Source organism: Nelumbo lutea, chromosome 1 (genome assembly GCF_056320005.1).
Source record: "Nelumbo lutea isolate HS-2025 chromosome 1, American lotus-T2T, whole genome shotgun sequence".
Taxonomy (NCBI): Eukaryota; Viridiplantae; Streptophyta; class Magnoliopsida; order Proteales; family Nelumbonaceae; genus Nelumbo; species Nelumbo lutea.
Window position 1 is genome coordinate 183,037,885 of NC_142684.1, and position 135,878 is coordinate 183,173,762.

General features: G+C 39.5%; 2 protein-coding genes, 1 long non-coding RNA gene and 1 pseudogene across 4 annotated transcripts; 2 read left to right on the forward strand and 2 right to left on the reverse strand.

Annotated features, from left to right (window-relative positions):
- Positions 1–19,872: 19,872 nt before the first annotated feature.
- On the reverse strand, positions 19,873–20,928 carry LOC148879684 (uncharacterized). Its single transcript, XR_016094760.1, has 3 exons — positions 20,568–20,928; positions 20,414–20,462; positions 19,873–20,297 (listed from the first exon to the last, which is right to left on the reverse strand). It is a non-coding gene; the product is annotated as an uncharacterized LOC148879684 (long non-coding RNA).
- A 791-nt stretch (positions 20,929–21,719) lies between these two features.
- On the reverse strand, positions 21,720–27,824 carry LOC148879685 (uncharacterized). Its single transcript, XM_088961304.1, has 4 exons — positions 27,209–27,824; positions 25,112–27,074; positions 24,019–24,152; positions 21,720–21,986 (listed from the first exon to the last, which is right to left on the reverse strand). The coding sequence occupies exons 2-3, from the start codon at positions 27,039–27,041 to the stop codon at positions 24,019–24,021; spliced, it is 2,064 nt and encodes a 687-aa protein (XP_088817430.1). The 5' UTR covers positions 27,042–27,074; positions 27,209–27,824; the 3' UTR covers positions 21,720–21,986.
- Positions 27,825–46,735: 18,911 nt separating this feature from the next.
- On the forward strand, positions 46,736–84,194 carry LOC148879686 (CMP-sialic acid transporter 1-like). Of its 2 annotated transcripts, none has more exons than XM_088961306.1 (10): positions 46,736–46,857; positions 47,882–47,965; positions 48,192–48,406; positions 48,574–48,652; positions 50,870–51,039; positions 55,668–55,854; positions 82,786–82,863; positions 83,143–83,287; positions 83,624–83,768; positions 83,854–84,194. In XM_088961306.1, exons 1-8 carry the CDS (start codon positions 46,807–46,809, stop codon positions 83,284–83,286), a joined length of 1,008 nt encoding a protein of 335 aa, XP_088817432.1. In that variant the 5' UTR covers positions 46,736–46,806; the 3' UTR covers position 83,287; positions 83,624–83,768; positions 83,854–84,194. The 2 variants fall into 2 exon arrangements, with proteins under 2 accessions (XP_088817432.1, XP_088817431.1); XM_088961305.1 differs by having other exon boundaries at positions 83,911–84,194.
- Positions 84,195–88,355: 4,161 nt separating this feature from the next.
- LOC148879687 (auxin response factor 3-like) lies at positions 88,356–116,914 on the forward strand (annotated as a pseudogene).
- Positions 116,915–135,878: the final 18,964 nt, after the last annotated feature.

The following is a 135,878-nucleotide window of genomic DNA, read 5'->3' on the forward strand; positions in this document are numbered from 1 at the left end:
GGTGTCCCAGGCTACAACTTCTATCAAATCAATTTCTTGCCATAGAGACTTCAATATTGAGAAATAAATAGCTAAATGTTTCTCCCCATGTCTCAAATTCTTCACATCACTCCCCAACTTGTAAGCCCTGGCCACATTTAATTTTTGGGAATAGGTTTCAGCAACAGTATCCCAAATTTCCTTTGTTGAATTCATCCACAAATAGTATTGACTAATCTGCTATCACCGAGATTAACTGGAGCAACACCGAGTTCTAACTCATCGTCACTGTCATCGTCAAGAACAAGGTGCAGGGTACAGGATTGACGAGTGGTCTACCGTGGTCGTCTCCTTCGATTGGATACGGATTCTCCCGGTTCTGTGGAACATCCTCCCGTAACAAGGTCCGCAGTTGTCCAGCGATCTCTGCCAACTGCTGTTTGATGTTACGTGTTGTTGTGCACTACTCTTTGATTGCTCTCCAAACAGCTTGTAACCCCTGATCTCTGTCGCGGGGTTGGTTGCAACTGCTACCGTCTTGGTTGGCCATTTGACTGGGTGAACTCCCGCTCTAATACCACCTGACGCAACGTGATGTGCTCGACCGGGCTGACTATGCAAGCACTCGGACGATCAAATCGGCCTCGAACTGGAAGCTTCATGTAAAGAGCTAGGCGTAGAGCCTTAGTAGAGAGAATTGCTAAAGAAAATTCTTGTATGTCTATTGAGCTTAAAAACTGAAGTATTTATAATACATGTTGATAGTCTTGTAGAATAATTAGGAAAATAGAACAACTAAAATTAGGACTTGGACTTGATGTTCACTGTCCGATAGCCACTATCATGTTGGATACGTGATCTTATCTGCCATTACCATTATCCGATGTGTGTTCCTCCCTAGATGTTGCCGGCTGGTTCGGCTGGTTCGACTGGTTCGGTGGATCGTGGGCTGGCCCTCCATCATTCAGGAACCACATCAGTAGCACCAATTATTGAAAACTAGCCAGGGTGGAACAACGTTAGATCTATGGTGCTCGAACATGTTGGGGGAGGGAATTACCGACTAAATTCCCTCATTGTTTCCAAGGCAAAGCATCCGCGGGGATAGAAGCTGACAGATGGAATCAAGTGGAAGGACTCCAATCAAAGGCTGATTGGGCAAATTGATTCCCATCATGGATCCATCGAAACCGCATAAAAATCCGGTGAAATTAAAGGGTGCATTTCCCGGTGTCCAGGAATAGAAAGCATGTGTAGCGGCTTTGAGTTTGAGTATAAGCTATTAAGCTCTAGTTGTTTCGGGAATTCAGCTCTCACAGGGTATGTTGTTTGCCTTCATTATAGTAACTATAAATCTGTATAGTGGACTGGGTCAGATTGCTTCAACCGAGGAAACAGATATTTTACATACAGATTTGAATGAAAGATTTATAGATGCCAAAGGTTTTTTGTTTCATTTTTCTATGTATGCCAGGATTTACAGTTAACTAATAGGTTTATTTTTACATAATGTGGACACTCTTAGTTATGACAGCACTACCTTGATTTTTGCTCTGGTCTTAGTAGAATGCTTTTTCTCGGTGTTGCTTTCTTTTGTTTTTTCAACCCCACCTCTGCAAGATACAACTATCGCATTGAGGTCAAACGGAGGACCACAGATGTATTGGAATTGGACATCACATCACACGCTTTGGAATCCAAAACTGACCCTTCTTATTTCCTCACACGCCCAATTATCTACACCAATTGGTTTTGTAATTAGTTGCTACAAATCTACAACTGTTGTGTATATTAGTCTGTTAAAACTACAATTATATGCTACGTCCAATGTATAAAATTATGCATGGATTAAAGCACTTTCCTGCCGATTGCAGAGTTTACATGTCAAGAATCCCCAACTCTTTAGTGTCTTTTGTTCAACAACTTTCCAAGGGGAACTCTTCTGGGAATAGACCCTGGTTCTTGGTATCCGGAGAAGAGAGACCCTGCACTTATTGTGGGTTCTTCGTGTGTCCCATTGGAGTAGGATCTTCGAAAGACTGAAATGAACTCCAGAATCCGTTCACCCTTGTATTGGGGTCAAGGATTTGGAGCAAGATCCCCTTGAAGTTCACAAAGAGGTCTTATGTGAATTTTAGAGGTATTCACAAGAGTTTACAGAAAGTTCACCAGAGGTGACCGGCCGGTCCCTTGTTTTTTCTCGTTCAAACTAAATCACCGCCGCTGTTGCAACTTCCAGCGGTGGTGGTCCTCCTCCTTTCTCTTTTTCCCATTCTCGAGAGTTGGGTCTGATCCCTCTCGCATGTAAGAACTCTTATTTATGGGCTTTCCCTAACAAATAAATGAGGAAAAGGGGAAAGATACAAGTAGAGTTAGTCAATTAGCTAAATCATAAGGTAGTTTAAGAAATTTATCCAATATAGAATATATTAATATATACACACATACATATATATAAGATTTTTTTTTCAATTTTTTTTTGAATATACCTCTCATGGCTTGGCTTGGCCTAGCCCATGGCATGGCATTGACCTGCACAGGTTTGGGCCGTAGGCTGTGCTAGGCCAAGTCCCGAAGTATCCTAGAGAAGGGAGGCATGACCCAGCTCAGCTTGCCAAAAGCACAGGTTACCCGCCCTAGCACAACCCAATTGACATCTCTATGGAAAAGTTTGTAGGCAAAATTTCATTAGCTCAATGAAACATCCATTGCAACAGCATTTTCTTCTGGAAGAACTAACCAAGTAAAAGGTCTAGGTAACAATAAACCCCGTTTGGCAACTAAATGAGTAATGATATGGAGCAACCACCACGGTGGATAGGGAGCATCCACTGACATGAGTTGGAAAATGCTATAAACATCACCTAAGAGACCTTTATATAGAACCATTACTATGGATATGTGTGTAACTTTAATCTTAGTGTGTGTTTTGTTTCATAGGCATTTTGTGACAGGCGCTTATCAAAACACCATCATGTCATCACCAAATCAACATTTTTCCCATTATACTCATTTGTATACATTGATATTCACAAAAGTGAGATTTGATTTATGTGCGCACCAACCATTGGGGGAAGTTTCATTTTAACATTTCTACCAATGGTTGTAATACTGCTCGATCCGAGGTGGTGCACGAACCAAGGAGGGTAGTCAGATAGTCCTTGCTAGTAGGGTGGAACCGAGGTGATAGGACGGAGCCGCACTTCAAGGCATGTGATCGAGAAAGGATGTTAGAGGCCCAAAGAGTGATCCCCGGGTAAATAGTCCGATGCTTAAGTCAATAAAAGGTGGTAGATGGTCGGGCCGAGCAATATGAGTTCTGGTCCGAGCAGAGTAACAGTATGGGTGATAGAAGTTGGAAATCCTTTACCTTGAGCGGGAGATACCTTTTTATAGCCAGAGGTCCGTGTCCTAGTCGGGTTGGGCTTATGGGGTTGTAGGGATAAGGTTAATTGCCGAGGTCTTTGGGATAGAGTCCTATTCCCCAACGGAGTTGTCTTATTCCCTCCTCCTATCCTTGGTCGTGCATATCAGCGTGACATGTAGCTGATGTGGCTGAGAGGATAAGATAAGGGGCTACGGTAATAGCATATCGCGACCATGGCCGTGGAGCTGGCTGGGCCACGCTGATGTGGCTGGGGATGACTGGGCGGTCATGTATCGTCTAAGGCCAACTCAACCATGACCCAAACAGGTTGAGTATTTACTCACTATTCTACTAATGTGGCGTCTAATGGCGCTTAGTGGTGCCTAGTTGTCCATAAACGGTTTATCAAGTATTTTTCTCAATTTTGAAGACAAATCAAGTACAAACATTTATTTAATAAATGAAAGCTATACCAAACACATAGTTAAAATTTATTTATTGGTTTTTTGTTGTTTTTTTAGTAGGAGCCATAGTCAAAGTCGAAGGAGAAGCCCTCTTGTAAAGCATAGAAACTAAGGTTGTGTTTGGTTTGAAAGAAAAAGCTAGGGAAAGGAAGGAAAATGTAAGGAAGCATACAACAATGTGGAATTGAGAAAAAAAAAATCTTAGTAGACATATGGAAAAGGTTCGCTAATCATTGTAATTACCAATTTTTTAATACTAGGTTTTCCTAAAGTAGAGTTTTATTAGATCATGTGACAAAGATTTTGGGCTCAAATCTGAATCTATCAGTATATTGTGGCAATGGCCAGAAAAAGATGGTCACAATGTTAGAAAATAAAAACCTATTCAAGGACCTCACTTAACAACTTAAGCTTTTAGTCTTTTAGGTTGAATAATTCCTTGAGATGATATTTGACCAAGCGGTCTAGTATTTGATCTTTGTTGCCCTCATAATTAATTATATTTCAAAACAAGTTATGAGTAGGCTTGCACTTATCCACGCTTCAAGCCTAATAGGCTTCCGCATGAGGGAGTATATTAGAAAATAAAAAACTATTCTAGGATAGGGAAGGAAACTTTCCCTGTAAAATTAGGGCCTGCCCTATCCATCTCAAATTGAGCGGGTTTTCCCCGATCTTAAGCGGAGATGGGAAAAATATTTTTGCCCCAAACTGGAGATGAGGCAGTGACAAGATTTGCATATAGTCCCCCAAAGTTGATGGTAAATTATTAAAATATTCATAGTTTAATATTAATTTCTAAAATATCTTTAAATTTCTTCCCAATTACTCAAAACCTTTAGGGATCCCATAATCCAATGTTTAAAATACCCCTAAATTCCCATAATCCAATTTCTAAAATAACCTCAAATTTGATGTATTTTTAGGTGATTGATTCAATGTGGGGAAAATTTGGGATTCCCTGTCTCTATAAGGAGGGGGTGCCCCACCCCAAACTTGTCCAATTGTCGTTCATGTTGAAAGACCTCACCTAACAACTTAAGATTTTAAGTTGAATATTTCCTTGAAAAAGAAATAAGAATATACGAGGATATTTTGAACCCAAACCGGTTTTCCATATGGAAGATTCCTGACTTTTAAGGGGCTATTTTCAAAATGCTCTTTAGCTTATTCAACCCCCTTCATTTATAACAAATATTGATAGGTTTCAAAGGGATCTAGGTGAATAAATTGAAAATCTTGTGCACATTTTTTTGAATAAAATAAAAAGGAATTTCTCATGATGTCATTCCTTCACATGTTTTAAAAGATTAGTTACTATCTATTACCATATAAAGTAGACACCCCGCTTCCTTGTATGTATATAAAGAACTAGATAATGCAGGACTCTTTATCTTTTCTTTTCTAGTTAAGTACCTTATCCCAACTCCCAACCACATGGGCTTAGCTACATGAATCGTGTGTAGTCATTTTATTTTTAGGGAGTGCTTGATATACAGTGATGTTCTCTTGTGGTTGCATTTTGGGTTGATCCATATAAATTTGTATTTGAGAGATCTTTTTATTTGCAATATTTTGAAAGCATTTTAAGTTGATCAATACAAATATAAATTGTTCTTTTTACCTAAACAATCAAATTTGGTGTTTCTTACATATGCATTTTTCTAATTGAAACAATATTTGTATATAATGTGGTAACACATATTTTGTATAAATTGTGTCGATGAACCCAAAATGCTGGAAACACAATCCTCTGTACCAAACATCCCCTTATTCAATATCATATATCCATTGTTAAATTATAACACAGCAGTGTTAACTTATGCACAAAAAAGACAATCCATTAAGCAAAAATTTCAAGGTCAGTTGTCATTATTCATTTGACACAACCGTTGTTTTTTACCAGCTTAGGAATAGTAGTGTAAGACAACCATGCATCGGCAGTGTAAGGCATGCCTTCCCATTTATCTTTACTGATGCTAATATCTGTCTTTTGGCTTCATGTCCAAACAACCATACTAATTTACCAACTGTTTGGTTGGACAGAATCAGAAATCCATTCTCTTTTCTGCTTGAATGACAAACCATACTAATTTTGATTCCGATTCTGACAATAAACCAAACAGACTCTTAATATATTCATTTTATTCTCTTCTCCTCTCCCTCATTTTCTTTCTTCATTCATTTTCCCCTCCTCATTATAGGCAAAGATATCACTAATCTTGAACACATTTTGTGGGCCAATGACCTAGTGGTTTAAATGGTCACTTGATATCCCTGGAAAATAAATAAGAAGTGCCCACCGATCAATACAGGGAACTGGGAGTTCAGATTGCCTACGAACAAACCTCCCAACACTGCCCCTAGCAACTATAGTCGCACATTAGGAACATCTCCCCATTCATGACAGGGGAGATATTCCCTGCCTGTGCATGAGAGTCTTGTTGCCCATACCATGAAGGGCCTACAACTCTTAGATAGGGATCTGCCACCAACATAATACTCCCAATAATGTCCCAGCATACCACTACAACCACATTCCTGCATATAGAGAGCATCTCTTTTGTCATATATGGGGAGATGTTCCTAATGTGTGACTGTAATGGCTAGTTGGGATAGTGTTGGGAGCATTTGTTGATAGAAGATCTAAACTCACTCATCCTATGATATATCCACCCTGAGTTCTGATGACTGCTCTAACAAGATGTCCCAGCATATCACTCATGTATTGGGCTTTCATCTACTCTAACAATGTAGGAAGATTTTATTGAGCTGGAGGTGTAATCTAAAGCCTTTTCTTTGTTTTTTATAATTGTTTTGAGACAAGTTAGGGCAGCCCAATGCACCAGACTCCCACCAATGCAAGGTTTGGGGAGGGACAAAAGTGGATGAAATGCATTCATACATATCAACATTGAGAAGGCTTAAGGGATGTTTGCTAATGTGAAGGGTTTAATGTCCATTTCATCCTCTTTGAAGTTTCAATAACTCATCAAATGCTTCAAAGTAATTGAACTAGCTTAGTTGAATCTTCTCAACCCTCCCAAAATGGGGTATGGAATTGTAAAGTTAGCGAACCAAGGCTGAGGGCATGAGTGGGACCATTGTTTTAAAAGGATTAAGCCTTAAGGTGAGACTTCTAGATTTTGCTTCAAGGTTTAAGCCTTTTAACTTTGGTGTGAGGCTTGAGCCTTTCTCAAAAAAATGTATAAATGTCAAACCTAAGGCATGATTAGAGGTGCAACTTTGGTGGGCTCAGCCCAAGCTCGAATCAACCCAGCCTGAAATTTTACACAGGTTGGGCTTGGGCCCAAGAAGTCAAATTTTCTTATTTTTTGGACTGGGCTCGGGCCTAGCTCTTAGGTAGCCTGAGCCTGGCCCAACTATATACATTTATACATACATATGTGTATATATGTAAATATTGCATACAAATTTACATATTCGTACATATTTACATATATACGCAAATATATGCATAAATACATTTATACATGTATAATTTTAGTGGGTTCATTGACTAATTCAAGCCTAGCCCAGGCTTGAGCCCAACCAGAGTGCCTCAAATTACAAATTGAGTTGGGCTCAAGTTGGAAAAATTGGGCTTGACCACGGGCTCAATTCAGGCTTGAGCTTTCAGCCCAAGTTTTAGGGCCAGGCTTGGGTTGACCATAAATCTAACCCAACCCACTTGACTTGCACCCCTAGGCATGATGCATAGAAAGGCATAAGCCTAAAATATCTATGACAGCTATATTTGATAAATAAAAAAGATTGTTTTACGCATTTTTGTAAGTTAAAAACATAGTAGTGGAGGGCCCTTGTCAAAAACTATCCACATCCACATGGGCGTTCTATAGGTGTGTTGTAGACCACTTGTTGATTCCATACATCTTACATACAGATTGTGAGATACAAAATTGATCATGGATAAAAAAACATAATTTAAGCAAAAAATAATTTAGATTAATAATAATATAAAATAATAGTAGATAAAATAAAACACCAATATATAAGTACTAATAAATATATTTGTCATTTATGTCAATTATTAGAAGAGCAAATTTCTTAAACTACCCCTACTATTTAGCTAATTGACTAATTCTACCCTTACTATTTAACTATTATCTTAAATCACCCCTACTGTTTTTGACAATTGCTATTATTGTTAAATCGCAATGGAAAATATGATATGTCCTTTTTGCCCTTAAGTAAGAGAAAAACTCCTTCCCACTCTCTCATTCTCTCTCCCCCTCTCCCATTGTCTCTCTCTCCATCAACACAATAATCTACCATTCACTGTATTTCCATTTGGACCCAATGGTGGTGAAGACCGAACATCACGGGCCACCGTTCTTCCTCTCCAACACCGAAAACCGAACCAATAGTGATGATTTTTCACCGCCACTGGCCTCATTCCAACCATCACCGCTACAACTCAAACTAGCGGCAATTTCTTTCTCTTCCACTCCTTTCCATTCATTTTTCTCTCATTTTCCTTTTCTCCTTTTGTATCATTGGTTCCTCTTCATCCAATCACACCCTCTGTTTTGTGCCTTTCTCTCTTACCGTCATCCTTTGTTTTGAATATTCAATATTGAACTGGAGTTGTAACCTCTCTCTCTCTTCCCGTATTGTTCTTCTCCACTCTCCTACCTATTGCCTATTTCAACAAACTATGAGACAGAGCTCCACTGCCACAGAATAGAGCACACACATCCGTCATATGATACTCCGATGATCATCCGACCATATCCTCAATGATACCCCTGCTAAACCAAGCTCTATGAGCATTAGGAGCCCGATGCACATGCCCAATTCGTGACTAAGTGAAGATTCTGTCAAGCATCTCTTAACCCCCATGAGATCGAGGAGAAACCTTCAACATTATCTCCACCCACCAAAGTTGTTAACCATAGAAATTCTTAGTTGGCACCAACTGAGAATCCTATCTGTTCAGAGCTTTTCTAAAGACTCTGCTTTCCAACTGAGAATCCTACCCATTCAAAGCGTGAAGACAAGGTTAGGGAACATCTTATGCACAATTGATTATCTCAATCAAAGTTCCTTTCAACTTCTTGACCTCCATCTACAATGCCTGAATTTCAAAGAAATTGTATTATGGTATCTTCCTAATTGTCACAGAAATTAAAATGCTAAGGTTGTGTTTGATTTCAGTGCAAAATGATGCAAAACTATGGTAGTGCAAATGTTTTTGGTGTAAATTTTAATTTATTTTTGTTTCAAATTTTATGTAACTCTGTTTGGTTGTAGTGCAAATGAAATAAAATAAGACCTAAAGCAGAATAAAGTAAAATCCAAAACAAAATTAAACCAAATTTTGCATTTTTTCATTTGCACTCTTATACATTTACACATATTTTTTCATTTGCCCAGCAACCAAACATAGTCAAGTTGTTTTCTACTGGAAAATAAGGCGCCATGTTCTTCTTCTTTACATCATCATGGGTTCAAGCAATACTATTGGTAGAGGAACACAACTTTAGAGGCGAGTAGATCTTTCTATTTTTTTTTTTCTGGGTTGCAATGGATATTGGATATCAATTGGAAAAATTCAAGAAAAGGAAAGGCCATCACAGATGATGTGCAGTTCCGACCAACTAAGTTCTTGGAAATCTGTGCGAGTGATTCTAAGTTCCAAAGTTTTTTATCATTCTCCACAAGCGATTTCATGGATGGAAATGCTCCGTAGAGAAGAAACTTGAATTCATGTTATATCTGTTTGTTAGAAAATCAATGATATTGAACTCGATGGGGAATGGAAAGGAGCTGAATCATCTCTTCAGAGAACCCGTATTTGATGGAACATTAACAGACACTAATGGCAGTGGTGGAGTTTGTCAATTGTTAGAAAACTCAGGGGGTACTCTAAGAAACTATGTAAACAGTAAGGGCACACTTGATTAATTTGCTAAACAATAGGGGTAGTTTCAAAAATTTTCCCTTATTATAAGTGATGAGGGCAGATTTGGCCCTCTAGTGAAATTGCGACACGAGGCACCTCGTGACAATTAGGCGACACCCAGGCAACAACTTACCAAGTCGGTGTCCCGCCGGGGCACTGATCTGGCCAACCTGGCCAGTCTGGCGTGCCCTGGTGCACAGCCTGCACGTGGCCCGCGTGCTGCATGGCGCGCGACTTGCACGCAGCCTGCGCGACCTGGCCGACCTGGATCAGCCCGGCACATGATCCGACCTGGCTGACCTGGCAACCCATAAGACGCCCACCGATGAACCATAACGACATACCCCGCGAGCTCGGTAGCTCACCAAACAGCTCGCCAAGGAGCTAGGCAGCTTGCCACCAAGGAGCCAGGCAGCTCGGCAAAGCTCGCCACAAGCAACTCGGCAAAGCCATGGAGCGCGGCATTGCTCCCCTGGGCAGCTCAGCACTTGTAGGGTAGCTCAGTACAGAAGAGTAGTTTGGCGTATCACATGAAGATCTCTTGCTTGACAGTTTGGCCTATACATCGACCCGCCGACTGACATAGGCGTCGACCTGACAACCTGGCCCAGACACCGACCCGCCAACTGACACAGGCACCGACTTGACAACTTGGCCCAGACAACAACCTGCCGACTGACACAGGTGCCGATCTGGCCGCCTGACACAAGCGCCAGCCTGACAACCTCGATGAGTTTACCACCGTACCCTGGTTCTGACAGGATATGACGAGTTTTACCGTTTGAAGGGTTTTCACCCACCCTACCCGCGAGGACACCACTATATAAGGACCCCGACCCCCAAAGCCAAAAAAAGGAAAAAAAGGATGGTAACCCCTGCTCTCTAGCTCTCTCATTTCTCTTCAAGCTCTTTGTAATCAGAATGCTAACTTAGACATCGAAGAGTCCCCGCCAGGAAAATACCCCCGGGTCCTTTGATTCAGTTCTCGCAGGTCCCTCAGCTCTCGCCGCCTACAAAGAAGAGGAAATTACCTCATGCAGAGGATAGTCAAGTTGTGCTGCACCATGCAGTTCGCCACCAGGCAGTTCTCCACCAAGGAGCTCGCCACCAAGCAATTCTCCACCAGGGAGTTCGCCACCAAGTAGCTCATCACCAAGGCACGTCACCACCGGGTCAAATAACAAGGTACTTAGCCAAAAAAAATTTTACATCACAAAAAATGGTACATGACCAGAAATGGTTACATCAATAAGTGTGTGTATGGTGATAAAAATAATTAAAAATGATAAAATGTTTAGAAAAATCATTATAATATTATCTTGAACAATAAACAATTTAAAAATGAATTTTATTATAAAAATATGATACAAAATTAACAAAAATGATGGTGATTGGGCCGATGTAACACAAGTGCATCACACTAAATCCTTTCCGCAAACTATTCACACCATGTGTGGCCTATCTACAATAAAATAGTGTTGTTGATAAATTGTATGGGGGGTGGTCCACATGAAACTTAATATCCCATTCTATCGTGGATAGGACCGAAACGGTCCCATCCATGATATATTCATATTGTATCAAACAGCCCTTGATTGGTCACAAATTTTTGAATATCATGTGTTTCCATTATCATAGTCAAACCTTTAATTAAAAGCTACAAATGCCTACTATGGTTAGGATGCAAATCAGATGAAGCTCAACCTAGACCCAACCTTGCAAATTGGGCATAGGACCCAAGCCTGGACCGAACCTGAACTCATATGTTTATGTATGAATGTAATGCATGTTGTCCCATTAGTTTGCACATAATGATGACCCGCCTTTGGGTGTAATCACCATTTTGATGCAACATAATGCAACTTATCAATGAGTTATCCAATTTTAATGGTTTCGAATTGATTTGTCAAATTCAAAGGTATAGTGAAGCAAAATATCACATATCAGCAATAAGCATAATTTGGATTTGCAGGGAATAATAATAATGATAAATTAAACGATAAATTAGGGTCAATACATACTAAATGCATTGAACTAGTGCCAAAATGAATTCCAAAATTCATCAAATTTTACCAGAATGCAGTTTAGACCAATATAAGATTGTGAGAAAAAATTTAGATAAAAAAGATTTAATACAACCCCTAAACCGGCCAGTCAAAGTTTCAGGTGTGACCAAACCGAGGATGAAATGTACGGTTCTAATCATAATTAGAGTGTGGAACCCACGTTTATGGATTCAGGAGATCAAAAAATTTAGGGGCAACAAATTTCGAAAAAACCGAAATGTATTAATACATGAACCGACCGGTCTGGTCAAACCATATAGTCAAAGTTAACAGGAACTCGCCGAATTGACATAGCGAGTTTACTCGGAGAACTCGCTGCGTAAAACTAATGAACTCGCCGGGACATGGCAGCACAAAATGGGCGAGGCTTTCAGGTCTGGTCGACCCTCGAACCCGTCATCTTCTTCGCCCGTTTTGGGTCTAAACGGCCTGAATAACAGCAACATAAACCACTATTCGGTCGGAAATTGGTCGGGAATGGACGTCGACCAAAAGTCGACCATTCCATTCCGCTTATCTCACCGGAATTCGGCTAAATCGCCAAAAAACGAGAACCTAAAATTATGTTTGTAAGTCTGTAATCTTACAATTTCTCATGCATAGGTTGAGCAACCTTGGCTTATGATACCAATTGTTAAACTAACATCAACCTTTTCTCTTGAGAAAAACGAAAAATAATCTTACCTGAAACTGGCGATCTTGAAGAAGCCATAGCTGATCCAACTATCTGGGAGATCACTTCAACCCCGTTTCAACTATCTGCTCGATGGGAGAGCCTCTCTGCAGATTGGGGTTAGATTGCACGGGGTTGGGGACCCTCCCTTTTATAGCCATCTCAAGGAACGGTTACCTTCCCATCAAGGTGACACGTTCATGACTTTGAATGCCCTGTGAACATTGCAAGACCATTAAAATACTTACAAAAATAAATAAAGAGAACTCGAAGATCTGAGCTGAAACGGCAAATTCACTTTTAAGATGAAGCAATGGAGAAGACTACAACACCTTTTTCATGGAGGGAAAGAATAGTCTCTTACTCTCTCCCCCCAAAAAGAAAGAGATAAAATCATTAAAAAAGGATTTTTGCAGCGTCACAGTCTGTTTAACGGAGGAAAGAGACAGAGAGGTCCATTTTTGGCCAGTTCTCCAACATGGAGAGAGAGATGCCTCCTCGTGCTCAGTTGAACAGCAGTTGTATCAATGGAGATGGTCGGTGATACAACAACAGTTGTATTAAAGAGACGAGTGGATGAACATGACCCTCGCAGTCTCAGTCTGAGGTTAAAGACTCGCCATTGATACAATAGTTGAACAGACTACATGGCAATGGCTGGTGACTCACAGGAGGGGGTGGAAGTGAGGAAGAGGAAGACAGCAGTCTCAGTCTGAGGTTAAAGACTCGCCATTGATACAGCAGTATATTTTCGTAAAGGTTAGTTTTGGTATTTCAAAAATATTTAACCTGCACCTTGATGTCACATGATCCTTCTAACTCTTCTAACTGACGGTGAGTTAACGGTAAGTACTAAATTGTCGCAAAATAAAAGTTTGGGTACTAGATTGTCGCATTCTAAAGTTCGGGTATTAAATTGGCACTCAACCTAAAGTATAGGGTACCTATTGGGAATTTTTCCTATAATGAAGGGCAAAATGGTAAATTAATGCTGCCCCATTAGTCAAGTTACTGTTATCTCATTGACATGGTGAGTTTTGGATGTTTCGAAAAGTTATGGTGGGTTTAAGAGAATTCAGAAAAAGTGATGGTGGGTTTTGGACAATTTCCCTAAAAATAATTTTTACATAACCCGTAAGAGAATACGTTGGTACTTGCATCAGTCTCGATGTCCAATAAAAAACTAATAACTTGATTTTTTTATTTATTTTGGGGCCCATTTAGTGTGTCTTTTCAAGAAGATCTTTTGGTAGCTCTGACATGCAAAAGACGCATTTCACGTCTTTTCAACGCTCCATTTTTTGGCGGTTAGATCTTCCGTGAGCCAAACAGGAATAAACCAAAAATTGATCTTCCCGACTTGTAAACAATCGAAAGACCATGCAGAAAGATGCGCTAAACGGGCCCTTGGTAAGATGAAAAATAAGAGGAACTGTATACAAGCGTAGGGCGGTGTTAGTGTGTAGCCCCACATATCCAATTGTTAGACAGCTTTGTATGCCCTTAGCTTCAATCCGATTTGATGTACTTTTGATATTTAGTGTAAATAAATAAAATGCATGTTTGATTCATATTGTTTGGTTTAATTCTGTGTAAGACCCTAAAATTTGACACTTATAGAGACTCATGTTAGTTTTAAATGTTCACAGTCATTGGATAAGTCTGGGGAGATTTATCCTGCCAAGGCTGATACTGGTGTGCCACCAAGTGCTGGGATGGCCTGTCTCGGCCACTAGGGTAATACAGAAGGCACATGCAGTATGGGATTACTCGAATCCTTGAACCGGACCAGATTTCCAGTATTGCCCTGAACCTTGGAGACAGATGGGAAAAACTGGAAAGTTACATCTGACCCCTAGACTCGATTATGATGCTTCACTAGGTGTCGAATCGGGCTGTCTTTGATATGCCAATCAGTGAGATCCTTAATGGGGATCAAAACCTAGGTATGTTGGAACAGTCTGAGAATTCATCTGAGTGGGTGATCATAGTGACAGGATTAGCCCCTTTGTCGGACAAAGGTAATGATCAGGAATGCACTCTCTCTGATGGAAACCAAACTGCCGGCAGTTGATTTCAATCGTTAGAATTTTGTTTTGCAAAATTTATATATGATATATTTATATACGGTTTCAAAGTGTTTGCAAATGGTTTTAATTCCCGGGATCCATGTGAGTGGAGAATGCGGCACTGTTCCTTGCAACCGAGAGAGAGTCCTCTCTTGTCAGACAGTGCTTAATCATTAAGGGCTGAGAGGTTAAGTGTAAGACTATTTAAGATAGTACCTGATGGGCTAATCTTGCACCTGCCCACAGTCCCCGGGTTTTTATAAGATGGCTTGGCCCAGGGACCACTTAATGTAAGTGTTGGGCCCATAGGGTCCATGTGATGGGCTTAGGGGTTCATTGAGCTTTTCAGTGAATTCGGATGGGCCTTGTAATAAAGGCTGGGCCGAACCCATGTGCATGGTGTGTAGATCAATGCTTCGGTCCCACGCCATACAAAGAAGCTCAACTAGGCAGCAGATTGGAAACAAGTTAAGCACTGAACACTTAATGGGCCAAAAGCCCATTTCGAGCTGGGCTGATATGACCACCCATCTATGGGGCGGATCTAAGATTAATGTTAGCAAAATGATTGGGTCTTTAACTTTATCCACTCTTGGAGACCAAATTCAAATCAGATTTGAATCTAGTAACCTCCTAATAAGATCAGGAGTAAGCTAACTTAATCTATAGATAGGATTAAGATAATCCCCTATCCAAATACTGATTTGGATTAGAATAACTCCTAATTTAGGAGGTTTCTTAATCAAGAAGAAAAGATGAGAAAACCCTAAGAGATAAAAAGGATATTCGAACCAAGGATTCAAGCAAGAAAGCATCCTGCGAATTGAGATAGGATCTCATACACACTCTAGAGAGAAGAGAAGCAATTTAGCCATCTTCATCCCAGGAGTTCTCCTCCAGTCGCCACCATTCCTTTTTGCAAGATTTGATCTTTGTAGAAGAAAGAAATCAAGAAATTAGTTCTTGACATCAGTCTTACAAAAAAGACTGAAAAATATTTGGTGCTCAGAGTTTCCAGAGGATTCTTGCGAAGGATCTAGTGTGTAGGATGCACTCTGCTGGTTCCGTTCCACATACAGCTGTGTCATATTTAACAGGAGCGGATCTTGGTGTCTTCTTTGGGTGTGAACACCAACTTTTGGAGATACTGCTTCTCTGGATCAGGTATAATACCTCCCTTTCCTTTTGGTTCAGATCTGCTTCAATTATGGTTCAAGTAGGATCCTTGAATATTGTATTCTAATTTAGGGAATACCATTCCCAGTTGGAAGAATGTAGGAAAATTTTTGAAATTCACACACCCATTCCGTAATCTTTTTGGCGTCCATTAGATGGATCCTATCATTCTTTCACCAATAGGAAGGATACAAGATCATTCAAAAAATAAATTGCATGATTTATAGTTCTTAAATCAAGAATAGTAAATTATCTATATATTAGAAGAATAAAGAGTGCAGGTGAGGGTCCTCTATCCATAGAGTTCACACGCTTTTTACTCCTCTCATTTTTCAGACATGTTATTATCTATCCTTAATAAACTATAAAAAATATAGTTTTAAATCTTTTCTACTAAAAATCACCATTACTCTCTAAATCTCTAATAAAATCATTCTTAACACTTTCCTTCCAATAGTTAATAAAATCATTTCTCTCTTCTTTCCTCTTAAATCTCCATTATACCCCTTTTGGCTCTGTTAATAAAGCAGGGACATATGGATTTGGGACAGGTTAAGAGTCAATCCAACCATAAATGTGAAATCTAACTTGGATCCAAACTAATATCGAAACCCAAATTTGTCAATCAAAACCTAACCAAAGTTTTATTCAGGGCTTACTTGCTAGTTAAATATTAAAGAAAAAAGAAATCTATGTTTTAAAACCCTCCCTGGAGGCTAAACCATTTTTCCTTCGGGTCAACCTCTGATATAACAACAACAACAACAACATCTAGAAGAGACTTGTGCCAACTAGTGGAAAGATGCCTGAACTGGTTGTGGGTTGGGCGTTTGTCAAAATTTGAATGGGTCCAATCTGAAGGCCCAAACCCAAAGCAGTGTAAAATGATTTTACACCCCTAGTTGTATATAAAATAGATTTTAAAAAACAAAAACTTGATAGCAGATGACAAGAGCATTCTTTTGAAACCGAACCAGTCCTACCAGTTTTTACATTTCCCCAAACCAAAACCGAATCGGTTAATCAATTTTGGTTTTTTATCGGTTTAGTTATCTTAATACCAAACAGATCGGTTCGGTTATTTGCATTGTCTAGTTTGGTTTTCTTAGTTAGGTTTGGTTTTTTATGAGCACCCCTAATGACCAGGTCACTTGTTCAACTCTTTAGCCGTCCAGATTGATTAGAAACACTAAAAAAATGATAAAATATAAAAACCTCCCCTGAATTTTTTTTCTATCATAAAAACCTCATTGAGGTTTCATTTTAATAAAAACCTCCCCTGTAGTTTTGGAAAAAATTGCAATTACCTCCCTTCCATCATTGTCATAGATGGAAAACATTGCATAATGCATTATTTTTTAAATACCCATCTTACCCTTATACCTATCAATTCATATGAAAATTTACTAAAATACCCCCAAAAGAAAGTTAAAATTTTAGCTAAAAAAAGTTTCTTGGGTGGGTCAAATCAAAGAGTAAAGTAATTTTACTTTATAAATTCATTAGCTAGAGTGAAGTCTAGAAGGGCAAATCTAATATTTTGAATTGAGCATAAAGATGTCTTAAAGTAGTAAGGGCAATTTAGTAAATTCCAAGTCTTAATTACTGAAATAATGACCAAAGGAAGGTAACTGCAAGTTTTTTCAAAACTACAAGGGAGTTTTTATTAAAGTGAAACCTTCGCTAAAGGAGGTTTTTATGATTGTCAAAAACCTCATAGGAGTTTTTTATATTTTACCTAAAAAGAAAAAAAAAAGCAGAAGTAGATAGTACAAATTTATGACGGCCATAAATAAAAAATTTATGTTGTTGGAAATGTTAGAAGGATTATGTAGATAAGATGGGTCGAATGGCCCCATAGGCTGTTTATCTTTTTTTATCTTTTATGTTCTTTGTTGTAATGGGCCTTAATCTAGGCTCTTATTCTTTCTTATGTTATGTTTTTATTTTTTTGCCCAACCAAAGATCTCTCCATAAATTACTAAAGTTTAACTTAATGAAATGGAATTAGGGGTGTAAGAGGAGATTAAGTTCGAAAATCTCTCTCTGAACCCTAGTTGTCGCCACCTTATTTTTCCTCTTCTCTCTTCTTGAAACTTGATTTCTGCCCCTTTCTTTTGATTTTCTGCAACGTTTTAAAGTCTTTTCTTTTCAAAATGCTGTTTTTATTCTTGGTATCAAAGCATGCTTGACTTTTTCATTATATTCGGTACATTTTGCAAAAGGAAAGTTTGAATACTAGATTATAGCATTTTAAAGTTCCTTACTTATCAGGAATTTTCCTTTCATTATATTCGGTCCATTTTGCAATATACCAAAGTTACCCCGTTAATCTTCAACCCAAAACCCAAGAATTAGCCACTACTTTCTTTCTCCATCGGCACAGGATGCGTCTGAGAAGAATAGTCCACAACTTCTCACCGGTCGCTGCTTCTCTCATACGTTTGTTTGAGAAGAAGAACGGCCAGATGCTCATGAAGACTGTTCCCATCATCTGAGAAGAAGAGCAGTCGGAGTACAGTCCGCAACTTATCACCGTCCACTACTCTCATCGTTTGAGAAGAAGAACGATGGATTATTGCCTCTTTCATCATCGATATTGATTTTTTTCCTAATTCATCTTCGATAAATGTAACTCAGATTTCACGAGAAGGAATTCAGGTTGCAGGGAAGGACTAATGTCTCCCCAAGTTTCCTATGAGAAAAAAGAGAATGAAAAAGATCATAACTTTAAACTGGTGAGGGCAAGGTCACCATCGGTTTCAAAGGGATCAAAGAATTTCATGGATCCGACCATTTCTATATCTTTTAAGGAGAACCCATCGTCGAGAAAGAAAGTGTTGACTGAGAGAAATGAGACTGTTAGAACTTCCACTTTGTTCTCTGATGGAAAATCCCCTCTTACTTGCATAAATCTATCGGAATCTACGGAAGAGACTGGTATGAAGTCGAACACAATTTTTCATTATCGGGTATGTTTAGATTGCAAAAGAAAATTAGAGACGTTACGTGAACCAGTCATTGCAGATTTTGGTTGCAACCTCATCCTACCTCCTTTGGCTTCTGAACCTCTCAAAAGCATTGCTACACCAAAAGTCAATAGTTCATCGATTCCAGGAAATCTACCCCTACCTCAACAATTAGGTCTCTAGACTTTGCAGCAGGGGAAGAGATTGGTATAGAACCAAATGACCTTCTCGATTCCCAGGAACCCTTAGAAACCCAGACACATACACCATTAAGGTTCCTTCACAGGATTTTTCGTTCATCTGACAAACCCAACTCGGTAACATTGTACTTTAGAGAACTACCAAAGCCATGGTTTTCTACCATCTTCATCAATGAACCAACATCAAAATCTGCCTTGCTGGAACTCCCAAAAGGTTCCTTCACAGTATTTTTCTCAAGTAATTATACAGGAGTTCATGATTACCTTTTGACTGCCTAACTCAACTGGGGCTGATGCAGCTGAACTAAACATCTCCAGGCTTTCCATGACCCTTCTTGTGGGAATAACTGGCTCACCAGTCGTATTATTAGGGGTGCTCTCACTCCTCTTTTCCTACAACCTCTTGCTTTTCTTAGAAAGAGAATTCTGTTTCTGTAATCTCATCCCCTGAACATTGAAATCTTCCACTTCAGTAGGAAAACCTCCAAATTTGGAATCAGAAGACACCAGTTCCTTCTTCCCTACTTCCTTTATTTTTACAAGGAAAGACCTCCATTGAGATTGAGAAGCCAAGGAACTACCATCAAAGATCTTATACTGAGATTCAGATGCTGCAAGGTTTCTTGTTTCAGTGCTGCTTCCAAACTTACCAAAAACCCAAGTTTAAGGGTATTTTGGTCAAAAAATTGTTTAACAGGCTGAGTCACCATTCAGGGGCAGTTTAGTCATGAAATATGCATTTAGGTTGATATGAACAACTTGGGTCATTCAACTTTAATGGTGTTGTAACGGATGGTGAGTTTTAGAAAATAAAATTTTACTAACATGGTGAGTTTTAAATGTTTTGAAAAATTGTTGTGGGTTTAAGAGAATTACCCTTATTTTTAAAGAAAACACCATTTAAACTTTTCTGAGGCATTTTGTCCTCCTTGGCACCTAATGGTGTTTAGTTTCACTTATGTATAATAAACAACGACGAATGGTTATAACTTTTTTTTTTTCATTTTCGGTACTTAAATCAAGTACAAACACAAAACCTCTATATAACACTAAGGGGATGTTTGGAAGCGTGGCCGTTTTTCTAAAAAACAATGCCACATTGGATTCATGTAGGCAATTCAACAAACACCCACATGCATCATTGTTTGGTTCAAGCATTTTTTGAAAAAACGCATATGCCTCATAAATCGGGACCCAGCCATTGCATGAAATGCTTCCGTGAACCGTGCCCCCAATGGTTGACTGATATGGAAAATACCTATATCCTATATGGCATTTACCTGTTAGATGAATTGTCACTAGTGGGAATGTTCTGATGATTCTCTCCTCTCACAGTTGATGTTATGTAGAGGGCGGTCGCCGGAGAGGGTGGTCGCTTGAGCCATGTAACTTGCCACCAGTCTTAAATCTGGACGATCAAAAGCATTTAGGGGATGTTTGGAAGAAAGTAAGCTTATTTGGTAGAAAGATTAAAGTCATATTCAAAAGAAGAAGAAATAAAAGGGAGGAACATATATCAGTTACCAAACAGAGAAATATCTTCGTCTTGAATGGCTGGGACTTGTCCAAAGGGCTATTGCAGAGAAGAAGGTTCAGAATGGAACTAAAATATGCAGGGGATAAAAAAATGTGTGCAGTTAAGAGTCTAAGGATTGGTATGGTCATATCATGTTCATACCTGAATCTTGAGAAAATCGGGTTTCTTGTGTTCACCCTTAGACATGTTAACGCTGATGAGCTGAAACTGAACTTCTTTTTCGAGGAGACATGCTAAGACCCTTGAAATGGAAGTGGACATGGGCGGCCCATATACTTTCACAGGCGTCACCATTATAGGTTTTACAGCGGTTGTCGGTAGCTTCCTCTGATCCTCTCTCGTTCCAGTGTATCAATGTATGTATTTCCAGCCTTTCAGGCTAAAAGAAGAGATGGGACTTTATCCTTAGGTCATTGAGGGTGGTTGCTTGAGCCACATAACTTTCCATCAGTCTTAAATCTAGACGATCAGAAGCATTTAGGGGATCTTTGGTTACAAACTACTGTAGACTTAGCCCACTACGCAACGAAAGATATTTTCTTCTTCATTCTTCCCACTACTAACCATTGTACTTTTCTTCTTTGGATGGGAAGTGATTTACTAAGGGTGTTTACACCTAAAACATATAGCAAGAAGGTGGGTTGAGAACCTTCGTACATCAGGGATGTAATCAGAAGCATTTAGGCGAATTGGATCAATGCCATTATTCATGCTGATGTTGTTGATTTATTCCAACAACATTTCCAATTGTTGGATTTAAAATTTTATATCAAATATTATAAAACAATCATCCAATTAATCTGGACCATTTGATAAGCATCATTATATATTTTGGCATGATATTAGCGTGCCTCATCTTAAGGGGTAATATGTGCACATACATAAAAAACAGTCACCTTATCAAACAGCATAGTATTGCTCATTGTCTATGTGGCAGAAACACTTTCAAACAAAATCAAAACGTTTTTTAAAAAACAAAAAAACGGGTCTTGAAACTATGAGCATTTTTTCTTAAAAATCGATCCCAAAAAATGCACACGTTTCTAAACACCATAGTTACTTATCCTTCATGTTCTCTCGTTTGTGGGGCTGCAGAGCCCTCAAGCTCTGATCTCATGAGGCGTTAGGATTTGGAGTTTTAGTTTGATTTAGAGAACTCATCTCCGGGAGGAGAGGGCATTTTAAATCCACTTGCAACATAGGAAATTTTCTGATTAGAATAAAAGCGAATCGTGATGGAGTTTGAACCCGTGGGTTTGTGGGAAGCGTGAACCCACCAATTAGAAACAGTTATGCCAGCACTCAAAAAATGGGTAACTTTAATGGGAATTTTATCGTTAGTCAAGCAATCCGGTTGAACCAGATACAAAAGGACAAAAGCCCAATTTTTTAAATGCTTTGGGATTTTTGAATTCTCTATTTCTTTCTCCTCTCCTCCTACAAGCCGTAGTCCAGAAGCATCTGTGAACGTAAGATCCACTTGCGGCGACAAGAAGTCAACAATTCTTTCTTCTTCTTCTTCTTTGCAACAGGCTTAAGCAAGTGACGAAAGTACTCGGCCTGCCAAACATTGAAAGAAAATGTAAGATTTAAAGTCTTGACACCCATCATCAACAAAAGAAGATTACAGTCTGATAATGTATCCAAGGATTTACAATCACCAGTAACCGTTAACAAGATATCATATAACTAGTGGGCTACAAAAATATATTAAATGCAGCTCAGCTAGCTCATAAACAATTAGTGGATTTCAAAAGTTCGTATAGAGGAAAATACGATTAGTACTCATCAGTCATGAGAATGAGATGTTTCCAACCGAATAACAGGAAGAAATGAAACAAAACAAAATGAAATGCCCTTAAAATCAGAAATTCTGCTCAAGAGAAGGAAAATTCAAAACAAGGCGAAACGAAAAGAAATGCCCACAAACGACTTAGAAATTTACACTGAGTGCTCTCTCTAATTCTCCATCATCGCACTCTCTCATCTTCTCTCAATCTTTTCTATTATCATTTTTTTTACTTCATTAGTCTAATTGGGATCTATCTTGGAAGGATTAGTAGAGGGCATGGACTTGTTCTGACTTGTTTTCAAAACCGAACTGGACCGGATGGTTGGACTGGTTTCGTTTTACCTTAGAACTGTCTTTTGGTCAGTAAACCATTGACCCGGGTTGTCGAACCATTTAACAGTTTTTAGCCATTTTTTTTAATTTTTTATTTTTTATCAGAATGGGCCATCTGTTTGGTTCAAACGGTCAGACTGTTTGACTCAGAAATCGGACTCTTGAACTCGTTGTTTGGTTCAGTTTTAAAAACCTTGTCTGATTCAGCAAATAACGTGTAATTATTAGGGTAAATTCCACTTTAGTACCCTGACCTTTTAGGGCAATGTCAAGTGAGTATCCAAAGTGTCACTGTAGTACACAAATTTTTAAAAAATGTCAAGTTGGTCCAAAACCATTAACCGACATTAATTATTATGTAAAAGGCAAAATGCCCTTCACCATGGAAAATTTGCAATGATCCGTTTGAGTACTAACTTGACATTTTCTGAAAGTGTTTGGGTATTGCAGTGATGTTTGAAAGTTCGGATACTAAATTGACAGTACCCCCAAAGTTCAGGGTACTAAAGTGGAATTTACCCTAATAATTACATGTTGTTCGCTGAATCAGACCAAGGTTTTTAAAACTGAACTGAACAATGAGTTCAGGAGCACAGGTCCCGAGTCAAACAGTCTGACCGTTTGAATCGAACGGACAACCCATTCTGACAAAAAATAATAAATAAATAAATCACTAAAAGCCGTTAAATGATTCAAACACCCAAGTCAGCAATTTACTGACCAAATCAACGATTTTTGGCCAAAGACGATTCTAGAATAAAACGAAACCAGTCCGACCATCTTGTCCGGTCCGATTCTGAAAACATTGAGTCAGACCAAGTCCATGCCCTCTACTAATTAGGCCATGTGACTTCAGGCTATTAACGTATAATAGCCTGTGACTTCAGGCCTGTGACTTCAGGCCATGTTATACTAATTAGGCCATGTGACTTCAGACCATGTGCATTCAGAATACGTCCTAATTAGGCCATGTGACTTCAGGCTATTAACGTATAATATTGCGCTAAACAAGGTTTTGGATGAAATTAAAATCAATTACTAGGGGAGGCAAATGCAATTGGCGCCTACAAAAGATCAAGAATTCGACAACTCCTAGTGCCAAAAAAAAAAAAAAAAGCTAATTCCTGAGCATTAATCAAAATAGGCCATGAAACAAGCCATGTAACTTACTTGAGTTCTTCCAACTATGGTCGTATAACAGAAGAAACTTCAACATGAACACATCGAGGACAGATAAAAAACTAAGTAGAAATGAAGAAATGACAGGAAAAAAAAGTGAAAATTCGTATCTGTACATGAATCTTTATGGAAAAGGAAAAAAAAGAAAAAGAAAACACAAAATGCTCAGGTACCTTAACGAAGTCAAAACTACAAACAGATGACAGGGAAGAAGTGAAAATCGTCTTTAGAAGCCATGCTGTGTAGGAACATTAATTCCATGGAGTAAGGTTGATGCTGTATACGTACCTAATCTGAGACATGACCGGATCTTTTCCGCATGCCTGGGCTCATCACCATTGATAACTGGCTTTCAGATTTCATTCTCATATTGAGTCCACATGGAGACAATTGTGGAGGTCTTTGTCGCCCTTTGGGCGTTACTGTCAAACCAAACAGGATGGTGTTAAAATCTTTTACAGTTAAAAGTGATGATTGCCAAAGACTGCAGCTATTACCTATTAATTTACAAACTAGAGAACTTCAAAATGGCTCAGACACATTTCAGTTAGCAATAAGAGAGGCGACTGAAACTAATTCTGCCTAGAAGCTTAAGCTGTTAAGCCATTCTCCAACACGCCCCTCGTGAGAAAGTTCATTGGAAATTTTAATTAATTATGGGGGCAAGGAGGATGGGACAATAGACCACTTAGCCAAATACATCCCCATAAGTTTTTAAATCGTTAGGTGAGGTCTCTAAATATGTTTTTAATTCTCTAACAAATTTTTTGTAAAAATCAAAATGCTCTCTAGGTCTCGGTTTTACCGGTTAGGCTTGCCCATCCAATCTGCCAAAACCATCATGTAATTAAGGACGTCAATGGACCGGTTTTGGATTGAACCCTGTCTAGTCCAAAATTAATTTGGACTGATTGGATTGGACCAATCTGGTCCAAAATATTTATTAGATTGGATTGGACCCGGTCTGTCTATAAAAAATTTATATTCGATTGTGTTGGATTAAGCCAATATTTAATCATTTGATATAAGATAAGAATATATGTGTCAGTGGACCGGGTTTGGGTTGAAACCAATCTAAATCAAAATGAACTTGAACAAATTGGACGGTCTAAAAATAGAATTGGACTCCAAATTGGTCTAAAACATTCATTGGATTGAAATGGACATGGTCCATTTATAATGGTTTCACATTGGACTGGATAAGATTGGACCAAATCCAGTCTAATTGACACCCCTACATGTAACCAGGACCTAAAAAGGCCACCTGTTCCCAGTTTTCATGGTCCGACCATCCGGTCCAGGTCGAGTCTTAAAACATTGATTTTATTTTTATGTGAAGTAACATAGAAAATAATAAGGAACATAAAAGTTCAAAGATAACCTGGTTGCTTGGTGTTCTTCCCGTCTGTCATTGCCGTAGTTATTATCTTCTTTAACAAAGTTTTCTTGTTTGTCTCGGAACAAACGGACGGCTTCTTTTCAGTTGACGTTGGGAATGGATCATCGACTATAGATGCATTCTCGTCCCCGCAAACTGAAGTTCCATCGCTCCCTGATTCCGAACTCCTATCTTTAAGGTTCAGGCTCGTCTTCTCTTTCTCTATAACCCTATAAACAAACATCTGAAATGGGATTTGCGACACTGGTGCTGCTGTGTCAGGATTGCCCCACGAGGGAAACTTCTTTAAAAGCCCTGCCTCCACCTCGCAATAATCGATTACAGGAAATGGCGGGTCAGGCTGGTTGTTGTCAGGGTTCATCAATAGAAACCGCTTGATGTAACGGAGGATCCTACAGATGGAAGAGAAGCTCGGGCGCTGACTTGGGTCGCTATGCCAACATCTTTTGGTCAAGTTTGTGAGGTATTTTGGTGAAGTAAATGGAAACAGAGGTCTCTCCCCTGCTCTTACGTTCCGGCTCATCTTGTCTCCTTGCAGATGACTATCTTCAAATGGGACTTTCCCTGTCAAAAGCTCGAAGCATATCATCCCAAAGCTATACACATCGGCCTTCTCTGTGTACTTGCAATTACAATTGTTCCCTGTCTGTTCTTGCTCCGCTAATACCTCTGGGCCATACCAGATTACTGGGAGAGCCCCATTCCCATTCTGCTGGCACGGGTTTCGAGGGTTGTCTTTAATGGAAGATAAGCCAAACCCTGAGACTTTTGCATGCAAATGCCCTTCGGGGTATACATTCCTTGCTCTAACTAGGATGTTGGAAGGATTCAAATCTCCATGGTATATGTTTTGGGAATGAAGATATTCCATCCCTCTTGCAATCTGAAGCATTAGATCAACAGCAACCGGGAGAGAAAATGGGACCACCCTTTTCCTGGGCTGAGTTATTTCTTTCATGTAGTTGGACAGATCCTTGGTCATCAACTCTGTTACCAGAAAGCATTCTTTCTTTTCTTCATCACAGAAGCTACAGAGGAAGTTCAATATGTTAGGATGGCTCATGGATGAGAGACGAGATATCTCGGGAATCAGAAGCTCGATGTTCCCGAAGAAGTGTCTTAGGACAAAGCTTTCTCCCACCCACTGGATCTCCTTGTATTGGCTTCCATTCCCTAACCGTCTCCTTACCTGGTAGTCCTTCCAACTCACTAAGATCGAACTCGGGAAGAGCTTCCCATTCGATGGTTCTGACCCATCTAGATTCTTGACTAGGAGTTCCATCAGACGTTGCTCTTGCTTTGTTAGAGCTAAGGACGACTCTGATCTCTTCTTCCTGATTGTGTCAAGAAGAATCCATCTATCCTCCTTCCAGACCGTCTCCAACCGACTGCAGATATCTTGAGAAGCCAGGTACTGTTTTCCAAATAACCACTGGAAAATCTTCGGATCCTTCCATTCATTCTCATATTTCTTAGAAAAAATGAACCGCTTCTTCTGGATCTCATCTTGGTCACAGCCGGAGATTTCTGAAGCAGCCTCAATGGCCTCCATTACCACAGGAATGCAGCAAAGCAAATTATGGATGTGGAACTCGACGCAGTCGGTGCTCTTAGAGAAGGTGATGACTTTGGACCACCAGTCCTTGTTCTCCAAACACTCTTTAACGTAGAGTTCCCCTTCTTTGAAAATTCTGTATAGGCTTCTTAAGGGGTGTTCAAGAACCTTCCATTTTGTGCTCTTCTCTTCGAATTTCAGGTTCTGCCTCATTTCCTCTGCAATCCTTTCGAACGCAAGATTGAAGATATCGAACAGCAAGCAGCACTGCTTCTTATTGATTTGGATATCGTCTCGGAATACCATCAGGGCTCTAAGACTCCCCAAAGCTTCTCCAGTCCGCCGGAATTGTTCCATCCCCGGGCTCAAAAAGCAAGGGAACACGATTTTCTAATACAAAATCACAGCATTCAACGATTAAATAAATGTTAAAACTGTTTCATCGCAGAACAGAGCAGGAAATGGAAAATGAAAATTCCAAAGAAAAAGGGAATATATAGAAGCAAAAAAGAAATAATTCTCACCAGAAGAGTGCCGTAGGGAGTTAAAGCGTTCTCCTACACACCCCTAAATTCGCTCCGTCCAGGCTTCTACGACCAAGGAAGAACCAACAAAGGGGTGCCGGAGAAAAACGCAAATTTCCTCGTTTAATCCTTCAAACTCAGAAAGAAATTTAACAGGACTCCCTTTGATCGCCGAAAGAAAAGCAGAAAATCAAAACTTGGTGACAATCAGAAACCTGAGGTCTCCAGTCCACCATGAAATTACGCAAAATTTAACAGAACAGACGACATATTGGAATCTAGATCACCTAAGAGGACAAAAAATTGACCTCCTGGTGATCTAGAAACCATGCACCGGTGTACCATGAAATTACGCAAAATTTAGCAGAACAGACAACATATTGGAATCTAAATCATCCAAGAGGACAAAAAATTGACCTCCTGGTGATCTAGAAACCGTGCACCGGTGTACGTCTGGACTAGACCGATGGAAAACGGAGAAATCTGCAAGGAGGATAGATCTTAATTCTTTTCCTATTACTGGAGAATTCTGAAATCCCGAGTGGGTGGATAGATTTGGGTATTTGAACCCAAAGTTGTCGGCCTATTTCGATTGAAGGTGCCACCGTTGAAAGCTGAAACGTCCGTTTTGTTAGGAGATGATTATAAAGAGTTCCCGAGAGTTTCGACTCTAATTTAGTAATTTTAAATTCGATGGGTCGCTGTAACGGCTAACCGTTCCAACGGGATGATGGCAGCGTACACGTTTTTTTACTTTATATACCGGAAACCTAAACGCGTTTCATTTGTGATTTCTGAAACAAGACGATACATTGATGACATTTTCCCATTTAATTTAATTTATTGATAAAAAACAGACGTACGTCGATCACCAAAACCAAGCTCCAAAATTCTTAACAAGCACCAAAACCAACTCCTGTGCTTGTACGCTTTAATCCTTTGATGAAGCTGCATTCCGGGAATATTCCACGGTTGAACAAACAAGAGACGTAATGACGATCATGAACGGAAGTTTTGGCTTTTTCATCGGAACCAGTCCTAGTGTTACTGTTTCAAGTCAAATATGATCGTCCAAGGTAAAAAACAGTCTTATCGATAAGGCTTTGCCAAGTTGCCAGGTGTTCAAATTTATCCTACCTCCGAGACGCTGTCTAAAAAAAGGTTTTGTTATTTTTTTCGCTATCTTCCGCACTCCACTCGCCCAACCCTTCAACAAATACACATATGAAAATAAATATAATACTACAATTTTAGCCAGTCAGAAACCCCCGTGAATTTAAATCATTATCGCTTTGATTGTTGTATCAATCTTCTAGGTGCATAGCGGCAACCGGCAACTATTCTTAACATATTTTTGTTTGGTATCCACCTTCCACATAATGCTCGGATCTCCTACAACAAACTTTTCGCACTTCGGGTAGGAGATCCGCAAAGTGACTTAACCAATCGAGGGTGTATTAGATGGTTCGTTCCAGTGCTGACGTGGAATTAAATCAACTTTAGGAAAAAAGGGGGGTCAGAAGAAGTTATTAATGATGCATATCATCAATTATCCAAAAAAAAAAGGTGAGTTTTGTTTATTTTGGAGAAAAATTTTAGCTGTCAGGGCCAATAATATAGGCTGTTTGAGAGAATTTTTGGAAATGCCACGTGTTACTATGAGAATGAATAAATTAGTAATTATATCTTAATTTATTTTGACTAAAAACAAAGGTTGTGTTTGGTAAGTCTTTCAATGGTGTCTTCTGGTCTGAAAACCCAATTTTTGAGTTTTTTCGGTTTGGCAAAAGAAGACAAGAAGACAGGAAGATGGGCAGCACAAAAAGCTTGTACAAACCCGAAAATCCCCAAAATTGAGAAGCTCCAACCTGTGCTTGTACAAATTCTGGGCCTTCTGAGCTTTATCATACGTGTGTCAAGAAGTGCATGATTGAGAAAATAGTTGGGGTTCTTCGAACAAAACCACCCATTCCTCAATGTGCATGTGCATGTAAAACCCTCCACTGTAGATGGTATTTTCCTCCTCCTCCTTTCTTCTTCATCTTCTTTTTTTACCTTCTTCTTCTTCTTCTAACATGAACCATCAATGGGGACAGAGGGTGAGAGGAATTATTAATTACTATTATTGTGAAAGAGGGATGATGGTTTTCTTTTTTTAGAAACTCAATGCAGTGTAGATTCTTTCACTGATTTGCTAATTCTAGCTGGTCTAGAGCTAAGCAAAAACCTCCTTACCGGTATATCACAAAATTGCCTCAAATCCTATATTACTATTTATTGAAGAGTTATTTCTGCTATAATTGATTATTAAAAATTCTGGGTCTCCCCAAACCTTTTTGTTTTTCAAACTTGCAAATATTTTTCATTTTTTACCTCAACAGGGATTACCTTGTATTGCCTTCTTTTTCTTTACTTTGCTTTTCCACCTGGGTCTGCTTGATTTATTTGTTTAATTTTTTTATTATTTTTTTTTTTTTGGGGGGGGATCCTTTTCTTTATTCATCTGCCATCTGGCTTTCACTTTTTGATTCTTTCGCTATTTATATGATCTGGGTTTTATTTTTTTTTTCCTAATTTAACTGGTTTTAAATTCTTCTTTTTCTATCTTGGTTTCCTTCTAAGTTTCTCTTCGCCTCTCTATGTCATATCCAATTTGCTTACCTTTGCTTCTGCTTCCTCTTCCCTTCATGCTAGGCTCTTTGGCCTTTTCAATCTGGGTGATTTCTTGTGGTTTCCCTTCTAGGTTTTCTTGTCTTTGGATGATCTGCTGATACCAATAGGAATTCAACTACGGGGAGGCTTGTTTCATCAAAATTGCAGTGTGTTTTTTGAGGATGAGTTGAGAGATCAGAGACGACTAGCCCGAGTGCTTAGAATTAAGAGCGCTTAAATTTGAAAATTTTCTATTCAATTTATTAAAACCCTATGCTTATTCCTCTTTGTTGTTGATAAAGATTAGCTATTTATTGGAAAATTATTTCTGTTACACACAACTATTAGTTCTCTAATTTTCTTGTTATCTACTAGAATTTTTATAATAAATTATCTTGGAACATCTGATGGTCCTTCTTTGAATTATTTCATACTAAAGAAGATATTGAACGCTGTAACAGCCATGGTTAAAAGAAATCCATTATAATAGCCACGGGGCCAATAGATAATGTATGTGTTGGCGCAAAATGAGAGTTGGGCCCACATTGTTTTATTTGTATAGGTGAATGCATGGGTTGGTCCTACTTCAATATTTTGTATAGGTAAACGCATGAGTGGGGTCAACCAGGTGATGTATGTGTAAGCCAAAGATGAGAGTGGGGCCTACATTGATTTTTTTTGTTATGGTAAATGCATTAATGGGTCCACTTTAATATTTTGTGTAAGTAATTGTATAAGTGGGACACAAGAGTACTATTTTCATATTTGAATGTGTTATTGGGTTTCACACTTGATATTTCACATGTGTGTTAAGCACATGTTTATTCATCACTCTTATGGACTTTGCCAAACGATCTTTATGTCTTTCTAGCTTCTATAATATCTGTTATAATTACTGCAACCAAATGATCTTTGGACTTCCTAGATCTACCTATGAAAGCTCTTGTGGTCTTTATGGGTCTTTAGCTACTAGAAGATCTGTTGTTGAAAGATTTGCCAAACACCCCCGAAAACATGAGCATGAATAAATGAACTGCTCAGAACGTGCCCAACCCAGAAACTATCTCAACAGCCTAAGCTGTTGAGCCCCAACAGCCAAAGTTAATCCTTATTTTGGTATATCCACAGAGTGAGTTTGGGTAAGGGTTTTAGCTTCATGGGAAAGTCATCAAGGCCCGAGGGGTGTTCACGACCGAACCACTTTTTTCTTTTTATGCTACAACCATGGGAACTTTTTGAAACCGTTTGCAACTCTTCTAACTGATTTGATTCTTCGGTTTTTTGGATTTTTATATTTATAATATATATTATAAATAAATAAATATAATATATATTTATAATATATATTATAAATAAAAGACATGATGCCAGAAAACAAAAACTAATCAATTAGCTAGTATTTGTCCCTTGTGTAGCTTACAAGCTGAGAACTTAATTCATTTATTTTTTGCATGTGAAGTAACTCAAAGGGCCTGGTTTGGTTCAAATATTTCTCTTTGAGTAGAGGCTTTAGAGCAACTTGTTGCTAATTCACTCCAAGATTGGCTTCTCTGTGGTTTCAACTTGATGACCCTGTGGCAGAATCTCACTTATCTATTTTTGCACAGCAGGGTGCTATCATTATGTGGAATATTTAGAAAAATCGATGTAAGGTGGTATTTGAGCATACCTCTTTTGATCCTTTAGCTGTATTAGTGGTGGCTCAATCTCAGATGACTGAACTGATTTCAAATATTCAATTATGGACTTTAATTCAATCATCTGAAATTCATTTTCAAACTCAAATTGGTTGAATCAAACCACATGCCTCTTCTCTGACATTTATAAAAGTGTTTTTACAAAAGTACTTAGGACAAAAGTACTTTTCAAAAGTACTTTCATGGACTTTTATAGAAGTACATTCATAGAAGTGCTTTTATAAAAGTACTTTCGTAAAAGTACTTTTATAAAAGTACTTTTGTAGAAGTGTTTTTATAAAAGTGCTTTCATAAAAGTGCTTTTATAAAAGTGTTTTCATAAAAGTTCTTTTAAAAAAATGATTTTTTAAAAGTGCTTCCATAAAAGTGCTTTTATAAAAGTACTTGCATAAAAGTTTTTTTTGTAAAAGTGATTTAATAAAGGTGGTTTCGTATAAAAGTACTATTATAAAAGTGCTTTCGTAAAAGTACTTTTGTAAAAGTGCTTTCTGTTGGTATGAGAATTTTGGGCCCATGAAGTGAAGTAAATAGAGCCCAATATGAGGTTGAATGAAAAGGAGTTGCTAGGCCCATTAAGAAAAGAATAAAAAAAATTGGGCCCAAGAAAGACGTTGGATGCTAATGTATTCCCCAAAAAATATTGAGTGAGTTTAAAAGAGAGAGAGAGATATACCATTAGATCCAAACCCAATAGTGTGTTAGGTAGGACCCACACCTACCACGTAGAGGATTGAATGTTGAGACAAAGCCCACCATTCATGGCAATTAGAAAGATTTTCTTAAACTCTCGAATCAATTAGAGAGATTTTCCCTAATCAATTTTAGTGGAGCCCAATTGATTGGCAACCATGTCTATTTAACAATTTGGTTAAAAGTAAATTTTGATTAGATGATTCAAGGAGGATTATCTTAATTCAATTAATGGATTTCCTTTCTTATATGGGCCCTAATTTCTTGACAAGTGGCACCTTTGCAAACCTCTTCCAATCAACCTTATTTATACAAAGACCATGGATCTGTTAATTGGAGATCTCAAATCAGCCAATTTTCCCAAATAATACAAAATTATAATTAAGAGAATCCCTTTCAAATCAATTTGTAGGTCCCATGTCAATCAGCATTAAATTCTAATAATGATTGGTGGATTCAAATCAACTTAAATCCTTTGGACCAGCTCATCGGCTAAGGAGGAACCTCTATAAATAGAGGAGAAAACAAGAGAAAGCTCTAGCCCTCCTTCAGCTCTCTCCCTTAGAGCTCCCCTTCGTCTCCCCCTTCAGCTACCAAATTCCTCTCCTTTACTTCTGTTGCTTTTGACAAAGAAGAAGAAAAGACGGACTGCACCAAGATCAAGGAAAGAAGAATCAGAATTTCCGCTCCTTAACCATTGAAACTTCGAAATCGTTACAGATCCGTGCAACGTCGGCTGAGGAATCAAAAACTTCATCAAATTACTACTCGGGCCCGAAAAGTGAGAAGACCAGCTCTTCCTTCTCCATCGCCACTCCTAGAGAAAGACATCAAGCAGTGAAAGATGAACAGTTTCTGCAACAATAATGTGTTTCGGCTTTTGCAGATATAGTAGTGTTGAACTCTTAATATTAATAGTGATATGGTATGATAGCATAATTGATTCAGTGATGCGCTCGACTGGGCTGACTATGCAAGCACTCGGACAATCGAATCAGATTCGGACTGGAAGCCTCACTAAAGAGCTAGGCGTAGAGCCTTAGTCGAGAGAATTGCTAAAGAAAATTTGTGTGTGTCTATTGAGTTTAGAAACTGAATTATTTATAATACATGTTGGTAGTCTTGTAGAATAATTAGGAAAATAGAACAACTAAAACAACTAGGACTCGGACTTGACGTTCACCGTCCGATAGCCACTATCATGTTGGATACGTGATCTTATCTTCCATTACCATTATCCGCTGCATGCATCCTTATCCGATGCGTGTTCCTCCCTAGATGTCGCCGGCTGGTTCGGTGGGTCGTGAGCTGGCCCTCCATCATTCTCCTCCACTTGGAAAGAACTCGACCCTGAGTCATGATCGGGATATGCAAGTGTCGCTTCTGGTAAATAACGATGAATGTCAACAATGTTAAATGTCTTAGAGATACCCATGTGATCTGGTAAGTCCACAACATAAGCATTGTCGTTGATTTTTCTCATGATCTTGTATGGACTGTACTTCCAAGGTTGTAACTTGTTATACTTTCCCACGGGAATCCGTTCCTTCCTCAAGAACACCATGTCTTCATCACCGACGTCAAGCACTCGGTGCCAACGATGCTTGTCTGCCGCCATCTTGTACTTTGCGTTGGTTTGCTCTAGTTTCTGCTATACGGCTTCTTGGATGGACTGGATTTGTTCTGCCAGCTATTCTGCAGAAGTACTGAGGTCGGCTACTCTGGGTAGCTTCACTAAGTCCAACGCATGATTAGGAACCTTCATATAGACAATGGAGAACGAAGATCTACCTGTAGAGCTATGGACTGCATTATTGTAGGCGAATTCGGCCTGTGCTATGGCGAAATCCCACTGCTTTGGTCTCTCCCTACAGATACTGCGGATCAAATTACCAAGGGTCCGATTCACCACCTCTGTCTGTCTGTCCGTCTGTGGATGCGTTGTACTGCTGAAATTCAATGATGAGTCAAATAGCCTCCACAGGGTCATCCAGAAGTGACTTAAGAACCTCGTATCTCGGTCCGATGTGATGGTCTTAGGTACCCCATGTAAATGGACAATCTCTCTGAAAAATAGCTTGGTTGTCGTTGTTGGAGAACCGGTCAACTACTATGAAGACGGAATCCATATTTCTTGGAGTCTTTGACAAGCCTAGCACGAAATCCATGGACAAGTCTTCCCAAATCGCAGTAGGAATAGATAGAACATGTAGAGGCCAGTATTTTGGGCCTATCCCTTAGCTATCTGACAGATATAGCATCTACTCACAATAGTGGTCATATCCCTTCTTAATTTCGGCCAGTAATAACGCCCCTTGACTGCTTCAATTGTTTTGTCTCTTCCAAGGTGTCCTGTTAATTCACCCCCATGCATATCCCTAATCTTTTCATGGAGGGAGGTGCAAGGGATGCACAGTTGTTCCCCTTTCATAAGGAACCCATCATGAATGTAGAAATCACCTGCTGGCTGTCGATTCATGCATTTTTCCCACACCTGTTGGAAGTCCTCATCCTGGTTGTACAGGTCTTCCAAGCACTCAAAGCCCACAATTTCAATACTGAGAGTCCTGATGAGGGCTACACGTCTACTAAGAGCATCAGCCACTGTGTTTTGCTGTCTAGCCTCATACATAATTTTGTATGGGAATTTATCAAGAAAAGCATACCATTTTGCATGCAGGTCACTCCTCATCTGTTGTTGTTTACTGAGATACTTAAAAGTTTGGTGGTCGGTGTAAATAACAAATTCTTTCACAATTAAATAATGTTCCCATGTTTTCAATGCTCTAACTACAGCATAGAATTCTTTATCATAAGTGGACCATTTCCTCTTGACTTCACATAACTTTTACTAAAGAAGGCAATGGGTCTCTTTTCTTGGGACAATACAGCCCCTATGCCAACTCCACTGGCATCACATTCAACTTCAAATAGTTTATCAAAACTTGGTAAGGCAAGGACATGAGTAGTGCATAATTTTTCTTTTATGAGGGCAAAACTATGCTCTTGTTCTTCTCCCCATTGAAACTTTCCCTTTTTCAAACACTTAGTGATGGGGGCTACAATACTACTAAAGTGTTTGATAAATCGCCTATAGAAAGTTGCTAAACCATGGAAACGTCTTACGTCCGTGACGTTTGATGGGGTCGGCCACTCCCTAATGGCTTTCACCTTTCCCTCGTCTACCTTAATTCCATCCTTACTTATAATGAACCCTAAAAACAATAAATTATCACTCATGAAAGTGCACTTCTTTAAATTAGCATATAATTTGTTTTACCTTAATGCATTCAAGACCTCTCTGATATGTCCTAGGTGCTCAGTGATAGATTTGCTGTAAATCAAGATGTCATCAAAATATACCACAACAAACTTACCAATAAAAGGGCATAGTACCTGATTCATTAGCCTCATGAATGTGTTAGGTGCATTGGTTAATCCAAAGGGCATGACTAACCATTCGAACATTCCATATCTAGTTTTGAAGGTTGTCTTCCATTCGTCTCCAGGACAGATTCTGATCTGATGGTACCCACTCTTGTGATCGATTTTTGAAAATACTACAACTCCATCAAGTTGATCTAGCATGTCGTCCAGCCTAGGAATGGGGAATTTGTAGCCAATAGTGATTTTGTTAATAGCCCTATTGTTGACACACATCCTCCAACTCCCATCTTTCTTGGGTGTTAACAATGTTGGTACTGCACAAGGACTCATGTTGACCTGAATATGCCCATTTTTCAATAATTCTTCTACATTTTCCCATAAGATTTCATTTTCCTTAGGACTCATCCTGTAATGTGGTAGATTAGGTAGACTAGCACCAGGAACAAAATCAATATGATGTTGGATATCTCGCATGGGTGAAAGTTCATTAGGTAATTCATCTGTAACTACATCATGGAACTCATCAAGTAGTCCCTGCACTTCCACAGGAATTTCCCTCAGTGACTCATTCATGCTTTCTCCCTTTACCACCAACAAGTGTACCTCGCGGGTATCCTTACATTCTTTTACAAATTTAGCATGGTGATGTGTAATGGTCAGGAAATTTTTCTCCTCTGCCTTTGAAGCCTTTGGGGAATTCCTTTATGCTATAGGTAATAAGGTGTAGCATACACCCTCTTTCTCGAGTTGGTAGGTATTCTTCCTACCCAGGTGTTTTGCATCTATATCAAACTACCAAGGCCTACCTAATAAAATGTGGCAAGCATCCATATCTACAATATCATAGTGTACCTCATAAGAGTACTTACCAATGGAGAATGGGACCTTGCAGCGTTCCTCCACCCATACGCCGCCGATTTCTTTGATCCACCCAATTGTGTATGGATTCAAATGTTTTTCAGAAAGTAGTTGCAATTTTTGTATGGCATCCCTGCAAATAATATTTTCCTGACTGCCACTATCAATAATTAAATCAAATAATTTACCCTGTACAGTGCATCTAGTGTGAAACAGTCGATGTCGTTGAGTGGTATCTTTGCTTCTTTGGGACATCATTAATTTTCTCACAACGCAGATGTATTCTTCATGTTCATATGGACCTTCTTCGTCCTCCCCATCAGGTCCACAATATACTTCCTCTTCAACATTTTCTTCCTCCTCCCTCTTTACCATGTTAACTGCCTTCCTTCTGGGACAATCACTAGACCTATGCCCCACTTTATTGTACTTAAAGCATTTAAAAGGAGCATGTCGCTCCCACTATACCGTCGATAATTATCACCTCAGGTCCTCTCTTGGAACATTAATTCCACATTCAGAGCTAGGTTCCTTGCTTCCTGTACACTAAGAACCATCTGGACACCAATTTTGTCTCTGATAGCCAGTCTCAACCCGCTCAAATAACATGATAGCTGATTTCGTTCAGCCAATCTTAGAAAATTCAGATGTATATTCATTGCACTTCTTGAACCCTATGCACATCGTTGATATGATTCAAACATATATTGCTCATAATCTAGGGGTAAAAATCTACATCTTCTTAATTGCTTCATGCACCTCCAGGTTCGAACAGGACCCCTTCCTTCTCTGATCCGAGTCTCTCTCATCCGTTCCCACCAGACAAATGCGCTTCCCTTCAATTGGAAAGCTATTAATTTCACCCTTCGTTCTTCTGGGATCTCCATGTACTCGAAGAAACGGTCAACCTCTATGATCCATTCTAGAAGGCCCTCTATATCCAGATCCCCACTAAAAGTAGGAATATCTACCTTGAGTTTAAATTCATCATTATTTTGTCTGGGATTAAAATTATCGGGGTTGCGCCAATTCCTGCCATTTCTGCTGTCGCCGAGATTAACTGGAGCAACACCGAGTTCTAACTCATCGTCACTGTCATCGTCAAGAACAGGGTGCAGGGTACAGGATTGACGAGTGGTCTACCATGGTCGTCTCCTTCGATTGGATACGGATTCTCCCAGTTCTGTGGAACATCCTCCCGTAACAAGGTCCGCAGTTGTCCAGCGATCTCTGCCAACTGTTGTTTGATGTTACGTGTTGTTGTGCACTGCTCTTTGATTGCTCTCCAAACAGCTTGTAACCCCTGATCTCCGTCGCGGGGTTGGTTCCAACTGCTACCGTCTTGGTTGGCCATTTGACTGGGTGAACTCCCGCTCTAATACCACCTGACGCAACATGATGTGCTCGACCGGGCTGACTATGCAAGCACTCGGACGATCGAATCGGCCTCGGACTGGAAGCTTCACGTAAAGAGCTAGGCGTAGAGCCTTAGTAGAGAGAATTGCTAAAGAAAATTCTTGTATGTCTATTGAGCTTAAAAACTGAAGTATTTATAATACATGTTGATAGTCTTATAGAATAATTTGGAAAATAGAACAACTAAAATTAGGACTTGGACTTGACGTTCACTGTCCGATAGCCACTATCATGTTGGATACGTGATCTTATCTGCCATTACCATTATCCGATGTGTGTTCCTCCCTAGATGTTGCCGGCTGGTTCGGCTGGTTCGGTGGATCGTGGGCTGGCCCTCCATCATTCAGGAACCACATCAGTAGCACCAATTATTGAAAACTAGCCAGGGCGGAACAACGTTAGATCTATGGTGCTCGAACATGTTGAGGGAGGGAATTACCGACTAAATTCCCTCATTGTTTCCAAGGCAAAGCATCCGCGGGGATAGAAGCTGACAGATGGAATCAAGTGGAAGGACTCCAATCAAAGGCTGATTGGGAAAATTGATTCCCATCATGGATCCATCGAAACCGCATAAAACTCCGGTGAAATTAAAGGGTGCATTTCCCGGTGTCCAGGAATAGAAAGCATGTGTAGCGGCTTTGAGTTTGAGTATAAGCTATTAAGCTCTAGTTGTTTCTGGAATTCAGCTCTCATAGGGTATGTTGTTTGCCTTCATTATAGTAACTATAAATCTGTATAGTGGACTGGGTCAGATTGCTTCAACCGAGGAAACAGATATTTTACATACAGATTTGAATGAAAGATTTATAGATGCCAAAGGTTTTTTGTTTCATTTTTCTATGTATGCCAGGATTTACAGTTAACTAATAGGTTTATTTTTACATAACGTGGGCACTCTTAGTTATGACAGCACTACCTTGATTTTTGCTCTGGTCTTAGTAGAATGCTTTTTCTCGGTGTTGCTTTCTTTTGTTTTTTCAACCCCACTTCTGCAAGATACAACTATCGCATTGAGGTCAAACGGAGGACCACAGATGTATTGGAATTGGACATCACATCACACGCTTTGGAATCCAAAACTGACCCTTCTTATTTCCTCACACGCCCAATTATCTACACCAATTGGTTTTGTAATTAGTTGCTACAAATCTACAACTGTTGTGTATATTAGTCTATTAAAACTACAATTATATGCTACGTCCAATGTATAAAATTATGCCTGGATTAAAGCACTTTCCTGCCGATTGCAGAGTTTACATGTCAAGAATCCCCAACTCTTTAGTGTCTTTTGTTCAACAACTTTCCAAGGGGAACTCTTCTGGGAATAGACCCTGGTTCTTGGTATCCGGAGAAGAGAGACCCTGCACTTATTGTGGGTTCTTCGTGTGTCCCATTGGAGTAGGATCTTCGAAAGACTGAAATGAACTCCAGAATCCGTTCACCCTTGTATTGGGGTCAAGGATTTGGAGCAAGATCCCCTTGAAGTTCACAAAGAGGTCTTATGTGAATTTTAGAGGTATTCACAAGAGTTTACAGAAAGTTCACCAGAGGTGACCGGCCGGTCCCTTGTTTTTTCTCGTTCAAACTAAATCACCGCCGCTGTTGCAACTTCCAGCGGTGGTGGTCCTCCTCCTTTCTCTTTTTCCCATTCTCGAGAGTTGGGTCTGATCCCTCTCGCATGTAAGAACTCTTATTTATGGGCTTTCCCTAACAAATAAATGAGGAAAAGGGGAAAGATACAAGTAGAGTTAGTCAATTAGCTAAATCATAAGGTAGTTTAAGAAATTTATCCAATATAGAATATATTAATATATACACACATACATATATATAAGATTTTTTTTTTAATTTTTTTTTGAATATACCTCTCATGGCTTGGCTTGGCCTAGCCCATGGCATGGCATTGACTTGCACAGGTTTGGGCCGTAGGCTGTGCTAGGCCAAGTCCCGAAGTATCCTAGAGAAGGGAGGCATGACCCAGCTCAGCTTGCCAAAAGCACAGGTTACCCGCCCTAGCACAACCCAATTGACATCTCTATGGAAAAGTTTGTAGGCAAAATTTCATTAGCTCAATGAAACATCCATTGCAACAGCATTTTCTTCTGGAAGAACTAACCAAGTAAAAGGTCTAGGTAACAATAAACCCCGTTTGGCAACTAAATGAGTAATGATATGGAGCAACCACCACGGTGGATAGGGAGCATCCACTGACATGAGTTGGAAAATGCTATAAACATCACCTAAGAGACCTTTATATAGAACCATTACTATGGATATGTGTGTAACTTTAATCTTAGTGTGTGTTTTGTTTCATAGGCATTTTGTGACAGGCGCTTATCAAAACACCATCATGTCATCACCAAATCAACATTTTTCCCATTATACTCATTTGTATACATTGATATTCACAAAAGTGAGATTTGATTTATGTGCGCACCAACCATTGGGGGAAGCTTCATTTTAACATTTCTACCAATGGTTGTAATACTGCTCGATCCGAGGTGGTGCACGAACCAAGGAGGGTAGTCAGATAGTCCTTGCCAGTAGGGTGGAACCGAGGTGATAGGACGGAGCCGCACTTCAAGGCATGTGATCGAGAAAGGATGTTAGAGGCCCAAAGAGTGATCCCCGGGTAAATAGTCCGATGCTTAAGTCAATAAAAGGTGGTAGATGGTTGAGCCGAGCAATATGAGTTCTGGTCCGAGCAGAGTAACAGTATGGGTGATAGAAGTTGGAAATCCTTTACCTTGAGCGGGAGATACCTTTTTATAGCCAGAGGTCCGTGTCCTAGTCGGGTTGGGCTTATGGGGTTGTAGGGATAAGGTTAATTGCCGAGGTCTTTGGGATAGAGTCCTATTCCCCAACGGAGTTGTCTTATTCCCTCCTCCTATCCTTGGTCGTGCATATCAGCGTGACATGTAGCTGATGTGGCTGAGAGGATAAGATAAGGGGCTACGGTAATAGCATATCGCGACCATGGCCGTGGAGCTGGCTGGGCCACGTTGATGTGGCTGGGGATGACTGGGCGGTCATGTATCGTCTAAGGCCAACTCAACCATGACCCAAACAGGTTGAGTATTTACTCACTATTCTACTAATGTGGCGTCTAATGGCGCTTAGTGGTGCCTAGTTGTCCATAAACGGTTTATCAAGTATTTTTCTCAATTTTGAAGACAAATCAAGTACAAACATTTATTTAATAAATGAAAGCTATACCAAACACATAGTTAAAATTTATTTATTGGTTTTTTGTTGTTTTTTTAGTAGGAGCCATAGTCAAAGTCGAAGGAGAAGCCCTCCTGTAAAGCATAGAAACTAAGGTTGTGTTTGGTTTGAAAGAAAAAGCTAGGGAAAGGAAGGAAAATGTAAGGAAGCATACAAACAATGTGGAATTGAGAAAAAAAAAATCTTAGTAGACATATGGAAAAGGTTCGCTAATCATTGTAATTACCAATTTTTTAATACTAGGTTTTCCTAAAGTAGAGTTTTATTAGATCATGTGACAAAGATTTTGGGCTCAAATCTGAATCTATCAGTATATTGTGGCAATGGCCAGAAAAAGATGATCACAATGTTAGAAAATAAAAACCTATTCAAGGACCTCACTTAACAACTTAAGCTTTTAGTCTTTTAGGTTGAATAATTCCTTGAGATGATATTTGACCAAGCGGTCTAGTATTTGATCTTTGTTGCCCTCATAATTAATTATATTTCAAAACAAGTTATGAGTAGGCTTGCACTTATCCACGCTTCAAGCCTAATAGGCTTCCGCATGAGGGAGTATATTAGAAAATAAAAAACTATTCTAGGATAGGGAAGGAAACTTTCCCTGTAAAATTAGGGCCTGCCCTATCCATCTCAAATTGAGCGGGTTTTCCCCGATCTTAAGCGGAGATGGGAAAAATATTTTTGCCCCAAACTGGAGATGAGGCAGTGACAAGATTTGCATATAGTCCCCCAAAGTTGATGGTAAATTATTAAAATATTCATAGTTTAATATTAATTTCTAAAATATCTTTAAATTTCTTCCCAATTACTCAAAACCTTTAGGGATCCCATAATCCAATGTTTAAAATACCCCTAAATTCCCATAATCCAATTTCTAAAATAACCTCAAATTTGATGTATTTTTAGGTGATTGATTCAATGTGGGGAAAATTTGGGATTCCCTGTCTCTATAAGGAGGGGGTGCCCCACCCCAAACTTGTCCAATTGTCGTTCATGTTGAAAGACCTCACCTAACAACTTAAGATTTTAAGTTGAATATTTCTTTGAAAAAGAAATAAGAATATACGAGGATATTTTGAACCCAAACCGGTTTTCCATATGGAAGATTCCTGACTTTTAAGGGGCTATTTTCAAAATGCTCTTTAGCTTATTCAACCCCCTTCATTTATAACAAATATTGATAGGTTTCAAAGGGATCTAGGTGAATAAATTGAAAATCTTGTGCACATTTTTTTGAATAAAATAAAAAGGAATTTCTCATGATGTCATTCCTTCACATGTTTTAAAAGATTAGTTACTATCTATTACCATATAAAGTAGACACCCCGCTTCCTTGTATGTATATAAAGAACTAGATAATGCATGACTCTTTATCTTTTCTTTTCTAGTTAAGTACCTTATCCCAACTCCCAACCACATGGGCTTAGCTACATGAATCGTGTGTAGTCATTTTATTTTTAGGGAGTGCTTGATATACAGTGATGTTCTCTTGTGGTTGCATTTTGGGTTGATCCATATAAATTTGTATTTGAGAGATCTTTTTATTTGCAATATTTTGAAAGCATTTTAAGTTGATCAATACAAATATAAATTGTTCTTTTTACCTAAACAATCAAATTTGGTGTTTCTTACATATGCATTTTTCTAATTGAAACAATATTTGTATATAATGTGGTAACACATATTTTGTATAAATTGTGTCGATGAACCCAAAATGCTGGAAACACAATCCTCTGTACCAAACATCCCCTTATTCAATATCATATATCCATTGTTAAATTATAACACAGCAGTGTTAACTTATGCACAAAAAAGACAATCCATTAAGCAAAAATTTCAAGGTCAGTTGTCATTATTCATTTGACACAACCGTTGTTTTTTACCAGCTTAGGAATAGTAGTGTAAGACAACCTGGCCAGTCTGGTGTGGCCTGGCGCGCAGCCTGCGCGACCTGGCCGACCTGGATCAGCCCGGCACATGATCCGACCTGGCCGACCTGGCAACCCATAAGACGCCCACCGATGAACCATAACGACATACCCCACGAGCTCGGTAGCTCACCAAAGAGCTCGCCAAGGAGCTAGGCAGCTTGCCACCAAGGAGCCAAGCAGCTCGGCAAAGCTCGCCACAAGCAGCTCGGCAAAGCCATGGAGCGCGACATTGCTCCCCTGGGCAACTCAGCACTTGTAGGGTAGCTCAGTACAAAAGAGTAGTTTGGCGTATCACAAGAAGATCTCTTGCTTGACAGTTTGGCCTATACATTGACCCGCCGACTGACATAGGCGTCGACCTGACAACCTGGTGCAGACACCGACCCGCCGACTGACACAGGTGCTGACCTGACAACCTGGCCCAGACATCGACCCGCCAACTGACACAGGCACCGACTTGACAACTTGGCCCAGACACCAACCTGCCGACTGACACAGGTGCCGACCTGGCCGCCTGACACAAGTGCCAGCCTGACAACCTCGAGGAATTTACCACCGTACCCTAATTCTGACGGGATATGACGAGTCTTACCGTTTGAAGGGTTTTCACCCACCCAACCCGCGAGGACACCACTATAGAAGGACCCCGACCCCCAAAGCCAAAAAAAGGAAAAAAAGGATGGTAACCCCTGCTCTCTAGCTCTCTCATTTCTTTCCAAGCTCTTTGTAATCAGAATGCTAACTTAGGCATCGAAGAGTCCCCGCCAGGAAAATACCCCCGGGTCCTTTGATTCAATTCTCGCAGGTCCCTCAGCTCCCGCCGCCTACAAAGGAGAGGAAATTACCTCATGCAGAGGATAGTCAAGTTGTGCTGCACCATGCAGTTCGCCACCAGGCAGTTCTCCACCAGGGAGCTCGCCACCAAGCAATTCTCCACCAGGGAGTTCGCCACCAAGTAGCTCATCACCAAGGCACGTCACCACAGGGTCAAATAACGAGGTACTTAGCCAAAAAAAAATCTACATCACAAAAAATGGTACATGACCAGAAACAATTACATCAATAAGTGTGTGTATGGTGATAAAAATAATTAAAAATGATAAAATGTTTAGAAAAATCATTATAATATTATCTTGAACAATAAACAATTTAAAAATGAATTTTATTATAAAAATATGATACAAAATTAACAAAAATGATGGTGATTGGGCCGATGTAACACAAGTGCATCACACTAAATCCTTCCCGCAAACTATTCACACCATGTGTGGCCCATCTACAATAAAATAGTGTTGTTGATAAATTGAATGGGGGGTGATCCACATGAAACTTAATATCCCATTCTATCGTGGATAGGACCAAAACGGTCCCATCCATGATATATTCATATTGTATCAAACAACCCTTGATTGGTCACAAATTTTTGAATATCATGTGTTTCCATTATCATAGTCAAACCTTTAATTAAAAGCTACAAATGCCTACTATGGTTAGGATGCAAATCAGATGAAGCTCAACCTAGACCCAACCTTGCAAATTGGGCATAGGACCCAAGCCTGGACCGAACCTGAACTCATATGTTTATGTATGCATGTAATGCATGTAATTTATAGTTAGGTGGGGATTGACTACCTAAGAGTTCACATCGGTGCCCCACAGAATGCACCCCGTTGTGCCTCATAGCACATCCCAACCGAGTATTGAGAATATCTCTGATTAACAAGTATAGGAAGTGTTCCTATTGCACACTGAGATGAGAACAGATCTGCTTTTTACAAATCACACCTCACACCAACCTCATAGGCACATCCCACATGTATGAAACATCTCTTGTAGGAGATGTTCCCAATACATCTGGATATAACTGTGAGGCCTGTGTGAGGTGCAGTGTGAAGCATATCCTAAAATCGCTGAGATGTGCATATGGAGCGCCTGTGGGCATGTCCGAGCTTGGGTCAGGCCCGCCCAAGCTGCACCACTAGGCACTAATCATGGTGTCTCAATTTAAATTGTACTCGGTTAGAGCGGCTAGCGGGGACTCCCGTCTCCCGGAGTCCTGGGGGAAGTTGGGGAGGACCGGAGGAGTTCGGCTTCAGTCCAGGTAGAGTTGATGCATGCATCGTTCGCGCAGCATGAATACGCGCCACGCGTCCTTAAAATGTGTGCGCCATAAAAACGTGCCAGGTGTTTCCCTCTCACCACCCTCTCGCTCATACCGAATCGAACCCACGCGGCACGCTGGTTCTCGAATTTGAATACATGGACCGGGCCGCCACGTCTCTCTCTCCTCCGCAGTCCCCATCCTCCCTCTCCCTCTCACTCCCGTCCAGGGTCAAGGTTCTACCTTTCAACCGGCTAGTGACCAAAGCAACCGACGACCGGCGGAAAATAGCCATGCATAAAGCCATTTTTATCTGCAATTGTGGCTTAAGACTAGGACTCTCATTACTCAGTCACTTTTTTTTTTTCGGTTTCTGTACCTAGAAAGCTAGAAAATAGCCATGAATATCAACTTTCACAACACTTTTTTCTTTTGAAGTTTTGGTTTTGAACGAATAACTTGCTAAAAATTATATAAAAAAAGTATAGTTCAAAAGTTGAAAGACAGAAGATGCCTTTCTGGCAATGTTGATGAGAAGAATCTTAGATTCAATTAAATCAGGGTTGTTGTATTAGGGGCTATTGAAAGGATGCAAGTTACCTTTGTTAGTGTGAAAACTGAAAAGAAACTCTCTTATTAAAAATTGAAATTGGTTTCCCCTTTTCCTGTGAGGAAGATTATATTTGCAGACACGAAACAGAAGAACGGTAAATGGAGAAGAAAGATGCGACCACCTTCACTCCATACCAGCTTCATCACAGGTTCATAGACACTGTTCTTCATAAACTAGAATAGGAACAAGTTGCTATTCAACTGACCCTCTTAGCTCTCCTTATTTACCTCAACTACGACCAACAACCCAACAGCAGCAGCATCTCAGCCCTCCATGACAGCGAACCTCCTCCAGAGTTTCTTTCCCATTCTCTTGACTTCCCAGTGACCCATGAAGACCCACCTCCACCAAACATGGAAAAACAAGACCAAGTCATTGGTGAGGCTGAAGACAACAAGAAGAGAGAAGGGAATTACCAGACTTACCTGCTGTTCTTCGTCACCGGTAATGGTTAAGAATGCGATCACCGCCCATAATGGTTGATACCTTGTCCGTTCCACCGGTTCTGGAACAATTAAAAAATAAAAAAAGAATACATTAGTTTTCAGGGGATGTAACGGCCAAACCAAGGATTAAGAAGAAGAAGAAGAAGAAGAAGAAGAACCATGGCCAGTATCCGGACGAAGGTTGCCGCCGGTCGCCGGTTGAAAGGTAGAACCTTGACCATGGACGAGAGTGAGAGGGAGAGGGAGGATGGGGACCGCAGAGGAGAGAGAGACGTGGTGGCCCGGTCCATGTATGCGAGTTCGGTATGGGCGAGAGGGAAGCACCTCGCACGTTTTAAGACGCACACGTTTTAAGGACGCGTGGCGCGTATTCATGTTGCACGAACGATGCGCGCATAAACTCAGCCTGGACTGAAGCCGAACTCGTTATGGGCCTTATGGCCCGTGGGTTTGGGAGACGGGCTAGTGGCTACACGCTGTTCACTGTTGTGTACCCACACGAAACAAATAATAAATAAATAAATAAAGCTAAAAACGAAGGTTCAATTTTGCATCTCACCGTGCATGTGAGGAAGGATGCAGTGGTACTTCGCAGCTGCTCTTCTTACCATTCTTACTAGTTCTCAGGTTAGAAACCATAATTTTGTTCTATAGCACTTCATAGAAGTAGAAATATTTCCCCAGATCTGCGTTCGCATATCCTCAAGAACTTATTTCATGCGTTTGAAATTTGTGGGTCGCTCAAGAATCCTGTGAAAGATTTTTTTTTTTTTTCAAAGGAGATGTTCTGAAACTTTATTTAGATTCAGCATTTCAGTTAATATTTTCAGAATCCGCAGGGAATTGTGTGTTTGCTTGATTTGATGCTAACTGAATTAATGAATGTAGTATTGGGACTAGATTGAATAAGTCTTATCTGTGGGATTTTGGTTACAATAAACACGAATGATTGTAATTCTGTGAGTAAAATTGGCGTGCATCAAGTTCTTCTGTAACAATAGTTTTAGGAGTTTTTGCTTTTCTATTAGTTTTTAGTTAGGTCAATTGCAACACCATTAATTGTATATTATGTTAGACAGCAAAAAATGACAGTAAAAACCATCCAATTGCAGTTAACTTTGTGGTTATAGTAAGAAGCACAAATGTGAATGACAATTTACAAAAGTAATTCCTCAAAAAAGAGTTATCAGATAAAAATGAATGATATTATTGTAGAATGATCATTTTTCTGTCAGCATTAGTATGGGATGTTTATTCACTGCATAATTCTTTTATCAGCTGGATATTGATAATACTCAATGGATTATTAGTCACTTCATTAATTGGTGCGTAACTGTGTAGTAGGCTTCACATTTAGCAAGGAAAATCTGAGGTATTTGAGCGTGGGCATGCGCTTGTAAAAATCTTGGGTTAAGTAGGTGGGCATCTACTGGCTCCTTGTCTACCATTAACTTGGAAGTGAGTTGGATGGCCAGAAAGTAATTGTCCATCATTGGCCGTGAGGGGTCTTTGACTAGGACATTAGGGATTGTTTTTCCTTGTAATTTATCAAATGCTGTTGGTGTTAATAGTTGGAAATGATCAGGTGCTGAGTTTGTGTTCTTACAATGAAATGCCAACTTTTGGTGCATACCATTTGTTTATGTGGCAGGGAATTTTGACAACACTATCACAAAGTAATGGAGGATACAAATATGATTATGCTACAGTTCCTTTTCTCGCTGAAGTTTTTAAGGTATTTCTAATTTTATGATTCTTTATGATTATGGTAAAGCAGACTCTTGTATGTGCCATGTTTCCTGAGATTAATGGGAATCCACAGTAATCTTGACAAGGAAAAGATTTGTGCATCAAGTAAAAATTTAGGAAGTAAATTTTCTGATATAAATCACTTTAGTTCTTAGATGAATTCCAGCTTTTTGTTGTTCATCTGATATCTACTACTAATTGTTAAACTGCAGCTTCTGGTATCTAGTTTTCTCCTTTGGAGAGAGTGCCAATCATCACCTCTTCCAAGGATGACTACAGAATGGAAAAGTGTGCGGCTGTTCCCCATTCCATCTATTATATACCTAATCCACAACAATGTTCAATTTGCTACTCTAACTTACATGGATACGTCTACATATCAGATAATGGGTAATCTGAAGATTGTCACAACTGGGATTTTATTCAGGTGCTGCTTGTTTCTCACACAGCTGTCTTTAGAATTTTATTTGATTGGTCTTATGCCTTTTGATTCTTCAACATTGATCAATCCAAGTATTTCTCCATTTCTAACTTTCTCATTGACATTATGGTATTACCTAATCAGCAGATATATTTATTTATTTAACTTTCCAGGCTGTTTCTGAAGAGGAAACTATATACTCTACAGTGGATGGCAATTGTTCTATTAGCTGTTGGTACAACTACAAGCCAGGTAATAATGGGAATCTTTCTCTACATTATGGAACTTGACTTGCATTATACTATCATTATTTGCCTGCTAATTTATTGAGGAACATTCTAGTTGGATGAGGGGATGGGGAAAAGCAACCTCTCATGTCCAAATGTTGCACTTATTCAAGGGGTGTGAAATTGAGATTCATCATTTGGTAGCCTTCCAAGGAGAAATCTTAGCCATAAATCAACCCAATGATATCAAACCATATACATGCCGCAGAATTGGTCCTTCTCTTGTTGCTGCCGAACCAAAGCACAAAGGACTTAATCTCAGGCTCAAGTGTAAAAGGCTTTTCGATGCTTACATAGAAGGCCCACTTCCAGCATGGCCAATTTACATACACAGACAGAGACATATACTTAGGTCAGCTCAGTGTCTCAGCTTTAATTTCAACTATTTGGGGTTGGCTACATGATTTCTGTCCCCCACTGTCCCAGGACCAAGTATAAAGGTGTATAATTCCTACGTAGAAAGCCCAGACAGAGACACATACTTAAGTCAGCTTGGTGCCTCAGCCTTAATCTCAACTATTTGGGGTTGGTTACATGAATCCTGTCCTACCACTGTGTTCAGTCTAAGGCCATGTTTCCTGTCAATTTTTAAGTCCCTCGATCATCCTTACCACTTCAATCTACATTTTCTTTGGTCTTTCCTTGCTCTTTTAGATCCTTCTACTTGTACTGAGTCATTCTTCACCAGTCACCAGTGCAGCCACTGAATGTCTGTGCACATGTCCATACGATCTCAATCAATTTTCATTCATCTTTGTCACTAATTGGTGATGCTCCTCTAATGGACTCACTTCTTGTTCTTTCCTCCCTATCTTGTAGCCTTTTCATTGATCCATCTCATCTTCCTCATCTCATCTAAGCCTTTTTTTAACATGTATCTCAACTGCCCAGCTACCTTCTGTGGGTCCTACAAAAGCCCATTTCTCAATGCTTTCTTTTGTTTAATAATCTCTTCTTAAAGCTGGTTTGGCTTGCAAGCTAGGGTTTCTTCCCCAGAGAATAGGGCTGTGATTCCTGTGAATGGGCTAGAGTTGGATGCAATCTATCTGGTTCTAAAGTCTTGCAATTATATAATTAGGTATTGCATTCAATTAACTGGATTCTGATTAGACTTGGTTAATATATGGATATTGTAACTTGTAAGTCATTAATAAAGTCAACTTAGTATTTATCAAAAAAATGGCAACTTAGCATCATCTAAATGACTCCAGATCTTCCCGTAACACCCTCTGCTTAACATCATATCTGATATTCAAGACCTCTCTAGTCTCTTCTGCTCTCCAGTATCTGAGATTTTTTCATGTCTGTCACGAGTGCAATGTCATGGTCCACTATTGCATCTTGTATGCACTACTGTTCGAATGACTGTTTGTACCAGGCCAGACCATCCTTGGATCAGGCCCTTCTTTGATTTCTCTTATGAGCCTCTTTACCCATTTTGAGGGTTTTTTCCCTTGGTTATTCTCGATTTAAGTAAAGACTACATTACCAAAAACATAAATAAAATCAAATTAGAATTATTTATATGACATTTGAACTTACAGTCTCATAGAGAAGCTAGATCCTTGACATTAGAGCTTAGTATGCTAATCCATAATGGGATGGTGTGCCTACAACCAAAGCACAAAGCCACAATCTGGCTTTAAAACTTCTTAAACCTGTGCTTTGAAATTGGTAGTCTGGGCTTTAAAATTGACAGTTTGCAGATTTTGTTGTGCTTCAATATTCTTTTTCCTTAAATTAGGGCAAATATAAATTAGCTCATAACACATCTTTGTATCTGGTGTCATGGTGTTTCTATTTAACTCCTTTAATGCATTTAATGAAATCTTTGACTAAGAAATTTGATTAATTCAAAGCATGTTCGATTGACTGGTCAGCTCCAACCCATCTGCAAATTTTCCTTAGAAAAGGAAAGATCACTGCCTGCAAACTAGTACCCTCTCCACTCTCTTTTTCTCTTCACTCCAAAAATCAACTTCGCTCCTGAAATTTCTTTAATTGTATGGATGAGCCTAACCTGATTCAAAGAGAACAAAAAAGAATATATCACCTTTCATCGGAAAAATTCTTGCAAATTCTTTAGGCATGTTTGTAGTCATAAATTGATTCTTGAATATATCCACCATCTATATAGCCATTATCATCATAGTTGGAATGCTTCTCTGTTTCATTTATGCAGATTAAAGGTTGTGGAGAGATTTCATGTGACTCACTTTTCTCAGCACCAGTCCAAGGATACATGTTGGGAATCCTCTCCGCTTGTCTTTCAGCATTAGCCGGTGTTTATACAGAATTTCTGATGAAGAAGAACAATGATAGCCTGTACTGGCAGAACATACAATTGTATACGTATGTATTCTTCTCTGCACACATTGCATATTGTTAGAATTCAGGTCTGCCTTAGAGTTCGGCCTGACTGAGTTCAGTTATGTAGAAGAAGAAAGAGTGATAGAGAAAGAGAGAAAGAGAGAAGAGAGAAAGAGAGAAGAGAGAATTCTGGTTCGAACTGAAAGAGTCGACATGACTGAAAAGACCTATGTGCCCTTACTTAAGTTAAGAGCACATGTTTCAACACAACATTACAGATCAGCAACATCAATCAAGGTATTAAGACAGAAATACCCCTAAGCTAACACTCCCCCTAAAGCTAGTGAGTATATATCATATACTCCCAGCTTGTTACATATGTAGTCCATTCTTCCCCGACTCAAGCATTTTGTAAATAAGTCAGCCCATTGATTTCCTGTATTAACATGTGTAGTGTCTAGCTCTCCATTCAGCACCTTCTTCCTCACAAAGTGACAGTCAACCTCAATGTGCTTGGTTCTTTCATGAAACACTGGATTAGAGGAGATATGAACTGTAGCCTGATTATCACAATAGAGCTTCATTGGAGTGTTAATGTTGTACCCTATTTCCTGTAGAAGGTTCCTTAGCCACACTAATTCACAAGCGGTATGCGCCATAGCCCTATATTCTGCCTCTGCACTGCTTCTTACCACAACTGTCTGCATCTTACTTTTCCATGTCACCAGGTTACCTCCCAGAAACGTGCAATAGCCTGTAGTAGATCGCTCATCAGACATAGAACCGGCCCAATCAGCATCAGAATACTCTTCTATTTCAAGTTTTCCCCCACTCTTGTATATCAGACCGCGGCCCGGGGCCCCTTTTAGATACTTCACAATTCTCAGAACCGCATTCCAATGAGGAGTCAGAGGTTTTTGCATGAACTGGCTTACCACACTAACTGCAAATGAGATGTCTGGTCTGGTAATGGTTAGGTAGTTCAGTTTGCCCACAAGTCGTCAGTATCTGCTAGGGTCTTCAAAACTTCACCCATATCACTGCTTAGCTTGGTATTTGTGTCCATGGGTGTTTCAGCTGGTTTGGCACTCAACTACCCTGTTTCTTCCAGCAAATCAAGCACATACTTCCTCTGGCACAGATTAATCCCATACTTGGATCTCGCTACCTCTATCCCCAAGAAGTATTTCAGTTTACCCAGATCCTTTGTCTGAAAGTGATCCTGCAGATAAGTCTTCAGCCTATCAATACCAATGTTATCATTCACAGTAATAACAATATTATCTACATACACCACCAACAGTATTTTTCCTTTCGGAGAGTCATGACTAAATACAGAATGGTCAACCTTGCACTGTTTCATGCTAAACTTCTTTACCACATCACTGAACCTACCAAACCATGCTCGAGGAGACTATTTAAGCCCATATATAGCCTTCCTTAGTCTGCACACCTTATCATCCTCCCCCTGAGCAACAAACCCTGGAGGTTGCTCCATGTAGACCTCCTCGAGTAAGTCACCATGCAAAAAGGCATTCTTGATATCAAGTTGATATAGTGACCACTCATACATGGCTGCAAGAGAGATCACAACACGAATTGACCCTATCTTAGCAACCGGTGAGAAGGTCTCTGTGTAGTCAATGCCATAGGTTTGGGAGTACCCTTTTGCAACTAATCGCGCTTTCAGGCGTTCAACACCACCATCAGGCAGATACTTAATCGTATAAACCCACTTACAACCAACAGTTTGCTTCCCAGGAGGAAGAGCAGCGAGGTCCCAAGTATGATTATGATGAAGGGCTGAGAGTTCTTCTTCCATGGCACGGCACCACCCTGGAGAGGCAAGGGCTTCCTGGACATCTTTAGGAACAATAACTGATGATAACAAGGTAACAAACTAGCGATGGGAAGTAGAAAGGTGAGTAAGAGATACATAATTAGAAATGGGATGAAGGGTGCAAGTACGTTTACCTTTTCCCAAAGCAATGGGTAGATCAATCTCAGATGCCAAGTGGGGTTCTGGTGCCGGATCCGTCGACGGAGATGTAGGTGGGGGAGTGGTAGCTGGTGCACGTGGGCGATGTGTATACACATGACGGATAGGTGGGCGTTCAACAGGTGGTGGCACCGGAGGCAAGGATTTGGTCACAACTGGAACAAACTGAGGATCGACAACGGGAAGTGGAAGGGGAGGAGGTGATGAGGAAGAAGAAGCATCACCAGACCCCAAAAAGAACGGAGTAGACTCAAAGAAATTGACATCAGCACACACAAAGGACCGTCGAGAACCAGAATGGTAAAACCTATACCCTTTCTGGGTCCGAGAATAGCCAAAGAAGATGCACTTGAGAGAACGGGCATCAAACTTGTCGTTCCCAGGACCCAGATTATGGACAAAACAGACACACCAAAAAACTCTCGGCGTAAGAGGGAACGAAGACAAAGAGGGAAACAAGACCTGAAAAACAGAGACTGACCATCAAGGATGAACGTGAGCATCCGATTAATCAGAAAACAAGAGGTAAGCACTGCATCACTCCAAAAAGGTTTGGGAACATGCATGTGATTCATTAGGGATCTTGCTGTTTCAAGGAGATGGCAATTCTTTCTCTCAGCCACCCCGTTTTGTTGTGGGGTGTAGGTACACGAGGTCTGATGTATAATGCCGTGTTGGTCCAAGTATTCCTGAAATGATGAGGATAAATATTCGCGGCCATTATCAGAACGAAAAACTTTGATGTGGGTACCGAATTGGTTACGAATTTCAGCATAAAATTTTTAGAAAATGGTAAACAATTCACTTATTTCTTTCATTAAATAGAGCCACGTCATCCTTGAAAAATCATCCACAAAAATGACAAAATATCTGTATCCATTATATGACATTACTTTACAAGGACCCCAAACATCTGAATGAACTAAAGAAAAAGGACTCGACACACGGTTATCAACCCTAGAACTAAAGGGAACACGATGGTGTTTCCCAAACTGACACGACTCACAATCCAAAACAGAAAGCTGATTTGGTCATCCAGTGGCATTGAGGATGTGGAACCATTAGCAAAGGTGACAGATTGTGATGTTGAGCAATGAGATAAGGAGGAAAACACACCTGGAGTTTCAATCATGTGATCGGAGGCTCCAGAGTCAATGATCCAGGGATTGGGTGTAGATGCCAGAGAATGAACCCTAGGCAAGTAGAAATCTAGGCAGATTTAACCTAGCTCTGATACCATGTTAGAATTCAGGTCTGCCTTAGAGTTCGGCCTGACTGAGTTCAGTTATGTAGAAGAAGAAAGAGTGATAGAGAAAGAGAGAAAGAGAGAAAGAGAGGAGAGAATTTTGGTTCGAACTGAAAGAGTCAACATGACTTCTCCCAGTCGGCCAGTAAGTATTTATATTATTATTCAAACATAACTGAAAAGACCTATGTGCCCTTACTTAAGTTAAGAGCACATGTTTCAGCACAACATTACAGATCAGCAACATCAATCAAGGTATAAAGACAGAAATACCCCTACGCTAACACATATGTAGGTATCCTTTCTTAGGGCTTAGAACTAATAGTACTTGCTTTTCAGGGATAACATGACCATCAAAGTAATATTTATTAATAATGTGTAAGCCTCTTTATTTGAGGAAATTCAAATTTAGGGGGAAATACACAGCTCGTAGTTGGTAAAAACTAAGTACAAGCATCATAACATAAGATAAGAATCACTAGTATGCACCCCTAGGCCTGGGTCTCCCAATACAAAACCTCCTTATCAAGGCTAATGCCTTTGCTACTGTTATCTGGTGCCTAAGTTATGAAGGGCCTTTCTGAACCAGCCAAGAGTCAATCAATCACCACTAGACAATCACCTCAATGATGAAATCATTTCAACCCACAGAGAGGCAGCTTTAGACCTTGAAGCAGTGGAAGCAACTCTATTTTTAGGGAATTTACTTCACCAATAGGGCCTAATAAACTCATGACTTGCCTGATCTGTCTCTATAGACTGCTCAAGTGCTCATACTCATGAAGGCCCAAGAATGCCAAGGGACAACCATCAAAATTTAACTTGATATTTCCCAACTCCAGGGCTATCCTCTCTTGCAATACCTGCCATATTTGGTATTTCAATGTTAAATAAAAAATAAAAAATATCTCATCAAGAAAAGAAAATGTAAAATATCATCAATCACTTAGGAGCTGTTTCATAGTAGCTGAAATGACTGAACTGAAAAGGTTATTGCTTTGTCTTTTAGTGAATAAGCTTTTAAGGAGGTTGTGAGATGGCTGAAGCTGAAATTGGGTAGGGTACTGTACCCTTAATGTTTTATTAATTGTTTTGTCCACTAAAGGACAAAGCAATAAGTCATTCAGTTCAGCAATTTCAGTTATTATCAAATTGCCCCTTAATAAGGAGCATTAGTTAAAAACCTCACCATCATCCAATATATAGAAAATCTTTCAACTTACAGTTTTCATGAAGTTTCTTAGAGAACATAAAATATCATTGTTGTGGGGATTCTCAAGCTAAACTAGTAGTTTTACTGTGGCATCTATAAAATATTTGCTCTCTTTGAGATATATGAAAGTATGACTAGCATGCTTTCAGTTATCAAAAGCTCTCAAGGGGGTTATATTGATTCTACCCTGATAGAGAATGCTTGTTTTTCAGTTTTGGTGCAATCTTCAACATGGCATGGCTTCTCCTTGATGATTTTAGAGGTGGATTTGAGAAGGGACCATGGTGGCAACGTCTGTTTGATGGTTACAGTGTTACAACATGGATGGTGGTATTAAATCTGGGATCATCAGGATTGCTAGTATCATGGTTAATGAAGTATGCAGACAATATAGTCAAGGTTAGTTTCCTTGTTATATATATATATATATATATATATATATATATATAATGTGTGTATGTATTTATGCATGTAGGGAAAAGAGCATAATTACAACATCTACTTCCACAGGAAAGTTATTTATCTACTAATATTAATACAAATTAGAGAGGTCAATGTGTTACAACTCTCACATTCACACATATTTTTCTTCTTCTAATATTCTTTGTTTATATGCACTTTTCCTCTCTCACTTTTTATTTGATTTCTTGAATGTGATTTCTCCACTTAGTGTTAGAGCATTGATCAACATCTTTTTGTGCACATGGTGACCAACATCTTGGTACAACTTGTCAACACTCTTGGCCGAATAGAGAAAAGAACAAGAATAATCTTAGAGGTGTCAAGAATGAATGACCCCCACCTCAAAGAGTCTCTTATATATTAAAAGAGTTGAAAGAGAAAAGAAGAATGAGATGTATAGTAATATACAACAGGGACTATACTAATAAGGTACATCAAGTTATAGAGTCTCCACACCCCCCACAAACTGATGCCTCGACATAAGCATCAATTTGTCTATAAGAAAGAGATGTCAAACTCTAGTCATAGCTTTGGTGAATATATCAGCAATTTGCATGTCCGAGGCTACATGAGGAAGCGATATAGATCCAGTAGTGAAGAGATCTTGGATAAAGTGGTACTCCACCTCGATGCGCTTGATTCTCTCATGGAAGATAGGGTTAGATGCAATCTTGATAGCACTCGTATTGTCAGCATAGAGAGGAATAGGAGTAGGAACCTGAATGCCAAGATCCATAAAGAGAGATTGTAACCAAACAATCTCATTGCAAACCGAAGACATGGCCCTATACTCTACTTCAGTGGAAGACTTGGTGACTGTTTGTTGTTTCTTACACTTCCAAGAGATGAGTGAATCATCCATAAAAACACACCACCCAGAAGTGGACCTACGAGTGTCTGGACAATCAGTCCAATCCGCTCAGCATATGCTCTCAACTGAATAGGAAAGGAGGAAAAGAACAGTCCCTGGGAAGTTGTGCTTCTAACATATCGAATAATGCGATAAACAACAGTCATATGAAGCTAACGAGGAGCAAAAACAAATTGACTAACAACTTGGATAGCATGAGAAATATCAGGTCAAGTCATAGTGAGATAAATGAGGGACCCCACAAACTGGCGATATAAGGCAGTATCAGAAAGTAATGGACCTTCAGATTTAGATAGCTTAAGATTTAGCTCCATAGGTGTATCAACATGCTTTTCATCATTAAGACTAGCAAGTTTAACAAGGTTAGAGACATACTTCTGCCGACAAACAAAATACCCTCGATCACTACAATGTACTTCCAGTCCTAGGAAATATGTGAGAGGGCCCAAGTCCTTCATCTGAACAGAATTATGAAGTAATAGTTTCAATTCACGAATGCCTTCAACATCATTTCCAGTCAACATGTCATCAACATATAGTAGAATGGTAATACCCTGAGGTCGTCGCCTAACAAATAAAGAGTGATCATAAGAACTCTGGCTATATCTAACAACAACTACAACATCGTGAAAGCATTCAAACCATACCCGGGGAGCTTGTTTTAGACTATATAGAGATTTTTTTAGGTGACATACTAAAGAAGGATCATTGTAGTATTCAGGAGGAGGCTTCATGTAGACCGTCTCCTTCAACTGACCATGAAAAAAAGGCATTCTTCACATTAAGTTGGCATATGGTCCAAGACTAAGCAACAAACACTGCTAAAAGAACACAGACTGTGGTGATCTTTGCAACAGGAGCAAAGGTTTTTTCATAGTCAATACCATACTTGTTAGACAGTGTATGCCCTTAGCTCCAATCAGCATGATGTACATTATGACATTTATTGTAAATGAATAAAGTACATATTTGATTCATGTTATTATGGTATGTTTCTATGTAATACCCTTAAACTAGACACATATGAGACTCGGGTTAGTTTATAATCTTCACAGTTGTTGGATAGATCTGGGGAGATTTATCCTGTCAAGGTTGACACTGATGTACCGCCAAGTTGGTTGGGGTGGCTTGTCTCAGGTACCAGGGTGAGACCTGAGGTACATGCAATGTGGGTTTTCTTGAAACCCCGAACCAGACCAAATTCTAGTATTGCCCTGGACCTTGGAGACAGATGGGCAAAACTGGAATGTTACACCTGACTCCTAGACTCGATTATGGTACTGCACTGTGTGTCGGATTGGGCTGTCTTTGATATGCCAATCAGTGAGATCCTTAGAGGGGGTCAAAACCTGGGTATGTTGGAACAGTCTGAGAATTCACTTGAGTGGGTGATCATAGTGACAGGATCAGTCCCTTTGGCGAACAAAGTGAATGATCGGGGAAATGCACTCTCTCTGATGGAAACCTAAACTGCCGGTAGTGGATTTTAAATGTGTTAGAAATTTATTTGTTGCAAAATATATTTATATAGAGATATACTTATATATATTATGGTTTCAAATTGTTTGCAAAAGATTTTAATTCCTGGGATCCATGTGTGTAGAGAGTGCAACACTCTACCTTGCAGCCGAGGGAGAGGTCCTCTCTTGTCGGGCAATGTTTGATCATTAAGGGCTGAGAGGTTAAGTGTAAGACCATTGAGGGTTATACTTGATGGGCTAATCCTGCATTTGCCCACAGTCCTTAGGCCTTCATAAGATGAATGGACCCAAGGACCATTTAGTGCAAATGTTGGGTCCATTAAGAGCCCATAGTGATGGACTCAGGGGTTCATTGTATTCAGTAGTGAATTCGGCTAGGCCTTGTAACAGAGGCTAAGCTGAACCCATGTGGCTGATGTGTAGATCAATGTTAGGGTCCCACGCCATACAAAGAGAGGCAAGCTAGCCAACATTAAAAGGAAGCGAGCCTAAAAGCTTAATGGGCCTAAAGCTCATTTCGAACTGGGTTAATTAAATAGGGGCGGATCTGGGTTTGGATCAGCAGATAAGGATAAGAGGATATAACTCTTATCCACTTAAAGAGTCCAGATCCAAATAAAGATTTGGATTAGGGAACTCCTAATTTGATTACGAATAAGTTGATCTTGAACTGCAGATAAGATAAGGGATTATTCTTATCATTTAAAGAGTTCAGATCCAAATAAAGATTTGGATCAAGAGACTCCTAATTAGATTAGGAGGTTGTTTCTTTAAGGCTATAAATAGAGAGTAGGGTGGATATGAAAAAGGCACATAGACATTACAAAAGACGATTCTGTTTGACTGATTTTTGCCTTCAGTTCTTTTTCTCTCTGCTCTTGCCGCCTTACCCTGTTCGATCTCCAATTCTTGGAACTGATCCAGATTTAATCTTGATATTGTTTCTTGCCAGAAGAAACAATTCTGAAGCTGTGCTCACTCTCCATTCGATTCTTGCTGAAGAATCACAAGTTCTTGGTGAAGAACTACCTGCTAATCTTGCCTCATTCTAAGCTGTCATCTTCAGTGGATGGAGGATTTGGTACACTTTTTGAGCGTGAACACCAGCATTGGGAGAAGCTTTTTTGCGTGGATTCCATATTAGGTATATTCCTCCCTAATCTTGGTTTTAGATTTGGTCCGGTTTGGTTACAAGAACGAACCTTGAAAATGCAGTTTTCTAAATTGGGAATAGGATTCCCGAATGGGGGTAAAGAAATTTTTGAAAATTCGCCCAACCTTCCTGTAGGGTTCGGCCATCCATATGATGGATCTCCCATCCCTTTAGTGGTATCAAAGCTAGTTAGCGTTTTTTCTGGGAATTGGTTCCCAGATTATGGGCGGATGATATAGAAAATAAATCTTTATTATTATGTTATATTTATAGAATTGTTCTGTGAATGTTTCTTGAATATTTGGGCTGCACATGTGATGGAGATCGAATCTTTCTAGTGCCAAGATTGGCACACCTTGCTGTTTCTTTTTTATTCAATTTGGTATGTAAATAATTTTTTTATTTTTTATTTTTTAGACAAATTGTATAGGAATTCGATGTGATGTAATAATAGAAAAATTAGGTTTTTCTATTTTATTTCCATCTAGAGATTGCTGGAGTGCGCAACAAAGGAGAAGAAGATTTCGCAGAAAGAAGTTCTACGATCTGCGATTTTGCAGATATCGATTATGCAATCTGCGATTAATTGTTCTTTGCAGGATGTCCAAGAAAATCATAGTGCAGCCCTCTGATTTCGTTTTCTTGATAATTTGATCATCTAGATTTAATTTATTTTTCAGATCATTATTCTTGAATTAAATCTTGAATTGGACACCAAAATTTGAGAAGATTTACACCAGATTTGATCCAAACTGGTTGGACCGAATTATTGGTTCGATGGGGTTGGTTTTTCTGACCCAAATTCGATTTAGACCAGAGGGTTGATGGCCCACTACAAGTTTTAATTCGGCCCACCTCTGTAAAAACCCAATTTTAATATGATAAAACTGAATCAGCCCTGATTTAGCTACATGGGCCGAACTGTTTTTTGCAGTACAACCCATGTACCTAGATAATGTTATATGATAACATTATGGGCTTTGTTGGGATGATACTGATTTAATCTAATTAATTAAGGGTTTTACAGATATTTTAATTGATTGGATCAATAAGTACTTGGCCCATGTACCTAGATAATTTTATATGATAACATTATGTGATGTGCTACATACATGGGACATAAGTACTTGGTCCATGTTAATTCGATAGTGACTCTTTCGCACACTATGGCTGAATGCACATCATTGCCATGGTGTCCATAAGATCATTGGATGATCTCCCTGTTTGATGGGCCCCACATCAGCTTCCTCTTCAAGAGGAACCTTGCGGAACCCTAACCGTTTAGGGCCCATTTAAATCTAGCTTTGAGAAAGCTAGTGGGAGCCACTTTTGTTTGACCTAAATAAAATTAGGGCATAATATTTCGTTCCCTTCATTGAAATATAAGTGCATATGATAGGGATATTCATATGATGAACTCTCTAAAGGCCTTCCATCATTAGCATGAAGATGGGTCATTCAGTAATGAGGAGATGCACCATAAAATTGGGCTATCCATTTGCTGTTGGATCTGTTGAATTGTTTCATAAGATGATAGGGGCGTCATAGACCGATGTGGGAGGGGCTTATCCTAAAATGGAACTCTCTCACGGTACCTTGGCGTTCACGAACATGATGGGTAAGCACTTACTAGACAGATAGGTTTAACCTAAAATGTCAATGAACCTTGTCTGACAGAGGCCAAAGGGAAAGCTCATGAGATGAGTGGATGTGATTCTTCACAGAAGGTGGTGGGGTTATGCAGCTGAAACAGTTGGCTCCATGCACTATATGTGGTTTCCCACATTTCTAGAGACATAGTTCGCGGTCTCCGTCACTGAGATAGGAGGGAAATCTCAAAGATGAATAAATGGAAATGGAATATAGATTAAAAGCCATATCTATGTAGATAACATGAATCAAATCAGGTTGTGGACTAATATTTGCTTTGCCTTTTATCAGAAATGGCAAACGAACAATTCGCCAAACTATTGGACGATAATAAGCTTGAGAGCCCAAATTACACTGATTGGTTTCATAACCTTATCCTGGTTTTGACGTCTGAGAAATTGGATAAAGTTGCTAAAAACCCCACTCCAGATCGTTCGGCTGATAGGGCTTCTGAGGCCCGCAAGAGGGAATATCAAGAATGGGAAGAGAAAAAATCTCTTGCCCGGTGTTACATCATAGCCTCCTTAGACAATCAGATACAACGACAGTTCTATCAAATCGTAGTGTCCAAGGATATCTTGGATAGTTGAAGGACAGAGTCTGACGAGTAGAATGATTCTACTCGTCAGAAGGTCCTAAAGTAGTTTATGACCGCACAAATGTCCAAAAACCAGCTAGCTCATGATCATTATCTTAAGATGATGGGATGCATTAATAAACTTGAGGCTCTTGGATTTGGGATAGTCACCAAAGTTGATGCCATCCTGAACTCTTTGCCTCATTCATTCAATCAGTTTATAATGAATTACAATATGAACAAGCTAAATGTTAGCCTTTAGGAACTTGGCAATATCTTGCAGAGGGCCGAAGAACTGATAAAGAAGGATGAGCCCATAGCCATGCTTGTTGAAGGTGGCAAATCGAGCAAGAAGAAACCTCAGAAGAAAACTAGCAAGCTAAAAGACAGAAGAAGGACAAGGCATCAAATGCTTGTTACATCTACAAGCAGACCGGCCATTGGAAGAGGAACTGTCCTCAGTACCTAGAGACTAAGAAACAAGGTAATTTCGAATCCTTTGTCATAAAAACCAATATGTTGGTCACTTCTGCTTCCAAGTGTATTGATTCCAGGGCTTCTACTCATGCATGTAATGCATTGTAGGGGTTCAGGACAAGTAGAAGACTGAGTGACGGAGAAATGATTCTTTATTTGGAGACTTCTACAAGTGTTGCAGTTACAGTCATAGGAACTATAGAATTGTATTTCAGAGAATGAATAATTACATTAAAAGATTGTCTTTATGTACTCAATTTGAGAAAAAAATTGATTTCTGTTTCAAAATTTTGTGCGGACGGTTATTCTATTCTTTTTAGTAATGTGATTACTATCAAAAGGAATAACAAATTCCTCGCATATGGAGAACTTGAGAATGGTCTTTATGTTCTCCATCATTCTCTAAAAACAAATATAACCGAAACTACGTCAGATAATAACCCTAAGAAAAGAACCCATGATATAGTTAATCCCACGTGCCTGTGGCATTACCGACTTGGCCACATTAACATAAGATCATATCACAAAGTTGGTAAATGATGGTCTTTTGGATTTTCTAATTGTAGAAGATTTTCCAACCTGTGAACTTTGCCTTCAGGGTAAGATGATGAGACGATCATTTAACGGTAAGTCTGAAAGATCAACAAACACACTTGACCTTATACAAACTGATGTATGTGGTCCCATGAATGTTAGGACATGTAACCAACATGTTTATTTCATAACATTTACCGATGATCATTCTCGGTATGGTTACGTGTACCTAATGAGACACAAGTTTGAATCCTTTGAAAAGTTCAAAGAGTTCAAGCAAGAGGTCGAAAAACAGTTGGGGAGACACATAAGGCCCTTTGATCAGATCGACGAGGCAAATATCTCTATGATGAATTCAGGGACTACTTAAAGAAAAATGGAATAGTATCACAACTAGCTCCTCTTGCTACAATACAGTTAAACGGTGTGTCAGAGAGGAGGAATCAGACTTTATTGGATATGCTCCGATCACTTCTCGTATACTCGGAATTACCTACATCCTTTTGGGGTTACACATTAGAAATTGCGATATACTTGCTGAACCGGGTTCCAACCAAATCCGTTCCAAATACTCCCTATGAGCTTTTGACCGGTAAGAAACCGAGTGTAAGACACTTGAATATTTGGGGTTGTCTAGCACATGTTAAAAGAACAAGTGCTGACAAATTAGAATCTAAGACCAGCCATTGCCTATTTGTAGGTTACCCAAAAGGCTCTGTAGGGTATTTATTCTATGACCCAGGAGAGCAGAATGTGTTATGTAGTCGAAATGCCCATTTCTTTGAGGAAGATTACATCCTGAACAATCATTGTCAGGAAGTTGTTCTTGATGAGGAGAGCTCAGGGGTAGTGGGATATGTCCCACAAGCTCCAGTTAATAAGCAACCTAGGAGATCTACTTGGGCATCCATGCCTCCAGTTCGTTATGGCTATAACCAAGAAAGTTACTTGGTGGAAGCCACAACCAGTGAGGAGAATCCTGTGACTTATACGGAAGTTATGTTGGACATAGATTCCTTGAAGTGGGTAGATGCCATGAGAACTGAGGTGGACTCAATGGAGACCAATGGAATCTGGACTCTAGTAAATCCGCCCCTTGGGGTAAAAGCAATTGGTTGCAAATGGATCTATAAGAGGAAGAAGGGCCCCGATGGTAAGGTTGAGACCTACAAAGCTCGTCTTGTGGCGAAATGGCACACTTAGAAAGAGGGAATCGATTATGAGGAAACATTTTCGCCCGTGGCCATGCTTAAATCCATTAGGATCCTACTAGTTGTAGCAGCATACCATGATTACGGGATTTGGCAAATGGATGTCAAAACCACGTTCCTGAATGGAGATATTATTGAAGATATCTATATGCAGTAACCGCAAGGTTTTATAGCTGTAGGTTAGGAAAACATGGTAGGTAAACTTAATCAATCCATATATGGACTTAAGCAAGTTTCTAGGAGCTGGAACACCTGGTTTGACTCTACTGTCAAACAGTTTGACTTTGAGCAGAATCAGGATGAGCCCTGTGTTTACAGGAAGACCAGTGGGGATAAGGTTACATTCTTGGTTCTGTATGTAGACGACATTTTACTCATTGGGAATGATGTAGGAATGTTGACTACGATGAAAGTATGGCTTTCGTAGCAATTCTCCATAAAAGATCTTGGAGAAGCCTCTTATGTCTTGGAACTTCGACTCTATAGAGATAAATCGAAAATGATAATAGGATTATCCCAGTCTATTTACATTGACAAGATAGTCAAAAGATACAGTATGGAGAACTCCAAGAAAGGAAATGTTCCTTTCAAACATGGAGTCACTCTCTCCAAGGGAATGTCTCCCAAGACACCTGAGGAGATTGAGGGCATTAAGGAAGTTCCCCATTCCTCTGTCGTAGGGAGCATCATGTATGCCATGCTATGCACTCGGCCAGACATTGCTCAGGCCGTGAGTGTGGTAAGTAGATACCAATCTAACCTGGGACAAGAGCTTTGGACCGCTGTGAAAAACATACTGAAATACCTTCGAAGGATAAAAGAGTTTTGTCTGGTATTCGGTGGTAGTTCACTAGAGATCCTTGGGTATATCGATGCTAATTTCTAGTCAGATGCAGATGGTAGAATGTCTACATCTGGTTACATCTTCATGATGGGGTCCTGAGTGATAAGAATAACAGTCCACAACCCAAGCCGAGCACATTGCCGTAAGTGAGATTGCTTGATGAATGAAGGTGTTCATTCTAGAATTTGGAATTAGCACATCACCCATTCTACTATTTTGTGACAACACTGGATCTACGGGAGATTGATGTTAAAAAGTAGCATCAACGGAGAATGTGGCAGACCCATTGACTAAGCTACTGACATAGAAAGTGTTTGAGAAACACGTAGAAAGTCTAGGACTCCGACTTGTACCCGATTGGACCTAAGTGCAAGTGGGAGCTGTTAGACAGTGTATGCCCTTAGCTCCAATCAGCATGATGTACATTATGACATTTATTGTAAATGAATAAAGTGCATAATTGATTCATGTTATTATGGTATGTTTCTATGTAATACCCTTAAACTAGACACATATGAGACTCAGGTTAGTTTATAATTTTCACAGTTGTTGGATAGATCTGGGGAGATTTATCCTGTCAAGGTTGATACTGATATACCGCCAAGTTGGTTGGGGTGGCTTGTCTCAGGTACCAAGGTGAGACCTGAGGTACATGCAATGTGGGTTTTCTTGAAACCCCGAACCAGACCAAATTCCAGTATTGCCCTGGACCTTGGAGACAGATGGGCAAAACTGGAATGTTACATCAGACCCCTAGACTCGATTATAGTACTGCACTAGGTGTCGGATTGGGTTGTCTTTGATATGCCAATCAGTGAGATCCTTAAAGGGGGTCAAAACCTAGGTATATTGGGACAGTTCGAGAATTCACATGAGTGGGTGATCACAGTGACAGGATCATTCCATTTGTCGGACAAAGTGAATGATCGGGGAAATGCACTCTCTCTGATGGAAACCCAAACTGCCGGTAGTGGATTTCAAATGTGCTAGGAATTTGTATTTTGCAAAATATATTTATATAGAGATATACTTATATATATTATGGTTTCAAATTGTTTGCAAAAGGTTTTAATTCCCGGAATCCATGTGCGTAGAGAGTGCAGCATTCTACCTTGCAGCTGAGGGAGAGGTCCTCTCTTGTCGGGTAGTGTTTGATCATTAAGGGCTGAGAGGTTAAGTGTAAGACCATTGAGGGTTATACTTGATGGGCTAATCCTGCATTTGCCCACAGTCCTTAGGCCTTCATAAGATGACTGGACCCAATGACCATTTAGTGTAAATGTTGGGTCCATTAAGAGCCCATAGTGATGGACTCAGGGGTTCACTGTATTCAATAGTGAATTCGGCCAGGCCTTATAACAGAGGCTAAGCTGAACCCATGTGGTTGATGTGTAGATCAATGTTAGGGTCCCACGCCATACAAAGAGAGGCAAGATAACCAACATTAAAAGGAAGCGAGCCTAAAAGCTTAATGAGCCTAAAAGCTTAATGGGCCTAAAGCCCATTTTGAACTAGGTTAATTGGGTTAATTAAATAGGGGCGGATCTAGGTTTGGATCAGCAGATAAGGATAAGAGGATATAACTCTTATCCACTTAAAGAGTCCAGATCCAAATAAAGATTTGGATCAGGGAACTCCTAATTTGATTACGAATAAGCTGATCTTGAACTGCAGATAAGATAAGGGATTATCTTTATCATTTAAAGAGTTCAAATCCAAATAAAGATTTGGATCAAGAGACTCCTAATTAGATTAGGAAGTTGTTTCTTTAAGGCTATAAATAGAGAGTAGGGTGGATCTGAAAAAGACACACACACATTACAGAAGACAACTCAGTTTGACTGATTTTTGCCTTCAGTTCTTTTTCTCCCTGCTCTTGCCACCCTACCCTGTTCGATCTCCAATTCTTGGAACTGATCAAGATTTGATCTTGATATTGTTTCTTGCCAGAAGAAACAATTTTGAAGCTGTGCTCACTACTCCATTCGATTCTTGCTGAAGAATCACAAGTTCTTGGTGAAGAACTACCTGTTGATCCTACCTCATTCTAAGCTGTCATCTTCAGTGGAGGGAAGATTTGGTACACTCTTTGGGCATAAACACCTGTGTTGGGAGGAACTTTTTTGCATGGATTCCCTATTAGGTATATCCCTTCCTAATCTTGGTTTCAGATTTGGTCCGGTTTGGTTACAAGAACGAACATTGAAAATGCTGTTTTCTAAATTGGCAATAGGATTCTCAGATGGGAGTAAAGAAATTTTTGAAAATTCGCCCAACCTTCCTGTAGGGTTCGGCCATCCATATGGTGGATCTCCCATCTCTTTAATACTTCTGACTATACCCTTGGGCAACTAAACGTGCCTTGTATCGATCAAGAGATCCATTAGACTTCAACTTAATGTTGTAAACCCAACGACTCCCAACAATGGATGCATCTGGAGGAGTAGGCACAAGATCCCAAGTGCCATTCTCATGTAAAGCATGAATCTTTGCATCCATGGCTTCCTTCCAATAAGGGCTACTATTAGCTTCCTAGTAGGAGCGAGGAACATTTGTGGAGGATAGGACAGTAGACAAAGGCATAGGATAGTAGACGAGAAAGTCCTCAGCAGAAGGAGGTGTAGCATCCTGTGAATCAAAGTTTGGCAAAATAGAAACAGAGGGTGCAAATAGTCTAACAATTCCAACAAAAAAAGAAATGTGCTCAAGGAAAACAACATTGCGTGATATATGAATGCGACAAATAGAGGGATCATAACAAAGAAATCATTTGTGGTCAAGATTGTAACCCACAAAGGCACACATGACAGACTGTGCAGACAATTTAAAACATTCATGAGAGGGAAGACAAACAAAGCACACACATCCAAAGACATGAAGCATAGATAAATCTGGAGAACGACCAAATAACTTCTGAAAGGGAGACATGTTACCAAGAATTGAGGAAGGAATATAGTTGATAAAAAACACAGCTGTACTGATTGCCTCTACCCAAAAAGAAGGTGGAGTATGGGACTCCTGCAATAATGTCCTCACAACACAAAGGATATGTCCATTCTTGCGCTCGGCCACACCATTTTTCTAAGGAGTATCTGGACAACTTCGTTGAACTTGTATTCCATGATCCTTCAAATAGGATAAAGAATCTCCATCAGTGTATTCCCCTCCTGAATCTGAATGGAGAATTCACACTTGTGATTGAAATCGAACTTGAGTCATAGCATGAAACAACTTAAATGTTGGGAACACCTCAGACCTGTGGCGAAGAAAGTATATCCGTATGTACCTGGTATAATCATCAATGAATGACACAAAATATTTGTATCCAAGCCGAGAAGAGACAGAAGCAGTCCAGACATCACTATGTATAAGCGAGGGAGAGGTAGCATGCTCGGAGATGTGAGGAAAAGGTAAGGTACGACTCTTACTTAAGCAACAAGAAACACAAGATGTATCAAAGGTGTGCAATGAAGGAATTTTATTCTTAATAAGGCCTGAATCAAACAAAAATTTTAATTTTTCAGAATGTAAATGACCCAGACGTTTATGCCATAAGTCCCAAACATTATTTCTATGATTCAGAAAGGAACTAGAAGTGGAGGAATTGAAATAAACGATGATGTTGTTGTTTGAGGCTTCTCAAACTCCAATGCAAACAGACGGCCCAACTTGCGCCCCTTCCCTTTCACCTTCCCAGTGTTCCAGTCCTGAATCAAACATCCATCCAGAGAGAAAATGAGAATGTTACTTTCATCAATTAATTGACCAACATAAATCAAGTTTGTAGTGAGATTAGGAACATGAAGGGTCTTGGTAAGAGGGAAAGATGCAGTGGGTGAAAGCTTAAGAGACAGATCACTACTACCAATGATGTTAACTTTTCGCCATTGGCAGTAACAATATGTTTGTGATGCGTTTTAGTAAGGTTACTTGGTTGGTTAGGGTAAGCTCCTGTCATGTGGTTGGTAGCTCCAGAGTCTGATCCAAATATGAGAAGGAGAAGCACAATAACCAGAAAACTCACCAAGTAAGCTAATAGCAAAAAGAGTAGAAGGAATAGCAGATGTTACCAATTGTCAAATGTTTTGCTCACCCATAGATGCCAAAGAATCACCTTTAACAAAAGAATCACCACTATCGGAGGCCATTTCAGCAAGAAAACAACAATCCAAGCACAAGGATATCAGAGACAACCAAATTCAGCAATCAAAATCTCAAGATGATAGTCCAAAAAAGGCAAGTTTTTAAGACTGTCGAGTCTAAGGCCTTTCAAATATGAATATGAAGTCTGAATCAAATAAATGGGAGGCAAGAAAACCCTAGGACAACTCCAGATTTAGGTTATAGGTTGATCGAGTCAGCCGGTTGAGAGAAATCTATGATTTACCAACACATCAGACGTCTTCTTCACAAACAAGGAGGTATCTTATGCTGATTGAGGCAGTCCTTAAAAACTCCAAACCAGAAACTAAGTGTAGGGTTAAGGAGAGCTTGAGAGAACCCTTCGATCTGGAGATAAAAACTTAAATTGCAAGCTGATGTTGAACGCCTAAAGTCCAAAAAAAAGGTTGCAATCCAAAAATGAAAACTGTACAGTGCTGCCGCTCCAAGAAGAAGATCATAACTCCTTTGAAAACTTCACCAAATCAGATGTTTGTAGGTGGAATAGATCAGGTCTAAGTGACACCAGATCTGAAGTCCAAAGCTGTTGCAGTCCAAAAAAGGAAACTGTACAGTGTTGCCGCCCCAAGAAGAAGATCAGAACTCCTTTGAAAACTTCACCAAATTATACATATTAGGGCGGTACAGTGGCTGAAATATTTGGAACTATTCACAGATTACACTGTGGATGACATGTTGAGGAAGTGGGTTGAAATTGCAAATTGCACACAGACCAAGTCAGTAATGAATGTGGCTTGGACTCCCCCACCTAGTGGATTCTTGAAATTAAACTTTGATGGATGCAGTAGGGGAAATCCGGGGCAATAGGGGATTGGAGGTGTTTTTAGGGACAAAAATGGGGTCATCCCTGCCATGTTCTCAGGCCCAATTGGAGTGGGTGACTCCCTTAGAGCTGAGATCTTTGCAGTTATGGAAGGAGTCCGGAAAGCTAAGGAGTTGAACATCAAGAAACTCATAATTGAAGGAGATTTAGAGGTGGTGATAGGGTGGCCGACTAAAGATCAAAATGGTTTATGGAAGTACAACAATGAGAGGAGGTTCATGTGGCTGGTGCGGGAGATGGAAGCTAAGACATGTTGGGTTAAAAGATCGGCTAATTCCCCAGTTGACGGTTTAGCTAAACAATGGGCAGAAAGGGATTCACTGTTTTGGGCTAAGTTGTAACTTTAGTGTCTTCTTTTCTCTTTTTCTTCTTTTTTTCCTTTTATGAGGCTCTTTGTGACTCTTGGAAGATAAGTGTGTTTGTCTTCCTCCTGTAAATTTTCTACTGATGATTTAATGAAAGTGTTATTGATAAAAAAAAAAAAAGAAAAACTTCACCAAATTAGATATTGTTTGTAGGGAGAATAGATCAGGTCTAGGCGACACCAGATCTGAAGTTTGGCCTCAAACCAATGTCTCCCAAGAGAGATCTAAAGAAATCTCTCTTGCTGGTTGTGCAAAGAAGAAAGAACAGAAAAGGGTTGATCAAGATAGCCCTAATATGACAGGTTTACTGCTTCTAGTAAGGTTCAAGAGAAAGAGAAAATAGATTAGAGAGCAACCTGCTCTGATACCATGTCAACACTCTTGGCCGAATAGAGAAAAGAACAAGAATAATCTTAGAGGTGTCAAGAATGAATGACCCCCACCTCAAATAATCTTTTATATATTAAAAGATATGTACAATTACAAGAATGCTCATACAGGGCTGAAAGAGAAAGAAGAATAAGATGTAAAAATAATATACAAAAGGGACTATACTAATAAGGTACATCAAGTTAGAGTCTCCACACAACATGGATTATAGGTTATTTTGGTGTAAAAATACATGTTGTTTACCTGATATTTCTTTTTTTTTTTTTGATCAATAACACTTTCATTAAATCATCAATATAAGATTTACAAGAGGAAGACAAACACACTTATCTTCCAAGAGCAACAAAGAACCTCAAGAAAAGGAAAAAAAGGAAAAAACAGAAAAAACACTAAAGTTACAGCTTAGCCCAAAACAGTGAATCCCTTTCTGCCCCTTGTTTAGCTAAACCGTCAGCTAGGGAATTGGCTGATCTTTTAACCCAACATATCTTAACTTCCATCTCCCACACCAGCCACTTGAATTTCCTCCTCTCATTATTGTACTTCCACAAGCCATTGTTATCTTTAATCAGCTACCCTATCACCACCTCTGAATCCCCTTCAATTATGAGTTTCCTGATGTTCAACTCCTTAGCTTTCTGGGCTCTTTCCATAACTGCAAAGATCTCAGTTCTAAAGGAGTCACCCACTCCAATTGGGCCTGAGAACATGGCAGAAATGACCCCATTTTCATCCCTAAAAACACCCCCAATCCCCGATTGTCCCGGATTTCCCCTACTACACCCATCAAAGTTTAATTTCAAGAATCCACCAGGTGGAGGGATCCAAGACACACTCATTACTGACTTGGTCTGTGTGCAATTTGCAATTTCACCCCACTTCCTCAACATGTCATCCACAGTGTAATCTGTGAATAGCTCCAAAGATTTCAGCCACTGTACAGCCCTAATATGTATGGTAGCCCTCAGATCTGCTGCTCCTCTCTCAACTTCTGAGAATATCCTGGAGTTTCTTTCTTCCCAAAGTGTCCAACATACCGCAGCCCTTAGTCCTGTCCACATAGTCCTTCCCCTTTTTATCCGCCACCTGAAAAAAGAAGGGGAAAAAATGGAGGATTCCAGCTACATCCAAATAGGGAGAAAGCCCAATCCCAAATTGACCTCGCAAAATGGCAAGACACCAGTAGGTGAAAATCAGTCTCCCCATCCGCTTTACAAAGAACACACCAATGTGGTGACAAGCAAGTATTGGGTCTCTTCTTTTGGAGTAGATCACCAGTGTTGATTCTTTCCAGATAGGCTTCCCAACAAAAACTACTAACCCTAGGAGGTATTGCTCTGCACCAAACCTCATCAACAGGGAAAGGGGAGAAAGTAGGACTGGTGGACTGACTTAAGACTTTGAAGAAAGAAACACAAGAAAAGATGCCATTGGGGGTAGGTGTCCAAATTCTAGAATACGCCCTACTGGGGTCTAAGACAACGTTATCAAGAAGTGCAATAAGGCTCAAAATACTGTCGAAGTTTGAGTCCCTCAAATCCCTTCTTAGACCCAAGTTCCACCCAATCCCAGAAGTGGAAGAGGATGGGGTGGTGAAAGACGAGATTGGCTCATTTTTCAAATCAGAAAGAGCATACAAAGAAGGAAACTGATCCTTTAGAGGGGCACTCCCCACCCAGGTTTGTTCCCAAAATTTTATGGAGTTACCGGAATTCAAATCATACCTGATATTAGGGGAGAAAACTGGTAGAAGGTCATGAATGGCTTTCCAAGGAGAATTGCTTGTGATCCTAGCTCTGATTCCAGCGTCCCATCCATTGTGCTCCAACCCATGTATACTTGCCACTATTCTAGCCCATAGCTTCTCCTTCTCCATAGGGAACCTCCACAACCACTTTCCCAAAAGAGTCATATTCCTTCTCCTAATATTCCCAAGCCCCAAACCACCACAAGTCTTACTCCTACACACTATCTCCCAGCTAACTCTATGATCCCTCTTCTCCTCTCCCGGCTCCCACAGGAAATCTCTCATTAGCTTCTCCAATCTGTTAGAAACCTTCATTGGGATTTTAAACACCAACAGGAAAAAGATGGGTAAGTTAGCAAGCGTGGCCTTAATTAGTGTAATTCTCCCACCAAGAGAGAGGTAGTTCTTTTTCCAAGATACCAGTCTTTTTTCAAACCTTCCACCACCGGGTTCCAAAAGCTCTCTCTCATAGGATTATCACCTAATGGCAACGCTAAGTAGTTCAAAGGCCACCTCGAGACTTCACATCACAGCACTTCAGCACTCTCCTTGATCTCTTCCTCCTCCAAATTCACCCCCACTACACAGCTTTTCCCAAGGTTAACCTTCAAGTTGGACATTTGCTCAAATAGTTATATCACCAACTTCAAGTTCCTGATAAAGCTCACATTACTGCCTTCACAAAACAGAATCGTGTCATCAGCAAACTGTGAGTGAGGGGGGTTTCCACCCTCCCAACTCTCCAGCTTCTAATGAGCCCCCTAGAATCTGCTCTGTGAATCAGTTTCCCCAATACCTCCGCAATTAGAATGAACAAGAAAGGAGAAAGGGGGTCTCCTTGTCTTATAACCCTACTGGCTGGAAAGAAATCTACCACTGTCCCATTCACTAGCACTGAAAAATGACAATTCTGGACACAACCCATGATTCACTTACATCATCTAGCCCCAAACCCAAATTTAGTCAAAACTTTCCTCAAGAAATCCCAGTCCACCAAGTCATAAGCCTTTTCCAAGTCCAACTTACAGACCACTCCCTTCTTATCCCTCTTAAAGTTCTCCACACTCTCATTAGCAATTAAAATCTCACCAGTAATTTGTCTTCCACTTACAAAAGCTCCTTGATAATATGCAATGATATCTGGCAATACCTCCTTCAGCCTCAAAGACAACACTTTTGCAATGATCTTGTATAAGCTATTAACCAAACTAATTGGCCTAAAATCCTTTGGGTGGGATGCATCTTTCTTTTTTGGAATTAAGGCTATAAATGTAGAGTTCACACCCGGATTGACAATTCCTCTCCTGAAAAACTCCTCAAACACCCGCAAAAGATCATCTTTCAAAATATCCCAACAGTCCTAATAAAAAGCCATTGTGAACCCATCCAACCCTAGAGCTTTTGTTCTATTCATAGAAAATACAACCTCCTTGATCTCTTCCTAATTAAAGCTTCTTTCCAACTTTCTCCTATTCTCCACCCCTACATCTGGCCAATCCAATCCTTTTGCCCACACCCTTCTACTCACAGGCCTTCTTAGAATAGATTCGAAGTGCTCCACACAGGCCTCGACTATTTCCTCTTGTTGTATTAACTCAACTCCATCTACTACCAATTTGGAGATAAAGTTCTTCATTCTCCTGTCATCTGCTAGAGAGTGGAAATACCTACTGTTTCTGTCTCCCTCTTGCAACCATTTACACTGAGATTTTTGCCTCCAGCTAATTTCCTCCTTGTGCAGGCAATCCTCTAACTATCTTCTCAAATCTCTCCTGAGTTCAATGTCTTCCTCTCCAAATTCTCCCCTTTCTTCTTTAGAGTCAACGCTTTCAATTTTATCCATCAGATCTCCCTTTCTTTCTTCTATCCTCCCAAACTCCACCAAATTTCACTCCTTGATTTTTGCTTTCAAGAATTGTAGTTTCTTATGGAATCTCATCCCCTCCCATTCCACCAAAGGGTTACACTCATACCACCACTACCTCACTTTGTTAGTAAATCCTGGATGAAGTAACCACATATTTTCAAATCTAAAGGGGGTAGGACCTCCTCACCTTCTTTCCTCCTTACATAACACTATGGGCCAATGATCCGAGGTCACCCTTGGGAGAGCTCTAGAAGCCAAGGTTCCCCAATGTTCTTCCCAATCCAAAGAGAACAGGAATCTATCCAGCTTAGAGCAGATGGGTCTAGATTGGAGATTTGACCATGTAAATGTCTTATGGGCTAGGGGAATCTCTTTAAGCTCAAAGGCATCCACAAAGCTGTTAAACTTCCTCATGCTTTTTGTCACCCTCTGATTAACCTTATTGGATTCCTCCGAGAATCTGATCACATTGAAATCCCCACCCATGCACCTGGGCCCATCCCACAACCCTCTAACATCAGCCAATTCCTCCCACAACTCCTTTCTCTCTTTGTAGTCATTTGGTCCGTATACATTTGTGAGCACCCACATACAATCATCCTCTTGCTGCTTAAACTTCATGGAAACCGAGTACTTTCCGATCAACTCCTCCAAACCTTCAACCACATCCCTCTTCCACATTGTTACAATCCCCGCAGAAGCACCCCATGAGGGAACAACCACCCAACTAATCCCCCTGGCTTTCCATACACTCCTTGCCCATTTGTTATTAAACTCCATTCTCTTAGATTCTTGCAACAGGACAATGTCTGGGTCATACCTCCTCATTACCTCTTTTATTGTCGCTCTCTTCCTTGCACTCCCAAATCCCCTCACATTCCAACTAAGAATCTTCATTCTGCTTCTTTTTTAAACCCCTTTCCACCTACCCACTACTTTCCCCCTTTCCTTCTATCTCCTTTTACCCCGAGCTTCTTGTTTCCTTCTACATCTCTCTCTTCAGTCTCTTTACTTCACTCAATCTCCTCTTCTTTGTTCTGATATCCTTCTTCCTCTTCTATAAGCCTTCTTTCAACACATTCAAATCTTCCAACCTACAACTCAACTTCCCTACAAATTCTGCTATCATGTCTTCTCTCACCGAGCCCTCCACCCCTACCCTTCCTACAGAATCCCCTCCATCTTTGTCCACCTGCCCTTTCTTCCTCTCCTCTGGTCCCACCTCTGTTCTTTCCTCTCCATCCATCCTCCCTCTCCTGTTACCTCCCTTCTTCCCTATTCTCTCCCCGTAATCCTCTCCATCTCTACCCTCATTCCCTTCCCTCCTCTCCACTAACCCCTCCCCTCTTCCTTCCTCCCCTTCCCTCCTCCAGATCAACTTTCCTTCCATTTCCTTAAACACTCTTTCAATGATTTCCCACACTTTTTTCACTCCTATACCTTCCTTCCCACACCTTCCCACTTTCCTTCCTTCCCCTCTCCCCCTCCTCGGAGAGCCCGCCTACTAGCTCAGCTACATATTCATGGGCTACAGGACATGGAACAGAAACGAAATTTGGAACCAAAGACATAGGAGACACATTAGTAGCATAAACCGAATTCACTTGGTTACCTGGGACTGATGGACAAGCTAGAAAAGGATTGCTCCTGACCTCCCTCTCTTGTTCCAGAGGTTGGTAAACATCTATCTCCCTGAGTTGGTTGGAAAGATTCTGTCATTTGGTCATCCTGGTGATCTTTCCACTCTACCCCTGGTTCACCCCTAGATGGTGTGTTCTTGCTCTGCTTCCGGTTCTCCCGGTTTGCCCCTTCTGATATTCCTTGCACACTCTGTAGTCTTGGGAATGAGTTAAACCGATTACAATCTTCACCCTGAAATAAGCTTGCAATATTCCACCTATCCATGTCACCTCCAGCACAACTACCTTCGTCATTTACACTGCCCACGCTAGTACCATCAACAGAAAAGTCCTCCGATTCTTCATCTCCATTTCACTGCACTGCACCAGCCTTCATCCTTCTCTTCCCTCTCTTCAGTTCTTTCCCTAGTGTATCTTGGATTTGGCCTCTCTGTGGAGCGTCGCAGGGGGCTAAGCTCCTCCATACTTCGTCAGGAAACCCACTGCAAATCCAACTTCTTCATTTTCCGCCACTGCGCACATTCCCCCCCGCCCCCCCCCCCCTTTCTTGCGACTTGGAACGATGATAGACCATTATCATCGTCTATCAGCGGCCCAAGAAGAGTCCCCATACCCTGACCCGCGTGACATTTTAAGTTATCATGTGGGTCCTTCAAGTGGAGCCTCCTTTCGATGTTACACCTGCCCGCGTGACCTTTTAAGGTGTCACGTGGGCCCTTCCAACACTGTCCCGGCTCAAACTTCACCCGCCCGACCCACCCGCCACCTTCAACGGCTCGGGCCAAACCTTTCGGCTCCCCAACCCATCCTGCCTCTTTGCCACATCAGCATAAGAAGAAGAGCCCGCCATTAATTTGTTTAATTCAAACCCATTTGAATTAGTTTCCTTAATTAGGTTGCTTGTCGTTTGGTTTTCCCCAACCGGCTCAGTAACCCCAAAAATAACTTTCATTTGTTCCACCTTTTCATCTCCCAATCTCTGCCCTCCACGTATCCACCACCCAGCCAGGTCATCATCTTCTACCTTAGGAGCACCTTCCCACCACGACCGTTCAACTTCGGAAGCCACCCACGCCTTGTACCAGGCTTCATCCGAGCAGATTTCAAAGAACCTCGGCAGGTTCTCTTGCCTTACACCAGCTACCTGTAACTCCACGGCACCCAGATTTCGTTTATCAGCTTTCACCAAGATGCCTCCCAGACTCTGCACGATGTGCTCAAGAACAGAGTCTCGCCAGAGGTGAAATGGAAGGCCTACAAGCTTCAGCCGGACACACCCATCTTGGACTTCGACTTCATTGCAGATTGGGCTCCAGTTCTGAACCTGTATCAGACCTCCATCCACCACAACTGCTTTAAAACTTAGTTCCTGGTCGCCTACATCAAGCATGGCTTTCGTCTCTGCAAAAGGGAACAGCATAGCTTCACTCCCAATACCTATCTCCCCTGCAACTGTACTCAGAACCCTCCTCCAATCTGTCACTCCTTTATCAGCCACTAGCACCCTTCTTTTCTTCCACTCATCCTTCCCTGCTCCTACCAATAATCTTCAATGAATAGAAGTGCAAGCAACCACCATTTCAGTCGGAAGGCCTTGCACTTCTACACTCCCAGAGGTACTAATCGAAACTGCCCCCTCCTGAACTTTTTGACCCTGGTCTTTGGATTTTTGACCAGTTCTCTTCACCCCATCCACTCTCTTAACTTCCAAGGCTACAAGGAAAGACTGTAGCACGTTCACAAAATCCATCCACCCTTTCCGTAATCTCCCTTCCGGCACACAGCATTTGTTTTCCATTTGTTCCAAAAAACTCCACCACAGAGATAAACCATCCCTTTCTGTTTCTTTTCAATTCTGTTACATATTTCCTACCTAGAACTGACATTGAGTTTTTCCAGCCATTCACCTTACCAGAGTTGATAGCCCCATCTATGAAACCTTTCATCCAGACAATGACCTCCTTTGATTACCAACACAGTCGCCCTGTTATTCTCTCTGATTTTCATTGCATCCTCACCTTTGATCCTTTCCTCTTCGAACTTGAAAGTCTTGGCTTCGATCAATACCTCAGACCTCCATCTTCCTACTACTCTGAACCTTCTCTCGTCCTCCATCCTTTCCTCTTCGTAAGAAGCTGGTTCTAGGAGAGGCCCCCCTTGATATGGAAAATGGGTTCTAGGAAAATGTATGCTTAAAGACAAGTTGCAAAACCCTTGTAATTCAACAACCAAAGAAACTAATCCATATAAACAAATAAGTAAAGGTTTGCTATTTCAATTCTCCAGATAAAAGATCTAAATGACCCAACAACTTCACACATGGTTACATGGTGGGGAACCCAAACAGGTTGTGTAATTCTTTCTCGAGGAAGCCAATCTAGACACCAACCCTTAATCCGATATCATCTCCACACGGAAAAAAGTTTCTATTTGCCTGATATTTCTGGGGATCCCAGACTTTGTTTCACTCAATTTCATAGAGATTTGAAGCTTCACTTTCTTTTTTGTATATCTATAATTGTTAAAACTAGATAGCAATGTATTGAAGTAAGTAGCAGGATGGTTATGCCAATTTACATGAGTCACTTAAGCAAGGGTAAAAGTAAGCCACATGTGAGAGTTTGATTTTCATCTCCACCAGTTCTCTTTATTTTTCTTATCTTCTCTTCCTCTTATACTTCTGCTCTTTTTTTATTGTTTAATTATTGTTCTGATGTGTTATGACAATAAGAAAGGAAAATTACATTAAAAGAAGAAAGGTTACCAAAAAGACTTGGGTGATGAGCTTTCAGTTTACAATCTATGATGCCTAGATGGACATGGATATGGCAAATGGGGATACAAGTCTCCATTTCCTAAAATCTGGGCACGAGCATGGGTATAGGTATCCCATATGACATGCTTATATAATGCGTTTATATCTTGTTAGTTATGAAAAAATGTGTTTATATCTTGTTTTTGAAGCTAAATGTTCTAACATGTGCAATCTGGAAAACAAAATGATGCATTCATCTGCCCCCCTCTCTCTCTCTGGTTGAATAAAAATGTCAATAATCACCCCTCTCCGCACCATTCATCTTCCTAAAACCTTACTATACTACCAATCTACCATCCCCCACCAAAAACTGGGTGTATCTCAGAGAATTTAAATGAATTTTGTGATCCTTTTCTATACCAAAACTCCATAGGACATCAAAACCTCCCTTTTATCCTATTCAACCCTTGCTACTTCATTCTTACATACCACCTAAGTATCAAAGTATCAGTATTGAGTATCGTATCGATAAAGCTTGGATATAGATATACTTTTGAAACACGTGGATATGGTGGAAAGATATAGATACACTTGGATACATTAGGGAAATTGCTATAAATCCCACAAATACATTAATAACACTGAATCTAAGGCTTGATCAAATAATTGCAAATAAGGTATAATTGTATAAATACATAAGAAATGCATATTTTAATGGTATATATGGAGAAATGGATTACAATTAATATATCCGGATATATATATACAATTTTATTTCAATAAATACATTAAATTCTCAAATAGTTTGTAAGCAATATATTTGTTTTTTGTAAATTATAGATATGTTGTTATTTAATATAAATTAAAATATTAATTAATCATTTGTAAAAATATATAATCTTAACTTAAAAATATATCAAATCTATTTAGGTTTCTAAGATACATATCATATGCAAATTCATAAATTTTAATTACTAAAATAATTATTCCATTATTACTAGTTTCTATAATTTATTTTTGAGATTAAAAATCATTTTTTGATATAAATGTGGGTTTAATAGATTATTCATTTCATCAACGTTTGTAAATACTAATTTTGAAGATTATTCTTTTTAATTTTAGTTGAACAAAATTACATATTATTATTTATTTGGATTATATGTAGGCACTAAATTAAATAAAAGTTATTTTATTTCAATTGTTAGCATGAGATGATAAGTTGGTCTAGTGGTTTAGGTGAGGAGCATATTTTGAATGTAGGCAACCCAGGTTTAAGTCATGCTAGCCCTATAATTCATTTTTTAATAAAGAGATTTGTGGTGGCACATTTGAAATTCAGATTTCAAATAGGGTATCATTATATATCGGTGTGTATCAGTAATGTACGCCAAGGATTAAGGTATCGGTAGCATATCTTATCAGTATCGGAAGGCACCGATACTGGATATGCTATGACTGGAAGTGCACCCTTCCAATCGTGTGTATCAACCTGATACGCCATCGTACTGGTGCGTATTATATAGTATCAACCGATGTGATCCGATACTCAACAATACGGAGGCATATCGAGGGCATATCAAACAACACACTATAAAAATTAAAGTCTGGTGTGATTTGAACCCAAGACATTCGCACCCAACAATTAAATACATCATTAACCACTAAACCAACACTCATTTTATGACAATAAATGAAATACCAGTGTTTTAAAAGCACAAGGCCAATTTGCTCCAAAGGCGCAAGGCGAGGCACTATCTTTCTGAAGCAAGGCGCAAAATTACCAAAGAAATGCTAAAAAATAAAAAATGTCAGATATTTCAAAAAATTGCAAAAAATAAAAAAAATACAAAAAATATTAAACATAATGTCAATAAAAAATATAAACTTAAATTTAAAAATAAAAGAAAACATATAAAGCATTTTCAAGCATGTAAAACCCACAATCTCGTTTTTTCCTCAATTGCATCACTTCAAGTAGCTAATGTGATGTAAAACATATTGCTTTCTTGATTCTATGAGTCACCTTTGTACCATGCCCCTCGAGGCAAGCCAGAACAAGTCCAAGTTAGGATCTTAAATTCTTATTTCTCACATAAAAAATAATGATTTTATAACTTTAATTGCCTTTTAAGAAGATACTTTATGTGAGAAATAAGAATTTAAGACCCTAACATGGACTTGCTTGGGCTTGCCTCGAGGGGTGTAGACGAGGGCCCCAACCCAGCCGTTAGGCTCCAAAAAAGCAAAAAGCACAGAATTTTAAAAAGGCACATGCTTGGGCTGAGGCGCAAGTGCACCAGGCACACACCTAGGTGCATTAGGCATACGTCTTTTGATAGGGGTATGCCTGGGACCTAGGCGAGGCACATACCCTAAAATGTGCCTCGCCTATGCACCTAGGCATGCCTTTTAAATCACTATGAAATACATTAACTTTTATTCAATTTAATGTCCACAACCAATTCAAATAAATAACATATATTATATTCAACCACCCTAACTATAAATTAAAAAGAATAATATTTAAAATTAATATTTTATAAACTAATATAACAAATAATCTATCAAATCCACATTAATATAAAAAAATATTTTTAACCTCAAGAATTTATACAAATAAAAATATTAATAATAAAATAATTATTTCAGTACTTAAAATTTATAAATTTGCACATGATATGTATCTTAAAATTTTATAAATTAATTAATATTTTAAAACAATGCATTTATTATTTACAAAAATAAAAAATATTATTTACAAATTATTTGAGAATACAATATAAATCGAATCTATCCAATTCACTAATCTACAATTATATCAAAAAATTGAAAATTTAAAGAAATAAAAATATTAATAATGGAATAATTATTTTACTAATTAAAAATTATGAATTTACATCTGATATGTATCTTCGAAGTTTTAATAGATTTGATATATTTTAAAGTTATATATTTTCATAAATTATTAATTGATGTTTTAATTTACATTTTATAATACCATATTTATTGTTTCTGAAAACAAAAATATTATTTACCAAACATTTGAGAATTAAATTTTTAGTTGACCTTTGTGTTAATGTTAAAAGTTAAAAAAATAGATAAATAGAAAGTAGTTGATATAATAATTCAAATATAATAGTTGCACTTTTTTTTGCCTTGGACTTTTATAGAAAATAAAATAATAATGGCCGTGTATGTATTAATTTGTAAAAATCTATATAATATGTGTTGGACTCTTGATTAATGCATTATCAATAACGTTGTATGATATGTATGCATCCTATATATTTCTTCACATATACCATTAAAATATACATTTCCAAGTTATTTATACACTATTTGTGGTTATTTTGACATTAAATTTAGTGGTATTAATATACTTATATTGTATGCATTTTCCTAGCATATCCAAGTGCTACCATATTGTCCGTATCTATGCATTTCCAAAGTGTATCCGTATCCGTATCCAAATTGTCCAATATGATACCTGATACTGATACTTTAATCCGTTGTGTACACCCTGTATCAGCAGTATTGCATCAACATTTTGATCCTTTGGTACGCCTACCCTCCAAATTGCTTTTCTTTTCTTTCCAAATCTCCATAGCCACTTATCCAGTAATGGTTTATTAAACTCAATACCTCAGCTCCGTATCTTTTTGGCCTACATACCCTGTTTCACCACCAAATGCATCTTTCTTTCCTTGTTACCCTTGTTCCATAGAAATTCTTCTTGAAGTTTCTCCAACCGTTCCACCACTCTCACTGGAGTCCTTGTAACTTTGGTTCCTGGGGATTAGAACTCTCTCACATTAATGCATGTATACTTCTTTGCTTCTATCCTCTTTTCCCTCTGAATTTTTATTTGGTTTCTTCAATATGATATTTCTTTTTTTTTTTTTTTTATGTAGAGCTTCAATGTGATATTTCAACTTCTATATACATGCATACATACAATGATTTTTCTTACACCTTGTGTCTGCATTCATTCTAATAGGCCCTCCCACTGGAGTGTTATTGTATCTGTTGATCAAGGTGTAATATGACCAAGTCATTATTCATAAATTTTCTTTTCTGTCTGAGAAAGGCAGTTTTTATTTGTGGCTTAGATTTAACCCATATATTAATCTAATTCCTTGAAAATCAAACAAAGGAAAGAAAACAGGAAAAGAAAAGAAAGAAAAAAAAATATTTTCCTGCAACACCAGATAATCTATGACAGTCACTGTTTTTGTCATTTACTCACAAATGTTGTTATAAGCAATTTGATCTGTCTATCGATCATTTTCCTTTTCTTTTAGGTATACTCCACTTCAATGGCAATGCTGCTGACAATGGTTTTATCTGTATATCTCTTCAATTTCAAACCCACATTGCAGGTAGGTTAATAGGTCTTAAGAGTATATAGTCCAAAACTCTTGTACATTTTTTGTCTACTTTATATTCTGTTAATGGCATTGCACATCTGGCTGACAAAAAAATGGCATTGCACATCTATCACTATATTAATCAAATAAACGCAAGCAGATAGGCCTTTCAGTACTGGGATAAAGATGGGATGCACCTGCTTTTTGGTCCCATGTTTATCTAGCGTTTTTTTTCTGGATCCCTTGTTTATCTAACAACCATTGATGCCTTTTGTTTTAACCTTTGTGCAGCTTTTCTTGGGTATTATTATCTGCATGATGTCACTACATATGTACTTTGCCCCTCCAAACATGCTTGTAGACTTGCCTTTGACTGTAAAGGCATCACCAGAGAGTCTTAATGAAATTTCCGTGGATCGAACAACAAATTCTTGATGTAAGGATTCATGCTTATCAAGGCTTAGTTTGGATTCACTAAAAATTGCATAGTTAATCCCATGCTAAATAAGTTGGGTGCACGGAATAATACATGAGATGTAGCAGTACTGATCAAATGGATATTTGAGTGGAACTAGCATACTTAGCGGATGGAGCCCATTTCTGTCTGATATCCAGGCATAGCCTAAATTATTAACTGGCTGAGATGATCATCCACTGGGATAGTTGATCATATATCAATAATCTTTTTTAAGATCTTGGTCAATTGATCGATAAGTCTGTTAACAAGGTTTTTTATTCTCCTAAAGTTTTCCCTAAATTGTCATTTTCCTAGGTGGGTCATTGCTGGGGGAACGGAAGAATCATTTTTCATCCAATGCATTTGAATGGACAAGAAACACATACTACTATTGAACCATACAATGTCACAGTATCACCTACATTGATATATCCTCATCGATGGTGACTGTCCAATTAATGTGAGTTGCCTATGAGTTCAATCGTTCTTTCCAATTGTAACTTTACTAATATCATATGATTAGTCGTGTTCCTTTGATCTGACAGACAGATACACCAGTGATTTCGATGGTCTAATTTCCAATGTTTGGATCTTCTAATTAGATTGCTTTGGAGGTGAGGTGATTTACTTTCTTAAGGTTGTAGCAGCGACCACTTGGAGTTTGGAAGTGCTGCTCACCAGCACTTGAAGTCTGAAGAGAAAAAGACAAAATCTTATTATGTTTGGGTTGTTGGGCACAAGCCTACCAAAATGATAGAATTGTTTGAAGAATACTAGATTCTAGTTTCTTGGATGGTGAACCCATGTGGATACCACGTGAAATTAAACAATGTCATTATTTAATTATAGCCCTTATGCATTTTAGAGCACTACTAATTAGAATTAATCCTTGGCACATGGTAGTGATGTTATAGAAGAGGTTAGCCCGTTTTCCTTGGAAATGGGTAAATTGCACTCATACTATTGGAAGGAATGAGTTAATTAAGCCTTTTTTATTCATTGGCCACAGAAAGGTAGCCCACCCCCAATACTCATAAACTTCCCCAATCCTGGGTCATCCCAAGTCTTCACTACAACAAGCCTGAGAACTTATCAATTGAGTCACCATCAGTTGGCCATCAAGGTCTTATTCAAAATTATTTCATTTACAAGCTGTTTTGGGGACTGATTTGAGTACACATCCGGTTCTTATAAACCGAGTGCATTTGTTTGTTAATTAATAATTAGGGCATTTCCCCTCTTGTTTTCATTCAGAGAAGAGAAACCTAGAAAATTTGATTCAGACCATTAGTATTGGAAGCCGTTGTTTTTTTTTTTTTTTTTTAAAGTAAGCCAGGGGGTATATTCAAGTAATTTAGTGAAGCCAAAGGTTTTTTTAAAGTAAGCCAGGGGGTATATTCAAGTATAAAGAAATGGAGCACTGTCACAGTAGAAGTGTAATCTAACCTTGCCGTCTGTTCTAACGTTAATGGAAGACTATTTCTAGTTCCGAATTAGATGTTCGTCTTGATCCGAGGACCATCATTAATCCGAATAATCCGTATGAATAGAGGCGATACCAGCTTCTCTCATCCCATAAGAATCCTTGGATCCGCCATCTCCTAAACTCTATTTATTTCCTTCATGTGGACCCTGCAGTCCACCTTTTACATGTACTTTCCAATACAATTTTGTCATGTTTTAATCTTTCATTTGAGGCTAGAAAGTTGGTCAATGAGTATCTTTTTTCCATTGGTCAACTTTACGCTGTTCTTTTTGCATTAAGCATTGAGTCTCACGGTAAAAAGAGATTTATTTATCCGAGTAAAAATTACTCATCTTTTAACTTTTTCACGTCGAAGAAAAACTTATAAAACATTATGGGATAAGTTTGTCATTTTTAGCATTAACTTTTTATGAGTAAAAAGGTCATTATATTACTTACCTAAGTATGAAAAGAATATGGATAAATGAATTTACTTAGGTTAAGTTTTACCCATGAAACATTTATTTGACTAAGTGAGAAATTTGTAAATGAACGGAGCCTCTTCTCCTCCTCCTCTTTCTTCTTCCTCATTGTCAGTGAATAGATGAAAAAGAACTGCTGAACCAAGAATGAACCTATAATACCTATGCTCCTAAAGTATAGAACCTGATAAAAGTGTTCATGTTAGTGAGCTTGTAATTTTAGCAAAAGAACCCAATTTGATTAAAGCCCTTTTTTTATGATCAATGAACAGTAGCTTTCATCTCTCATTCCAAACCTTTGCTATTTTCCTCAAAATTTTACAAGCCACCAATGAATTCACAGATCGAATAACTCATTACATTTGAAAGATCTCAACCACTGATACCAAATGTTTAGAGGAAATTATAAACAAGGCACAAGATAGAACCCAAAGAGTATGAGAGCCAGTTAAATGTGCTCATCTTAAATTGCCTAGGTAGTGTAAAACCTAAGATCTCTATTGAATAGCCTATTCACCATACTTGGTATTTGCATGAGAAAATTGGGGATAAAAGGAGATTCCTTGTTCATGTTTGAGATGTTGATTTTTTATTGGGTGTATTCCATTAGAATATGTCTTTTTAGAGGTGTTTTGCTTGGTTTATGTCTTCTTTTGATTGGGTGTTGATGGTGCGCGATCTAGCTACTCCTAATTGGAGGGCGATCCGAACTCCAAAGGGGCGGTGAGCTGGATCGATTTGCAAAATAGTGTATCAGAGAACCCAGGGTAGCTAACCTGGCGAGGTCGCTCCGATGCTTAAGTCAGTAATTATGCTGTGAATGCGAACTGAATGCTTGAGAGCTTGAGTGCTAGTGAGTAGAATAATCACGTGTACCTTTGCCTTGAGATTTCAAGTCTTTATATATTGGAGTACTCGTGTGCCTTACGGAAGAGCTCTAGGATCTCCGAGGTGTGGAGATAAGGTTGGTTCCATTTTTGAAGGAGAGTAGTATGTTGATAAGGTTTTCCGTCTACCTCCGATTCAGGCGGAACCGGGATGGGTTCTTATTGTGATCTCGAGAAATTCGGGATCTGTTGGCTCATCGTGACCTCAAGAGATTCGGGATCTATTGGGGAGGCCTTTGGAGTCGGTTATGCGGCACTTCGGCTCATTAGCTCTGAGTTGGAACTTCGATTCTTTAGTCCTTAACTGGATTGGGTGTCGAGGTGCCTCTACACCGAGGCAAATTTTGGGTCGAGGTGGCTGAATACCCAAACCGCGTATGTTGCAAACTGGGCTTGCCTAACTGAGTTGTCATCCTTCGATCAGATTACGCCTACGCGTCCCCTTCTTGCTAAGTTGTGCCAAATCACCCTTCATCAATTGCCCCCCACTCCTCGTGCCAGGCATCCTAAGCCAGTGCGGAGAGTTCATGGAGAGTCCAGGCAGATTTGGCACAAGGTCTAGTCAATTTGGAGGGCAAACCGTTATTCAAGCCTATTCAACCATTTGACTCAACCACGAAATGACCCAAGTCGCATCCCGGGCACGCGCGGATGTCACATTATTTATAGATTTCACGAACGCCAAAGAGCACGCTCAACCGATTTCATCCTCGGGTAACGTGCAACCGATTTTCATGGGAGTCATTGAATCGTACAGGTCTCAGTCGTTGATCGCCAGATGCGGTGGACTATAAATAGGGGGCCGAAGGGCCCATTACCTTCGCCAAAAATCTTGTAATTGAGCTGTCTTGAGGTCACATTGGAATCATTCAGCTCGCCACTCCTTCCTTTGTGTCCGAGGTCGTTGTCGTCCTTTTGGTGAGTTCGTCTTCTTTTATTAGTTGTTCCCCTTTCCTTTTCCTGTCCAGTATGTCTAGTGCTAGCATAGATAGGTTACTTAATGATTCTAGTGAGCCCGAGGGTGCTGAGGTGCGGTTCTCGACTCCCGCTGGTGAGGTTAGATCTTCGCTAGAGAGCTCCTCTTTACACCTCTTAGGGGAAACACCTTTACCCAACGTCGATCTATCTTGGCCTGAGGAACTGGAACCTCGGGTAGAGTGATCGATCTCCGAAGAGGGGATTCCATCTTCTTCTTGGGGTCGAGACCCGAAAGACTTTGGCCCTTCCACGATGACCTCGGACAGATTATTGTCCTTGGTAGCCCACTACCATCTTCCCAACACCCTTACCTTTAGTATTCCTTTGGGTCAGTACCCTTGGGTTCATGGTCACTACAAGCTCACAGTTTTTGAGGAGCAGCTCATAGCCGGGTTGCGCTTCCCTCTCCACCCTTTCATCATAGAAATTATTAAGTTCTTTGACATTACCATTAACCAGTTACACCCGAACTCAATCCGAACCATTGTTGGCACGATCTCTCTGTTCCATGAGTATAACTGACCTCTTTCCCTAGACACCTTTAGTTTGATCTACTCTATCAAGAAGAGCTCTGCTTGCCTGCGCGGGGACACCCGGTAGAGTTACTACATTTCCCCCCACCCTGGGTTCAAAGTCTTGTTTGTAGCCCGAACAAAGTACCGGCCTGGAAGAGGAGGTACTTTTTTGTTTGGAACCCTTAGAGATGGCCATTCCCGACTCATTAGCGAGTGGCCATTAAGGACACCGGGGTGAGGCTAGATGCTGAGACTAGGGCAGTCATTAATTCCTGGAGGGACCTCAGCCTTGAAATGAAAGATTTCTTGGCTGAGGAGAAGCTTGTACGAGCTGGGCTGAGTCCTCCTGGTAGGCCTCCACCTCAACACACACATTGTTTTTTCTTTCTTATTTTGCACTTACTTCAGTCCGTGACTAACTTCTTCCTTTTTCTCTTGCAAAAGCTATGAAAGGCATTGATGCAGCAAACTTTCTGCGGAGTGTTCAAAGGGGAAAGAAGAGGAAGGCCTCGAAGAGGTATCGTCGGGAGGTCGGTCCTTCGGTTCCCGCCCAACCCGAGGTTGTTGTGCCAGAGCCGATCACATTCGAGCTCCCAGAAGAGGAGGTCCGTCCCCAACCTCTAGTCGTTGACCTGGACGAGGACCATGATGAGGGAGACCCGCCTCGCGAGCCCAAAGGGTACTTTGGTGCCTGAGCCTCAGCTCCCGAAGGAGAGCATAATGACCCCGTGGCTCGGGCTCCTCAAGAGCAAGGATGTCGTGTTTCCTGCGGATGTCGCAGAATGGGCTGACATGCCAACAAGTAAGCTTGGAGGAAGGGTGGCTAGTTACTGCATGGTGGTGAGTAAACCGCCCCTTTGCTTTATTTTCTTACTCTTCTATTAATAGTACTTACATCTGCTTTCTATTTGCCAGGTGAACTCCGTTATTCATTCACTCGTCTACTAGTTCGAGATCTGTTTGAAGCGAGCCTAGGAGGCTAAAGAGAACGCTCGGAAGCTTTACCATGAGCTGGATTTAGCGTAGCGTGAGGTTCTTCGAGCCAAGAAGGGAGCTCAGAGCCAGAAAGAGCTGATCCGCGTACTGACGGAAGAGAAGAAGAAACTCAAGGGGGAGAAGGAGGCTCTCTTGCGAGAGAACGAGAACCTCAAGGTGATGATCAAGGAGCCCATCGAGATCTTTTATATCGCCATCCAGGAGGTGCAGGTTCAAGAGAGAGATTGCACCATCGAGGATTTCAAGGAGTCCCCAGAGTTTCACAAACTCCAGGTCGAGTATGGATCTAGCTCGTACTGGTCAAGCTTCAAGCTTTGCAAGTGGTTGATGCGGCAGAAGTTTCCCGAGCTCGACTTCAGATCTGTTTCCATGTCGGCCATCACTCTTGAGATGGCAAAGGAGGCTGACGAGGAACCCGGCTCCTCCGAAGGGGAAAGTGACGATGAAATTCTTGAGGTGAGGCCGTTAGGAGAGGCAGGCCGAGAGGACGTGGAGGACCACATGGAAAATGACCTACCTGTTGGAGGGGATTCTGACAGATCGGATGTATAGTCGTGCCTCTTTTCTTGGATCTCCTTACATACAATGTACATCACGGGCCTCCGAGCTCGATTATAGTAGTTTTTTTCTTTTTGTACTCAAAGTTCTACATCAATGAAATATAAGTGTTTTGGCAATCTTTGTGTGCAAAAATTTTTTCTAAGTGTAGATTACTCTTGAACTGGTGAACTAAACCAAATAGGATTGAACTTTTCCTAAGTATAGGTTGTTGCTGAGCTAGTGAGCTCGACATTAGTAGAGATGATATAATTGTCATTGCATGCCAAGATGATCAAACACTGTAGGGTACATACCCGACCTATCTATGCCTGGGTCACTTATTTGCCTAAGTGTTGGTTATCCCTAAGTGTCGAGCTAACGAGCTTGGCTCCGTGTGGGATTAACCTTACGTTGCTATACGCCGAGGTGAATTAGACACCGTAGGGTTCGCACCCGAGCTGTCTATGCCTCATAGGCGACTAAGACTCGTCTGCCTAGGACATGTCTACCTATGCCGAAGAGTAAAATAGGGCTTGTCTGCCTATGCCGAAGAGGCAACTAGGACTTGTCTGCCTATGCTGAAGAGGCGACTAGGACTTGTCGCAATGCTGAGGTCTTTTGTCGGCGCCATAGCCCGTAGGCTTCTGGGAGTGACTCGCAATCCTCTCTCCAGTCCGTCGTCTTTTTCGATCAGTTCGGTAGTCACATAGACTTGAGGAAATTTTGCCTTTGGGTTGCAAGTTCATGAGTAATACCTTCTTAGGTTATCAATATTCCATGTTCGTACTACCTACTTCCCTTCTAAAGTTTTGAGCTCATACGTGCCCCCAAATACCCGTTTTACTCGGTATGAACCTTACCAATTTGGTCCGAGCTTGCCAACGTCGGGCTCAGGTACCATAACCTTCTGAAGAACCAGGTCACCGACGCGGAAGTGTCATTTTCTAACCGAGTGTTATAGTACCGAGCTACTCTTTGTTGGTAAGCTACGGTCCGAATGTAAGCCAGGTCTCGTACCTCCTCTATCAGGTCTAGGTTGGTATGGAGCTCGTCATCATTTGCCTTCTTATCGTAAGCCTCCAATCGTAATGTGGGTACCTCGATTTCCGCTGGGATCACCGCTTCTATGCCATACGTGAGGTTGAAAGGGGTTTCACCTGTGGCTGTCTTAATAGTAGTTTGGTAGGCCCAAAGGACATTGGGCAGTTCGTCCACCCACAACCCTTGGCTCGAGCTAAGTGAGCTTTCAATCCACGAAGTATCGCTTTGTTAGTTACTTCTACTTGCCCTTTCGCCTAGGGGTGTACCACCGAGGTAAAATTTTGTTGAATCCCCATTTTGGCACACTAGTTTTGAAACTTAATATTTTCGAATTGTTTCCCATTGTCGGATATCAGCACCGATGTAGTATGAAGTGACATACTATGCTTTTCCAGAAGAAATTTTGTATGTTGCGGGTTGTGGTCGTTAGCAAGGGTTCGGCTTCCACCCACTTCGTAAAGTAATCTACTGCTACAACCAAGAACCTCCTCTACCCTGTTGTTGGGGGGAAAAGACCAAGGATGTCGATTCCCCACTGCGCGAAGGGCCACGGGCTACTGAGATATTTCAAATCAACAACAGGTTGATGATGAATGTTGGCATGCCACTAACACCTATCACATTTTTTGACGAACTCGAGTGCATCCACCTTCATCGTGGGCCAATAATAGCCTTGTCTTAACACTTTCTATGTGAGAGCTCTACCCCCAAGTGTCCACCGCACATGCCTTCCTGGGTGTCACGAAGTACATGCTTAGCTTCTAAGGGTCGTAAGCAGCGCAGGTAAGTGAGTGTAAAAGACCTTCTGTACAACTATTTGTCTATGAGGACGTATTTAGCTGACTGGCGCTCTACCCTTCGGGCTGCATTACGTTTTGCAGGTAGGGTCCTGTAGAGCAGATAACTCACGAGTGGGTCGATCCAGCTCGGTTCCGCTTGTGATACGGGAGCAACCTCTTCTGCCCCCCCGAGAATTCTGGGCCGAGGTATGTTCTCTATGTACAAAGTTCGCATGGTGTTGCTGCTCGTGCTATCTAGTCGTGACAAGGCATCGGCCTAAGCGTTCTCGGACCTTGGAATCTATCTGATGAAGTAGGAGACAAAGTTGCACAGGATCTCTCTGACTTTGGCCAAGTAAGTTGCCATAGTGGGGTCACGGGCTTCGTACTCACCAGTGACTTGGTTAACCACTAGTTGTGAGTCGCTGCATATAATGGGGTGTTTTGCTTTCATTTCCCTTGCTAAGGTTAACCCGGTGACCAATGTTTCGTATTTTGCCTCATTGTTTGATGCCTTGAATCTGAACCGAAGAGCATATTCCAACTTCACCTCGCTTGGGCTGTACAGCATCAATCCTGCATCGCTTCCCTGCTTGTTGGATGAGCCATCGACATGGAGGATCCAGGGCTCCTCGTCCTAGGTCAATTCAGCTCTGACTAGGATTGGCGTCGCACTGGTTAAAGCTCCCATCGTGTGATCGAGCTCGGTCATATCGGGGGTCGTTATGCTGAACATGCATTCTGCTACAAAATCGACCAAGAATTGAGCTTTGACTATTGGCCAAGGCTCATACCGGATATCATATTCGCTTAGTTCGATGGACCACTTCGTTAATCTCCCAGACACCTCGGGTTTGAGCAGAATGTGCCTCAAGGGTTTGTTGGTGAGGAACCATGATAGTGTGGGCATGGAAGTACGAGTGAAGCTTTCGGGCTGCTATGATTAATGCGTATGCTAATTTCTCGATTTCCGGATATCTGGTTTCTGCGTCCTACAAAATTTTGCTAACATAGTAGATGAGTCGTTGGACCCGATCTACTTCTTTGATCAGTACCGAACTAACCACCTTGTTGCTCGTTGAGAGGTATAGCTTTAACACATCCCCTTCTTTGGGTCGAGTTAAAACTAAGGCGGTACCTAAGTATCTTTTTAGCTCGTCAAAGGCGAGTTGGCATTCTTCAATCCATTCAAAGTCCTTACACTTTTTTATCGCTTTAAAAAAGGGTAGGCACCGATTTGCCAACTTGGACATGAAGCGGCTCAGGGCGGCTATCCGACCAGTCAGCCACTGAACCTCTTTTATTTTTCGAGGTGGTCTCATATCTAGAATGGCTTTTATTTTATCCAGGTGGCTTTGATGCCATGTCGGTTAACTTTATAGCCTAGAAATTTACCCGAAGTGACTCCGAAGACGCACTTATTTGGATTTAGCTTCATGTTATATCTTCGTAAAATTTGAAAAACATTCTTTAAAGCATTCAACAAAGAGTCCGAAAACTGGGTCTTCATAATCATGTCATCAACATAACACTCTATTTTATTGTCGATTAACGGCTCAAAAATCTTATTTACAAGGCATTGGAAGGTTGCCCCAACATTTTTAATCCGAAAGGCATGACCTTGTAACAGTATAACCCGAACTTAGTTATGAAGGCGGTCTTCTCTTCATCACCAAGATCCATCCTAATATGCTTGTAACCGGAATAAGCATCCAAGAAGCTTAGCAACTCATGTCCTGAGGCCGCATCCACTAGGCGGTCGATCTTGGGCAGCAGGAAGCAATCTTTCGGGAAGGCTATGTTTAGGTCGGTTTAATTGACGCACATGCGCCACTTGCCATTGGTTTTTTTCATCAGAACTGGGTTAGCCACCCACCTCGGGTAATGGACTTCCCTGATGAAGTCTATCGCGAGGAGCTTCCCAACCTCTTCATCGACTACCTTCCAACGTTTCGGGGCAAGGTTGCGCTTCTTTTGTCTTACTAGCTAGCTAGGAGTGAACTGGTTCATTGATCGAGGCACCGATCTAGAGAGTCTTGGTTGGTTCGTCAACAGAGACCGGTATGTGGACCGTCTCCTCTGTCGGGGCAGCTCGCTCGTCGATATACTTCGCTGGTCGCTCGAGCTCGACATCCTCTGCTAGCTTTGCTTTTCCTTTTAGAGCAGTCACGTAGCATTTGCACGATTCGAGATGGTCACCTCGCACGACTCCCACTCCGTAATTAGTTGGGAATTTCATCGCCAAATAGTAAGTGGATACTATTATGCGTAGAACATGCGTGATGGGCCGACCTACTATGGCGTTGTAGGGGGAGGGAGTCGCGACTACCTGGAAGGTGTGCTCAAATCGCATGATGTTTGGCCACGTGTCAGCTTCCACAGGTACTATAATTCGACCAAGAGGCCTGACCTCCTCGCCGTTGAACCCTACCAAAGGAATATCTACGGGTCTCAGGTCACTCTATTGTAACTGTAATTTGTCGAAAGTCTCCTTGAATAGTATATCAGCCGAGCTACTTGAGTCTATCAAGATGCGCTTTACCTCGAAATTGTTAATTCGTAGCTTCACCACTAAGGCATCGTCATGAGGGTACTAGATCCCGCGCGCATCGTCCTCAATGAAGTATATTGGTTCTTCAAGCTGAGGCCGCTTTGGTGGGTTTTCCTCTTCGTTCTCTAGCTCATGGACCAAGGTCCTCCCAGCTACTGATGTGCACCCGGCGATGATGGACCCACTGGTAATCATGTTAATTACCCCGCAGGTCAGTCTTTCCTCTGGCAATTGTCGCGATGGTTGCCCATTCTGCCTGTTGGCCTTGGGGGCATTCTTCCTCTGGTCCCCTTATCGATTTGCCTACCGATCTACTTGTCCCCTCTCTTCTCGCAAGATGAAGTTTTTTAGGTATCCGCATCGGATAAGTTCTTCAATCTCATCGTGGAGATTCCTGCAATTCTTTGTGTTATGTCCGTGATCTCGGTGAAAATGGCAATAAATGTTTGAGTTTCTTGTTGCTGGGTCTCCCCTTAGCCTGGGAAGCCATTTGACAAAGGAGTCCTTAATGGCCATTAGGATCTCTCCTCTCTTAGCGTTCAAAGGTGTGTAGCTCGTTCTCTGCACAGGTGGGGTCTTGGAGCGCCGACCTGATTTGCGAGTTCGCGAGGGGGACCGGCTTCTAGAGTTGTTTCTTCCCCTGCTCGGGGACTTGCTTTTCTTCCTCTTATGTCCACCATTGCTCGTTCCTTCATTCTCTCTCTTCCTCTTTTCCGGCGGTGGGTTGTCAATCTTCTAATTGATCTCCTCCTCGGTACCGATGAACTGATCTGCTAACTTAAGGAATTCGGTGATGTCCTTTGATTTGTTAGCTACCACATGCCACTTAAACTCCTTGTGGATGATTCCTTTCTTTGCTACAGTGAGTTATACCACCGGGTCGAGGTCCAGTATCTGCAGGCAAGTGTCTTTGAAGCGCTTGATATAGCTTTTGATCAATTCTCCTCCCCTCTAAACCATGTTTAGAAGGCTTTCCTGTGACTTCGGACACTTCTTGCTAGTAATGAAGTGCGCATTAAACAAGTCGGCGAATTGGGACTAGCTTTTGATGGAGCTCGGTGCGATATTTTGGTACCAAGTTCAAACTACCCCTTTAAACACAGTAGAGAAGGCCACACACATGCAAGACTCATCAGCACCAGCTAAGTGCATCTAAGACTGGAAAGAGTCCACATGGCCATTGGGGTCGAACGACCTATCTTACTTGTCTAATGAAGGCATCTTAATATCTTTTGGCATTGGAGTTGCCAAGAGCTCGGGAGACAGAGGGGATTACTGGCAAAGTAGTGGAGGCGCAGTCTTTGTAGCCACCGAGCTCGCTTCTTCCTTCCCTTCGGTTTGCTCTTCTCGCTGGCCTGGCTTCGCTGGTGGGCTGTTCCTGACTGAGGGGCAGCGTGTTTTGCGACGTCGCCGCTGCTGTTGCTTCTTCACCGGCTCAATGTTGGTGCTACTGACTTCAGTCTGGTCTGGTATTTCGGCCTTGTCGCGAGGTAGATCCTGGTTCCTTGTGGGATTCTGTAGGTTGTGGGGCTTGAACTGGCTATCACGAGGGACAAAGAGGTCTTGTCTCGAGTTCGCACCTCGAACCCCAAGCTGGTTATCTGCTCGTGATCCATCATTTTCTTGTTGTGAGTACCAAGGTGGATTGGGCCGACTATCCCTGGACCTATTTCTGAGATTTCCTTGCGAGACCGAAGGAGTGTGCTGACCGTCTCTCCTCCCACGGGGCGAGACCTAACTCCTGAGAGGAATTGGTACATGTGAGGTCTCTTCGCCTCGATGGGGAGATCAGCTGATGTTCTTGTTAGTTCCAAGCCGATTCGGGTTCTAACCCTGATGGGGCCCTGGGTGTCGAGGTGGAACCGGTTGCTGGTTTGGCTATAGTGGAGGGAACTAGTTTTGATAGTGCTGGAAGAAATAGTACTACTGGTACTACTGGAATTGTTGGACCTGCTGCATCTGGATCTGAATAGCTCGGATGCACTGAACAAGGTCATGAAACTGGGAATGCCCAATTCTAGGGGAAACCACAGATGGCTCAAAGAAAGTTGTGCCTACCACTACGGGAAGTGGGACGCTCACTTGCGTGGTGCTTGGTAGTGTGGACAGTGATGGGACTCCAGACGCTGTGAGTAGAATAGTGAACTAGCCGATGCACACCGTAGGAGCTTGGGGGAAGGTTGATTGTTGGGCTTGCCCCCGGTGATGTTCATCTCGACACTTTTTTCAGTGTGGTTGGAGGATGCCATTGAGGTTGAGATTAAGTTTGAAACTACAAAGAGATAGGGATGACATTTTCGATCGTATCCCACAGACGACGCCAATTGATGATGCGCAATCTAGCTACTCCTAGTTGGAGGGCGACCTGAACTCCAAAGGGGCGGCAATCCAACCCTAGTAACAAATATTAATTAATTAATTAGTAATATTTTTATTATTGTATATTTTACTATTATTAATTATTAATATTTTAATGTGACATTTTTTTAATTAATTAATATTGATAATTATCTAATTAATTATTAACTATTAATTAGGTAATAATACTTTTTATTATTTAGTATTTTATTATTAATTATTTAAAATCCATAATTAGTTAATAAATTAATATTTTACACTTTATTAGTTTAATAATACCTATGACTTAATTAATAAATTTAATATTTTAATATTAATTATTTATAATTTATTAAACTATTTTTCTTTGATAATTTATTTCTTTTAATTGAATTGTTAATTATAAAATAATTATTTAATTAATAATTAATTAATAGCTAATGAATTATTACATATTTGTTGCTAATTCTTTACTACTTAATAATATTTCATGATTTAGTATTTTATTTTTAATTATTAATTAGTTAACTGGTTATTATCATTAATTATATTTTAATTTCTATTAGTTTATATTTTAATTTATTAATATTTATATAATTAATAATTTAATATTTTATTCTAAAAAATTAATTACTAAATTAATTATTTATTAATATGTTTATTAATTAATTATTTTATGTTATTTATTAATTATTTTAATTAGATTATTTTATTAATATGTTATTAAATAATTAATAATTTATTTATGGGTCATGGATCTAGTATTAACTCTTAGAAATACTACAAGGAATGTGTTTTTATTTGTTAAATAAGGTTTCCCTACATTCCCACTTGTTTCCCACCAAAATGGTGGGACTCCACATCCCAATAATTGGGAACTATTATCCCACCTTTTTCCCATCCCATCTCATGACTCCCACAAATCAAACATGGAAAGGGAAGAATATTCCATATTTTCCCTTCCCATCCCACAAATTAAATACAGACTAAAGTAATGTCTAATTTACTCTTATTCTTTTCAAATCAAGTTTGAATTCATGCCTTTTAGCGGGACTATTGAATAAAATACATTGATGGAAAAGCCATGAAGCCATGGAATTCGTACAAGCACCAAGCAATGAAAATGAGAATATCTTCTACTTTGTCTTTACTTTACAAAGTGGTAAAGGAAGAAGAGATTAGACAAAAAGTTTGAAAAGTTTCGACAAAAAATTAATTTTCATTTCCATTCGAGTGCCATTAAAGGAGAACAATTGTCGTTAAGTTCAAATTAAAAGTCTTGTTGATGTGGCAAAACATTATTGGTTGGTCCATGTAAAAGGTTGATCGATATGTCCATGATGTAAGTTCTTTGACATCTATGCTACTATTAAAACTGTGAATGAAAGTGTAGAACTTTTGTTTGGTTAAAATACCCCAATTTTTGAATTTGGTCCCTTTCTGATTGTAAAGACACGAATGTAATTTTAATAACTACTTTTGTCTTTATTCAAATCTTTCTCATAAAGTTCTACATTTAAAGTATTAACTCTCATTTAACATTTATTGAACCCTTTTCTTGACTAGAATACTCCTATTTTTGAATTTGGTCATTCTCTAATTGTGAGGTCATAAAATGTAATTTAAACTACTACATTTCTCCTCATTTCTCCTCATTCAATTCCCCCCTCGTTAAGTCTTATATTTAGGATATTAACTCTCATTCTTTCATTGAATCCTATATTAAATAACCATAATGAAAAAATAAGTTTAAGTAAAGAATATTTATTTTTATTGATGGTAAAAATAAGATGCAAATTTAAAACCAACCCAAAAATGGAGTTGTTGCACTTAATCATATGCAGACTTATTAATAAGGGCCCGTTTAGTGCATCTTTTTGCACGGGTTGTTAGTTTGAGAAAACATCTAACCGCTGAAAACTATAGCCCTGAAAAGACACAAAAAACCACTATTTTCAAGAAACTCTAAATGAATTTTTTTGCCTGTATTATCAACTTATCTTTATATAAAAAAACACACCTTAACTAAACAGTATTCAAACTGCTAAAATTATAATACAAAAACTCACATTAACTTTTAACTGTCTCAAAAGATCTTTCAAAAAACAGCCCCAAGGTTGATATGAGATGGAAATAGAACTAGAAGAAGTAAAAAATAAAAAGGGAAAACCACCTATAAACATATTCCAGAGGCTGCATTAAAAACCATAGCTAATGAAATGGGCATCTAGATAGATGCACGTTCACAGGCCTATTGATTGCTTGTATTACTACGTGTCACTTCCTTGGGGAAGGCAACATTTGATCCATGACCAAGAGGCAACAACTATGATTTGAAGGCGGTACATATTTATTATGTGCATTGGCGATAGTGCCACTGAATTATTTCTGCCAATCCTTTGTCCATGTGTTCAACTTCAACAGGGTGATTGCCGGGAGAGGTGGTCGCATTCGACATTTCGACCCCAATGAAATGTCAATACATCAGTGTTTTGAATCAAACACCAGTTGATACTTGACAGGATGTTCTGTTTTGTTTTGTTTTTTCAAATATTGATGCATTTGCACTTTTTTAGGGTTTCCGGATTGTCCTGTGACCGTCAGTTACCAGTCTTTATCAATTATGAGAACATCTTTTAACAATTCAATAAGAAATTTGTACAGGTTCATTTAACTGGTGGTGTTTGCTTGGAAACAGAATATGGAATGTTAATTTTTTGAATTGAGATCTTTATTTTCCCTCTTCTCTATTTTACATATTGTAGACTTAAATAGATCGAACCGGATTTCCTATCCAAACAGGGGCCTTTCCCCTTCCCCCAACTTTTTGGTAAAACCAATTAAGCGGAGACTGGTTGGGCCAAAAATGTAATAAAATGGGTCCTTGGTCCCCCTAAAACTTGAATTAAACTGTAAAAGATCGCTTTCTAGTGTTCTTCCAATTTTCGAAATTAAAACAAATATATAAATTTATTTTTCTTAACCATAATAGACCTAAACCTTTTCAGGCCACTTTTCTCCAAACCTTACCTCTTGTTTAACTTAGCCTCCCCTAAAGAAAATTCCTAACTCCGAAATTATACCCACAGGACACCATAAAACCAGGTCGGGAATATAAAAGTAGAAGAGATGTTCCCAACGTGATTTATTTTTATTATTATTATATTATTTTTCTTTTTATTGGTAATTATATCATGTTACATCGATTGTCATGACACATGCGCAATAAGCCAATAACATAGAGTAATGTTGCAAAGAGCCCTTGACCGAACAAAGTCTTCTACAAAACTATAGATAGGAGGAAATTAAGTATTTTTAATATAAGGGACTAATTTGAATTTTATTTTTTTTTATTTCTACCTTTAACTTTATGGCAAAAAAAATAAGGGCTGGGATGAGATTGATAAATCCAAAGGTCTGCGTTTGGGCTTAGAACCAATGTAAGAAATATATAAAGCCAGGGCCCAGGCCTGGTCTGACTGTGAGACTGGTTTCAGTGCTTACAAGTTCGTGTTCACACTTTTCATACAGTGTTTTACAGTCTTATATTTACATGTTTTTTTATAAAGAGATACTTCTAATGCAAAGCAGTAAGTGTCTGTGGAAACGGTGTAAGCAAGATTTTATACGTTGTGGATTTCCGGGTGGGGCTGGCTCGGCCATAAAACTTAAAAAGCCCAAGGCAAAAGTTTTTCAGACTGGTCCATGCGGTTTTTGAAATGATCCCCATCACCTCACAAAACGCCAAAGCCTTAGGTGAGGTAGGTAAATTACTAAATTTCGTCCCAATTTCCTCGACAAGGTTGTTTTGTTTGTTGTAAAAAAAGAAAGTTTAAAAACCACCACATAAATATTAATACTTAATAAACTGCTTAGGTATAAAAAGGAACCCGGATTTCCTGTCCACGAGAAATCTGCCCGCGTTTATTGTAATTATATATGAAGAACATACCATCCTCACTGCATAGTTATAGTTATCGTGGGCAAGAGATCCGAGTCATCAAAAGGTAATAAATTGCGTGCGTTTCTCGAGAATGTCGTTCGAGACTTCGAGCCTTCGAGAAGATTCCGATTTACGAGCCTATGGCTTACAACATCTCTCCTCTATAAAAAGGCCATTTTGTTACCAGTCCTGGCCATCCGAAAAACATACATATTGTACAAGTGAAGAAAAAACACCAGACGTCCAGACTCCAGAAAGAGAGAGAGAGAGAGAGAAGTAGTCAATGCAGGTGCAAGAAATAGACGGAGGTGGAATGAAATGGATTGCTCGGCCAGCCCAGAACGCAATGGGGAAAGGAGCAAAGGGAGAGCGCTGCGGGGATTTTCAGATGCCACTGCACTATCCCAGGTACACAAAAGCCGACTACGAGACCATGCCAGAGTGGAAGCTCGATTGCCTGCTTACCCAGTATGGGTTGCCCATCAACGGCGACATCCACCACAAGAGGAACTTTGCCATGGGAACTTTCCTTTGGGCTTATTAGATTTCTTATTTTTATTTATTTTTTACAGGCTCGATATTAGTAGTCTAGTCCATCTTATCTAATAAAGAAAAATTGAGTCTAGTCTGGTCTAGTACTCCATGCATCTAATAATTTTGTTTGACAGAAAAATCGGTTTCTGTTGATTTCAAGGTGTCTGAAAGGTATTACCATGATTTTGGGTATAATAAGCATTAGTGTTTATGGGGCACCTGTACCAATTTGTTATTTGATCTGCTTCTTATATACACATTTATAACTAATGTCAATGGTTTGTATCTGTATGTTGATTTCGATATGTTGGGTGTTTGAATTGCTCAAGTGATTGAATTCAAATAGCCACCAGCTCCTCTCCTCCTCCAAGTACTTTTTTGAGATACTCCAAATCAAAGTGAAGGTTTGAAAGTTGCTTAGTTTTCGAATTCTAATAACATGGTATGAAAGTTTGAGCCAAACAGCGAAATAAAGGAATTTGAGGAATTGACCCGCCCCAACATACCAAAATCATGCTCCAGCTCTACCTTTTGCCAAATTATCGAAGCATCGTTCCATTACGGCCTGGCCAGCAATAAACATCGTCTCTACCTAATAATACATTGAATTATAAGAGCGCAGATCTGTTAAGCACAAAAGCGCTGGACACATTACATGGGAAAATATCTCCCCAACCCCAACGTACGTGCAGGTGTTAATGTGTATACATAACGTTCAGTGGTGAACAGATCTGAGTAAAGTATGCATGCGGCATTCACCACGCAAATGTCAAGATGTTTCAGGTGTTCTGACAAGTGTGCTGATCTGCACGTTCAAAGTTAAAAACTTGTATACGAAGAGCAACGTGGAAGGAAACGAAAAGAAAACGGCTAGTAGTATTTAATTGATCATAAAACTCTCATTCATCAAGCGGGAATGCGGGATCGGGAATATGCAGAGCCTTTTCAACTTTCAAGGTGACATAAGTCCGAATTTGTTGACCGCAAAACGCTCAGCACAAGTTCCTACAGCTGCTTATTGGGATCATTTTTTTGTATCATTTATTGGGAAAGTTCAGTTATGCAGTTACAATGCTTTTACGTCCGACGAGTCTCGTCTGTTGCACCGGAGACAATTGTTAACTTTTATCAGTACGTCCGACGAGTCCGAATTGTCTCCGGTACGTGATAACTTTTATCATTAATCTTTTTCAAGATAGGTTGGGAGGCACCGGAGACAATTGTTAAAAATTGTCATTAATCTTTTTCAAGATAGGTTAGGAGTATTTCAAGGTATAGGTCAAAAAAATATTTGAAAGTATACATTTAACGGAGTTCAGATCTGCACCCTAAAACGGGGCAACATAACGTTTTAGATACATCTCCGTTGTGTATTAGGTCGTGTGTTAGGAACATTTCCCCATAATGATAACATCGGCTCTAATATTATCAGGGAGATATTTTCAATACATGGCAAGATATAGACGTTGTGGAGCGCAGATGTAAACTTCATTTAACGTCAAATGAACAAGTCAGACATTTTGTCAAAAAAAAAGCCTGAAAATATATATTGTTATAGGCATTATGCACGTTAAACCAGTGTATAGGAAACATCTCCATGTATAATGTTCGGCTGAGACCTCTTATGAGGTTGGTGTGAGGAGCAGATCTCAATTCCATTGGATGTCAAGCATGTGTCACAGAGTTCTTATTAGTAGGAGATTCTCCACATTACGAGAGCACTGGACTGGACAGTTTATTTTCAGGAGAATGATTGATCAACTCAGAATTTTTTACCCATCGTACAAGAAGGATGAATCCTGAATGGGGACCGTAATTCAGAATTTTGCAGCTGCAAAGGACTTTTCCCTTTATTTTCTGCTTCTCACACTTGATCTGCCCCACCAGCAATTCCGAGACAGGATGAACTCCCCACTGACCGCACCCCACAGGTGCCCCACAGCCCTTCCCTCCCGTGCATTGGGAACATTTCCCCATAGGGGTGCCTGTGGGAGACATTCTGTAGGAGCCCATTGAAACCCCAATTCCTTTGCCTGTCTTGGGTTGCGAATTTTCTTGGAAGGGGAAGATTTGGACGAGCTGGGATGGGTTTTAGCTAAGGCCCACTCTTTTCACTTGAGCTATGTTTTGGTTTGAAAGAAAAGTTAAAAGGAGAGAGAGGTTTTCTAATTTTCCTACCCTTTTCTTTTTCTATCTTTTTCTTTCAAACCAAAACATAATACATAACTTTATTCTAATGGGCTTAAGGCCGGAGTATCTCCACTCTACAAACTTCCAATAGAGTTCATAGAGACCGAATCAGTCCCCCACAAAACTGCTCCCATGACGTCCCACAGCACAATCCTGGTATTATCATCAGATATTCCTAATACATAGTGGGGATGTGTTGTGGGATGTTGTGGAGGCTGATTTAAATTCAAGTCCACATCGTGCGAACCCGTCACACGAATCATAAACCCACCAATATGCATTAAACACGTCACCAACAATGGGCTAATAGGAAGTTAATGGGAACTAACAGAGTTATTCTATTAATGGCTTTTATTGGTTGGACCAGGCACTAAAAGAAAAAAAAATCAGAAATTCAGAACGAAAATCCCCTTCCTCCACTCTCATTCGAACTTCCCTTCCCCTCTCTCATCTAAACCCTAGCCAGACCAAATCACCGGTGATGTGTGGGGCAACCAACGTCCAATAATGTTATTCCCGCAAAAGACAAATTCCTCTTCTTCCTCTTCTTCTTCTCTCCCTTTAAACTGAGCTCTTATCATTATTATTAATTTTTTTTCTTTTGCTTTTAAATGATTCCAAACCAGAGGAAACAACTGAAGCTTCAAATTGGGAAGGACCTCCACTCTAAAATGACTAACTACAGCCAAGAAGTAATAGTTTCATCAGGGAATCAACCAGATGAAACCAGCTCTCGTAGTAGACTATCTGATTTTCTGTTCCTGCTGGTCAGTGGATACGAAAGTTCAACACATGAATGTTGTGTTAGACAGTTTTGTATGCCCTTAGCTTCAATCTGATTTGATGTACTTTTGTTATTTAGTGGAAATAAATAAAGTGCATGTTTGATTCATGTTGTTTGGTTTAATTCTGTGTAAAACCCTAAAACTGGACATTTATAGAGACTCATGTTAGTTTTAAATGTTCACAGTCGTTGGATAAGTCTGGGGAGATTTATCCTGCCAAGGCTGATACTGGTGTGCCACCAAGTGTTGGGATGGCCTGTCTCAGCCACCAAGGTAAGACCCAATGGGATTACTTGAATCCTTGAACCGGACCAGATTTCCAGTATTGCCCTGGACCTTGGAGATAGATGGGCAAAACTAAAAAGTTACACCTGACCCCTAGACTCGATTATGACATTTCACTAGGTGTTGGATCAGGCTGCCTTTGATATGCCATTCAGTGAGATCCTTAGCGGGGATCAAAACCTGGGTATGTTGGGGCAGTTTGAGAATTCATCTGAGTGGGTGATCATAGTGACAGAATCAGCCACTTTGTCGGACAAAGTGTAATGATCGGGAATGCACTCTCTCTGATGGAAACCAAACTGCCGGCAGTTGATTTCAATCGTTGGAATTTTGTTTTGCAAAATTAATATATTTATATATATATGTACGGTTTCGAATTGTTTGCAAATGGTTTTAATTCCCGGGATCCATGTGAGAGGAGAGTGCGGCACTGTTCCTTGCAGCCGAGGGAGAGGTCCTCTCTTGTCGGGCAGTGCTTGATCATTAAGGGCTGAGAGGTTAAGTGTAAGACCATTGAGGATAATACCTGATGGGCTAATCTTGCACCTGCCCACAGTCCCTGGGTTTTTATAAGATGGCTTGGCCCAGGGACCACTTAATGTAAGTGTTGGGCCCATAGGGTCCATATGATGGACTCAAGGGGTTCATTGAGTTTTTCAGTGAATTCGGCTGGGCCTTGTTTTAGAGGCTGGGCCGAACCCATGTGGCTGGTGTGTAGATCAATGCTTGGGTCCCACGCCATACAAAGAAGCCCAACTGGGCAGCAGATTGGAAAGTAATTAGACACTGAACACTTAATGGCCCAAAAGCCCATTTCGAGGTGGGCTGATATGATCACCCATCCATGGGGCGAATTTGAGATTAAAGTTAGTAAAAGGATTGGGCATTTAGCCTTATCCACTCTTAGAGACCAAATTCAAATTAGATTTGAATCTGGTAACCTCCTGATAAGATCAGGAGTAAGCTAACTCTATCTGCAGAAAGGATTAAGATTATCCCCTATCCAAATACTGATTTGGATTGGGATAACTCCTAATAAGGAGGTTTCTTAATCAATAAGAAATGAGGAGATTTAGAACCAAGAAAAAATCGCAAGATAGAAAATCTCCTGCGAATTGAGATCAGATCTCATACTCTCCAGAAAAAGAGAAAAAGCAGTTCAGCTTTTTTTCGTTTTGAAGATCTCCTCCTGCCGCCGCCATCTGCCATTGCAAGATTAGATCTTTGCAGAAAAAAAAAAGTCAAGAAATCTGTTCTTGACATTAGTCTTGCAACAAAGACTAAAAGGATTCAGTGTTTAGTGTTTCCAGAGGATTCTTGTGAAGGATCCAGTGTGTAGGACGCACCCTGCTGGTTCTGTTCCATCCACAGCTGTGTCATCTTCAGCAGGAACGGATCTTGGAGCATTCTTTGGGCGTGAACACCAACTTTGGGAGATACTGCTTCTCCGGATCAGGTATATTTCTCCCATTTATCTTTTGGTACATATCTGGTTTGATTATGGTTCAATTAGGATCCTTGAATATTGTATTCTAAACTTAGGGAATATGATTCCCAGTTGAGAGAAGGTAGAAAATTTTTGAAATTCGCCCACCCATTCCGCAACCTTTATGGCATCCATTAGATGGATCCTACCATTCTTTCAGTGGTATCAGAGCCACAGGTTCAAATCTTGAACCAAAAGAAAATCAGATCTGACCCTGCGCAGATGGATTGAAGGTGTTCTTTCAAGATTTGCGCAGATTGTTTTCTTTTTCAAGAAACTGCTTCTTGTTAAGGGCGATTGATCTGAAATTAATTTTATTAAATCCAGAATTTATTTAGAATTGTTCTTTATTTATTTTGATTTAATGGACTGTTCGAACCTGGAGATCACAGTGCAGATTTGGCGCAGATAGTCTGCGCACCCTTTTTCTTTCTATTTATTTATATTCGGTTTGTAAATAATTTTTTTTTATTTTAGACTGAATGTATAGGATTTGATCAAGAATGTAATTAATAGAAATAGGATTTCTGTTATTTTTCTTGATTAAAGAAGAAGGAAGAAGAAGGCGGCGCTGGAGATTTGTAGTTGGAGAAATCACTTTCTGCGATTTGCAGTTTGTGAAACTGCAACCCTTGTGATTAACCTCTGTTTTGCAGGTGGTGCGAACAGTCCATAGTTTGATTTGTGATTGTTTGAAATCAAAATTATTAATTTCAGATCTTTCATGAATTAATTCTTGAATTGAAAATCAGTTTTGGATCCTCTCGGACTAGATTGGACCAAAACTGTTTGGACCGAATCTGGGGTTCGATAGGGACTGTTTTTCAGTCTGTATTTCTCACACTTGCTGTTCCAAATCTAATGTTGAATTACAAGGATTAATTCGGCCCACCTGTAAAGCCCAGTTTTAAAGGGTTAAAACTGCAAAAGGCCCATTACTGTGAGATGAGCTGTATGGGCCGAACTGCTATCTGCGATTCAGCCCATACACCTAGTAGTCATTAATTGTTAATGACTTAGATTTTAAATGGGCTATTCAATGGGCTTTACAGCAGTTAATTGATTGGATCAATTCCTCCTTTACATGTGATGTTTGGATGTTTGATGTGCTGCGACCATGGGCCATAAGTACTTGGCCCATGAAGACTCGTTAGTGGCTCTTGCGCACACCATGGCTGAATGCACATCATTGCCATGGTGTCCTTCAAGGTCATTGGATGACCCCTCTTTGTTTGGTGGGCCCCCACAACCCTGAAAAGGGATGCGTACGGAACCCCTATCCGATTAAGGCCCACCAGAAATCTGACTTTATGAAAGTCAGTGGGAGCCACTCTGGTTTGACCTAAATTAAAACTAGGGCGTTTTTGTTCCCTCTAGCAAATATGAATGCATGTGATAGGGAGACCCATATGATGGACTCTCTAAAGGCCTTCCGTCATTAGCACAATGATGGGTCCTTCAGTAATGAGGAAACGCACCATAAAATTGGGCTATCCATTTGCTGTTTGATCTATCAGAGTGTTTCATAAGATGATAGGGGCGTTATAGACCGATGTGGGAGGGGCTTCACCAGAAAATGGGAACTCTCTCACGGTACCTTGGCGTAACCTGAATATGATGGGTAAGCACTCACTGGACAGAAAGGTTTACCTGAAAACGGCTCTGAACCTTGTCTGACAGAGGCCAAAGGGAAACTCATTTGATGAGTGGATATGATCCGTCACAGAAAGGTGGTGAGGTTATGCAGCTGAAACAGTTGGCTTCACGCACCCCATGTGATTTCCCACATTTCCAGAGACATTTTGTCGTCTCCGTCACTGAGAAAGGAGGGAAATCTCAAAGATGAACAAATGGGAATGGAACATAGATTAAAAGCCATATCTATGTAGGTAACATGAATCAAACTAAGGTTGTGGACTAATGATTTTGCTATTTTATCAGAAAATGGCAAACGGTCAATTTGCAAAGCTTCTAGACGATAACAAACTAAAGGGACCAAACTATGCTGACTGGTACAGAAATCTTATGCTGGTCCTAACTTCCGAAAAGTTAGACAAGGTAGTGAAAAATCCTACCCCGGAACGTCCGGGTGATAGGGCTTCTGAGGCCCGTAGAAGGGACTACCAAGAGTGGGAGGATAAGAACTCCCTAGCCCGCTGCTTTGTCGTTGCCTCATTAGACAACTCAATACAGAGGCAGTTCGATCAGATCGAACTAGCCAAGGACATATTGGACAGTCTAAAAACAATGTATGAAGAGCAGAACCGTTCTACTCGACAGAAGGTCCTGAAATTGTTCATGACCGCGCAGATGACCAAAGGGCAAAAAGTTCATGACCATTGTCTTCGGATGATGGGTTATATTAACGAACTTGAAGCTCTTGGATCTGGGCTAGATCTTGGCACGCAAGTGGATGCCATCCTCAATTCTTTGCCCTCTTCCTTCAATGCGTTCACAATGAACTACAATATGAATAAGCTGAATGTCAGCGTTCAGGAACTCAGCAATATGTTGCAGAGAGCCGAGGATCTACTCAAGAAGGATGAGCCTGTAGTTATGCTTGCTGAAGCTAACAAATCGGGCAAGAAAAAGAGAAAGGCAAAGAAGCCTCAGAAGAAGGCTGCCAATCCTAAGAAGCAGAAGAAGAACAAGGCATCTGATGTCTGTCACTTCTGCAAGCAGACCGACCACTGGAAGAGGAATTGTCCTGCCTACCTGGAATCTAAGAAAGGTAACATCGAAACTTGTGTCATAGAAACTAACATGTTAGTTACTTCTGTGTCCTGGTGTGTTGACTCTGGGGCTTCAACTCATGCGTGTAACTCACTGCAGGGGTTCAAAGTTAGCAGAAGGTTGAGTGAAGGTGAAGTGACACTATTCTTGGGAACAACTGCAAGTGTTGCAGCAGCAGCAATAGGAACCGTAGAATTAGTTTTTAAAGAAGGAATACTTGTACTTAAAGATTGTCTTTATGTACAGAACTTGAGAAGAAATTTAATTTCTGTTTCAAAACTGTGTGCTGATGGATATACTGTTTATTTTAGTAATATGATTACTGTTAAACGGAATAATAAATTCATCGCATGCGGGGAACTAGAGAACGGTCTCTATGTTCTACATCCTTCTCTGGAAACTAACTTAACCGAAACTACGTCGGTCAAAATTCCCAAGAAAAGGAATCGTGATACAGTGAGTCCCACGTGCCTCTGGCATTACCGACTTGGCCATATCGGTATTGACCGAATCACAAGGTTGGTAAAGGATGGTCCTTTGGATTTTCTAACTGTAGAAAATCTTCCCACTTGTGAACCTTGCCTTCAAGGTAAGATGTCTAAGCGGCCATTTGACGGTAAGCCTGAAAGATCTGAAGGCACACTTGACCTAATACATACTGATGTATGTGGTCCCCTGAGTGTTAGGACACGGAATCAACACGTGTACTTCATCACCTTTACAGATGATTTTTCACGATATGGTTACGTGTACCTAATGAGACATAAGTCTGAATCATTTGAAAAGTTCAAAGAGTTCAGACAGGAAGTCGAGAAACAGTTAGGGAGAGAAATTAAGGCCCTTCGATCAGATCGAGGTGGCAAGTATCTCTCTGACGAATTCAGGGACTACTTAAAGGCCAATGGGATAGTGTCACAATTAGCTCCTCCTGCTACACCTCAACTCAACGGTGTTTCAGAGAGGAGGAATAGGACCTTGTTATACATGGTCCGGTCACTTCTCGTACGCTCACAATTACCCACATCCTTTTGGGGATACGCATTAGAGACTGCTATCTACGTGCTGAATCGGGTTCCAACCAAATCAGTTCCGAAAACTCCATATGAACTTTGGACCAGAAGGAAGCCAAGTGTAAGACACTTGAAGATTTGGGGTTGTCCTGCACACGTTAAAAGAACAAGTGCGGACAAGTTGGAATCTAAAACCAGTCGTTGCCTGTTTATAGGCTACCCAAAGGATTCGATGGGTTATCTATTCTATGACCCGAGTGAGCAGAAAGTGTTCTGCAGTCGAAACGCCCAGTTCTTAGAATCCGATTACATCCTGGACACCCATCGTCAGGAAATAGTTCTTGATGAGGAGAGCTCAGGAGCAGTGGGAGATGTCCCACAAATTCCAGGTAATTACCAACCTAGAAGAACCACCCGGGTATCCAGACCACCAGTCCGATATGGTTATGACCAGGATAGTTACCTGGTGGAAACCTTGACTAGTGAAGAGGATCCCGTGACTTACGCGGAAGCTATGTTAGACATAGACTCCCAGAAGTGGGTGGAGGCCATGAGGGCTGAAATGGACTCAATGGAGACCAATGGAGTCTGGACTCTAGTGGATCCCCCGCCGGGGTAAAAGCAATTGGTTGCAAATGGATCTACAAGAGGAAGAAGGGCCCCGATGGCAGGATTGAGACCTTTAAAGCTCGCTTGGTGGCGAAAGGGTATACTCAGAAAGAAGGCATCGACTATGAGGAAACTTTTTCGCCCGTGGCCATGCTTAAATCCATTAGGATCCTGCTAGCTGTAGCAGCGTACCATGACTATGAGATTTGGCAAATGGATGTCAAAACCGCGTTCCTGAATGGAGATCTTAGTGAAGATATCTACATGCAGCAGCCGCAAGGCTTCATTGCTGCTGGTCAGGAACACATGGTATGTAAACTTAATAGATCCATATATGGACTTAAGCAGGCTTCTAGGAGTTGGAACAACCGTTTTGATTCTGCAGTCAAAACGTTTGACTTTGAGCAGAATCCGGATGAGCCCTGTGTTTACAGGAAGCCTAGTGGGGATAAGATCACCTTTTTGGTGTTGTACGTAGACGATATCCTACTCATTGGGAATGATGTAGAAATGTTGACTTCGGTCAAGGTATGGCTATCACAGCAGTTCTCCATGAAAGATCTTGGAGAAGCTTCATACATACTGGGTCTTCGACTCTATGGAGATAGATCGAAGCGGATAATTGGATTATCCCAGGCTGCTTATATTGACAAAATTGTTAAGAGGTACAGCATGGAGAACTCCAAGAAAGGAAACGTTCCTTTCAGGCACGGAGTCACTCTCTCCAAGAAGATGTCTCCCAAGACTTCTGAGGAGATTGAGAGCATGAGAGATGTTCCCTATGCCTCAGCCGTAGGGAGCATCATGTATGCCATGTTGTGCACTCGCCCTGACATTGCTCAGGCGGTGAGTGTGGTAAGCAGATTCCAGGCAAACCCAGGGCAGGAGCATTGGACTGCTGTGAAGAACATACTCAAATACCTTCGAAGGACAAAAGAGTTTTGTCTGGTATTCGATGGTAGTTCACTGCAAGTGCTAGGGTATACCGATGCCGATTTCCAGTCGGATCCAGATGATAGAAAGTCTACATCTGGGTATGTTTTCATGATAGGATCGTGTGCTGTTTGCTGGAAAAGCAGCAAACAGGGGTCCACTACAGACTCCACAACCGAGGCCGAGTACATTGCCGCAAGTGAAGCTGCCAAGGAAGCCGTGTGAATGAAGAAGTTCATACACGAATTGGGAGCGATTCCATCCAGCACATCTCCCATCCCGTTGTTGTGTGACAACAATGGAGTGATCGCCCAGGCTAAAGAGCCTCGGGCTCACTCGAAGTCGAAGCACATCGAGAGAAAGTACCATGTACTGCGGGAGATCGTTGGTAGAGGGGGCATCCTGATTCAAAAGGTAGCATCAGCAGATAATGTAGCAGACCCATTGACTAAGCCACTGGCACAGAAGGTGTTTGAGAAACACGTGGAAAGTATGGGACTCCGGCTTGTACCAGATTGGACCTAAGTGCAAGTGGGAGCTGTTAGACAGTTTTGTATGCCCTTAGCTTCAATCTGATTTGATGTACTTTTGTTATTTAGTGGAAATAAATAAAGTGCATGTTTGATTCATGTTGTTTGGTTTAATTCTGTGTAAAACCCTAAAACTGGACATTTATAGAGACTCATGTTAGTTTTAAATGTTCACAGTCGTTGGATAAGTCTGGGGAGATTTATCCTGCCAAGGCTGATACTGGTGTGCCACCAAGTGTTGGGATGGCCTGTCTCAGCCACCAAGGTAAGACCCAATGGGATTACTTGAATCCTTGAACCGGACCAGATTTCCAGTATTGCCCTGGACCTTGGAGATAGATGGGCAAAACTGAAAAGTTACACCTGACCCCTAGACTCGATTATGACATTTCACTAGGTGTTGGATCAGGCTGCCTTTGATATGCCATTCAGTGAGATCCTTAGCGGGGATCAAAACCTGGGTATGTTGGGGCAGTTTGAGAATTCATCTGAGTGGGTGATCATAGTGACAGAATCAGCCACTTTGTCGGACAAAGTGTAATGATCGGGAATGCACTCTCTCTGATGGAAACCAAACTGCCGGCAGTTGATTTCAATCGTTGGAATTTTGTTTTGCAAAATTAATATATTTATATATATATGTACGGTTTCGAATTGTTTGCAAATGGTTTTAATTCCCGGGATCCATGTGAGAGGAGAGTGCGGCACTGTTCCTTGCAGCCGAGGGAGAGGTCCTCTCTTGTCGGGCAGTGCTTGATCATTAAGGGCTGAGAGGTTAAGTGTAAGACCATTGAGGATAATACCTGATGGGCTAATCTTGCACCTGCCCACAGTCCCTGGGTTTTTATAAGATGGCTTGGCCCAGGGACCACTTAATGTAAGTGTTGGGCCCATAGGGTCCATATGATGGACTCAAGGGGTTCATTGAGTTTTTCAGTGAATTCGGCTGGGCCTTGTTTTAGAGGCTGGGCCGAACCCATGTGGCTGGTGTGTAAATCAATGCTTGGGTCCCACGCCATACAAAGAAGCCCAACTGGGCAGTAGATTGGAAAGTAATTAGACACTGAACACTTAATGGGCCAAAAGCCCATTTCGAGGTGGGCTGATATGATCACCCATCCATGGGGCGAATTTGAGATTAAAGTTAGTAAAAGGATTGGGCCTTTAGCCTTATCCACTCTTAGAGACCAAATTCAAATTAGATTTGAATCTGGTAACCTCCTGATAAGATCAGGAGTAAGCTAACTCTATCTACAAAAAGGATTAAGATTATCCCCTATCCAAATACTGATTTGGATTGGGCTAACTCCTAATAAGGAGGTTTCTTAATCAATAAGAAATGAGGAGATTTAGAACCAAGAAAAAATCGCAAGATAGAAAATCTCCTGCGAATTGAGATCATATCTCATACTCTCCAGAAAAAGAGAAAAAGCAGTTCAGCTTTTTTTCGTTTTGAAGATCTCCTCCTGCCGCCGCCATCTGCCATTGCAAGATTAGATCTTTGCAGAAAAAAAAATCAAGAAATCTGTTCTTGACATTAGTCTTGCAACAAAGACTAAAAGGATTCAGTGTTTAGTGTTTCCAGAGGATTCTTGTGAAGGATCCAGTGTGTAGGACGTACCCTGCTGGTTCTGTTCCATCCACAGCTGTGTCATCTTCAGCAGGAACGGATCTTGGAGCATTCTTTGGGCGTGAACACCAACTTTGGGAGATACTGCTTCTCCGGATCAGGTATATTCCTCCCATTTATCTTTTGGTACAGATCTGGTTTGATTATGGTTCAAGTAGGATCCTTGAATATTGTATTCTAAACTTAGGGAATATGATTCCCAGTTGAGAGAAGGTAGGAAATTTTTGAAATTCGCCCACCCATTCCGCAACCTTTATGGCGTCCATTAGATGGATCCTACCATTCTTTCATGTTGTTGCTGCTGGTTGCCTGTTGGTTTTTCACTGGAATAACTTTGCCAACGTCGATGATCTAGTCTAGTTAGGGGATTTTTACTCAAAGTACTGTTAGGATAGGTGTCAGTTCGAAATCGATGTGAATGCACCCGTTGATACATAAGGTGTGGGTTGCTCATATTTTAAATATTTATAGTTCTGCATTAGAAATAAAAAATTTGCATTTGACTTATTAGTACTTTTCCATTCATTTTAATCTTTAAAAAGAATGGATTTTTTTGTTTTTTAGTGCCTAGTCCCATCCATGAAACGGTTGTTAATTAGTATTCGTTAGCTTGCCTATTAATCCATTATTAGTGACGTGTTTAATGCGTATTGGTGGATTCACGCTTCTATGAATCCATGGGCTTACAGGATGCAAACTCCTTCCAACAATACCTCTTGCTGTCACATGTCCCATTTCACGTGAATTTTTTCATGTGTGCCAATTAATACCCTGAGACACACTCACCGATGATCAAGTAGCAAAGTAGCAGATCCCAATTCACATCGAGTCTGGATCTGCTAGTCACACAACGCACCTCACACCGAATTCATAGCATATTTTGGCCGTACATCAAGAACCTCTCCTATAATTGTATTTATTATACATGGAGAGATATTTTCAATAGAAGGTGAGATGTGATTATGAGATTGGTGTGAGATGCGCTCTATGAGGAACAGATCTCAATTCACATCTGCAAGGGCAAAGGCAACAATCTACTAGTAGCTTTCGTTCCATTCTCCTTTCCTAGGGATGTAAAGGGTCGGGTGGGTTTGCCTAAATCTAACCCTGATCCAATGTAATATCAACCAGAACCTGACCTCTCTCTCTCTCTCTCTCTCTCTCTCTCTCTCTCTCTATATATATATATATATATATATATTTGCATGTATACTCTTTCTAAACTGAGCAGTAGGGTTGCAAACAGATTGAATCCAATTTGATTCAATAAATAACAAGTTCAACCAATCCAAATTCCATAAGAATCCATCGGATTTCTGATTCAAATTCGATTGATCTTATTAGATATTTGTTTTGAATCTGATTTGATCTATATTTTAGTAAAAAGCTTTAGTAATTTAATATTAATAATATATTATTTATATAATATAATAATATATTATAATATACAATCATATAATATATAATATTTATTAGATCAAATGGAATTGGAGGTATATCCAAATTTGATCTGATGACATAACGGATTAGATTACCCGATTCAATATGATTTGTTAGGATAAAAGGGATATTTGAATCGGACTCTTAACAAATCGAATTTTGATTCAATCAGATCATGGTTTTTAAAACTGAACCGGTCAGATGTTTGATTACCGGTTTGAACATGTTCGAATCGAATGCTTGGCTTGTTCTAACAAAAATTATAAATTTTAAAATATAAAAAATGATCAAAATCGTTTGAATGATTCAAATGGTTAACCTTCTGATTCAACGATTTTCTAACCAAAATCAACGATTTTAGGTGAAATCTAGATTCCCAATTTTTCCATCCGACTATCCAGTCCAATCCAATTTTGAAAATCATGAATCAAATCATATCTAACTTATTTGTAGCACTACTTGTATGTGTACACTTTTATCTCCATTTTCACACTGTAAACTTATCTGCAGCCCTATTGACACGACTTATTTGCAAAACCGTATAAGAGTGCGTTAACGCGCACAGATCCGGCGCTTGCATCGTTTCCGAACAGAGCCCAAATGAAATAAATAACTCAACCTAATGCTGCTTCCCTATTTAATGCTTAGACGGACGTGTCAAACAAAATACTTGGCTATAGTTTTCAAGAATTATGTGGCCATACTGGTGCACCATCAAAGTAATAATGTGATAAAAGCAAAATACTAGCTATAGTTTTCCAATTCATCCATACCACCTTCTTAATAGTTTATAGACTTAGGAGCAACGGGTCCTTTTCAGAAATTATAAATGAATGGAAAACTGTCTAAAATTTATCATCAGTTTTCAGCATTTCTCTTAACATTTTAAAATATCTAAAAACTTACCATATCATCAACTTAACGTTAATCAGATTAATGATTGTTAATATATTATCATTTTAACCTTCCTAAACTGCACAATTGTAACTTATACCAAACAGAGAACTTTCTTTGCTCAAGCGGCAATTACGCAGGTTAAGCAACGGCCTCTCAAGGTCTGGGTGTAATGCAGATCCTAATACAATTGCTTATCCATCACCATCCCCACAACCCACCACCACCACTACTATTCGGCTGTTTTTTGCTTGCTCTAATTTGATTTTTAGGGGTTCTGGTTTCATGGGGGTGTTATTGATCTCAGCACTCCATCGACAATGAAGATATCGATTCGTCGGTTATAATCGAGAGCGGACCCGCTTCACTCTCGTTGCCTTCTTCTTCGTTGTTGGCATCTTCCATGTCCGCTTCATTATGTTCATCGTCGTCAGCGGCAGGTGACTATTTTGGAGCTCTGGAATGCTTGTGCGGGGTCACTTATACCATTGCCGAAGAAAGGAAGTGCTATTGTTTACTTGCCACATGAAGCATATTTCGGAATTTCTGGCAACGGTTGGCTCATGTGTTTTGCCACGTCATCGATGTCAAGCTTCATGCAGAAGTTGCCATGGATGAAGTTTATGCACAGGTCTCTCTACTTCCTAAAACTGAGATTGAGCAGAAACTTCTTTAAGGAGATATAAGGAGATATGGAAGCTGATGGTGAAGACAGAAATTGAAGGTTCGGCCAAGCTGACAACGCCTCACATGTTCTGCAAAGCTAGGGATGGCAATTTCCCCCGTAAAATCGAGGCCCCACCCCACCCCACCCCAGGGGCGGGTTTACTCCGACCCTAAATAGGGATGGGGAAAATATTTTTTTTCTAAACAGGGGACGGGGCAGGGACGGGTTTTGTATATAATTCCTTGTACCCGAAGGTAAATTAGTAAAATATTTCTAAGTTTAATATCGATATTTAAAATATCTCTAAGTTTTTCTTCCCATAATTTTATTTTTGAATTGCCCCTAAAATATTATAATTCAATTCCTAAAATACCCCCAAATTCCATAAAATAGATAATTTTTAAGTAATTGATTTGGAATAAGAAAAATTCGGAGATTCCCCATTCCCGATGAAAAATGAATACCTCGCCCCAAATACATCCCACAACCGGGGACGAGGCAAAGTATCTTGACTTCGGGGCAAGGGCAGAAAGGGAATGCCCGACCCCAAACCCATCCCTTTGCCATTCCTATGCAAAACCCTCACTGCTTCATACGAGCACTCATGGAGGATTCTCCGTTCCTCGACAAGCCACCGAAGACTAGTTCCCCCCTCTGGATTATAAGCAACAAAGACCATCCCAAGAGCTTCTAACAAAAGATTTACATGATGTAGAGGGGAAGTTTCGGCACATCTATAGGGGTCAGCCACGGAGACCATTGCTTATGATTGGATGGAGTGCATTTGTCAATAAAAAGAAGGTAGTCTCTGGGAAATTGAGATTGGGAATCTGGAGAGCTGCTCATGTGAAAGGTGGTACTCCTCTCCAGTTCTCTGTAGCCAGAGCGTGAATGGTGGGACTCTCACGGCTGTGGCCAGTGCTGTGTCCACAAAGAGTGTATTCAACATTTACTAAAATCCAAGGGCAAGCCAGTCTGAGTTCATAGTTCCTTTAAGTAAATTTCATATAATCAGCCATTTTCTATTGGAATGAAGTTCAAAATGAGGTTTGAAACTAAAGATGCAGCAGAGCGAAGATACACTGGTCTGGTAACTGGGATTAATGATATCGATCCTGTTAGATGGCCTGGCTCAAAATGGAGATGCCTATTGGTGAGGTGGGATGATGATCTTGAGACAAATCGGCATAATAGGGTTTCTCCATGGGAGATTGAGCCATTGGGTCCAGTTTCATCTTGCAGCAGTTTGTCTGTACCTGGTTTAAAAAAAAGAAACACCAGGACCACTCTGCCCTCATCCAAACCAGATTTTCCAGTTCCTAATGGAACAGGATTTTCAGACTTGGGGGAATCTTTAAGGTTCTAAAAGGTCTTGCAAGGTCAAGAAATTTTGGGTTTCAGTTCTCCTAAGCCATTCGGACGCTTCTTGTTCTTTGAAGAAAAAATACTGAAATCCTTTGCCGGGATATATTATCAGAGCTACTGAGACTCAGCATCTGGTTGACAGTAACAGCTTCTCTGCCAGTTCCCGCGGTTATTACAGTGACGCCGGCTGGAGAGAGAGAAACCTTAAATGAACCATTTTTTCTCTAATTCTTCAGTTAGGGGTAATTTGGTCATGAGAATTGTATTTATGCTGATATGGAAAATTTTTGTTAGTAAATATTAACTGTGCTTTAATAAAAGAAAAGTTTTAGAAAATAAAACTTCACTGACATGGTAAATTTAAGAAAAATATTAAAAAGTGATGGTGAGTTTTAAACAATTACCTTAAATAAATTAAACAAAATCCATAAATTATCTGCAAAATGTAACACTCCGTCATTGACATTTGATGTTCTTCCTTTCTGTTTCTAGTAGTCTCTTCCACGTCTATAAAAGCACACCGTGACAGAGGACCCTGGTATAAGTTTTGCCTAGCTAGTTTGGGAGAGAGAGAGATGAATAAAGCCGATTGCCCCAACGCTTCCTTCACGCTGTTGCCTGGTTTACGAGCGAATGGTCACCCAAGCAGCCCTTACTGCAGACACCGTGTGTTAAAAGTGAACGGGCAGGGGCAGCAAAGCAACCTTACTTCTGACTGCAGGCCGCTGCCTGCTGGGGAGCAATTGCAAGGCAGCGAGAAGAAGTGCGAGCACTACTTCAAGATGCCTCTACATTATCCCAGGTATAAGAAGGCAGACTACGAGACCATGCCCGAATGGCAGCTCGACTGCCTTTTGACTCAGTATGGGCTGCCTCTGACGGGAGATGTTAACTACAGGAGGAAATTTGCCATGGGAGCGTTTCTTTGGCCTTCCCAACGTGATGATCCTTAGTAACATTTTGTTCCTCTTGTTCAAGGAAGAGAACCACTGATTGCTGTAGTCTTGCATATATTTATATCATATTTGTGTGCATGTTTCTATTAGTAGTTTTATTGCTTTTACTAGTCTACTACTTATTTCTGTTTGGCACCAGAAATATTTGAGTTGTAATTATATAAGCATATATATATGCTGCCCATATTGACAAAATCAATGAAATGGCATGCAACCACTCGATCGTTTCATTTTTAATTTATTGAACCATACATATATGTATTAGGCCATTTCTTTGTGATAAATTAGATTAACATTCTACTTACGGGTGGTGGCTTGGAAGATTTACTAAGCCTAGCTGTTTATTTAGAGTGGTGACCCTTTAATTCTCTCTGTTTCCGAGAGAAATATAAAACATGTTTGAGTTGATCCGCTGTTAGTTGTCGTGTGGTCCTTGAATGTGTTTTTATTTTTTAACGTGTTCTTTCACCAGAAAGTTTATTGGGTTTGAAGCATGGATAAAAAATAGGTGTTCATTCATATCTTATGTTAGAAATTTAATTAATTATAATAAGATAATTGGGATTAAACACTAGCACATAGGCTATATTTTATATCCAAGAAAAGCTTAAACTATTAAAATGGAATCTTGAATAAGTTTTTATTCGAAAGATCAAATAAAGTCGTCAGTTGTCCAAGAAGAGATTCGATCAAGAACGAAAACATCGAAGAAACGTCATGGCTTATTATCTATCAGTCCTGACTAGCTAATCCAATCAAGTGGCATCCCAGTTCCCAAATGATATCCAAGACTTTAACAATGACACTAGTCACTAGGCACACAACTAGCAAATTTCATTAGATTGTTAATATTGTCATAAATCCGCTACCTACCAGCTACCATAACACAATGAAGTGGGAAAATGAAATTGAGGGCATAAGCATGCGGTTGCCCTACATCCACAAATGAGATGATAAGTCTATATAAAATATAATATAATTAAGTTCTATTTTCATTTATTATCTTTTATAATAATTAAGGATTAAAAAATCAATATATCTCATACCCTCAAGTGGTTATTATTGGCGCATATCAATATAATTTATATCTTTATTTTTTGAATTTTTTATTTTATAAGTATTACCATATATTATCTTAAGGTTTTAAAATTCTCAAAAGATTCATGTATTCTGGATATATTGATTGGACATGATATATCTCATATACATATCAATACTTTAATTCTTAATAATATAACCCAAAAAAAATGAAAGGTCAAAAAATTAAGATCGAATTCGGATGATTAAACACAAATTCGAATAGGACAAATACCAAGTCATGCATCCAGATAATAAAGATCAATGCCGACTTTGAATACATCAAAAGCTACCAGATGTGAGGCCCTCCATAACTTGGCTTCCTCAGATTAATTTGATGGTACCACCAACCAAACATGAATGCAGAGAATTAGACATCTTCTCTTGATACGTTGCCATCATGATCAAGAAAAACTGGTAAATTCGCCACTTTGCCAGTAGGGCCCTCATTAATTGTACCAGGTGACCTCCATCAGACGGCAAAAGGCGTATCATTGAAAACATTAAACTGGTACTTTGTTGTTTTTCTGTTGTATTTCATTTATTTTTAAAATTGTCATGTTAGAGAAAAAATCTGAAATGCATTCTTAAACAGTTGAACTGTGTTTTTTAAATGATTTTTTTTTTTGAAAAACAAAAACAAAATTTAAAGCATTCATATTATGTGATTCTAGATTAAAACATGATATCAAATTATCAGGAGAAAACATGTTCTACCAAGAATATGTTTTCTGAGTTTTAGTTTTTAAGAACCAATGTATTTTCAGACCACATACTTTTGGTTTGTTCTATACAAAACTCTAGACAAGAACAATTCAAATTGGAGAACACCCCTTTAAAAATCTCTATTTTCTACTTTATCCATGTTCCGGATTGCATGATCGATCGAGCCAAAATTTGAGAAAGACATTAGTAGATTGATTGATTTTCAACCCACCGCATTAAAAATGGAAAGGACTTCTACTATTATATGGCACTCTTGGAGCCACGGAGATGGAGGGAGAAGGCGAGTGTGTATATTAAGATGGGACAGCTATCAAACTGAGGGGTCCGTTCGCTGGACCTGATCATGCGAACGTGATGAAGAGACCGTGAGAGTTATCGAAACAGGAAGTGTTCAATCCCGGCTCTACTAGAGACCGAGCATAATTAATTGAATGAGACCGCATTGGTTGACCATGAGGATTAAGTCGTTGATGGTTCATTTATTGTTAGGATAAGAATGTTGATGCAGAAAACAATCGATGGTTTCCGTGTGGTTAGAATTTAGAAAGAAGAAGAAAAAACAAAAAGCAGTTCTTATTGAACTTCCACCACCAAATGATATTCAATCCTCAACCCGCCCCCCAATTTTACATGCAAAGATTTTGGTGCATAAATCAGTAGAAAGCAAAAGAAAGGTTAAGTGGATTACAAATTTTTGAGATTGATAATCTAGACGTGAGGCCAATGCATATAGTAAAGAACTAAAGTTTATTAAAGCAAGGCCCCAAGACAGGAATTAGAGGGCTTATCCTTCAAATAAGGTGATGTTTGGCATGATGATTCATGTGTCGCAATCTAGCTCTTCCTAGCTGGAGATGGTTAGGCTTTCAGTGGACGATAGAGTTGGCTGATCTGCACAGGGAGAATCAATCAGAGAACCCGGGGGTGCTTATCCGACGAGGTCGCTCCAATGCTTAAGTCAATAGTTTGCTAGCTGAAGGTAGTTTAGAAAGCAAGAGAGCTAGTGAGCAGTGATTACGCATACCTTTTCCCCTGAAGGGTTGGAGTCTTTATATACTGGAGTCATTGCGGGTTTTTCGGAGTGGTTCCGGGATTCTTGCCGTGATGAGGCCCCGTTACTGTATTAACAGGAGATAATGTCGCTACCCGATAAGGCATATCGTTGCCGTTCGAATCAGTCAGAGAAGATAAGGCTAGCTGTTACGAGGTGTGATCCCATAAAACGTGGAATCTGGTGGCGAGATCTTCGGGGTTATCATATAGAGGTCAGTCAATATTATACGAACTAGTGCCTCTTGGATCCGTCCTGGTATGAATGCCGAGGTGCCTTATAACTGAGGTGATCTTAATGCAATCGTGTCTTGAAGTGAACCTGTCCCAAAGTGGACTTGCCTCGAAGTAGTTTGGTCCATCGCAGACTTGGGTACGTCGGGATGAGCTGTCGTCCTGTTAGTTGGGTTTTCTCGACGTGTCTCTCTATTATTAGGTCGAGCCAAATCACCCTTCATCAATGCTACTTATCAAAAAATCGGTGCTATATTAGATCCACATCGGCGATTCCTCATAACATTTTTTTTTTGTAACTGGTTTTTTTTTTTTGGAATTCGTTAAAAAAAATGATTCTTCAAATCAGGCCCATAGGAGGGATCACCAATTTTTGTGATTCTCCGATTTCTGGCCTATTCCTTTTTCTCTAGGATGACATGGCATCTTACATTCTTATGTGCAAAGTAGAGATTGTAATCCTGTGTTTCACAAATCACTGGATATGTTACTTCATGATAAGACATGTTGGTTTTTTTTTGGGTAAATTAGAAAGGACCCCCTACTATAAGGTCAATAGCCAAGACCCTTATACTTTAATTTACAATAAAGACCCCTTAAACTTTAGCTATTAGACAAAGACCCCCTTTCATTAATATTCTCTCAATTAACTTTAAAAAATATTTTCATTAATTGCCTAAAAATCACCATGAGTTTTCAGTATTTCTCTTAAACTCACTACAACTTTTTAAAATGTCTAAAAGTCACCATGTAGTAAGTTTTTATTTTCCAAAACTCACCTTCCGTTGGTGCATTCTTAATGTTTCTTAACAGAAGTGTCCATGTCATCATAAATAACAATTTTTATGACCAAATCACCCTTGAATAGTGTGTTATAGGAAAAGGGTCTTTTCATTTTTCAATTTTCTTTTTTTTTTTTACATTTTAGTGTTTTGTTATAATTTTTAATGTTTTTATAATTTATGTTTTTTTACATTTTTCTATTTTCTACAATTTATAAAATTTCCTGTATTTTTTGTTATTTATTTGCAATTTCTGTGTTTTTCTATAATTTTTGGTGTTTTCTACAATTTTTTATTTTCTGATTTTGTTTTTCAATTTCTATAGTTTCCATAATTTGAAAATAATTTTTTATTTTGTGTGCAATTTCTATAATTTTTTATATTTTTTGCAAGTTCTATGTTTTTATGTATTTTATATTTGAAAATATTTTTTGAACGTTTTTCTTTTTTTCATATCTAAATGTCAAATTAGTTACATGGTGAGTTTTAGACATTTTCAAAAGTTATGGTGAATTTAAGAGAAATGATGAAAGCTTGTGGTGAGTTTTTGATAATTTACCTTCAGTTATTTTATTTTTTTTAATCCCCAAATTACCCTTTCCAGCAAATTAGCTTGCAAGACTAACGGGTGTCGGCTCTCAGCAAGGCCGACAAGGAAGGGAGGAGAGGCACCACCGGCAAAAGACGTAAAAAGAAAATCCGAGACTACAAGCATCTCTCCCCACTCATCTCTCTCGTGGCCTCTGCTACCACCACCGCCCACTCATCTTTTCCGGCTGGCTCACGCCGCTCCATTCAAGTCTGTTGGGAGGTGATTTGGTCTTGACTCAGCTGGTTCCTGTCGTGCTTTCTACACGGTCTGTAAGTTGGTGAACAATCAGCTTCCTCATTTGCTTGAATTAACCTCTGGTTTTAAGAGAACTACTGAAGGTTTTAGTTGGATTTTGCTCCTGAACTGTTGTGGCGTTCTGGGCTTCAGTAAATTTCATATTGATGTAAATGGGTTAGGGAAGGATGGGGCCATTATTGTACATGCGTTGGTGGATTCTGAAGGTAGGTTCTTGGACATTTCTGCTAGTTGGCCGATTTCAATGAATCCATGCACCATTTTACACCAGACGAAATTCTTTTTGTAGGTTGAGGAATCCAAGGAACTGTTGAATGGACCTCCCTCTGAGCTGAGTGAGGGAAATTTGGTTCCTCAGTATGTATTGGGGAACTCTTGCTGTCCTCTTTTACTTTGGGTTATCACACCTTTCAGCAAGCCACGCAAGGATCATGGTTCAAATTCTATGGAAGTGGCATTTAACTCTGCTCATAATCACAGAATGGAATTGGTTAGCTTGCGAGGGTGAGGGCACGTTGGCAGCTTCTTTCTGTGAAATGGAAAGAAAAATGCACCGAGTCCTTCCCATTTGTTATTTGTTACGGGTTATCTACTGCATACTTTTCTTGCCAAGTAGAGTGAGCTGCTATCAGATGAAACTGAGGATTATTTGATGGAACAGAAGTTTCCTCTGTTTGATGGAAAGGGAAATGAGAGTGGAGAAAGGGTCAGAGCTGCACTTGCTTCGCACTTGAGTCTTGTAAGCTAGAGGAGATAAACACTACGTGCCAATTATCAGTTGTTTTTGCCTTTTACTATGCCTGTAAATATAGATGTTTTGCAGTTCTATATTTTAGAGAAGAAATTTAGCATATTTTCAAATTTTTACAGCTTGATCTAATCTCACCTTATAGAACCATTAGATGTTAAATGTTTTCCCCTTTTAGTATGCATTTGTTATTGCAAGTGCTTACCAATGAAACAAAGAACGTCAGGGGAGGGAGGATGGCAGAGAGAGAGAGAGAGTACTGATATTTCCTATTTAAACATTGTTGATACAAAATTATGTACAAGACTGAATGCAGAGAAAGCAAATGCATCAAAGGAAAATATTACAATCATTCTCCAAGAGTACAATATGAATCAACTACTTCTAAACCTCTCTGTAACTCATCCAAACAACTTAATGGTGGATTAGGTAATAACGGTGCTATTTTGTGTTGCTAGAAGTTTAACAGTCAAACCTCTGGTATTGTTGGGGTTAGAGTTAGACCTATAAACTCGTGATCTTTTTCACCACAAAGGACTTATTATATGTAATTTCTGCCTTTTGTGATAATGGTATCCATAATCTTAAGAATGTCTTTTCCTACTGATTTGAGGTCGTTTATGTGAATTCTAAGTTCTGTTTCAGTACTGTAACAACAGTTATATTTACGTTACTTTTTCATTAAAAAAAAAAAAAACATGAGTACACAAGTATTTCTGGGTCACTAATAAATTTGTCGCAGATTGTTTCCTTTGTCCATGATGATTAAAGGTTTTTTTTTTGGGTTTTTCGTGATGATGAAAGGTATTTTTAGGCTAGTTAGGTATTAAGAAAAAATGACAAGAAAAAGAAAATAGAGAAAGTTTAGTGAGGGATTTTGGTAATTTAATACCTTCTGTTATCTGACTTAACAGTTAAGGAGTATTTGTCACAATATAAAAGTTCAGGGGAGTCTGTCGCAAATTAAAGTATAGGGGGGGGGTCTTTGTCACTGACCCTATAATATAAGGGGGCTCTGAGAAAGTTTTGCACTCTATAGTTGTATGTGATATTTTAGACAATTTGATATGAAATTATCATTCAAGCTGTTAGATGGTATCTAAAACATGTGAGTACAGTGTATAATAACCCAATGAAACTCCTTCAGAATCACTATCAAACAAATTCATAACTATTTTTTTGAAAAATCAGCTTACATGGCAAAAATGATACCAAACAACAAAAAAAAATGGTGATTTTTGGAAAATAACGGATTCCAATAATCACCAATTTTTGAAAAATCAAATGTGAGGAATTGTTATTGATACCAAACATCACCTAAGTGGCCTAACTCTCACTCTAAAAATTAGCTTATATATCCTAATGTTGTTTTCTGCTTCAAGTTAAAAAAATTAGTTTATATATTTGGTTCGTAGTTAGAATCGGAATCGGAATGATCCATTCCGATAGTCTGTTCGGTTTAAACATAAATATGAATGGGAATTAAAATCAACAGGAATGAGATCTCATTCTCAAGAGAGAGGCAGGGAATGACCATTCCCTCAAATAGAGAAATGCCTTTCCACCAGAAATAGAAATGAGATTCTGATTCCGTCCAACCAAACAGTTGAAATCGGAATAGCTCATTCCGATTCTGATTCCAGACCCCTATTCCCGCGAATCAAACATGGCCTAATTTTCAGTTTCCTGACTTGAATAATAAATCCCAGCACACAAGCTTCCAAGTATAGGCCCCATTCTTCTAGTAAAGTATTGGTTAATTGCAAACCAAAGCTAATTTAGTTTCCTAAATCAAAATAAGAAATTCCAGCCTAGATGTCTCTGGATTTTACTGCTTGATACTGGACTTGAAACAATGTGGATATATATAATTTTCATGAAACGGGCAAGTGGATAGAGCTAGCAATCTTGACCACAAGTGACCCATTAGGGTCAGGGTCGGTTGGGTCGAAGGTACCCAATGGGTCGTGAAGGGTCAGGGTCTGCTCCGTCGTGGAAGCTTCAATAACATTGTTTCTTGCCGACTGCCGACATTGAGCACAATCTTGACCATTGGCTGGAGATCTCAACCTGAAGTTGAGAAGGAGCTCCAAATCGTCTGTTATCTTGGCTTCGTCCGCCATCACACCGAGCTTCAGGAATAATACCAAACCCGATGCCGCCATCGTCTGTTATATTGGCTTCGTCAGTCGTCTCTCTTTCATATGTGGATGCAACGACGGCTAATGGTTGATGCAACGACGCTCGTCGCCACCAAGAGAGCACTTGCCACTTCTCTCTTCTGCCCCTGTTTCTTTTTTCTTATTTTGCTCCCTCTGTTGTTTGTTTTAGCTTGGAGTGGAACAAGATTATAGTCCACGTCGATTAAGTTTTCCATTGTGACGGGACATTTGATATCTCAAGGTTTTTTTTGCCGATGGAGACCTTTGGGAGGGGAATCCTTCGTTTCGTTGAGTTTAGCCATTACTGGCATATCCAGCACCTGTTCAAAGTTTCTGCAATTGAACATGTATACAAATATTTTATATTAAACTTTCTTTTAATTTTTTTTTTTATTTCTAATCTTCTATGATTGTTTGAGTTTAGTTGCTTTTTGTTACCATTTTTCATTGAATTTCTTGTACTTTTTTGTATTTTCTAATTTTCCAGTAATTTCTTTTTTGCATCTTCATGCTTTTCTATAATTTTCAGTGTTTTAATATTTTTTTGCAATTTATACATTTTCTTGTATTTTTTTGTTTTTATTTGCAACTTTTTGTATATATATATATATATATATATATATATATATATATATATATATTTGAAATTTCTGTTTTTCATTCTTTATATTTTTTTTCTGAAATTCTGTATTTATTGTAATTTTTTACATTTTCTACAATTTTATATGTTTTTTACAATTTTTAGTTTTTATGTGAAATGATACGTTCATTTAAATTATTATTGTTATTTTTTTTCTATAATTCCTGATGTTTTACAAGAAATATATTTATTATTTATTACTTTCATGATTTTTTATTATTATTTTATATGAAATATATTTATCCTTTGTAGTGTTTTTATGCATTTTTATATTTATTTGAAAAAGAATTTCAACTTTGTAATGTATTTTATATTTTCTTAGTTGAAGTATATATTACTGGGTTATGAAGTTGAAATAGAGAAAAAGTAAAAAGAAAAAAAAAAGTTCAATTTGGGTCATGATGGACCATATGGATGTCTCAGGACGGGTTAGGGTTAGGGTGGGTTATGACTAGACCTGTTCATGGGCCGAGTGACCCGGCGTGTCGGCCCGGCCCGGCCTGGTCCCCGGATGGGCTTGAACAGGTATATAGGCATGCGGGCTTAATCTCGGGCCAAAAAGCCTGGCTCGCAATAAATTCAAGCCGGGCTCGGGATTTGCCAAAATAGCCCAGCCCGAGCCCGGCCTGGCCCAACTATAAATAAACCTAAAAACCTTAGTTGAATACCCCTCTTTTTTTCACCTCTTTCCCTTATTTTTCTAACCAAATTCTTCTTCTCCACATCCTCTTTTCCTTCTTTATATATTTTTTTAATATAAATAAATTTTGAATTTATATATTTTTTTAATGTAAATAAATTCTGATTTATATTGATTATTGAATAGGGAAATTTTCTAATTTTTTTATTAGGTCAAGCTTCGGGCCCGGGCTTTGGACTTTTTATTAGGGCCAGGCTCGGGCCCAAGTTATAGGCCCATTGGTCGGGCCGGGCTCGGGCTCGGACCTAACATATTTCTGTTAATAAAAAGTAAAAGCTCGGCCCGGCCTGGCCCAGGTCTAGTTATGACCTATTAACATCAATAAATATGGGTGGTGGCAAATGGGTTAAAGGGTCAACGTACTCAACCCTCAAAAAATCCAACCCAATCCACTCATTTGCTACCCCTACAAGTTGAAAAAGACATTCTTTGCTCCGAGCTCACAATAGGAAGTGATCCTTCCCCTAACCCCTAAACTCTCCAGCTCAGATGGAGGGACTCAATCACTTTTACAACGGGGATAACACATCCCCTACCTTAACAGCTTAGCCACCCAACCCTGGTGGTAGTGGGATTTGATCCCAGGTCTCTACTACAACCAGTCAAAGACTTTACTAACAAGCTAAATGGTGCCTTAAATATTTAGGCCTTGTTTGTTTGTAACAGTACAGTTTATTTGGATAAGTGCACTTACCCATATTCTTTTGATTTTTTAAATTCAACAAAAACCTCCCTCTTATTGTTAATCTAGACAAAAATCATTAAATCAATGCATAAATATTTTCAAATACCCATTTTAACTTTTTGTAAAATGGATATTAAAATAACGACAGAGGGTCATATAAATAGGCATAAGTTCCATCATGTTGATTTGGTGGACCCATCTAACTAGGGCGGGCCAATACAAATTTCTCTTTTCTTCTTACTATGGCTGTTGGTCTCTGCAAGACTCCTCCTTGTACTACTGCTAAAGGATTCCCCCCATGTTAAAGGAATTTCTTGAGATAATACTGTTGTTACTACAGAAGACTTTTCTGGTTGAAAGCCGCTCTTGCTTCTCCATTGGCATCTCTCCATAACTCTAGCCAAGACTCAGAGAACCAGTACTCAACTACTTTTGCCTTGCAATATTTCTGCCATTTCATTCTGGTGTCACAGGTCTTCCCAATGGTTTTAAATCAAGCAAAATGAAATAAAGAAAAAAGAATGATACCTTGATAATTGAATGAAATAAATGGTTTTTGATAGAGAATTGGAGTTTTCTTTTTGCACTTTTTCTTGGGATGACAAATAAGGGAAAAAAAAGACGGATTGTGAGAACGAATTTAGATTGATGTAAGATGAAGATAATGGAAGAGAACGAAGGAAATCTTTGTTTTACTAAAATGTGATAATTTATATAAGGAAATAGGATCAAGGAAATCTTTATTTTACTACAAAAGTACTAATAGGAGTGAAAATGAAAATAGAATAGAGATCCAACGGTGAAATTAGTGAATGAGAGCAGAAGTTATTTGACAGATAAATCTGCATGAGGAAAAGGAAGGGGTATGGAGAATGAATAAACGAAAAGAATTTGTCATTTATGTATGTAATCTGTTTACCATGAAGGTCAATGTAATGGTAAAGAAGGTACCATGAAATAATCAAAGAATTAAGATAAATAATTCTACATTAATTGAATATGATGGGAAGGAAAGCTCAAACCTCAATTCGCATGCAACATTCGTAATTCACCAAGTTCCCAAGGTACCAGCATGGCACGGTCGAGAAAGCTCAAAATAGCAACACTGTTATGAAGATCTGAATCACATATAAGCAGAAATGGTTATTGATACAGATTTGTATATGAATCTGGTTGTTAATTGGAGCCAACTTCTAGTTCTAGCTACGAGCAAATACAACAAATTAACTCAGCTTTGCAAGTGAAGGAGTTCAAGGAATACCTTTTGAGTCCAGGAAGACGCAATCCAAAATGTGATGAAGTGAAATGCTTTTCTTTTTTTTTTTTTTTTGGTGAAAACTGATTCCAATTCAATAAAACCAGAAAAAAAAACAAACCTACTACAAGGGAAAGGAAAGAAAAACTACTACAAACTATCACTGAAAGCTAAATCCAAATTCACTACATTAGAAAGACAAAAGGGGCTTGCAAAACTAGAAACCACATCTGGCCGCATTATGCGCTGCTTGGTTTGCTTCCCTTGGGCAGAACTGAACTCTGAAATTTCTTCACAACCATTAGCATCGTTTAGCAAACTTACTAAATATTCACAATCTGATTTAAAAACAAGTTCTGATTTATTCATTTTACCTGCAAAAACAACTGCCTTTAGGAGGGCTTGAGCTTCTAATTTCAGGGGTACAAAGCTTTTGATTGCCCAAAACCCACACCCCAGATGGTCTCTGATAATGAAGCCAAAAGAAACCTGTCTAGATAAATCCAAAAAACCACTATCAACATTAACTTTCATGAGGTCCTGTTCTGGTGGAGTCCAAAAAACATCATTCTTGCTTTGACTAGTCTTGGAAGAGCTTTTTGATCTTTGCTGCCAAAGATGATATCTCTCCACTATTGGCCTACAAATAAGAGAGATGACTACAAAGGGGTTTGGATTTTCATTTTCAAAATAAAACAAATTTATGTCTTTCCAAATGCCCCATAAAACAAGGGCAATATCTGTCAATTTTTCCAGTTGAGTTTTTCCTAAATCGAGGAAGATATGCATTAACCAATCCTTGAACATTGGAAAGTTTTGACTATAGTTTGGATTGATACCAACACTAGATCCCAACCATATGCATCTAGATTTATCACATAGGAGCAAAGCATGAGTAATTGTTTCTAGTTCTTTTCCACATCTTTCACAAATATTAGAGACTCCTAAACCCCTTTTTGCAAGATTTTCTTTGACTGCTAAGCCATTTACACACCATCTCCATAGGAAATGTTTAATTTTTGGTTCAGTTGGAGGTCTCCACACAAGATTCCAAAATTTTTTAATTTGTATGGAGTCTTCAGTAACTGCTGGGCTTTCTTCTTACATTTGCTTAGCTAGGAAATATGCTAATCTGATTAAGAATTTCCCATTTTTACTACCTAGCTAGATTAATTTGTCATCCCAGGGTTTTGAGGGGATCTCAATGTCTAAATTTTTTTGGGCAAAAGCAGAAGGTATAGTAGAGTTTATCATTTCATAATTCCAACTTCTATTAACATGGTTTATTAGATTAGACACCCTTAGGTTCTCACTGTTTTGTTGCCTTGGGCCCATTAATTTGAAACCACTTATGCTTGGAATCCAAGGATCCTCCCTAACTTTGATATTAGTTTCACTACCCACTTTACAGCAAATGCCTTTTTCTAGGACTTTCTTCCCTTCTAGGACATTCCTCCATCCCCATGAAAGCCGACTTCATAGCTTTATATGGGTGAAATAGTGGTCACGGTAATATTTTGCTTTAAAAACCCTTGCTCATAAACTTGTAGTATCAGTACAAAGTCTCCATGCCAGCTTAGAAAGCAAAGCAAGATTAAAGGCTTTGGAATCTTTGAAACCTAAGCCCCCATTTGATTTGTTTTTACAAATTAGTTTTCAATTTACCCATCTTACCTTTGTTTTCTCTTCTTGATCTCCCCACCAAAAAAATTATTGGCTTTTTGTCAAGGAATTACAGATGTTCTTTGGGAGAAGGAAGCAAGGCATGCAATAAGTTGGTATGGAAATCAGGACTAACTTCATTAGGACCTCCTTTCTTGCTTGAGAAAGCATAGATCCTCTCCAACCTTTGGCTTTGTTTGATACCCTCTTTGAATGATGTTCAAAAATTTGATTCTTTTTCCTATTAACAAGAGGATGAGCTCCTAGATATATAAAAGGCTTTTCTACTTTTTTTTAACTTTAAGCACTTTTGAAACCATCATTTTTAGCTTGGGATGCATGCATTTTCTATAGAAAACTTCAGATTTTGGGTAACTCACCTATTGTCCAGAGGTTCTTTCAAAGAGTGTGATGGCTTCCAACAGAGCACTAGCTTCCTTATAACTGACATCTGTAAAAAACAAATGAGATACTATTGGAGCTAGATTGCATATTTTAATTCCAGAAAGTTCCTTCTGAGTCAATTTTTTCTTTATTATGGATGAGAAGACCTCTAAGCACAGGAGGAAAAGATAAGGGGACAGGGGATCTCCTTGCCTTAAACCCCTTTGAGGGTAAAATTTTCTTGATGGAAATCCATTTACTAAAAGCTTATAGGTAATTTGTGGATACACACTTCATGATCCAAGAAATGAATTTATTACCAAAACCCATCCTCTGCATGGTTAACTTCAGAAAATCCCATTCAACTCTATCATAGGCTTTACTCATATCTAGTTTAACTGCCATGAAGCTATTTTTTGCTTTTATATGAGCCATATAATGCATTACTTCATGAGCAATTAAGATGTTATCAGAAATGACTCTCCTAGGGATAAAAGCATTCTGGTTTTCTGATATTATATCATTTAAAATTTGCTTCATTCTGTTTACTAAAATTTTTGCAATTATTTGGTAAACAGCATTGCACAAACTGATTGGTCTGAATTGTGAAGCATCTTCTGGATTTTTAACTTTTGGAATTAGAGCTATGAATGTTGAATTGAGTTTTTTGTTCATTTCTCATGAATTAAAGAAAACTTGAACATCCCTTACTACATCCTCCTTCATAGTCTCCCAAAAAGATTGAAGAAACAGGTTTGTGAATCCATCTGGTCCCAAGGCTTTCCCGGGAGACAATTGGAATAAGGCTTCCTTAATCTCCTCTTCTAAGACAACCATTTCTAGGTTTTCATTGTGTATTTCATTTATTATTGTTTGGATGCCTTGTAGATAGGGGTGTCAACGGTATTCGAAAATCCGATTTTGAATTCGACATTCGACATAATCGAATCAAATTCGGATAATTCGAATATATAATCGGTCGAATTTAGATATCCTATTCTTACTGAATAGTTAATCGAATTCGAATTTGGATATGACCTGATTCGATTCGATAAATATCCAAATTTGACCGATTATTTAATTCTTATATACAATATATAAAATATTTTATATAATTTATATATTTATATACTTTATATCAATAAAATATTTATTTTTATATTTATTATTTGTCTAAAATAATTAATTAATTGATTTCTAATTGAATCGAATATTCAATCAGATTTGAATTCAAATATTAATTTTCAATATCCATCAGATATCGAATCGAATTCGGATATCTGATTTTATAATCAGATTCGAATTCAGATATTGCTTGATCCAATTCGAATTTGATCCGTTTACACCCCTACTTGTAGAGCCATCTCCATATCTATAGGACAAGATGATGTATAATTTTTTTGGAAGTGGTTTTCCATGATATTTTGGATATTTTCTTGCCCCTCTATCCATTCTCCATTTTCATTTTTCAGTTTCAAGATTCTATTTTTTGCTCTCCTCCTAATTGTTTGATTATGAAAAAACCTTGTATTTTTAGCCCCAAACTTAAGCCAGTTAACTCTAGCTTTTTTAGCCCACATGATTTCTTCTCTTAACCACTCATCTAGTTGCTTTTCAATTTGATTTACTTTTTCTTAATCATAATCAGATCCCTTTTTCTCCCTTTCCAGAAAGAGCTCCCCTCTTAGATTCTCAATGCACAACTGGACTTTCCCAAATTTTTGTTCCAATTCCTTAGAGTTCTACTTAATTCACATTTTTTTGGAATAATGAAATTTGATTGGTCATTGTAATTCTTAGTCCATGCTTTTTTAATTAAATCTGCACAGTTTTTATGAGTGAGCCACATTTCTTCAAACCTGAATGGCTTCCTAGTTTTGAAAGTTGTTGGGTTTGTGTCCAAATAGATTGGGAGACAGTCTAAACCATGGTTTGTGAGGACAAAGATTTTTCGCATCAGGGAAATTTTCTTTCCACTGTGTATTACAAAGACCCATGTCTAGTTTTTCTTTAATATTTGCTTCTTTGTCCCTTTTATTGCTCCATGTATATTTTGGTCCAAAGCTCTGAATTTCTTCTAAATCCCAATTATACATAAAGGTCCTATTCTTCCTATTTTCACTCACTTTGATTGTTTTCCCTCCTATTTTATCATCCAAGTTAAGCATCATGTTAAAAACACCAATGCAATACCAAGACCTTGTGTTCCTATCTGCTAGGTAATTTATTTTTCCAATGAACTGCAATATTTTACTTCTCTTTGGCTCTCCATATACAAAAGTGCAGTTCCATTCTTTGTTATTACTTACTTCTGTAATTTTGGTGTGAATTAGGTTCTTATATGCTGCTAAAACTTGAATGCTCAGACTTTCATCCTAGAAAAGGGCTAAACCCCTAGCATCTATACCCCAGCAGTTTCAATCCTTCCAGCACTTAAAAAGGTTCCTACACACTAAGAGACTGCACTTAGTCTCACAAAAGAAGATAATTTGGGCTTTACTTTTCCTTTGGGCCTCTTTTGTTGACCGAACTGTCAAGGGAGATCCCACATCTTGGCAGTTCCAACAGAGAACCTTCATTTCCATAGAGGGAGTTGTTTTGGGTCAACTCCCACAAGCCCAGCATTTTCCAAGAGACTTAAGTCAACACAACCATAGTACATTAGGTATTTTTTGAAAATTTTAAACTTTTTTTTCTTTGTCCTAAAAGCTGCATCTTCTTTCCTGTACAAGGAAAAAAAAATATAGAGCCTTAGAGCTTCCATCTCTATTTTCTTTACCCTCAAATTTACTGAGTTTGTAACTTTTTCCTTTTTCTTGACTTTTCACCTGATTTTTTAAAATTATTCTCCACAATGTGCTCATTCTTGGACTGTATTTTACTTCTGTGTATATACATTTATTTCTTAGTGAGCATTTAATATTTGAGCACCATTTATGTATTTCAGATTTTTCCATTTTTGATTTTTACCACCCATTTTTCTTTTTTTGATGGATCCAATCACCTAGCTTGGGATTTAGCATAAAGTCTATTGTACCAGGAAAAACATTGGTTTTCATACTGCTATCTATTGAGAGATCATTAGAATAGGAAAGATATGAAGCAACTTTAAGAATCTAGGTTTGACATACCTGTTCGTTGTTCGCTGGCTGGCTCTAGTTGCTCAATATCACACTTGAAGAAATTGAGAATCTCCCCTTCGATGTCATCTAGTTCTTGTCCATCTTCTTCTTGGCCTCTCTTCCTTCGTTTGGCCTGTTCTTGCGCATCTTCTTCCTGACTCAGCGTTCTCCCCCTCTTTTCTTTATTGATTTCAGTGAGTAGGAGATCCCTTTTTTTCATTAATTCTTATTTGGTGATGTAGGTTTGGGTCCAAATCTGAGTCCAATTTCAAGTTCGGGTTTTTGTCTAGGTTTGAGTCCAGATTCAGATCTGGATTTGGGTCCAAAGATGGCTCTAAGTTTGAGTCTGGGTTTGGGTGTATGTACATTCGGTCAGGTTGCTCGCGCATACCCAACTCTTCATCATCCCCCTTTTTCTCTCCTTGATTGGCATGGCTATCAACACTTGTAATCTCTTCAAAATTCACATTAAATTCTGAGGATGCCTCCAGCTCATCCTCTACTATCCTCCTGTAAAAGGCAATATTTTCTCTTCCTTGTTTTCGAAAATCTCTCTCTCGCATTCTAGATCTGGTATGACTTGCAGTGTTAAACACGACTTTCCTCTTTTGTGCAGATCAGTACTCAACTCTGGTTGTTCTTTCCTGATTAAATAACCAGGAAAGGTAAGGCTTGTGTGGATGATGTTGGATTTTCTTCTCTTCCATGCCACCTCCTCTCTGTTCAGACTGCTTCGTTGTGTTTCCTCCATGAAAGTCATTCCTGCTTCATTGTCGTGCTCTTCAGGGAAGAGCTTCCTTCTCACCGAGTTCTGGTAAGTTCTTTGCGTTCTACTCTTCTGCTCTATCCTCTAGTACTTCCCTTCTTCCTTTGACCATACCTTCCACACTAGTTTCATCTGAATCTTCTCTTGGTTTCATCATAGTTCTTCTCTCATTTTTGGACTCTTCTCTCTGGATCTAGAGCTCAGATTTGTTTCTTCCCTGTTCTTTCTTCTTTTTTCAAGATTCAAAAATATATCATCTTCTTCTCCAACTCCAGCTCTCAGCCATGGCCTATATCTAGTCAAAGCTTTGGAGGCGTCTAAGCATTGTTCTTTTATTTTTGCAATTAGATTTTCTATTTGTTTGCTATTATCTATAGCCTCTATGCATGTTTTTTTCTAGATGCCTAAGCACTCCACATTTGTAATAGAATATTGTTAGATTCTCATAATGAAAGGAGAACCAGCTCTCTTTCCCATCCTCTAAGGTTCCCTTTGCCCCTACTACTAGTGGTTTTCTAATGTCTATTCTCACTCTCACTCTCAAACCCCTATTCCATTCTTCCCTCTTTTTCTTTCTTCTATCTTCTTCAGGGTTTATATCCACCACTTCCCCAGCTATCTGCACCAGTAGAGCTCCTGTATCTTTTGTTCTGTAACCCATTGGGATATTCAATATTCTTACTCGCATGTCCATAATACTCATCTTCACTTCTGAGGGCAAGATATCATCATCATATTCCTTCAAAATGAGAGGGTACTCTTTCACTACCCACGGTTCATCCCTCAGCACATTCTCTTTCTATCTTTTTCTCTAGTAGAAAAGATCCAAAGTAGGTTTTCACTAGCTTGTTCTATCTACAGCTCTCCTTTAACCCACCACCACATGTTCTTGATACATTAAGAGGCTTATCTGAGATTACCTTTGCATAGAGACCCACTCTTTTCTCATAGTTCTTGATTAATACTCTTGGTTGCTCCTTCTTCTTTCCTGCCTTAGTGATCTCCATTGACTATTCCTCTCTATTCGATCCATAGAAAAAAAAAACATCAAAATAAACAACTTATGAGAAAGATCACTTTTCTCTTGTAGAGAGTTGATCAGCAGCTCTCTATCAGAGCTCGTGTTCAGCTTGATGAAAAATCATGCTTAGAGAGACTGAGGGTTGGAT

Bases quoted from the DNA above. Each gene is read 5' to 3' on its own strand.
- LOC148879685 (XM_088961304.1), bottom strand. From the start codon at position 27,041: ATGGAACAATTCCGGCGGACTGGAGAAGCTTTGGGGAGTCTTAGAGCC. The intron at 24,153-25,111 runs GTTATCTTTGAA...TTGGTTTGACAG, and splicing joins GAAGAACACCAAGCAACCAG to TAACGCCCAAAGGGCGACAA.
- LOC148879686 (XM_088961306.1), top strand. From the start codon at position 46,807: ATGCAGTGGTACTTCGCAGCTGCTCTTCTTACCATTCTTACTAGTTCT. The intron at 48,407-48,573 runs GTGCTGCTTGTT...TTAACTTTCCAG, and splicing joins ACAACTGGGATTTTATTCAG to GCTGTTTCTGAAGAGGAAAC. The intron at 82,864-83,142 runs GTAGGTTAATAG...ACCTTTGTGCAG, and splicing joins ATTTCAAACCCACATTGCAG to CTTTTCTTGGGTATTATTAT.